Below are 144,179 nucleotides of genomic sequence, written 5' to 3'. Positions count from 1 at the left end.
AAAATCCAAGTTTATTCCTTTTCGGCAATGTTTTGATGGTGGGTATACCAGATTCGGCACAGCCGAATATAACACTCTTACTTGTTTTAATTGAATTTAGTTTCTATTTCGTTATTATAAGCTTTTTAATTAAAACCATGTGCTGTGAATGAAATTCTCCTCTAATACTAATGTAGAAATTTATTATTTAATAATCCAATTAATTGTAGCTCTTATTATTGCAATATATGTATATTTAGAATATATATCGCACATAAACAAAACGAATACAATACAATAAACAAATTTAATAGAAAATTTACATATTTATGGCTTCTAACAACAACGACATTCATTCGTTCACTCATTCATCCATCCATCCATAATTGTATTTTAATGGTATTAAATATTTGAAAATAGTAAATACTATTATTGAACAAATAACTGAAAAATAAAACACAATAACAAAATGACTAAAAACAAAAACCTTGCTTAAAATGCAAAAAAAAAAATGAAAACGACACACTATGAAATGGAATAAATGTATTAAAAACAAAAACGTAACAAATTGAAACTGGATTAAATTACATTATTCTTTATTTAATTTTATAAACTAAAATACAATAACAATAAGTACAAATGAACATTGGTGTATGTACATACCCGTGTGTCATACTATTCATGCAAATATTCATACCAAGTTGTGTAGTGAATATTAGTTAAGTTTAGCAGAGCAGTGGCAGTTGATTGGGAAAAGACCTATGACTAAAGCATTTTTTAAGTATTTGTCGTTTTATGGGGTTTTAAGTAATTTTTATTAAGTTGCAATTAAATTTTAGCAACAGCAACAACATGTAGCAAGTAACTAACAATTAAAAAATTATTAAAGTCGATTACTGAAAAAATTCTATATAAAATGTGAATCAAAAATCCTTCTACGACCCTGTTTACATGATTATGTCGGCATATATTTTTATATGTATGTATGTATGAGTATTTGTGTCTGTATGTATTAAGAAGATAATCTAGAAAATTAAAAAATCAATAAGTTTTTTTTTTCAAATTTTTTCTGCAATGTTCTTTTTGGTGAATTTTTATTTCCATTGAAGGCACATTTTTTCCATTAACATCATCAATGATTAAAAATGTTGAATGCGACTAGTATTCGTATTATATTCAGAGGGCTTTTGTTTCGTTACTTATTTGTAGGATTTTTGAAAATTAAAATAAATTAAATTGCACAAAAAAAAGAAAACATTATTTTATAAGTCGTGGAAAATAAACAACAAGAAATAGCATAATAAAGCAATAACAAAAACAAAGCAAAATAAAATAGATATAAAAAACGAACAAAAATATATAAAAAAAAAACTTAATCGCATTATGCAGAGGATTTTCATTTAAGCTTTTTGTTTCAAATATACTGCGAGTACTTTTTCTGTATTAATTCGTAATACAATGCATATGTTTTGTATTATTACAATAATAAAGAAAAATCAAATAATATTCTATTGAATTTTATTTGGATTATGGCTCTATAAATGTGTAATTTTAATACTTATTAGAACAGCTTAAAAAATCCAATAAACCGACAATAATTTTAAAGAACTTCCCGAAAGGATGTTTAAAATTTTTACCTACGACATAACTGAAACTTTTAACTTTCAAATTGAAGATCGCCCATATGTATACCAAGCGCCAGAAACTTCGATTAGTAAAACAAGTATAGTTTTTCGAAATGTAGGTTCCACTAGTAACATAATGACTTTTCTCTCTGCGCTGTAGGTTCTAATAATACGCCACATGAGGGAAATAGTGACACTTATTATGTTCATTTGATCGATTCTGGCTTCATGTACTGATCTAAAATAAAAAAAATTGTTTTGAGTTATTGGATCGGAATAAAAAACGGAAATGGATCTAATAGAAGACGAAAGTGGCAATATATCTATACCCAAACGTCCACATTACTCCATATACTGTACTCTCCCACTTCAGTTCTAATCTAGTTTTAGTTCAGTTGAAGTTCAGTTCTAGTTCAGTTCTAGTTCAGTTCTAGTTCAGTTCTAGTTCAGTTCTAGTTCAGTTTTAGTTCAGTTCTAGTTCAGTTCTAGTTCAGTTCTAGTTCAGTTCTAGTTCAGTTCTAGTTCAGTTCTAGTTCAGTTCTAGTTCAGTTCTAGTTCAGTTCTAGTTCAGTTCTAGTTCAGTTCTAGTTCAGTTCTAGTTCAGTTCTAGTTCAGTTCTAGTTCAGTTCTAGTTCAGTTCTAGTTCAGTTCTAGTTTAGTTCTAGTTCAGTTCTAGTTCAGTTCTAGTTCAGTTCTAGTTCAGTTCTAGTTCAGTTCTAGTTCAGTTCTACTTCAGTTCTAGTTCAGTTCTAGTTCAGTTCTAGTTCAGTTCTAGTTCAGTTCTAGTTCAGTTCTAGTTCAGTTTAGTTCAGTTCTAGTTCAGTTCTAGTTCAGTTCTAGTTCAGTTCTAGTTCAGTTCTAGTTCAGTTCTAGTTCAGTTCTAGTTCAGTTCTAGTTCAGTTCTAGTTCAGTTCTAGTTCAGTTCTAGTTCAGTTCTAGTTCAGTTCTAGTTCAGTTCTAGTTCAGTTCTAGTTCAGTTCTAGTTCAGTTCTAGTTCAGTTCTAGTTCAGTTCTAGTTCAGTTCTAGTTCAGTTCTAGTTCAGTTCTAGTTCAGTTCTAGTTCAGTTCTAGTTCAGTTCTAGTTCAGTTCTAGTTCAGTTCTAGTTCAGTTCTAGTTCAGTTCTAGTTCAGTTCTAGTTCAGTTCTAGTTCAGTTCTAGTTCAGTTCTAGTTCAGTTCTAGTTCAGTTCTAGTTCAGTTTTAGTTCAGTTCTAGTTTAGTTCTAGTTCAGATCTAGTTCAGTTCTAGTTCAGTTCTAGTTCTAGTTCAGTTCTAGTTCAGTTCTAGTTCAGTTCTAGTTCAGTTCTAGTTCAGTTCTAGTTCAGTTCTAGTTCAGTTCAAGTTCAGTTCTAGTTCAGTTCTAGTTCAGTTCTAGTTCAGTTCTAGTTCAGTTCTAGTTCAGTTCTAGTTCAGTTCTAGTTCAGTTCTAGTTCAGTTCTAGTTCAGTTTTAGTTCAGTTCTAGATCAATAAGGAATTATTTAGCTTTACTGATCAAAGTTACAGAACCCACTTTCATGAAATAAAGAATATTTCTGGACAAGGTAATGTAGGGCATGTCCGGTTGTTAACAAAAATTTGAAGCAGTTTTATATCCAAATGTGTTAAGTCCATTATCGGTAAAAAATATCATTAGTAATGAGCAGTTTTTACTTTAAAATCTTAGAGCTGTCTCTCTCATAAATTACACAATATTTTATAAATACCCTAAATTTCAATTTAATATAGATCACATAAATCGTACTCATATAAATATTGACATTGTATAAGAAAAAGGCCGCCGCATATGATGACAATCATTAAGCTGGCATTTAATTACACAATGTGTCACCAGTTTGAGTCCTTTTCTTCTACATCGTCAGCAATTTCTTTGTCATTATTCTTCCCAACGTTCGTACCGATATTACAACACACAACATTATGCAGACATTAATATCCCTACAAAAGGAGAGTAAATCTGAACAACAATGTCGCTTTCTTTTGATGATTATTCTTGAACGAATAAGAATGAATCAAAGAATGAGAAAATGAAATTATTAAGGATTTATTATGATTATTTTATTAAAAACCCAGCAGGCCTAAATAAAAAAATAATCACATTCTTTTAATATAAAAATATTTCCTTTTTAAATTTTTTAAGATTTTCAAAACAACAATTGTAAGTAAGTGTGTGTGTGTCCTATGTTTAGGTACTATTTGGTTCTTAAGTCCTTTTCTTGCCTTAATACCGAACAACAACAAAAGGTTGACAAATTCTGAAACAAACAAACAAAAAAAAAGAATTATAATTCTTTTGGAGACAATGGAAATTGTAGTTTCACAACAATTTGTCACCATTGCAGGAGTTTAGTGAAAAAAAATATCATTAATATTTTGTAGGAATTTATTTGTGGAATGAGAGTGTGTACGTGTATTGTTTTTGTTAAGGTGAAATATTATTTTACATATCAATTATTTTATTATTATTATTTCGTTTATAAGACGCACTTAGATTTCTTTCTTTCCTAATTTCCATTTTGTGGTTATCATTACTATTATGATTCGATATTTTTGTGTAAAAAACCCTGAGTAGAAGAATGATTCATTTCTACTAAAATTGCATTAATTTTTTTTGGTTGACGACTGACATAAATTTGTATGACGTCTACAATGATGTCTTTTGAATAAAAATTTATGACAATGGCGTTCAGGTTTTCTTTAAGACATTTAGGAGCTTCTGACTGGGCAGGATATTAAAATTTTGGTAATTTGATATTTTGGTGAAAAAATTTATTTTATACATAATTTGAATGGGCGTATTTATTGTCATATTTTTATGGTTTTTATTAATAATACCACAAATTAGAAATACATTAAGATTTTAAAAATATAATGCGTATATGTGTAAAAATAATGGTAATACATTACTTTGTTCATTACTAAAGAATATATTGCGAAGGTTTTTATTTTGAGAATTCGCTTTAAAAGATTGAAAAACTATGGTAACAGAGGCTGGTAGGGTACGTTTTAAATTCTAACGCTTTATATGAAGAGCATCTAAACTTGTTTCTTATTTCGATAACAAGCAAAAATAAGTAAGAAATTATAGTCGGGCGAGGCCGACCATACCCTACACCTGTTACAAAAAAAATGTGATTTAGTTTTCATAATAAAGCATTTAGTTGAATTGTACCTTGCCTCAGATATACTTAGGCCATTTATTGTTGAATAAAATTGTGGACATTTTAGTCGAATTTGAGGGGGGCTATGGTCAAATGAGATCCTATAATTAAAAAATTCATGAGGGTCATCAAGGCTAGTACAGAACTTGCTTTTGCAGCTTTTTGTCGAGATACGAGTATATTAAACATAATTATGACTTAAAAGCCCTATTCGTCCGGTTCAGTTGTATGGGGGCTAGGTGAAATAATGGACCGATGTTAACCATTTCCAACAGGCTTCGTCTCCGATAGCTGTTACAAAAAATGTAATTTAGATTTCATAATAAAGCATTTAAGTTGAATTGTACCTTGCCTCATTGTTGAATAAAATTGTGGACATTAAAGTCGAATTTTGAAGGGGGCTTTGAATAGGGGCTATTGTCAAATGCGACCCTATAATTAAAAAATTCATGAGAGTCATTAAGGCTAGTATAAAACTTGGTTTTGCAACTTTTTGTCGAGATACGAGTATATTAAACATAATTATGAACTTAAAAGCCCTATTCGTCAGCTTCAGTTGTATGGGGGCTAGGTGAAACAATGGACCGATGTTAACCATTTCCATCAGGCTTCGTCTCCGGTAGCTGTTAAAAAAAATGTGATTTAGTTTTCATAATAAAGCATTTAGTTGAATTGTACCTTGTCTCAGATATACTTAAGCCATTTATTGTTGAATAAAATTGTGGACATTTAAGTCGAATTTTGAAGGGGGCTTTGAATGGGGGCTATGGTCAAATGAGACCCTATAATTGAAAAATTCATGAGGGTTATCAAGGCTAGTATAGAACCTGGTTTTGAGCTTTTTGTCAAGATACGAGTATATTAAACATTATTATGAACTTAAAAGTCCTATTAGACCGGTTCAGTTGTATGGGGGCTAGGTGAAATAATGGACCGATGTTTTCAACAGACTTCGTCTCCGGTACCATGGAAGATCGGGTGCCAAATTTAATTGAATTATCTTCAAAATTGCGACCTGTAGTTTGATTCCAAGGTTTACAAGCCCTATCCGGGGGTTCAGTTGTATGGGGGCTAGGTGAGATAATGGACCGATGTTAACCAAATTCAATAGACTTCGTTTCTGGTACCATAAAATATCGTGTGCCAAATTTTATTGAATTATCTTCAAAATTGCGACCTATAATTTGATTACAAGGTTTTACAAGCCCTTTTCAGGGGTTTCAGTTGTATGGGGGCTAGGTGAAATAATAGACCGATCGTAACCATTTTCGTCCCTAGGACAATAGAAGATCATGTACGCAAATTTCATTGAATTATCTTCAAAATTGCGACCTGTAGTTGATTACAAGGTTTACATGGACATACGGACAGACGGACGGACATATCTAAATCGACTCAGACTCATTCTAAGCCGATTGGTATACTTTAAGGTGGGTATAGGAGCAATATTATTGTGCGTTACAAAACGCACGTGGGTGTAGGGTATAAATATTACTGCAAGGAGTTGAGTGTATAGCTTTGGTATTCATAAGTAAAAGCCATATGCGCTACATCAGCCAAAGCTCTAGAAAATTTTATGGATTTTCCGATTTATATGTTATATCGTCTTTAAGCACAAGCGGAAGTACGTGATATTACTGAATTTTTAAAATGAAATATTTTAAAGTAAATGTACAGTAAAGGCTTTAACTGTCAAAAAGGCTAAGTCTAAGACTGTAGTATTGACATTTACCCCAATTAAATGGCAAGGTGCAAGCGTACTATAAACCCAAGTATTTCGACCGATAAGCCTTGCGTCGTTCCTACATAAAACCTTGAAACGGCGAGTCCTTCGACATCTAACAACGTTCACGCTGATACTTTCATCCAATATTTAGACCAGTTTTTTGTTGACCAGATGCTCCGTAACTGCATCAACTACTTACTATGGAACAGATAAGCTGCGAAATGAATGATATATGTAACTATCAGGAAAGTGTATTTCGCGGTACATCACAAGGTGGCACTTTGTCCACTTTACTCTGAGTAACCACCATAGCCTTCTAACCCTAACTGAGAAGGACTTAGACGACATCATAAAACTTCCAAGGGGAATTGATGCAAATTACTAAATACGGCCTTTAGTTGGGCTGAACCGAGATGCATTAATGTTAACCCAGCGAAGACGGAAACCTGTTTTTTTCACAAGAAAGACAAAATTTCGGTGACAGACAGACATCCTTTAATACTAATATAATACAAATTCTAAACTTTAAGTTTCTCATGAATTAAACACAATATAATAAAAATATGCATACATATGTAGAACAAATAATATTTGACCTTAAATAAAAGCCGATTTCTGCATCTTAAGGAATAATTTTTAAAATTTTTAGATTTTCGTTTTTTTTAGATTTTTACTTAAGTAATAATCAAAATTTTGCGAATAACATCGAATTATCAAATATTTCCCACATCAAAAAACAACTTAAATCCCTAATAATCACACACAAAATCCTGGCAAAGGGATTTGTGCCGCTAAATATTATGCCGAAAATGAAATAAAAACAATAAAGATCATAACAAAACACATGTACAATGTGTAAATATGGTATTTGGATAAAAAACAGACGTTTTTTTTTTTCGTTCACAGTTGACAAATGTAAAATATATTAAAATTTTGAAAAGAAACGTTTTTAAATCACTACCTAAATAAACAACATGGTGGAATCCTTAAATGAAACATTCGCATAAAACACATCATGTTGTGATAAGAATGTAATGAAATAACAATAATTGAATTTTATTCCTTTTCTAGTGAATTAAAATTCATGGATGGATTACTTTTCAACCCTCCAAAAATAATACAAGATCAGTAAAGGCTACGGCTACTGGATCGACTAGTATTATTTTTTAATATAAATATGGACGATTATTTACTTTAAAAAAACATACACAATAGATATACATAAAAAACATACATACATACATACATACATTTGTATCTTGATAAAATAAATGAATTTAATTTGACTAACTGAAGACCATCATACAGCCATAGTCGTATATATTTACACACACTAAAAAAATTAAGTAAGCTAGGATAAAATCAAAATTTTGCGGCCTTGTAAATAAAATTGGAAAAAAAAATTTCTATCACAATCCATAGACTTTATAGATAATGATAGCTAAGAAATTTTATAAATAAATCTACCAATTAGTGGTTCAAATCGAAAAAGAAGTTCATACCATTAGTTTTCAAAATTATTTACTCATATTTATTTCCTTTCAAAATTATTTACACATCATTAAAAATAAGATAAAACAACAAAAAAGTAACGTTTTTTTTTAATAACCAGATAAATTTCCATCCGCGTCTATAACAGCTTGTAGTCTATCTGGAATTGAATCAACTAATTTTCGCACAAAGTCAATTTCCAGGCTATTCCATATACATTTCACTTCTTCAATTGTTTCCTCTCGTTTACGGCCATTTTTCAATGTTCTCCTCCTTTTTATGGCTGCCCAGACATTCTCAATTATATTTAGGTCAGGACTCTGTGGTGGCCACGGAAGAACATCTTGTCCAACCCTATTTAAAAAGGTAGTTGGTAACCATGCTTTGTGGCATGGAGCATTATCATGCTGAAGAATCCAATTTTCACTAGCAAACAGTCTTCGTGCGGATGGAAACACATGGTCATTTAATATATCCAGGTATCCCGATTGGTTTAGTGTCTCTTTAATTGGTATTAGATCCCCATATCCATTATAAGAGACACATCCCCAAAACATTACCGAGCCACCACCAAATCTATTAAAAGGTTGCAATGCTTTTTGCCTTGATCCCTTTGAAAGATGCAATATGTTCTTCCAAATGAACCTTCAAATTGGAAAGAAGATTCGTCTGTCCATAATACATTTTGCCAAAACTCCTTTGGCTTATGGATATACTCCTTAGCAAACTCTAGACGTTTTATTTTGTTTTTGGGAGATATATCTATTATTTTTCGGACAACATAAGTCCTTATATCATAATTCTTTAATCTTCTTCGTATTGTACTGTCACTTATATGTTTTCCAATAATGTTTTCTGACTCCTCAGCAACTTTAATTGGACTTGCATCTGGATTTTCAGCGAATACTTTCACAATTGAACAATCTTCCTCTTTGTTTGTTCTCATTTTTCGACCACTTCTACTTCTATTTTGAAGACTTCCGTATGTATTTTTCTTTTTTACTAAATTATATACTGTTTTCCGACATATTCCATACTCTTTTTCTAATTCCAACGCCGATACACCCATTCTAAATTTGGTTACAATTTCAGTTCGCATCTCGAGGGGAATTTCCCTTATTTTCACCATTTTGAATGCTTTTTATAGACTTTTTTTAAGAACATTTGAATTTAACTAATAACAAAAACTGACTAGCAAAAACCATGACGTTTTTTCCAAGACTATAGAGGTTTTAGTCGCTTTTAAGGAATGTGTAAATACTTTTGAAAAAGAATAAATTTGTGTAAATATTTTTGAAAACTGAAGGTTAGGTCTACTTTTGCGAATTTAAGCAATACTAGGACCTTTCTTCGTAATATTTTTTAACGAACGTGATCTACACCCTTTAAGGATTGTAGTAATGAACATTTTTTTCTTCAAATGTATCTTTAAAGTACCAAAATGTTGTTTTATTTTTTCGAAGAATACTTAAATTTTCAGTGTGTGTAATAGATACGACTATGGCTGTACATACACATGACTGATTTGTTAGGGAAATTTTAGATGATCATCACATTAAGTTTTACTGATTTAAACAAAGTGTGAATGCATTCAAGTGTGAGTATTTAAATCGGTATTAAATATAATTCATTCGTTATATTTTTTGAATTGTAATAAACATAGACTTTTTTGATTAATTTTTCTAGCAAACATTTTGCTATATTATTCGCATAATTCGTCTTCAAAAAATATTATCCGAAATATAAAATAAAATAATATTAAGAACAACGGAATAATTATATCGTTTTAGCTTGGATAGACCAATCTGTAATCGATTAAATTTGATATTATCTTCAAGTTCTTTATGGAAAAACTTCGGGCTATTACCGTATAGTCGACAAACATATAGTTGAACGTTTTAGGTCAATTATCGTATAATTCATACGACAATTATGGAAGTTTCGACAAATCTGTAATGATCTTATCTACAATCAGTCAATCTTATCTATTTCGGTCGATCTATTATTGACCAGTCCATGATCAACTACTTCGACTATCGACTATTTCTTGTTTGTTTTACGTTCGTGATCAGGACTCTAGTCCTGAAAATAATAACCCATCTTTTCCACGATTAACTTAGAACGATCGTTCTTTTTTGAATTGCCAAATAATAGCCCATATATTCCACGATCAACTTAGGACGATCGCTCTTATTTCAATTACCAAACCATTTACTTGCAAAACTTCACATTAAGGATATTATCCGCAAAAGTGTGCGATGAAGGCCAACTAACTAACTAACTAACTAACTAACTAACTAACTACTACTAACTAACTAACTAACTAACTACTAACTAACTAACTAACTACTAACTAACTAACTACTAACTACTACTAACTAACTAACTAACTACTAACTAACTAACTAACTAACTAACTAACTAACTAACTACTAACTAACTAACTAACTACTAACTAACTAACTACTAACTAACTAACTAACTACTAACTACTAACTAACTAACTAACTAACTAACTAACTAACTAACTAACTAACTAACTACTACTAACTAACTACTAACTAACTAACTAACCTAACTAACTAACTAACTAACTAACTAACTAACTACTAATAACTACCTAACTAACTAACTAACTAACTAACTAACTAACTAACTAACTAACTAACTAACTAACTACTAACTAACTAACTAACTAACCTAACTACTAACTAACTAACTAACTACTAACTAACTACTAACTAACTAACTAACTAACTAACCTAACTACTAACTAACTAACTAACTAACTAACTAACTAACTAACTAAAACTAAACTAACTACTAACTAACGTACACTAACTAACTAACTAACTAACTAACTAACTAACTAACTAACTACTAACTAACTAACTAACTAACTAACTAACTAACTAACTAACTAACTAACTAACTAACTAACTAACTAACTACTAACTAACTAACTAACTACTACTACTAACTAACTAACTAACTAACTAACTAACTAACTAACTACTAACTAACTAACTAACTAACTAACTAACTACTAACTAACTAACTACTAACTAACTAACTAACTAACTACTACTAACTAACTAACTAACTAACTAACTAACTACTAACTAAAACTAACTAACTAACTAACTAACTAACTAACTAACTAACTAACTAACTATACTACTAACTAACTAACTAACTAACTAACTAACTAACTAATTAACTAACTAACTAACTGACTGACTGACTGACTGACTGACTGACTGACTGACTGACTGACTGACTGACTGACTGACTGACTGACTGACTGACTGACTAACTAACTAACTAACTAACTAACTAATTAACTAACTAACTAACTAACTACAACTAACTAATAGCCCGGGCTCTACAGAATTTCCAAAATGAATTGTACTGCAAAAGGGATATTTAGGGCTAGGAACCTTAAAAGCGGGATGGGGTCATTATTTACCGAAAATTTGGTAGCTAGATTTTGATACCTATAAAACCAGTTTTGTATCAAATTTTTAAGCTAGTTATGATTCTTAAAATAATTTTTTAAAGGAGACCTTATATGCGTGGTAGGTCTGTTGTTTATGCCGAATTTCATCGCTATACTATTATTTTTAAACCAGTTGTGACTGTTTAAACTCTATCCGGGTCGGGTCTTATATGCGGTCTAGTTGAAATCATCAATACCAAACTGCATCAATTATTGCAAATTTATGCAAAATTTCAGCTCACTAGCATTTTTCGTTCGGACTCAATGATGCTTTAAAAATACAGACAAACGGACATGAATATATACCTTTTATGAGTCTACGGCCAATATTTCGATGTCTTACAAAGGGAGTGACAAAAACAATATACCCCCCAACTTTTTTTTTAAATTTTGTATAAAAATAATAACACACTGTAATTGTATATGGTGTGTGTGAATGTCGAAGAGATAAGACAATAAAGTACATTGTCCTATCTGTCAATATGTGATATATTCTAGAGCTTAGCACCGTAATTTATTTTTGAGAAATGTACATACATACATATGTATATGATATTGTGAAACGATGTATTTTTCTTTTCATACGAAGTTATATATTTTCATAGTAATTATCTACAAAAAACTTAATAAGACACAAACCTGAAAAATCTAACTATACGACACCAAAGACCTCAAATAAGCTCAACTATTACGCAAACTATAGTTATTTTTAATTTTCCATATTTTGACACATCTTCTCTTAAATTTCGTTACAAAAACCTTTAAAATCGCTTTTACAAAAAACGATTTACATTCTACAATTTGTTACTTTAACACAAAAACTACTTCATTCAAACAAAAAATACTTAAATTTCTAAATACTTTTGAAATGAAAATTTAAATTAACTTTAAAAAGAAAACTGAAATTTTCCATTTGATTAAATTTTGTTGAATGTTTTTTAGTCATTGACCTTGCTTGTTTTAGAAATAGGAAGTATTTGCAAATATATACAAGTAAATAAGTGAATGAATGAGAGAGTGAGTGACTGACTAAATGGATGAATGAATGAATGAGTGTGTGTGTATGTAAAATTGTCTTTAGAAGATTTTCACGCCATTTCGATTAAATTTAATCGATTTCTTGTAAATACGAAACCAATGTCAACAACCAGCCCATTTATTTATATACAAACAAAACACAAACGACGATGACGATGACGAGAACGAGAACGACAACTACACCAGAACAAACAAAAAACTTGACTTCAAATGTTGAAATACCAACAGATATGGTATATAGTATATTGTGAATATATATGTAAAGGATAGAAAAGCTTTGTATATACGCAAATATATAACTGTCTACTCACACACACATTGGTATTTAGTTTTCATACAATTGAAACTTTAGACTTCCGTTTGTTATGTGCGAGTGTGTGCAAGTCTGTCTGCCAGGCTATGGTTTAGTATAAAATTGTCTACCAGTTTTAACCAGACTATATGTATCCAAACAAATATTGTTACAGCAACAACTCTACGACGACAACAAGTATAAACCCATAGTCCTTTACAAAGCCGTTTTTTTGTTTTTGCTCCTTTTCCAGACTATACAACTACAACATACACTCACACTCATGATGAGTTTTAACAAATACGACAAATATTTTGAATCTAAAAACTGTTTCATCATCTTTCACCATTTACCCGAGGAGAGCACATAGGTACTTTCTGTGTTAGAGATTGGCGAAAAAGTGTTTTTAAATAAACCAAGTCCACACAACTTCATCAGATTGATAATCCTAGTGGAATGGAACCCATACACGATGTCCGTGTTTGGTATCTAAAGTCCAACTGATGACTAGTTCATACTTTAGACGATTTCCAGACTTTATACTAGAATACATATTAGACTCAAATTCTCTCTATAAAGACTAAACTATCACAAGCCATCACAATAGACTAGCATGTAGATCAACCTATAGACTATAAACTTGAGACTATAGTCCAGACTATAAAGTACACTAAAGTTCAGACTATTGTCCATAATACCTCTTCACTATAGACTATAGTGCAGGCTATATATAGATAATATTCCAGACTATAGATCAGACTATCGTCCAGATTGTAGACTAGACTGTAGTCCAGACTATAGACAAGACTATAGTCCAGACTATACTCTAGACTATAGAATAGACTATAAAGTGAACTATAGTCCCATGTAGGTATGTATGTCATTACCGCATGAGATTGGAGATCACCTCCATTCAACCTCAACTACGGGTTTTATATATCAGTTTAAGTATGTAATTAATTGAAAATTTTAGATTTAAATGACTTAAAGATAATCCTCGTATAAATATATACACAATACCATAACAACAAAAACCTTAATGTTCCTGATTTGGTTGCTGTTCTTCATGTTTCATTTGTTTTTTGCACCAACTACAACACAAAAAACCAAATCGAGCAAACTAAATTGTCTTTATTTACCAATTTTTACATAGATGTTCTTATGTACAAAAAAATATACAACCAAATAAAGAAATTCATATACCCGTGTACATAGTAAAAGTATATACACATTTTGTATACATATTTACTAGAGTTTTGGTTCTACAAGTAGTTAAAAGACATTTACTATTACTACTATTTACTTCCGTTTCCCTGTTTTATACATACATAGATATGTATATTTTATATACATGTATGTATGTTTAGTTAAATATGCGTGTGTATTCGTTAGTAAGTATTTTGTTGCAATTCATTCGTTTTGTGTCGTTTACAATTTAAGCAATTTACTTTAGTTTTTTTTGCAATTTTTGTCTCTATTATTTTGTTTTGCTAGAGTTGTTTAAATTTTTTGTGTCAATCTCTTTAAAAGTTAAATGTTTAATAGTATTTTCATTGACCAGGAGAAGATATAAAAAGGCACTCATTTAGAAGGCCGTTGTGAATGTAAAATAACCTACAAACCAAACAATTTTACCAGGTTGGTCATCAAAGTGTAACCAAAGAGAAGTGCAGACAATAGTCTATTTATAGTCCGAAATTTACTGTAATGTATTAAGTCTCCCATTTCACTATGATCTAGTCTATAGTCTGGTCTAAAATATAGTCTATAGTCTGAACTTTAATCTAGTCTATAGTCTGTACTACAATCTAGTCTATAGTCTGGACTATAATCTAGTCTATAGTCTGGACTATAATCTAGTACATAGTCCAGACCATATATAATAATCGGGACTATAGTACATAATCTGAACTATAGTCTGGTCTCGTCTGTAGGCGGGACTATAGTCTGTATTCGGGATTATAGTCTGGACTATACTATTGTTTATAGTCTAGAGTGAAGTCTTGTCAACATTCTAGACTTTAGCCGACTATATATTCTGGACTTTATTTTAGTCTATAGTCTTCACTATATTTTAGTCTATAGTCAGAACTATTGTATCGTCTATATAGTCTAAACGATAGTGTAGACATTTGTCTAGTCTACAGTCTGTAAACTGTTCATACCTAAATTAAAGCGTTGAGCGTTACGTCCCTTATAAATTTTGTAAAAACAAAAACAAATTACAAGTAACTCAACGCTCTAGTCTATAGTCTGGACTATAGTCTAGTCTATTGTCTGGACTTAGTCTGGTCTATAGTCTGGACTATAGTCTAGTCTATAGTCTGGACTATAGTCTAGTCTATAGTCTGGACTATAGTCTAGTCTGTATTCTGGACTATAGTCTAGTCAGTAGTCTGGACTATAGTCTAGTCCATAGTCTGGACTATAGTCTAGTCTATAGTCTGGACTGTAGTCTAGTCTATAGTCTGGACTATAGTCTAGTCTGTAGTCTGGACTATAGTCTAGTCTATAGTCTGGACTATAGTCTAGTCTGTATTCTGGACTATAGTCTAGTCTGTAGTCTGGACTATAGTCTAGTATATAGTCTGGACTGTAGTGTAGTTCAAAGTCTGGACTATAGTCTAGTCCAAAGTCTGGACTATTGTCTAGTCCGTTGTCTGTACTATAGTATAGTCTATAGTCTACTCCATAGTTTAGTCCATAGTCTGAACTATAGTCTAGTCTGGACTATAGCTTAGTCTATAGTCCTGGATTATAGTCTTGTCTATTATATAGCCTAATGTCTGGACTACTGTCTAGTCAATAGTAGGGCTGGACTCTAGTTTAGTCTATAATCTGGACTACAGTCTTTAGAACTATTGTCCTGTCTATGAGAGGTTCACATATGTATATTAGACAGACTCACTTTGTATGGAAAGCAAAAAACCCCTCTCAAAATTTAACTTGATTTGTTTTATGATGTTTCCCAAAATATTTTTAATCTAGCGATGACCGTTCGTGAGCTGGACCTAATTTAAAAAGGTTATTTTTGAATTATTTTTTTTTTAATTTTAGTTTTGTTTTGAAACAGTATATGCAATATGGGGATCGTTTGAAAGGGGTTTAAAAGCTGCGTCCAATGATGTATTAATCATAAATAACCGTCTGCTCATAATTTTCATATTCCAAAAAATTTAAAATTTTTAGGTTTTTCATCATTAATATAAATGAAATGAATGCAAAATTCATATTACATAACAGCGAATATTTTGAGGGGGGGTAACTCAAGCTCCATATTTAGTGAGTCGGTCTAATGTATATACATACATATATACATATGTAAGTCTTGATTTAAACAATGTTCCCCAGTCACTTTATCCGGTAAAGGGCTTGTATGCATTTGTTTTTTTATTGTTGGTAATATGGAATTACACTGGAGCCCTTTAATAGGCCTCCTTACTCCATTGTTGTAGTACTGCTTACTCAATTTAGTATGTGTTTTTGTATGTATATATGTATGTAGATATATTAGTATTTTAAATTTTAGTTTCGTGTTTGATTTCTTTTTGCTTTTGCATCGTTTTGAGAAAAAGGGGGACATTTGTAATCGATATTTTAAATTGTAGGGAAATTAAAGAGTTATTCTTTCATTCATATAAATAAAAGCTTACATATGTATGTATATGTAGGGAATTTTAGATTTGATTGAAAATAAAAGAGTTTCTATAAAGATCTATTATAATAACTTAGGACAAGTAATAATTCAGAGAAGATTATTTGAAAGTGGCTACGTTTTCATGGTATGGGACAGTCCTTCCTCAATTTTTACGGATATCATAAACGATAACAATAATACAAATAAACAAATATATTTCTTAATATGTATGTATCCTACCTGTTTTGGATCATTGCAAGATAGTACATTCTTGTAGTTCAATTAGAATATAAGGTCCAGTGATTTAAAATTTCATCTGTGTCCTTATTGTGTAGTTGTGCCGACGGCAACTGCATTCATATACATATGTTTATAAAGAACTAGCTTAAGAACCGTTCCTTATGCCCACTCCAAAATGCTTCCACAGAACCAATTCCATAGATGACAATTTCAAATAAACATCCTTAGTGTCAACGCCAAACTACAACAATTGCAGGCTATAATCATGAGTTCTAGATTTAGTTACTGGAACTAAAACAATTATTCCTTGGTTGCCGTTTTAAATAAATTTGCATTCAAATTATTACATCCAAATGAAATACATAATTATCAAACTTAACATATGTTTTCAGTATTTATTTTAATAAACGCTTTAATTTAAAATTTTCTTATTTATTTAAACATTTTAAATCTAATCTTTTTAGGGAAAGTGTAAGTCTGTATGTATGTATGTAACGGGCGTTTGTTTTAAAATGTGACATCTGCTTCACATCACATTGATGATACAAATAAATAATACATTTATGTAGATGTCTAATACATACAAACTAATATACATATGTATGTATGTATACACATTATCATAGTTATGTATAGAAGAGTATGAATTTTTAATCATATTACTTAATATACATACATATGTACATACAATGAACATAAATGATATTTATTTTCAAGGGTATGTACGTTTATGGTTTATTCGTTATAGAAAATATGGTTGCTGCCATTTTTTGTTATAGAAGAAAAAAAAAACGTAAAAGATGAATGGTGATGATGTATAAATTGTATGACAATGTATTTCAACCCTTTTTTCGATCTAACTGTCAGTTGTTAGATGGATTATGATGATGACGAACATACAGGCACTAATTCATTCACAAATGAAAATTCATAGATTTATATAAAATACATTTATTTATCTATGTATGAATGTATGTTATATGTATACTAGAACGTATGTGTTTATTAGGCAGATCTTGCTGTACATAAATTTTAAATTTCGTAAATTCTGTGTTAAAAAAACAATTCAGAATATTATATTTGATCCAGAGAATCAAAGTCTTTCATAACCGGCGCCAAATCATTAACAGCCCAGTTGAGAGAAATATTTTAACTTCATTCTGCTTTCAAATAGAAATAAAATTCTTACCGCTTGTTCCCATTGTATTGGCGGCCTTTTTTTAAAGGTCATTCGACGACACGTTTTCTGAAAGTGTCGAAAACTCTAGCACATGTGTTTGAGATATTATATAATAATTAACATAAATTCATTTTTAAATTTTTATTACATTATATTTTTATTATATTTGTTATTTTATCAGACAAAACTATAAAATACACTCATAACGGAAAATCTATTAAAACCAATCAACCATATAAGAAGCATAGATCTGGTATATATTTTTTAACAAATTAAAAATTTTATTGCAAAAAACACAAATACATAATAACAAATTAATAATGTTATCATTTGTTAACAGTTAAATAAAAACAAAAATTAAATATTAAAATTCATAAATTAATTTTTTTTTAAGTTATAAACTCTCACGCACACACGACTCCATGAATATTTATATAAAATTAGTTTTTCGTTTTTTTAAATCAAATCAATAATTTTGGAGAATTTATGTCACCTGTATTTATAAATTGATGATTATTATTTGATAAAAAAATACCTTTACTAATGAGTATTTTTTTTGGTTTTATTCTCATAAGAAAATAAAACTAAATGTCTGGTTACAAACTTAACTCATAGTCATAATGTCTAACATTGTGGGTTTTAACATTTTAAGTTTTTCTTTACTTTGTTTTTCATAACATAATATGTATATGATATTTTTTATTCAAAATTCAAAAAAATCATGTTGAATATTTAAAAAAAAAAACCCTTTTACCTCCATTACATTATAATTAATAATGTAACCTTTAAAATCATAGGAAACGTTTTGAATTTGTAAAAGAAAACTAAAAAAAGAAAATTTTTGATGACGCCGATTTGTCTCTTTAATGTGCAACAAACTCATTGAGAAACAAAAACAAAAATAATTCTACGTGAACAACCTTTTTTCGAACAAAAAATATAAATATTAACTAGTAAATAAATTTGTTAAATGAAGAAAATCGTGTTAGGCCAAAACTTATATACCCTACACAATAATATTTTAAATTTTTTCTTAATTCTGAAAATTGTTTTAAAAATTTTTAATGTTTCTTTTACATTTTTTTAATAAAAATAGTTTTTCTCATTAAAATTTTCCCAAAAAAACTTAAAAATTTAATTTAAAATTTGTTTCCATTCTTGATTTAAGCCGTTTACTGTGATTCTTATGTATAGTTAGTTAGTTAGTTAGATAGTTAGTTAGTTAGTTAGTTAGTTAGTTAGTTAGTTAGTTAGTTAGTTAGTTGTTAGTTAGTTAGTTAGTTAGTTAGTTAGTTAGTAGTTAGTTAGTTAGTTAGTTCGTTAGTTAGTTAGTTAGTTAGTTAGTTAGTTAGTTAGTTAGTTAGTTAGTTCAGTTCGTTAGTTCGTTAGTTCGTTCGTTCGTTAGTTCGTTCGTTCGTTCGTTCGTTCGTTCGTTCGTTAGTTCGTCGTTCGTTCGTTCGTTTCGTTCGTTCGTTCGTTCGTTCGTTCCTTCGTTCGTTCGTTCGTTCGTTCGTTCGTTCGTTCGTTCGTTCGTCGTTCGTTCTTCGTTCGTTCGTTCGTTCGTTCGTTCGTTCGTTCGTTCGTTCGTTTCGTTCGTTCGTTCGTTCGTTCGTTCGTTCGTTCGTTCGTTCGTTCGTTCGTTCGTTCGTCGTTCGTTCGTTCGTTCGTTCGTTCGTCGTTCGTTCGTTCGTTCGTTCGTTCGTTCGTTCGTTCGTTCGTTCGTTCGTTCGTCGTTCGTTTCGTTCAGTTCGTTCGGTCGTTCGTTCGTTCGTTCGTTAGTTCGTTCGTTCGTTCGTTCGTTCGTTCGTTCGTTCGTTCGTTCGTTCGTTCGTTCGTTCGTTCGTTCGTTCGTTCGTTCGTTCGTTCGTTCGTTCGTTCGTTCGTTCGTTCGTTCGTTCGTTCGTTCGTTCGTTCGTTCGTTCGTTCGTTCGTTCGTTCGTTCGTTCGTTCGTTCGTTCGTTCGTTTTGCCCGCGGGCTGTCCATCTCTCCCTCAAATCCGTAGAAATACACCTAGGCCTCTATCGGGCCTGTTGTGCGCTCCTTAACTACTGACTCAGGAGGGAATCGAACCCACCACCTCCGGTCTACCAGACTAGAACACTAACCACTAACCTATCGGAGGCCACTTATGTATAATAACAACAAAAACATATGCTATATGTTGTTGTTGTTTTCAGCCATAAACTTCTCAGAAAATGGACTTCAACAGACAGACGGACTCCGGAGAAAAAATGTGCTTCCAGGTCTCCTATTTAGCCTGCCAGGACTATAAAACATGGAGAGTCATTTGACTGGGGATCTTACCAGAAAACCTAACATATCTGCTACTACGTTAACTGAGAGTCCGGAGTTTGGTACCATGTCTTGTCTTGCCGGTTATTGAAGATGTCACTTCAGGGCGCACATGGTAGATAAACCCAAATCGAGTGAAGATAATGTTGGTTTAAAAAGACTGATACCATCAATATTTGAGGATTAGTTCGGTACTACTGCCGTTAAAACACCATATACCTCTCAGAGAAATGACTATGAGGTTAAATGTTGAGAATGAGTTGATGTTAAATGGGTGATGCTGGGTCATATCTACCAATCTTTGGTTGAAAAAGACCACCCTAGAATAAGGCCGAAAAGACAGGTGTTCAGATAAAGTATTCCGTGTTCATATTCTTCTCACGATGGTGAGAAATAAAAGAACAGTTGAAGGCAAAATAAGGCCCAGAGAAAGAGAAGACGAATGTCGAAGTGCTTACTTCACGGTGGTCTTTTTCGCCCATAGGGAGGGCTTATGTGGCGACTCATCAAAGCCACTTTGTGTATCTTACACACAGGTGGTAATTTTGGTACATGGTTCTATCGGTCCATGTACAAACACTTTGCTCATTTGCTGCCCCGTTACTTAACTTCCGATATGCCAAAACATTACTTCCGTTTACTACCACACAGATGGGATAGCCTCTGTTGAGTCGGCAACAGCACCTAGAAACGTATTCGGTAGACCGAAACACGAATCCATCAAATAAAAAAATGAACAGAGTAAACCTGGAACATACACGGACAAGGAAGGAAAATTCAATGGTATCACTTGTACCATTCATCCATAAACATTCAAACCATCACACTTCTCATTCATCCGATACACTCACTCTAGATATACGGACGGGTAAGATCCGTATCATCCTGTATCATATACATTTCCGATGCTTTGTAGCACAGTCACTCCTCTGCAGGGTATCTATTGATTTCGGCAACAGCACCGAACATATCCCGAATTATAGATTTTACCGTGCATCGTGCATCCTTAAATTGACATTCTCTTGCTGTCCTAGCTATACGGGCGGGTAAGATCCGTATACCCCTACATTCATCCTGTACGCTTTGTGGCACAGTTACTCCTCTCTGGAGTATCTGTTGATTTCGGCAACAGCACCGAACTTATCCCGTATTATAGATTTTACTGTGCATCGGTACTTTAAGCGGCAACAGCACTGAACTTATATCGTATTATAGATTCTCTTCCCGCGAATTTGGGTTTAAACTACTTGGATTCCGAAGTAACCTCAGCCAACTGACCAGTCAGTACAAAGTCCTGCGGCAACTGGCCAACCCTAGTAGCAAATCATTCCATTTAAAGGCAGGGGATAGCAGACTAGAGGTATTGGTAGCACCTCTTTCCCGGGGTTGCAATCACACTAAGATGGGGTCTTTCATCAAGGTAACATGCCCCCGGGAAAGAAGAGAAGACCAATTATTCTCAGGTGAAATCAAATATTTGATATTGAAATTGGACCAAATTGTTGACATGAATGGTGATAGGTCCTAAACGAAGGGATGGACCTATAAAGCTGATATTCGACAGTAATATTTCGTAGCAACGGTCACTCTAGACAACCGGGAGTAGCCAAGCTATTTGGATTACATTTTCACGAAATATTTCCTGATAAATCCTTCAAAATCAAAAATATTTAGAAAGAAAAACAAACCTATTCCCTAAATTCCTCTATATTGTTGTAGGGTACACTTTATAATCGATATACAATATATAATTTTATTACACACAACCAAATTTAAACAACATTTAACGTAGAACGTTAAATAAATTATAAAAGAAAAATATTTTGTGTTTATAAATGGCATTTAAGTAAATAACAAACATCATATAAAAATTCATTAAATTCTTTTTTTTTTCTATATATTTTACACAAATAGTTTTTTTACGTAGGAAGAGGAAAAGAACCTACGAACAAGAGAACATATTTACAAAAACTAAAGGGTTTCAAATAACACACATAAAGATAGATATTCTTATAAATATATTTATTTCTTTAAAAAAAAAAACAAAAAAGGTAGATTCTAATATAAAGATAACAAATGTTTAATAAAAACAAAAAAAAAAGAATCGTAGAAAACTAAAATCTACATACAGAACATGTGTGTCACAAAACTCTAACAAAATGGATTTTTATTTATAAACTGCTGCTCATAAATGAAGAAAAACAACAAAATTTTATTCGGTATCATCATCATTATTTTGTGGGGCACTCACTCTATATATTGGAAAAGGTCAGTAGTAAAATTAAATTAAAATTCAAATAAAATCAAAAGAAAAAAAATATCAAATAGTTTCAGTTTCCACAACAACAAACATTTAGTTAAATGTCATAAAATAGAAAATGCACGTAAATATATTTATTTAAATTTAGATTTATTTCTTTTGTACTTTTCAAACTCGTATTTTTCTTCATTTTAGTTTTTCAAAACGGCGGCTTTAAACTCTTTTTTTGTATTTAAGGAAAATTTTGTATTCTTAACATTTATAATGGAAAACTATAAACTAAATAGCACCGAATTATTTTATGTTTTTTTTAACTCATTATATAATTACAGCTTAAATAAAAATCATATAAAATTTAAACTTTGATTTTTTTCTTTCTCTAAAGAAATATTGTATGTAAGGTAAGTGTTTAAATTATTTTAATGGTTTAGTTGTTTTTCCCCCATTTAATTTATTTTAATTGCTTAATGATGAACAACTTTAAATATGTATTTTAAATAAATTTTCCATAAAAGAACTCCCACAAAAATTCTTGGAAAAGTTGAAATTTTGTTTTAAGAAAAAGATCAATAACATTGGTCAATTGTTAACGTTTTACTCATGAATAGACATGGGTTCCTAATCAATTAATAAATAGTAGGGTTCCTATATAAAATACTTTAAAAAAATATATCCAGGAAAACAGTGCAGAACTAAAATAAAAAATTTGTTTGCCGATGAAATGCACACATATCTTTCTAGGTCACTTAAACATTATATATGTATGTCATTATAAAGGTCTCAGTTTCTTCTTTCTAAATCCGTTGAGAAACTTAAAATCGGTTTTGATTTAACTAAGTTAAAGACTTACTTACAAGTTCTTAATGATACGAAAACCCGTTTTTTAGTCGTATCTCAAAATTTTGGACGCGTTAGCCAAATTTCAAAAATAGATCCTTGTTCTACTCGTATCCATCTTTCATATCCCATTCAAATAAATTGAATGGGGTTTAATTAAGCATCTTAAGGATGAGAACTAGGCACTAAACTTATATTGGCACATAGATGCATCAGACTCACATTGAACACCAACGAGTTTTAGTGGTGATTACTACTAAACCAGCATGGAACGTACTGATATTGAACGACATTGGTCTTTTCCTAACTTTAGAGGCGGAAAGATTCGAGTCATGTGTCGTCATACTTCGTTAGTATGTAAAAAGCTATATTGCAATAGTTATTATAATATCCCTTTAGGTCTAGAATAACAATGGAATAACAATAACTACCTTGGCTTTTTAATATGTAACTGGGTTTTGAAGATTTTAAGAAAAATCTTTGTTGTTCCGAGTGTTTAATTTTTTAAACAATTTATTATTTCCTAAGACAGATATGAGATAAAGTTGTTAAGGGTTAGTTCATGATTTTATATATTCCCTATAAATATGTATAAGGGGTCCATAATATTCCCAATATTGAGTTTGTGATCCAATTTTAAAAAATATGTTAGTTAGTTTGAAAGGAGGATGTACATACATATATACATCAAATCCGAAGAAATACACCTAGGCCTCTATCGGGCCTATTGTGCGCTCCTTAACCAGTGCCTCAGGTGGGAATCGAACCCACCACATCCGGTCTACCAGACTAGAACATTAACCACTAACCTACCGGAGGCCAAATAAAAATATAAATATAAAAACTGAAATATTTTAAAACGAAATCTTTCAAAGTTAAAAATTTTGTATACATATCTGTATGTATGAAAGGATAGACGGATCTGAACCATATTGTTGAAGCGTATTCAATTTAAAAAATTTACCAAAAAGTGTTGTAAAAATTTTCGGATAGGAGATAGTTCATTATAACTGCGTTATAACGCTGTTTCACAACCTATACATTTTATATAAAGTCAGATATGGTATATAGGGGCGGAAATGTAATACAAATCGTTTATTTTGTATTTGAAATTATCAATTATAATTAAATCGGAATTATATAGAACTATATCTTTTTTGTTTCCATTTTTCTCAATAAATTTTGTGTGCTATATTATAAACGATATAAGATCCCTCATCCCAACTCTGATAGGAAAATTATTAGGAATTATGTCCAGGAAACTAAGTTTCTGAATAACGGACAATCACTATATAAAACACAACAGGCCTGATAGTGGCCTAAGTGTATTGCTGCGAATTCTATCAACATTCTAAAACGATCTAGCCATGTCCGTCCGTCTATCTGTTGAAAGTACGATAGAATCCGAACAGAAAGAGCTTGGGAGCTGATATTTTGCAAACATATTATCTATTGCTGCAGTTTGTTTGGTAACGAAAAAAGGCAATATCGGCCGATGTTTTCACTGAGCCCCCATACAAGTGGCACTCCGGAATATAGTTTAAGCTGAAATAACTGTTATAAAAGAAAGAATTAGAGACTAAATTCGACATAAATATGTTTCGTATGACTAGAAATCTCTCTACCATTTTTTATAAGGATTGGTTCATAATTGACCCTAACCCCCATATAATTTCCTCTTCAGAAAATGACTTTAACGCTCATAACTGACTTAAAAATACAAATATAGCGACGAAATTCGACATAAATAAGTTTCATATGACCCAAAATTTCTCTACCAAATTTTATAAGGACCTATCCTATATAAGACTCCCTTTAGAAAATTACTTTAACGCGCATTACTGGCTTAAAAATACGAGTATAGCTATGAAATTCTATAAACATAGTTAAGTTTTTACAAGACAAAATCTTTCTACCGAATTTTGTGAGGATCGGTCCATAATTGACCCTACCCTCCATATAAGGTCCCCTTCAGAAAATAACTTTAATGCTCATTACTGGCTTAAAATAGGATTATAATGATTAAATTCGACACAAATAAGTTTAATACGTTCCAAAATCTGGTAGGCAGATTTGTATGACGATCAGTTCATAATTGACCCTATCCCTCATATAATGATCCCTTTAGAAAATGACTTTAAAGCTTATTACTGGCTTAAAAATACAAATATAGCGATGAAATTATAAAATTCGAAATAATCAAGATTTATCGGAACGTATATTTTCCTACCGAATTAGTACAGAATGTATCGGTAACTCACCCTATCTCCATATAGAGCTCCCTTCAGAAAATTACTTTAACTCTTATTACTGGCATAAAAATGTGAGTACAAAGGTGAAATTCGATATAAATACGAGCACAGCAATGAAATTCAAAAAAATAAGTGTTATCGAACCAAAATCTATCTACCATTTTACGACAATCGGTCTATAATTGACCTTATCGCGGTTTGATGGTATGATAACGGAGCCGAATATAACACTACTACTTGTATATATTGAATTTAATAATTTTTGTTCATTAAATAAAGAAATTTACTAGAAAAAATAATTCCGATATAAAGAACTTTTCGATTTAACGAATGGGCCTGACATTATAGGTATCATTCGTTATACCTATAATAGTTTTAGTTCCACAACATTTATTTAAATGAATTTCAATCTATGAATTCAATTCAAACACATTTAAAGGAATTGAAAACAAATGCCGACGGCAAATAGGTACCTATAACATGATTTGTTAAAATATTATTATATTAAATAAAATTAAAAGTTAAATTAATCAAATTGTTCGAAATAAAACAGACGTTTTAAAAATTTTTTCTATATTTTAATTAAAAGGCGTCGGCTAATGTTATCTGTTAAGAAATTACTTTGTTCCCATAATTTTACTTAACTAACACCTATATTACAACAAAGTTGTATGTAATTTTTTTGTTATTATATACAGAATTACATATTTTTCTGTAATACATAATATATTACATAGAATATATTTTCATAATAAATAAACTCCAACAGTAATAAAAAACTATACACACTCACTCATACACATAAATAAGAACAAAAAAAAACAAAATAATAAAAATATGATAAACGAGAGTATACGACAACAGTAACACCAACAAAAATATATAATTCTTTCAACAACAACATTATAGACGACTAGGAAAAAAATAAAGATGAAATTTTTTCGCTCCGCCTAACCTTGTCATAATTTGTTATGTTTTCTTGTTAGCTCATGTATGTAGTTGTTGCTATTGCTGTTCCGGCGACCAGTTTTTTCTTCTTTCATATTTCCTCCACATACAACAACTACTGCTAAAGCACTAAGAACAAAAATATACACAAGAGAAATAAAAAAGGAAATACTTTGCTGATGTTGCTTCTACATCTTCTACATCTACCACCTCTAGTAAAACTCATATCACTGAAAATGTTTGTAAAAGAGTCTTAATAAAAGACTCCCCTCTTTGGATAAATAAAAAGATACAATTTTTCACTCAATTACAACACACACAGATACTCGCTCCTTGTAAAATTCTCTCTACTCTCCTGAATACAATAACACTCAATTAATTTGAGTTAATATTAAAGAGTATGTTTGTTTAAAAGTGTGTTAATTTGATTTATGTTATTATTTTTATTGTGTTTTATTCTCTCTGTTTATTTTTGAGCATGTGTGTGCTTTTATTGTTGTTTTTAATCATAAATTTATGTGCTTGAATATGTTGTTGTTATAATTATTTAACATTCTCTATTAGTAGTTATAAGTTAGAAGAGTTAAGCTATATTTACTCGTTCTTGTGATGAATTTCTGATTGTTTACTTTTCTTTAAGGCTGTTATTGAAACTGTTATTGCAGGGGGAAACATTTATGTTAAAAGTGTTATGTTAATATTTAATTTAACATTTCGAACTTAAAAGTCTTATACGTGAACTTTATACATATGTGTTGGGGAAATGTTTTACACTGTTATGTTAAACTTGCAGTCACTGTTTAAAAAATAACATTAATTTTAACCAAAGGATATTCTGTTGATTGTTGTGAAAAGAAATGTTATATTTATAACATTAAAACTTTAAGAACAGCTGTTAAGAAATGTACATTTATGATTTGTTCCACCATAAAATACTGGCAATGTTTTTATTTTAATTATAAAAAAGGAAATTTTCTTTATTGAACAGAATTTATTGAAAATTTTAAATTAAAAATGTATAAGAAATGTTATTTTTATTGATTATTTTTTTATTATTTGAATTTGTACTTCTCTATATCTCTTTGTAAAGTCGTAACGGCTCCAGATTTTAAGTTTTCAGTATATACAGTAGCGGGCATAAAAAACGCAATGTACTTTAATTCCAAAATAATGCTAATTAATACAGCATTTTTGTTCCTTTCCTTATTAATTACATTCTACTGATTCTATATCATCTGCGGTCAATGCAATAAAGGCACAGACATCAGTAGTGAGCAAATTATGAACGATTTAATCATCTTGCAAATGGAGTTTTCCAAGGAAGAACACTACTGTTTCATTTCTTTGCTTTTTCTGTAAATTTGTTTAGATCAAAGAGCAGTCTGGTTTTAAACATGGATTGCTATTTTCTCGAGCTTTAATAATACATGGTTGATCTTATATATAAATTACATAATTTTTATTAAAACAGATTGAACACCGATATTTCGGTTGTGTGGGGGCTATATGAAATAATGAACCAATTTTCACCCTTTTCAATCAACTTCGACCTTGTTGTAAATAATTTTTGTCGAATTAGCCTTGTGGCACAAGATTAACATGGACAACCAGCCGGACAGGCATTGCATATCGTATCAACAGCAAGAAACTTTTAAGAACAAAATATCCATTCATCTGAAGTCTAAAAAGAAGCTAAAATAAAGGTCTTAATAATATTCAGACTATGTGACCAAAAAGGAACCAAAACTTACTACCAATTAATAGGTTTCAAATTTTCACTATCATTCTCATTTCCGACAACAAAATAGATTCCTATGAAATGGATTCAATGAATTCAACGAACCCTAGGCTGGTATCGTCTTGTTGTTCATTTTTTTTACATGAAGAAATTGGTAAAGGAATTATCGTCGGATGCTTAGAAACTAATTAACCTAGACGTTGTTCTCTAAAAATTGCCAATAAGTGTTCCTGATTTAATATCGCTACCATGGGGTTTGGATGTGTATAGTCCTGTGTATCCAGTCAGAATAAGTACCATTTAACTAGTCTCGGATTAAGTGTCACTGAGACGATCGTTATTATAGTGTTCCAATATTTAACGAATCTTTCCCACGTTTTCGAATTCGCTCTCCTAAGAAGAGTCTCCTTGCCTCAAACTGTTTTCTTTTTGAATTTGTTAATCTATCTTCTAGAACTAAAAGATAGATAGAACACTTGTTAGTGGCCTAGGTGTCCTAGGTGTCAAACTAACTAACTAACTAACTACTAACTAACTAACTAACTAACTAACTAACTAACTAACTAACTAACTAACTAACTAACTAACTAACTAACTAACTAACTAACTAACTAACTAACTAACTAACTAACTAACTAACTAACTAACTAACTAACTAACTAACTAACTACTACTAACTACTAACTAACTAAACTAACTAACTAACTAACTAACTACAACTAACTAACTAACTAACTAACTAACTACTACTACTAACTAACTAACTAACTACTAACTAACTAACTAACTTACTAACTAACTTTAACTAACTCACTAACTACTAACTAACTAACTAACTACTAACTAACTAACTAACTAACTAACTAACTAACTAACTAACTAACTAACTACTAACTAACTAACTAACTAACTAACTAACTAACTACTAACTAACTAACTAACTACTAACTAACTAACTAACTAACTAACTAACTAACTAACTAACTACTAACTAAACTAACTAACTAACTAACTAACTAACTAACTAACTAACTAACTAACTAACTAACTAACTAACTACTAACTAACTAACTAACTAACTAACTAACTAACTACTAACTAACTAACTAACTACTAACTAACTACCTAACTACTAACTAACTAACTACTACTAACTAACTAACTAACTCTACTACTAACTACTAACTAACTAACTAACTAACTAACTAACTAACTACTAACTAACTAACTAACTAACTAACTAACTAACTACTAACTAACTAACTAACTAACTAACTAACTAACTAACTAACTAACTAACTAACTAACTAACTAACTAACTAACTAACTAACTAACTAACTAACTAACTAACTAACTAACTAACTAACTAACTAACTAACTAACTAACTAACTAACTAACTAACTAACTAACTAACTAACTAACTAACTAACTAACTAACTAACTAACTAACTAACTAACTAACTAACTAACTAACTAACTAACTAACTAACTACTAACTAACTAACTAACTAACTAACTAACTAACTAACTACTAACTAACTAACTAACTAACTAACTAACTAACTAACTACCTAACTAACTAACTAACTAACTAACTAACTACTAACTAACTAACTAACTAACTAACTAACTAACTACTAACTAACTAACTAACTAACTAACTAACTACTAACTAACTAACTAACTAACTAACTAACTAACTAACTAACTAACTAACTAACTAACTACTAACTACTACTAACTAACTAACTAACTAACGAACTAACTAACTAATAACTACTAACTACTAACTAACTAACTAACTAAACTACCTAACTAACTAACTAACTAACTAACTACTACTAACTAACTAACTAACTAACTAAACGAACTACTAACACTAACTACAACTAACCTAACTACTAACTAACTAACTAACTAACTAAGTACTACTAGTTTGTATTTGTTACGGACAATAGAGGCTACTATCGGAACTGTTGTGCTCTCTTTTACATGAAATTTTGTGGAAAAAAGATTATATGGAGCTCTAAGAAGGTGTTATTGTCCGATGTTCACAAACTCCTGGATATACATAGTTCCACAGAATTTTCCAATCAGTGTTCCTGAAGGATGTAATATGTGGAACCACATCACTTCTAAGACGTTAAGATTAACTTTAAAGAAATCCTTGCAAAGAAACTATTACGTGTATCCACTCAGAAAACGTACCACTCTATTAATATCAGACTAGCTCTTTAAGGTCAGTTTAAAGGTTCATTGCGGTTCTACACAACGGCTTTGCATTCGTTAGGTAAACTTCCTTATTCGATCTTGCGTTGCCGTCTAATTCCCTATTGGCCTAGTCTTAAATTTCTGCATGTCTTTCATACGTATCATTGCGTTAAAATATTGAAGTATGTTTTCTAAAGTAACAATAGCTTAGATTTGCGCTAATCCGAAAATGAAGCACCCATATACATAATAAATAGTTAATAAAGTAGAATTAAACAATAATAGAGACATGTTAATAATTAGAACATGGAATGGCATGTGCTACATTTCCAATCTTGCTCATCATTTCTATACACTTGTTACATGGAAAAAAAAAATTTAAATGTAACAGAAATTTAAAAAAATTTAAAAATCACTATTAACAGTAACAAAGTTTACTAAAAAGAAAGGAGTTAGTAATAATAATTTAAGAAAATTTTTAAATATTTTTTTTAATAATTATTTGAGTACCTATTAAAGTCTAATAAGACTTTTTAGTAAAATGATTTGTATTTAAAGATTTTTCTTAAGATTTGGACCAAACTTGAGCATTTTACAATGTCAAATGATATAAAACAATTTAACATAAAGTTTGTTAGTTTTTGTTGTAAAAGAAAAGAAAATTCATGAGTTTGTAAATGCATATAACTCTCCTGCGTATGGAGCAAAAGTAAAATATGTTGACTGAGAAAGAAGAGCACTTTAACTTATTGAATAAAGACAAAGAGCAGCCAGCAAATACTTTGACTGAGTATTTCTGTATATATGGTATTTTGCGATTTTATTTGGCCGAGAGTATAAAATAAAGTTGGCCTGATGGTGGCTGCTGTCTGAGCAGTTTTGCTCAATATTTGTTAGCAACAGCAAAATGTATCTCAACAACATTTTCCATACAACATCCATACAGTTAGCAGCAATCGATGGTTGAGGGTTTGTTTTGTTTTCGTAGTTGTTGTTGTTGGTTGGTTTTCTTCTCGTACTTTTATTGAAAATATTATTGTATTTTAACATTTTTGCCATTTGTATTTAGTGTGTATAGAGTTTAAAAAGTACTGTGTGCAGAGTGCGAGTACGAGACGAGTATCGCAAAGATACTATACTCTACGATGAGTTGTTGTTAGCCATTCAGTTAGGCAGCCAGCCAGCCAGCCATATAACGAACGAACAAATTTCTGTAGATATTGTTTTTGTTGTTTTGGTTTGTATCTGTTTGTTGTTTGTTGCTTTTTTAGATGATGATGATGGTGGTGCGCAGCACCAAAACTTTTATGCTCTAGTTCGAATCTTGGCGTATAACGTTGCGCCAGGACTTTTTTTCATTTCATTTGATACAAATATAATAATTGTATTTTTACAACAACTACAACAACAAAGACAATAAGAACAACTACAACTACAACAGCAGCAGCAAAAGAACGAAAAGCATTTTATACTCTTTTGCCTTCTTATAAAATACAAAAACTACGACGTCAACTAAAAAAAGCGTTTTTTTGTTATTATTGTATTTGCTCAGGTTGTTGTTGTTGTTTTTATTTTAGTTGGTATTTTGGTTTGTTGTATTCTTGTACTTCTACTTAGTATTATACATTTTTTTGGATACACTTAACTTTACTTGAAAACTTACACACAACAGACGACCGACCGTTTTTCGAACGACGTCAAAAAATATAACAACATCGACGACTACAACCTCGACTACGAGACAAAGTATTCAAAAATTTTTATTGTAGATTTTTGAGTATATATCGCAAAAGAAAAGTAAACGAGCAAAAAAAAAAAAACGTAATAAAAAAATACAACAAAATAACACTATTTGACTCGATTTCTTGTGTCTATAATTTTTATATATATAATTCAATTTTTTTTATCTGGTTATACTGTTCTTTAATATTTTTTTATGTTGGTGTGTGTACTTTTCAATGTTTCTGTGTATCTTCTACTTCATTGTACAATTTTCATCGTTTTCATCGTCATCAGCAGGAATAAAAATTTTATGCTGGTAAAAAAATAAGAGTTTTTTTTATATAGAAACAAAAAAATAATCAAATAAAATGTAAACCTTATAAAAAAATAAAAATGATTTTAAGAAGCTCATAAAAGTAAAAAATGCAAAAGTAAAACACAAAAAGTATAAAAAAATAAAACGTAAGCAAAGAAAGCCAGGAGCAAGCAGCAGTTTTATGGCCATAAAGGATAATTTTGCAACTAACGAATCTCAGTACAGCACGAAAAAACGGTTTAAACTCTACAAACATCAGGCTAGCTTCAGTAACGAAACGAAAGCATTAGAATCTGTAAATAAAATCGTTAAAAGTTCAGCATAAATAACCAAAAAAAAAAATTGCAAAAAAGTTAAATTTACATAAAATTAAAAAAATCAATAAATTCCCTCAAAAAAAAAAATTACAAAAATCCCTTTAAATTTCAAATAAAACAAAAAATTATTGCCAAAAAAAGTGCGTGTTCCGTGTAAATAAACATTTAACGTTCGTTTGTATCCAGCAAAAACCCATTTATTTATTGTTCTATTCAAACAGGCCTGGGAGTGCGTAAAATACGCGTGTGTGTAAGTGCGTGTGTGTGTATAAGAGCTATGCATGGCCATGTCTGCATTACTATATTTGTGTATGTGTGTAATGAGCCATTAAAGTGCAATAATTTATAGTCAAAACCCTCCCCTTTACTTTAAACAACAACGTTTTTAATTTCAAAATACAAGAAAATATTAAAAAAAAAATATTTAAAAAAAAGCATTTAAAATTTTGTTTAAAAAAATATAAATGTCTCAAAAATAATGGTGCTAATTTTATGGTGCATTTAAAAGTTTTAAATAAAAGAAGAAAAAATATATTCTAACAGATAAAAAAAATCAACGAAATTTAAAAGCCGTCGGTAATTTGTAAGCTTTTTTTTGCATTGCAAATTATTGAATTTTTTATTCCACTCAATTTTTGTTTTGCATAAATGTAGTTGTTTTACAAATGGATACCTGTCTCACTTTAAAAAACAGGTGAGTTTGTTTTTTTTTTAATTTTTTAACAAGTTGTTCTACACTCTCTACAATACATACAAAAAATTGCCTTTAAAAATTGCCTTTTCAAATTATTTCAAGTGACAATTAAAACAATTGTTTATAATGTGACAAATATTTCAAGTGTATCCATATCATTTGATGTTTGCTGCTGTTGTTGTAGTTGTTAAACAATTAATTAAATTGTTTGTAGTTTAAAGTTAAATGTAATTAAATAAATTTATGCAATTTAAAGTATAAATATAAAAATATTCTGTGTTAATTTTAATTAAATCTAAAATTTTTATCAGTTTATAAGTTAATTAAAGAAAATTAAAAATATTTATTAGATAAATATAAAATTTAAATATACAGGATAATTTTAGAAATTTATTGGGAACTAATAAATACTAGAACGGGTGTAAACGTAATTACTTCAGCAACTATGGAACTATGGAATTATATTTCTTTGAACCCGTTTTATGGAACGGATATTTCTAAGAAGTTTTGAAAGTTTTAGTTATGAAACGGAACGAATATACCGAGAGTTTTGCATTTACAGTCGTTTATCCTTTATGAAAACATTTTAACAGGAAATATTAGCGACTGAATGAATAATATAAAAGAAAAAATATCAGGAATTATTCCAAAAAATGTTTATTTCTTCTAAATATAACTGAGCTAATGATAACAGCCATAGACCTTATGACAAAAGTGTCACAATGTCCAAGAGCAATGCGACAGAAAGACCATGGATTTCAAAGAGTGCATTTATCAAAAAATGGTTTATCAAAGGCGGTATTTGAAATTCCCCAGAATTCGAAACCCCTGCGCCCGGCCGAAGGCCAGCTATTCAGGACACTTGTTAAAAGGAATCCAAAATGCAACATACACCAAATTTAGGAGCAATTCTTTTTGGGATAAGTGTGTCCCTTTCTTAAATTCTAAACAAATTTTCCAATACATTTCTGTTTTAAAAGTGTTAAAATGTCCATGGACATTATGACATTTAAAAAAAGTGACATAATGTCCATGGACATTATGTCGCTTTAAGGTGTGTCATAAGGTCTATGGACATTATGACACTGAACATAATGTTGTAAATATTGTAAATATTAAAAATTATATTATAACCTAATTTACCGAGCAGGCTGACGATGACCATACGCCTTTGTAGTGTAGCACACCAGAATCTCTGGTGGGAATCGAACCGACAACCCCCAGACTGACAGGCTAGCACATTACCAACTAGCTTACCGGGTCACCCTAATAAATATTATTTTTGAATGGAAGAATGTAAAATACTATACAAAAATTAGTCAATACTTATTAGAAAAGGTGCTAAAAAGACTCTTTTAGAAGAGTCGTTTATGATTCTTGAATGAGCACAAGACCTTATGATTATTTTAATAATATTTAAGGTTCATAACTTAAAAAACTGATTGCTGATTGCGATAAAATAAGGAAATAAAAAAGTAGCATCACCCATCAATTTTTTCCACATTTTCATCTTTTAGTCCTTCTGACTGTATATATACTTGAGTCCCAAATATAAAATTCTGTAATTTTATAGAAGTTCCAAATAGTGGCCGTCTCTGTCTCTAGACTTATTCTTTAAATAGGAAAATTTCCTAATAAAACCATGTTTACATTATTACATTAAATATTTTTGTATTTACTTATGTATATGTGGGATTTTATCCTCATTTGGGGTAAAGTCTTAAAACGGAAACCTTTCAAACGACAGTTTCAAAACTACAGATTCAAACTTTTAGGAATTTTACTAAGCTAATTTTAAGTCAATATCTCCAACATATTAGCGATACCTGCGATTGGAATTTTGACGATTTCGAAGAAATTTTTTTTTGTTAAAATTTAAAAAAAGACATGCTTTATTTTTTACATTTATGCATTTTATATAAAACTTTTTTAAAACATATATTTCAAGATAATAGAAAACATATATCTGAAGTTTTAGTAAAATCGAATAATGTTAACCCATGAACTGCGAAGATCAATCTCAAGCTATGCCATATTGGGAAACTTTTTTTAAACCATACTGAAATATTATTTGGTTTTCAACCGATTTAAATAAAACTTAGGAAAAATAAATAATGGAGATCCGTATTTATGATGACATCGAAAAATTGAAATTAACCTTTAAACGTAAATATATTTTTATCTATATATATAAAACTCTTACGTTACCGACTGATTCACTGATTGATTCATCATCGCACAGCCTAAACGGTTGAAGCTAAAGAGCTGAAATTTGAACAGGAGGTTGGTCTCCCACCAAACAGATCCACTAAGACGGGATTTTTGGAAATTCGAATGTTTAGGGGGTCAAAAACGGGTAGTTTCGGTAACCTCATAACTCCTAAACTAGAAAAGATACAAAAACAGTTTAAGCTTATCGTCGTTAATTTAAAAAATAAGCGGTAGGGTGTCTGGTACTTTTTTCAAATTCGGCTCCTTTAGGGAATAAACGGGTAAAAACTTTTTTGCACCCCATGTATCTTTTAAACCAGTGAACATTCAAACAATATTTTTGACACCTTTATAACTTGACTAAAAATAAAAATATGAATTTAGAACTTTTTGGATATTCGGACGTTTAAGGGGTGAAAATTGTACCTATTTTTGGTACTTTTTTTCATAAAACATTGTTTTTAGTTTATTAACTTATACTTATATGAATACCTACATAATAACGAGCTCCCACTACGATGTTGCAACTTTTTGGAATTACCAAAGGGGTAAAAACGGGAAATTTGATTTTATTCAAACACAATGATCCAATTAAGATAAAATTTTTATATTAAGAAACACTAAATATGCTAATGTGGTGTTATTTGGAACCCCGGTACGGTGATATTTTTTGGTACTTTTTCATCCTTCAACTGGTACCTTTTGAGTTTTCTATGATATTAAAATCGAAACATGAAATTAATAATAAAGAGATTTTTCGGTACTTTTTCGTTCCACACAGGTACTTTTTTGAGTTTTCTTTAAAATTAAACCTAGAAACATGAAAAGTTTTCTATGAAATTTAACCTATAAACATGAAATTAAGTATGTAGAACCCGGAGTAAATTAGAACCTATAAAAGGGGACTTTTTGGTACTTTTTCGATCTTCAAAAGGTACTTTTTGAATTTTCTATAATATTGAACCTAGAAACATGAAATTAAGCACGTAGAGCTCGTAGTAAGTGAGAACATATAAAAGATTACTTTTTCGTTCTTCGAAAGGTACTTTTTGTGTTTTTTTATAATATTGATCCTAGAGAAATGAAATTAAGCATGTGGAGCCCGGAGTTAATGAGAATCTAAAAAAGGGCCCCCTTTCGTAATTTTTCGTTCTTCAAAAGGTACTTTTTGAGTTTTATATTGTAATGAACCTAGAAACATAAAACTAAGCTATAAGGAGTGAATTTAACTGGAGTATTTTCTGGTACGCTTTCGTACTTGAACTGGTACTTTTTGAGTTTTCTAAAATATTGAATATATAAACATAAAATTAAACAGGCAGTATCCTAATTGAACGAAAATTTAAAAAGGATACTTTCAGGTACTTTTTTTTTATTTTACTAATACTTTTGGAATTTTCTATAATATTGAATCTAAAGTTGAACACACAGCTTCCTGATTGTATAAAAATCTGTATGCGATTAATTTTTGATTTAATGAAAATCTATAAAAAGGCACTGTCTGGTACTTTATCGGTCTTCATATTGTATTTAAATTAATATTTTTAGTAAGTTGCAATGATATTAATTTTTTCATAAATTTGCCCTTAATCATATAATTCTCGAGATTTAAATATGGGGGTTGGTCGTGAACACATATTTTCCATAAATATAAGTATTTACTTTTGTATTTAAAGAATTGAAATTTGACAATTTCGTTTCTTATTTATTCACAAATACTTGCCAAGTTAAAGCAATATTTTAAAAATTTTAACAGAATTTTCTCAAAGACTACTTTGTTTAAAATAATTAAAAATAAAAATTTTATTTACTTGTACCCTGTCCAACACAAATATTATAAATTAATATAATAAACATTAATAACATGTCAAATATGACATTTCACTTGTAGCAATACATGATTTTAACAATAAATATTTTTACATATACACATACATAGATAAATAAATATTTGTGTATAAATGTGTTGATTTATATAGTTTTTTGTCAAATAATATTCAACTAGATAAACAAATGTTTTCAGCTACAATTTCCGTAACAAAATGTCAACAAACATAAAAAAACTCACAAAATAAAAAAAAAACAAAAATCATAAAAATAAATTAAGAGATTAACTAAAAAATGAAACTGTGCTGGAGGAAACAAATCGATCGAACAAGCAGCTAAATATTTAGACCAAAAAAATCCATACACAATAGTATTGTTTTATAGAAAAAAAAAATTCTAAAAAATATACATAGACATTTAAACACAAAGTGCCATGAGGCTAAAAGAAAGGTGAGTGGATGGATGGATGGATGGTTTAATGTTGTTAAAAAAAACTGATGCATAAAATATTTCACAAGCGGCATTCTTTTTTTTATAAAAAAAAATTGTTGTAATTTTATTTTTGATGCATTTTGATAAACTAGAAAGAATAATTAAAAAGATATAAAATTTTTTATTACTTATTTTGCTATTTAAGTAAAAAAATACATAAATTAACTAAATACGGCTTTAGTTGTCGTCCTGCTTTTAGTATTTTGTTGTGTTTTATTTTTACTTAAAGACTTTTAAGAGCATGAAAACCCAAATAGAATTTCTGTTAAATGTTTGTAATGTGGTGTGGCTCTGTTGATTTAATTAATTTATGATGACGCGAATCATTTAATATTGAGGTGGGAAATGTTGTATTAATAGGGTGCCCCAAGTGTGAAATTTCTGATTAAGTTATTGAGTTATATTTTTAAGCGAATTGTGGACATTTAACTCATTTTCTGAAGTGGTCAAGTAAGAGCCGATCATTACAAAATTCATCAATGCAAGCATAAGACTTTGTTGTAAAGCTTTTTGTCGGGAAATTCGGTTGTATGGGAGCTAGGTGAAATAATGGAACGTTTTTAAACATTTACAATAGGCTTCGTCCATGGGACAATTATATATAAAATTGCGACCTGTAATTTGAATACAAGGTTTACATGGATGGACGAACATAGCTAAATCGACTCAGAAAATGATTCTTAGCCGATATGTGTACTTTAAGATGGGTGTAGGACCAATATTTTTGTATGTTACAAACATTAGAACATACCCAATATACCTTCACCACTAAAGTGGTGTTGGGTATATAAATCTAGCATATGCCTTGAAAATGTTTGTAAAAGTTAAGTTTGTAATCCGTAGATCTGATAAATTCATCATAAGTGGACCTAATTATCAGGCTTGGGGGGTAGGTAATGACTACATTTTCAATTACAATTACATTTGAAGTAATTGTAATTGAAGCATTACCAATTACAATTACATGTAATTGTAATTGAAGTTTTGCCAATTACAATTATTTTTAATTGTAATTGAAGTTTTGCCAATTACAATTATTTATAATTGTAATTGAAGTTTTGCCAATTACAATTAATTGTAATTAAAGTTTTGCCAATTACAATTAATTGTAATTGAAGTTTTGCCAATTACAATTACTTGTAATTGTGAATTTTGTTCCTTATAAAATGTCATTTGTAATTACAAGTAATTGTAATTGAAAATTTCAATTACAAATACAAGTAATTGTAATTGGCAAAACTTCAATTACAATTACAAATAATTGTAATTAGTTATTTGTCAATTACACATTGCAAGTAATTGTAACTGGTTATTGTTCAATTACATATTACAAGCCATTGTAATTGACCTTGTAATTAATTACTTTGTGTAATCTTTACGCCCCATGCCTGCTAATTATATTGACTAGTGTCTATGGACTAGCCTATGGACTAATCTATAAACTAGTCGATTGACTTGTGTATTGGCCAGTCTATGGACTAGTGTATTGATTAGTCTATTAGCCAATCTTTGGACTAGTCTACTGACTAATCTATGGACTATTCTATTGACTAGTTTATGGACTGGTCTACGGTCCCTGGTTAATAAACTAGTCTATTGGACTGACTATGGACTAGTCTACTGACTAATCTATGGACTACTCTATTGACTAGTTTATGGACTGGTCTATAGTCCATTGTTAATAGACTAGTTATAGACAAATTTATTTGAAGTCTATGGACTAGTCAACTGTCTAATCTATGGACTACTCTATTGACTAGTTTATGGACTATTCTATTAACTGGTCTATTGGCTTGTGTATGAACTAGTCTATTGAACAGTCTATAGACTACGCTATAGAAGTCTATAGACTTGTGGATGAACTAGTATATGGACGAATCTATTGTCAAATCGATTGATTAGTCTATAGACTAATATATGAACTGGCCTATTAACTAACCTATAAACTAGTCTATTTTATATACGTATTTACTAGCTATACCCAGTGTTCTTCGGTAATAACAATATACATACATAAAAAACTGCTTAAGGATTTTTTCGTATTACTTTTTCGAGAAAAATCAATCTTTCTTTTCTAGTCGGATATCCAGATATAGAAATTTTTGTATTTAATACGTTTGGGTGCCCTCTATTGCTACCCCTGCTATGCTATCCCTAAATTATTAATATGTATGTCAATGTTTCCCTTGCAAAATTTCAGGATTCTATCAGTAATGGTTTCACGGATACAGTAATTTTTGTATTTAATTCATATGGGAGGTGCCACGTCCTCTATTACTTATTACCGAAATGTTTACATTGCTGTCAAAGTTGTTCGTGCAAAATTTGAGGATTCGGATATCTGATTTAATCGCAAGATCGCCTTTTTGGGGGCTTAAAACAGTTATGGAAAGATGAGTATCGCTAAATTGATTTCTGATTCGATTAGCAAAGCTAGAAATAAGATAAATGTGAAATTATTTTAGCAACTTTACTTAGTTGACTCTGGTTTGTTAAGTGATTTTATTTAGTTTGTTCATTCCTGTATTAATTTATACATTTAGTACTGACAACTATGTGGAATTCAAGCATAACTCATCTCATACTCATACTAGTATTCTTGGTTACGCAGAAAACAAAAATGATATAAATATATATACAAAGACTATCAAAATGTATTGAGATCTTAATAGTAGAGTCACACTTTTCGATTTCATTTTAATGTTTTTTTTTCGTTATACTTATTGTGCTTTTTATTTTTTGCTTTTGTTGTTTTTTATTTAGTCTATTATAAACAAACAAATGTTAAACGTAAATACACATATGTAGTAGATATACACAATTACATTTATATATTCATACTTATTATTTAGTTAGTGCCACACAAAAGTTTGCTTGTTTGGCACATGCTCTTCCAATGTTGAAGTCCAAAAAAAAACTAAACATATCTAGTCACTGCCACTGTCACAAACAATAAGTCACATGTGTATGTGGCATCAACTGGTAGGAATAACTAAGAGGAAGAAAATTACAACAACAACAATGAAAACATTAACATTACCCAGCAGTTTTATACCTCAAATCATTACTCTGCTATCCCCAAGTAATGCGGAGAATTATCACATTTAACACCTTTTTTTATTGGTCATTCGAATGCAGTCAAAATCATTTCACGATTTGCAAAATTAGGAATATGTAACAAATATCGGCATATGCTCATTCTAGGGTTGATCCTTAAGGATTCGTAAACTTATTAATTTGTGTTAGACTCATCGTACTGCAGGGTTGTACGATATTATCATTGTTTGCGTATTCGTTTGTTGTCTTTTTATTTTCTGTCCAAATTGTAAATTTTCTTTCAAGAGGTCGTCGCAGAGGAATATGTAATAAATTGATTGCGTTTCTGTAATAATTTTTGGTGCAATTTAAACGCAGAGTTTTTTCTATTAATTTATAGACCAAATAAAATATAAAGAAACTGTTTATGAAATGGATACAAAAACAATACAACAGCACAACAACAACAGTTCAACAACTTGCACCGATTTATATGAAAACATTTAGATATTTTTATAATATGTGATATATAAACGCTTCCATATACGACCCTGCAGTTCTAGATGTATTTCTTGTCTTTTCTATGTCCGCGGATTTAAAGGAACCATTTGCCAAATAAATATATACTTTTGATATAATATGAAATATAAAACAAGTTATATTCGACTATGCCGATCTTATGGTACCACCAAAACAAAACATTGCCAAATATCATTATGAATTTGGGATGAATTATGGATCGAACTTAACAGATTTCGAGAGAGTTATTTCGTTCTTATAACAATTTTGTCGAAATTAAACGATTTATTGATAATAAACTGTAAAAAGAGTTATAGGGGATTAGTAGGTATAGGTAAATTAATTAAATAAATCATACAAATAGACAGGCAAACAGACGGACATGTCAAGATTGTTTTATAAGAAAATCCTCAATAGTTATGTTCACTATTCATTCATTTTACCTAAAAATGAATGAATAGTTTGGAAACTATTGTCTAAAGGGGATACATTATGTCCTTAACAACTTCTAGGGAATTTGTTTATTCACAAGTTTAAGTATAAATGTGGCCTCGTCTATAGATTCATCTCCAAAAATGTTTGCTTTTAATTTATTTAATAATTGGTCCACTTTGCAGTCCCTTGATTGGTCATGTGGACTCTTCATGTAAATATAAAATAATCGATTCGGCAGTTTAAGTGTAATTGACTAAAATTTAACACTACGAACTTTAAAAACTAATGAATAATTTTTAAACTTATCAGGAACATGACCCCTCTTGACTCCTGGAATAAATATATGAAATTTTGTGCCATTACATACAGTATTTCTTGAGTTTATCGATTACAAACAAACAATAGTGTCTTGTTTTTATATATTTAGTTCTTTTAAACAAACATAAACTTAAATTTTTTGTAATAAATAAAATTTTCATCGAACATATTAAATTTTTTTAGTACCACCCTAATGTTTTTGCATTTGTTTGTAAATAAATGGCGGACAAAATGTCTTTTAGTAGTTTGTTTGATTGTCGTGGCGCTACGCTTCAAATGTAATGAATTTATTAAAGAATACATTTAAATCTATATTAAGCAGAGTTTTAAAAGAATAAAAGGAAATAAATGTTGATTTCATTATATCAATCGGTCAAGACCCCCAAAAGATATGATATTTACCCAGCAAAAACTTAATTTGAAAAGTAAGCGAGAATTTTCATGCACAATAGCATTTTAAATCATTATTTTAATACGGGGATGACAAGTACTTACCACGCTCTCTTACTATTAGTTAGGTAAGTACTCACTATGATCGCCTGCAAATAGGGAGTTTAGTAAGTGGTTTTGTTTCTGAATAAAAATTTTGCCTACGAAAATAGTTCACTGCGCCTGTTATTAGTTTTTAGAAAAAAATGTTATTTTTCGTTTGTAAGTAATTACTTACGTAATACATTATTTGTAAGTCTTACTAGACTCCTTCTAAGTAATGCAGACGGTAAGTGGTAGTAATTGAAAAGTAAGATGTTGAGTAAGTACAAGTCACTACCACGTTTTTGCTGGGTAGTCTGCTTTAGAGAAATTTTTTATTTGAAACAAGTAGGAAAATCCAGCATGGCCGAACATGACACCTTACATCAACTTAATTAAAACGCAAAACTGGTTTTCTGAAAGAAACTTTAGATGGGGGCTAGTATAAAATATGGGCCGATCCAAATAATGTTAACCAAGAGTAAATGCAAAGAAGCGTCAAATTTAACCACCTGATTGGCTCTAATTCATCTTTTGTTACGAATGAAATTTTTGTAAACGAGAGTGAGGACATTTGTCACTTTAGTGTATGTCAGAGCGAAGACAGTCCTCACTTTACCGTCCCCAAGTAATCTAGAAAGTAGACACTTTAAAAATCATAATCCAAAAGGTTCATTGCCATGTACTGATTCCTTTAGACAAGTTTTCTGACTGTCTCTTTAAAATAGCTAGTCACTTTGGTAGTCGGCAGGCTTCGGGTTACCTCTAGTTAATTACCCTAGCTAGTTCGAGACTCTCCCCTCCCAAAACTGAGTATGCATAAAAAGTAAAGTAAAATGGAATAATATATTTTCTACATTAGACCCATATAAGGCCCTCCTCAGACATAAAAACGTTATTTAGGTTGTGGGAGGGAAGAGGTAGTGTTTGTGGACATTTGATTTTAATCCTATTACATAGAAAGTGGCGGGGAAATCTATTCCACATACGGATGGTTTAAAAATATATGGGCATCGGGAACAAATTCCCTTATATCAGAGGAACACATTCCATTGCAATATCGATAGAACAGTGAGTCACGCTGCGACGATGCTCTAGTGAATTTATAGAGTTACATACCCTACTGTCACCAATGAGTCGATCTCTCCAGTACGCTCTAAAAGAGACTTAAAAGCTTCGGCCCTTTTATAATTGATTATACCAAATATAAGGTCCTTTTTTATACCCTTTTTTATACCCTACACCACTATAGTGGGGAGGTTATTATGCGTTTGTGCTGATGTTTGTAACACCCAAAATATTGGTCCTACACCCACCTTAAAGTATACCAATCGGCTCAGAATCACTTCCTAAGTCGATTAAGCTATGTCCGTCTGTCCGTCCGTCTGTCTGTCTGTCTGTGTGTCCATGTAAACCTTGTGCTCACTCTACAGGTCGCAATTTTTTCCAAGGACGAAAGCTATTGAAAATGGTTGAAATCGGTCCATTATTCCACCTAGCCCCCATACAACCGGACCCCCCGAATAGAGCTTTTGATCTCATAATTATGTTAAATAATCTACTATCTCCACAAAAATTGGAAAAATTTAGTTTTATATATGTGCTAATAATTCTAGTGATTTTCGTAAAGATCAGACGTTATTTGACCCTAGCCCCCATACAAAGTCCCCCTCAGAAAATGAATTGAATGTCCAAAATTCACGTATAAACACTAGTATCACGATGAAATTTGGCAAAAATGAGTTTTGTATAGACATAATTCCCAACAATAAATTTTATAGTGATTGGCCCAAGTTATGCCCTAGCCCCCATATAACCGGACCTTCCCATTTGGGCCTTTTAGCTCATAACTTTGTCAAATATACTACTATCTCTCCAAAAATCGGCACAACTAAGTTCGATATAATTATATAAATAACACTGTCGACTTTTATAATGATCGGGCATTATTTGACCCTATCCCCCATACAAAATCCCCTTCAGAAAATGACTTAAATGTCCACAATTCACTTATAAACACTAGTATCACGATGAAATTTGGCACAAATAGATTTTATATAATCATAAATAACACAGTCATTTTTCGCCATGATCGGAAATAAAAAGTAGCCTATTGCCAGATATACAGGAATACGCTGTGAAAATTTGAAGAAAACATATAAACACACAAAAATACAAAGATACAAACAAACACACATTAATTTTTATATATGTATATAGATAATTCCTAATAATACATTTTATAAGGATCGGCTCAATTTCTGCCCTAGCCCCCATACATCCGGACCCTCCGATTACGGCCTTTTATCTTTTAACTACGTCTAATGTACTACTATCTATCCAAAAGTCGGCACAATGTGGTGATGTTTATAACACTCAAAAATATTTGTCCATATTAAGCTATGTCCGTCATTGTGACCGTGTAAACCTTGTGTGCACGCAACAGATCACAATTTTGAATATAATTTGTTAAAATTTGTCACATACTATTCTCTGGATCCAATGACGAAGGCTGTTGAAAATGATTGAAATCGGTCTTTTATTTCTCCTAGTCAGCATACAACCGTACATGAACAGACATTATTTAAAACCTATATAAGATTAACATAAATGCTTCATTATTGAAATTAATCACATTTAATATTCGCAATAGGTGTGGGGTATCATATGGTCGGCCACGCCCGACTGTAATTTCTTACTTGTTTTTTTCAAAAATGATATTTTATTAAATTTTCACTTTCTTAAATACTGAAGGGTTTAGTCTATAATTGATCCAAGATCCTATTACGATGATCCTGTTATAATATCGACATATGATGATAGGATTTTAGGAATATAAACAAGATATCTATCTCGATATCTCGAATAGACCTATTGATAGTTTTATTGTGTGAATCAAAAGTTATCCGTCTTAGTATAGATACTAAGAACGTAAACTATTATAAACTTGCTCCAAAATACAATACATTCTTTTAAATTTAAATGCGGACGCATGTATCCGTGCATCTTTAAATAGGTAGGATCAACATACATACATCCACTAATAGCGAGATGGATAGATAAAATTTGTTAATTTATTAACAACGAAAATAATCATAAGCTGAAATATAAAACATTTATTACAGATAAAAAATACACACAGGCCGCTATAAACACAATATAATAAATTTATAAATATTTATGAAAGTATAAATATTTTTTTTTGCATATATGTATGTGTATGACTGTGACACTAAATAAATAAATAAACGCCACAAAATATATTTATATTTGTACAAAAATAATTCAAAAATTTTGCACCAAACAATAGAGATAAAATAAATTATTTTTTTTTTTTTATATTTTTATTAGAAACTGAAATTTATTACAAATAATTTTGTGTGTAATATCTTGATGGTGATGATGATTTTTTTTTTTGAAATTTATTCATAATATTTTTGGGGCTTTTCTCGCGACATTTACAATATTTTTAAGAATTTTTATTTTGAATTTTTATGAAAAATATTCAGGACGTGCCAATTTTTTAATGTAAAGAAATTTTGACAATTTTGCAAGTCTGCTGAAAAATTCTTTTTAAGCGAAATTTATTTGAAAAATTAATTTAAATAAATTATAAAAAAAAAAAATCAAAATGAAAAATGTTCATATTTTATTAGCAAATACATAAATGAGTCAGAGAGATTAAACTATTAAAAAAATGTTCGAGAATAAATTAGAAGCTATTGTTGTTTCATATTTTAAGTTTTGATTTCTGGAAGTTAAAAGTGTGTAGAATAATTAATATATATAAATTTATATTAAATTCCTACAAAAAATTTTTCATAAATTTTATTTGTCATAGTCATTTAAAATGCTTAAAAATTAAAATATTTAAACGAAATGTTTTAACAAGATTTTTTAAATACAAAACAGCACAATTTTATTGCTTCTTTCCAATAAAAATACAATTAAAAACATGAAAGTCACTAAATTTAAGTATAAATTTTTTTTCATAAAACAATCTTGTTCAAAATATCATCAAAGTTGTTTTTATTTTTTTTTTAATTTTAGTGTTTTACAAATTTTAGTATGATGTTTAACAAATTAATAAAAACACTTTGTATTTATTTATATTTGTTAGACAGAATTGTATTTTTTTTTTGTCAAATATAGATTTTATTTTTATGGTTTTCGAATGAACTCTGTGTGAAATACAACTAAATAAAATTGACAAACAAATATTTAGTAAAAATTATTGCGGAAGAAGGATTATAAAATGCATTATTATATCCTGCACCTTCGTGAATATTCTGGTATCCTTATAGATAGATTCTGGATCCTTATAGATAGCGGAGTCGATTACCATGTCCGTCTGTCTGTCGAAATCAATTTTTTAAAGACCCCAGATATCTTCGGGATCCAAAACTTTAATAATTCTGTTAGACATGCTATATACATCAGCAAAATACATCCATAAATAATGGAGATATGAGCAAAATTGTGAGACAACCTCTGAAAATTTCATCAAAAAAGACAATTTTTTTTCATGCTTCTACAAAAAACGCAACAACAACATTGCTTATTGGAAAAAACGGGTGTTTGGTTGTGTGTTGGTTTCATTGCTTTTCGTATATTGTTTTCACTTTCTTTTCACTTTCTGAGTCGATTATGACATGTCCGTCCATCCGTCTGGCTGGCTGTCCATATAAACCTTGTGCGCAAGCTACAGGCCACAATTTTCAAGATATTTTGATAAAATTTGGACCATACTTGTTTTTGGGCACAACCCCCATACAACCAGACTGATTTGCGGTTTTTAACTCATAACTACGTCAAATATACTACTATCTCTCCACCACTATGGGGAGGGTATTATGCGTTTGTGCTGATTAAAGTGTACCAATCGGCTCAGAATCACTTTTTGAGTCAATTAGGCTATGTCCGTCTGTCCGTAAGTCTGTCCGTCTGAGTGCCCATGTAAACCTTGTACACACGCTACAGGTCGTAATTTTCAATATAATTTGATGAAATTTAGCGCATACTCTTCTTTTGACCCAAGGACAACCGTACCCATCGAATAGGGCTTTTGAGCTTATAATAATGTTAAATATTGTACAATCTCTAAATTGGCAAATCTTAGTTTTATATAAGTTTAAATGATACTGCCGATTTTCGTTTCGATACGTATAGGACTATATTTATCCTCATACAGAAAATTACTTAGAAAATGATTAAGGTAAAAATGCTTTATTATTAGAAAAATAATCCACATTTTAAACATATGTGTACACTAGTGTAGGGTATCATATGTCAATAGTGAGCTTACCACGTTTGTTAACATTTAGACAACGGATGTGTATAAAATTTAGATTTCGCCAACGAATTGTTGCAATGTTGACAACGTTGCGTTGTCAACATTACATATTATTGTCGTACGTATGTATATACTTTGACAACGGATGTAATGGAAAAATTATGAACTCTTTGGTGTCAATTTGGTACCAGACGTGTATATTTCCTGTTCCCTCTGTGTACTTGTTTTTAATAAAATGCTTATGTAGATAATGCTTTCACAAGTGCCCTAGTTGAATCGTTAGAGGATTGCTGTCCTTTACGTGAGTTGAGATCTACTCAGAAGAAACCCTGAGTAAAAGAAGATCAGTATTATTCAACCGACAATGGCTTAAAAATACAACTATATACTGGGGCGAGTATCGTAGTAAACCATGGTGAATGAAAGAAAATTCTTGGAAAACCCAAACTAGATAGATAGTGTAGCGAATTTTGCACCATATAGTCAACAAGACTACACTACACATGTAGACGACTGGATCAAGAAGGTAATCATAGGGCCCTCAGCGTACAACTTGCTGGGATATATCTGAGAAGTCATGAAAACTATGTCAACCAATTCTCTAGAAACGTTAGATATTCGGGACATTAAAGCTAATACCCATAGGAGATCGTTATCCCAAACGGGGGTACAAAACGGTGTTATATAACATTGAAGACATATTCGCTAATCATGTCATCATAGAAGACACTTTTGAAGACTTTATCTTACATCTTGTCTTGAAGATTGTAAATATAGGACCATATTTAAGATATAGTCGGACAATTTATCTTTAATAGGGCTTAAAAGATGATAACTTTTAGATCTTTGTCGTTAATATTGTCGTTAATGAAGATTTCTTTTTCAACAAATTCAAAAATGTCTTTCATAAATAGGCAAAGATAATGTTGTATAAAATCATTTTTCCAACTGGGATAGTTTGAAATACATCCAAGTAATTTAGTATTAGTTCGTTATTAGCTAGTTTACCCCTTATACCTTAAATATTAAGAATGTTCATACATTTTCATTCATAATGCAAATAATTTGTAATTAATTGAAATTTTTGAAACTCTATAAAAAAGTCCTAAAATGCCCGAAATTTCTATAAAACCTAAATTAAATTAAATAATCAAATATTTAACTAAATTAAACAAATCACCAACATTCATACTTACACAAACATTCACACATTTAAATATGAACAAATTATGAATATATGTATGTATATATCTGTTGTTTTATACATATAAAACATCTATGTACATAAATAAGTCAAATGAAATTTTTTTATATATAAAAAACATTTTTTATACATAGAAAATTAATGAAATGAACAAACATACACATCAATCAATCATTCACACATTCAAACACTAAACTTAAACATACATACAGACATAGAAAATACAAATTTATAAAAAACGAAAGAAAATTGCATAGATTTTGTTTTTCGTACAATATCCGCACTCAAATAAAATCAAGCCAAAGTAATTTAATTCATTAGTAAAAGTATTCAATGAAAATTTAAATAAAAATGGGATGAAAAAAAAAAACTGAAACGACTGTTTAAAATCGACTAAATTTAAACAAAATGTAGCGAAAAATTGTAAATCTAAACACAAAAATATCAATAAATTACAATTTGAATAACAAATGATTGACTTGTGTTAAGTGGATATTAGACAAACTTTACAATGGCAAAAACACAAATACTCACTCACTTATACTCGAATAATGAGTGAAAGATTCAATGTGTTTATAGTTCATCAACCGGTGAGAAACAAACTTAAGGACGCCTGAAGTAAAGTTATTGAATTAAGCAAAAGTAAATATTGAAAATGTGCAAGTTCTAACACATCGAAATATTGGCATGGGCTTACAAAAATATGTACTTATATTTAGTTTTGATCTTTATTAGATTCTACCAAAATACAATACGATGTTCAATAAATATTCTATTGATACTTGGTATTGAAAATCGACAAAAGCAAAATAAAAGGAATTAGAAATACATGCGGGCTGATGAATTTAACATAAACAAGGTTTTTTATGAACCAAAATCTAACAAATTTCATAAGTACCGGTCCATAAATCGATCCATATTACCCATAATACAGAAAAAAGAAATTCAACAAAAATAATTTGTAATTAAATCTCTCTCGGTCCACAATTGATCTAAATGTTCATATTTAGTAATCGATATATGCAAGATTTTGACGATAGATATACATATACTTAATATTCGATATAGCCAAGTAAACGAATTGTTCGAATTGATATGGGTTTCAGGGCATGGGAGTATATGAGAAAGTGAATTTGCGAATAATTGCGATATTAACGAATCATTCTTGGACGAAACTGCTTCGCAAAAGTATATTTATGTTCTCCTGGTAGCTGTATCGTACATGGGCTAGCTAAATTGCGGACGTACCATCCCATATTATATAATTTATTATCCCTAATACAAATTAGTCATACCAAAATTATAGAAAATTTTACTTTCAAGTAGTTAACTAACTAAAGTTAGTTAATTAGATAGTTAGGTAGTTAGTTAGTTAGTTAGGTAGTTAGTTAGTTAGTTAGTTAGTTAGTTAGTTAGTTAGGTAGGTAGTTAGTTAGTTAGTAGTTAGTTAGTTAGTAGTTAGTTAGTTAGTTAGTTAGTTAGTTAGTTAGTTAGTTAGTTAGTTAGTTAGTTAGTTAGTTAGTTAGTTAGTTAGTTAGTTAGTTAGTTAGTTAGTTAGTTAGTTAGTTAGTTAGTTAGTTAGTTAGTTAGTTAGTTAGTTAGTTAGTTAGTTAGTTAGTTAGTAGTTAGTTAGTTAGTTAGTTAGTTAGTTAGTTAGTTAGTTAGTTAGTTAGTTAGTAGTTAGTTAGTTAGTTAGTTAGTTAGTTAGTTAGTTAGTTAGTTAGTTAGTTAGTTAGTTAGTTAGTTAGTTAGTTAGTTAGTTAGTTAGTTAGTTAGTTAGTTAGTTAGTTAGTTAGTTAGTTAGTTAGTAGTTAGTTAGTTAGTTAGTTAGTTAGTTAGTTAGTTAGTTAGTTAGTAGTTAGTTAGTTAGTTAGTTAGTAGTTAGTTAGTAGTTAGTTAGTTAGTTAGTTAGTAGTTAGTTAGTTAGTTAGTTAGTTAGTTAGTTAGTTAGTTAGTTAGTTAGTTAGTTAGTTAGTTAGTTAGTTAGTTAGTTAGTTAGTTAGTTAGTTAGTTAGTTAGTTAGTTAGTTAGTTAGTTAGTTAGTAGTAGTTAGTTAGTTAGTTAGTTAGTTAGTTAGTTAGTTAGTTAGTAGTAGTTAGTTAGTTAGTTAGTTAGTTAGTTAGTTAGTTAGTTAGTTAGTTAGTTAGTTAGTTAGTTAGTTAGTTAGTTAGTTAGTTAGTTAGTTAGTTAGTTAGTTAGTTAGTTAGTAGTTAGTTAGTTAGTAGTTAGTTAGTTAGTTAGTTAGTTAGTTAGTAGTTAGTTAGTTAGTTAGTTAGTTAGTTAGTTAGTTAGTTAGTTAGTTAGTAGTTAGTTAGTAGTTAGTTAGTTAGTAGTTAGTTAGTTAGTTAGTTAGTTAGTAGTTAGTTAGTTAGTTAGTTAGTTAGTTAGTTAGTTAGTTAGTTAGTTAGTTAGTTAGTAGTTAGTTAGTTAGTTAGTTAGTTAGTTAGTAGTGTTAGTTAGACCATATGCAGAGGGCTCATATAGGGGTACGGGTAAATGTGCGCCTGTCTTTATAAATTTTGGTAGAGAAATTTACGTCTACAAAGTTAATTATGCAGAATAAGCTCAAAAGGCCAATTCGTGGGGTACGGTTCTATGGGGGCTAGGCGAAATAATGGTCCTATTTTAACCGTTTTCAATAGGTTTCGTCCTTGTTAAGTGTTTGTCAAACTTCGTCAAATTATCTTTTAAATTGTGACCTGTAGCGTGGGCACAAGCTTTACATGGACACACAGTCTCAGGTGAGGGTAAGACCAATATTTTAGGGTGTTACAAACATGGTGTTGGGTATAATAATAACTTCAAATGCTATAGTGTAAGTACATTTTATCATTATAACGCCTTACTTAGTAATGATAGCTTGTGGCTGGAAGATAGAAAATTCATCAGATGTCTTCTGAGTCTTTTTGAGTCTTTGGCGCAAAAACTGATATCGCGTTAAAACTTAGACGGGGTTTACAGTCCAGTAACCTATTTTCTAATCTAATGGCCCCTGCGTAACTCTAAAACTTACACACCACAGTCTCAGATAACTTAAAAACGATGCTTATTGGCGAATATTAATGTCTGGCAGTGAAAATGAATTAAAGAACAATATAATTTTTTTTCCTTTTCATTTATACAAATTGTAAAAATTACTTCATAAACACCAAACGTACGAATGAATATTAAGGCATTTAATCAGTTTGGCACAAGTTGAAAGTTTGAAGAGGCCACCTGCTGACAGGAAATCTATTGAAGTTTTCTTTTAAATGAGGAATTATGTATAAATACTATAGGAATGTGCTAAATGTTTGAAGTAGACAAATTCACTTCGAGTATGTTAATGAATTTAAAGTGATTGAAAATATTTTCATTTATTATTTGTTTTTTTTTTTTTTTTTTTTTTTTGATAAGAACAATATGTATAATTTGTTTAGCCTTTAGTGGGTGAATATTTTAAACAATAATTATTTAATTTTGTAAATAATATATTAAATAAAATATTGAAAACTTACAGTATTAAATGAAGAATTCACCGATACTTTGTGTACATGTGTATATCCTTTAATCAGTTTCTAGCGCCTTAAAGTATGTTAACCATTCATCTTTGTGTACAATTTCCTAAGAAGTGATCAATCGTATTGAAGAATTGTATATTCCTTAATTGTTCCAGTGTTTTTGTTATTACATATTTGTTTTTCTTGTGTTTTTTTGTTGTTTATTATAAATAATTTATTTTAGTATATTTTATTATACTTTTATCTTATCTTTTTTATATATATTCATATAAAATATATTAAAACTGCTGTTGGTTCTTTTTTTTATTCTGCTGTCATTATTGTTGTTTTTGCTTTTTTTTGCATAGATTGTCCACTTAAGATTAAGAGTATTTACTTGACTTGACTTACATACGAGTACATGGTTGTATTGTATATAAAAATTCAAAACATATTAAAAGTATGGAGGGCATGAATAATTTATGTACATTTCATATGATTTTAATTGTTTGCAATGGCAACGTTTTATATAAAACAACAACATCTACAAAAACATATACAAACTTAACACTTTCCAGCAGTTTTACAAGGAGTCAGTGTATCCTTTTTAGGTATTACATTTGCCCCAAAGGTCTAATTACTTTGTTATTGTTTAGATTTGCATAGCTACGTTGAAGGTAATTGACACTTAAGTGTCCCAAAGTAATCTAACAGGTAGTTAGTCTTCAATTTATTGCATACAAGAAATCTAACGGGTAGTTAGTCTAATCAATTTGCATATTTACAATCAAACTGAACTTTGATTATTGAATTATTTTACGACATCCACTCCGAACTGCTGGGTTCACATGTCCACTTTTTGCAAGTTAGTTTTTTATTTGAATTTGCATCTACACTGGCTGCCTTAAATTCTCTCCATGTCAAGTCGGTTGGTTCAAGAACAAAAAAAGTGACCACTATTAAACGTTTTTCTTCCATACAAGTATGAATTTATGCAAAAGAGTTCCCTCAATGTTTGCAGTATGGTGGAAAAAATTACTTCGACAATAACTTTAAACTACAAAAGACTTCATAACACAAAATTATAAAAAAAAGTGAAAAAAACTATGCATGACCGGTAAAGACGAATTTATAGAACTCTATTATAGTTTAAAATTAAGAATATTTAAAGAATGCTCTTCCTTATAAAGGATTCAAAAAACTTTTAGATATAATACGATACAAGTTAAACAGTTTTCTAAAATTTCTTAAAATTTTACAAATAAATTCAATAAAGCTGGTCAATTGATAAAAGAGAAAATTGTTGAACAATTTTCAAAAAATCAATTTTTTTCCATGTGACCTCATTGGACATTATCATTAACAAACGAATTAAAACAAAAAGCATACCGACCAGTTTGTTAAAATCAAACCAAACTTATAAAGATTAAAGTAAAAACCCAACGTCCATTTTAATAGATTTTTAAAAACGTATCATACTTATTGTTATGATAAGAAGTTGGGAAGGAAACTAATCTACAATATTACTTCATCTTAACATATTACAATTCCGGGCAATTCTCGGCATAAACAAGATATGAGGCGCAACAGTGGATGGATGTTTAGACTTCTACAGTTAAAAAATAGTCAAACTTAAAATTATTATCTTCTGTATTGATTCTATTTTTATACGAAATATCAAAAAGAATGGGGGTATATTGATTTTGTCATTCCGTTTGTAATACATCGAAATATTGGGCATAGACCCACAAGAGTATATATATTCTGGGTCCTTATTAAATTCTAAGACGATCCAGCCATATCTGTCCGTCCGTCTGTCTGTTGAAAGCACGATAGAGTCCGAACGGAACGTGCTAGAGGATTGAAATTTTCCACAAATATTCTCTATATGCAAAGTTTGTTTGGTATTGAAAATGGGCAATATCGGTCCACGTTTTCGGATAGCCCCCATACAAGTGGACCTCGAAAAACTGTTTTAACGGACATATCTGTTTTAAAAGTATGAGTACAGCGATGAAATTCGACATAAATAATATCCATATGATCCAAAATCTACCTACCAAATTTTATGAGGATCGGTCCATAATTGACCCTACCCCCCCTTATAAGATCTCCTTCAGAAAATGACTTAAAGGACCCAAGTAAGTTCCTTGCGAACCAAAATCTCTTAACCAAATTTTATGTGGATCGGTCCATAATTGACCTTATAAGATCCCCTTCAGATAATTAATTTAATAATCATTACTGCCTTAGAGATCATTACTGCCTTAGAGAGAGATAAAATTCGACATAAGTAACCATAAGAACCTCTCTACTGACTTTTATGAAAATCTGCATATGATTAACCCCCATATAAGCTCCCCTTCAGAAAATGAAAAGCTCATTACTTTAACGATCATTGCTGACTTAAAAATACGTGAACAGTTATGAAATTTGATATAAGAAATATTTATAGGAACGTAAATCTTCCTACCGAATTTCATAAGGAAAGTGCCGGGAATTGATATTCGATGTATAGGTTTTTTTATATGAACCAAAATTGGTCTAAAAAATTAATGAAAAACGGTCAATAATTAACCCTATCTCTCATATAAGGTCCTCTTCAGTTAATTTGATGAGTAATATCACCTTGATGTTTATAGGGGAGCATTCCTTTGAGGGCATACGGTTTGATGGTGGGTATATGAGATTCGGCACACTCTCACTTGTTTGTCTTGATTTTGTACTGATGCGCGGAAAAATTTTAAGAAAATCATAAGATACGATTTTGAGTCGAAATGCGCGCCGTTACTTAAATTCCGAGAAATTTCTTCCGTTTACAAAGACACATATTGGATGGCAATCGTTTGATTCAGCAACAACACCTAGAAACATAATAGTTATAGACCGAAATACGAATCCATCTGATAAGTCGAAGACTTCTTCTAACAGAGAATACACTGTGGTAAATCTGGTACAAACAGAGTAAACCCTTAATATGCCCGGACAAGGAAAGAAAATTCAATGGTATCGCTTGTATAAGATACCTTATATCCATCACCCTTTAAGCCTGCACACTTCACATTTATCCAACACATTCATTGAGAAAAACATCTGACACATTCACTCTAGGTATACGGATAGGTAAGGCCCGCATACTTCTACATCCATCCCGTATTATATATAGTTGATACCAACTCAATACCAACGTTTAGTCCCACAGTCACTACGCTGTGGATTATCTGTTGTCTCGACAACAGTACCGAACTTTTTCATTAGTCTTTTAACCAACATTCTCTTCTCGCGATTTTGGGCTTAAACCACAGCCCTCACGTGCACCCCGAAAGGACCTCTTCAAGAGCCGGGACAAAGTCCACAACTCTGTCCTGTGGGCTACTATTCCCCTTGGCTAGTTAAGGCGCCAACATTGGAAATAGTGCTGTCCGATGTTACATGGGACTTAATACAACAAAGAAATAATCAGTATCTTAACATAGTAATGGATATGAAACAAACTGAAGAAACGCCTTCAATCAATGGCAAACGAGTTTCAAAATGCGTGAACTTATATTTTTGGACGCTTGTCGAACCTAATTTCCAGAAGGAAATGTGTAAACATTTCGAAGGTGTTAGTACTGTAAAAAATAACATTGACTCCGAGTTCAATCATACTTGCTATTGAAGAGATCAACATTGATATTGATAGACGAATTTTGTCAAATCGACTCCTTCTTGACATAAGTCTGGTAATAAGAAACTATTAGATAAAGAGGGTAGATAATAAAACTGCATTTTTCCGTCCACCAATCAGGAAAATACTCAGCCAATCATAATCGAAAAATCAGTGAATGGAGGTCACTTCGGAAATACAATTTGATTTAGTTGTCGTTATTTTCAAACACAGCAGAGTAAGGTGAATTTGATTACCCATTTTAAACATAAAGATACAAAAGATCTAAGAAGATCTAACGAAACCCCCACTAAAATGCAAATTAGTGGTAATGGGTAGGCTATATTAGAGCGGAAACTTCGGACAAGGACCTCCGAAAATACACAAAAACATGATTGGAATTATAATATGGTAAACCATCACTAAATATATGTATATCAATCGGTTCAGAGGGTTAAAAATAATCATGTTTAATAAGTTAATAATTCCTAACGCTATACTTCCCTAACTCCCTTAATATTTATAATTCCTTTACGTACATGCTAAAATAGTAGTTTGTAAGTTTGTCTATCTTTCTGCTGTTAAGTATTTTACAAAATGAATAATTTTGTATTTTGCTTTTTTATTCTTTTTGACCAACTAAGCATGTGGTCTAAAACGTTGGCTGCGGATGATGACGATGTTGTGTCCCTTTTTTTCCATAATAATAAAGTTTCCATAATAAAGTGTGGCGCTTATGGAAATAAAAATACAATTTACAAAGTTCTTGACATAGTCGCCATCATCAACTTTATCATGGAATGGGCCAATAGTCATTTTATAAACGAAACAGACGATATGTAGCAGTAGTAGTTCCTACACTGCCACAGTAGTTGTAGCCAGTTACTTATGGTGTAGTTAATATTTAAAATTATAAACAGACATCCAAGCATGCATTAAAAAAACCTAACAATATATGAAAATTATACTCGTACTATAAACTACTCATAAACATTTTGTAGTTTTTGTTAATTTTTTGTTTTTTGTTGTAGTAACTTTTTGCGACGTTAAAGTCTCAGCTTAATAAATTCATTTTGTAGACATTTTGTTTTCTTGTGTGAGTGTTAAATGTTGAATGTGGCAAGAAACATGGTTGTTGGTTGGCCAGTAAGATTATGCAAAATTGAAGGATGTAAATGTTTGTTGTATGACGGCGAGAACAATGTTTAATATAAATTTTGATGAGTTTTTATTAAAGTTTTTGCTAATAGAAAGAAAGATTTGTTTAAAGAATAACATAACGTACATAACATGACTGCCTTAATTAAATATATATTTTTTTAATATTGATGGAGTGGGAGTCATAGTTTATTTTATGTTCTGTGGGAATCTTTTCATATCGTAATATAATAAATTTTCTTCTTTTTCTTTTGGCAGCAGATAGATATAAGAATTTAAACTACTTATCAAGGAGAAGAATCTAAATATGATACATATTCTTAAGAGAATATGTCAGTCATGGACAGTTCAAATTTTAAGTAGATATTAATTTTTTTCATTTCTAGTTCTGAACTAGAACTCCTTGTGCAGTTCTAGATCAGTTCAGTTCTAGTTCAGTTCTAGTTCAGTTCTAGTTCAGTTCTAGTTCAGTTCTAGTTCAGTTCTAGTTCAGTTCTAGTTCAGTTCTAGTTCAGTTCTAGTTCAGTTCTAGTTCTAGTTCAGTTCTAGTTCAGTTCAAGTTCAGTTTTAGTTCAGTTCTAGTTCAGTTCTAGTTCAGTTCTAGTTCAGTTCTAGTTCAGTTCTAGTTCAGTTCTAGTTCAGTTCTAGTTCAGTTCTAGTTCAGTTCTAGTTCAGTTCTAGTTCAGTTCTAGTTCAGTTCTAGTTCATTTCTAGTTCAGTTCTAGTTCAGTTCTAGCTCAGTTCTAGTTCATTTCTAGTTCAGTTCTAGTTCAGTTCTAGTTCAGTTCTAGCTCAGTTCTAGTTCAGTTCTAGTTCATAGTTCAGTTCTAGTTCAGTTCTAGTTCAGTTCTAGTTCAGTTCTAGTTCAGTTCTAGTTCAGTTCTAGTTCAGTTCTAGTTCAGTTCTAGTTCAGTTCTAGTTCAGTCTAGTTCAGTTCTAGTTCAGTTCTAGTTCAGTTCTAGTTCAGTTCTAGTTCAGTTCTAGTTCAGTTCTAGTACAGTTCTAGTTCAGTTCTAGTTCAGTTCTAGTTCTAGTTCTAGTTCAGTTCTAGTTCAGTTCTAGTTCAGTTCTAGTTCAGTTCTAGTTCAGTTCTAGTTCAGTTCTAGTTCAGTTCTAGTTCAGTTCTAGTTCAGTTCTAGTTCAGTTCTAGTTCAGTTCTAGTTCAGTTCTAGTTCAGTTCTAGTTCAGTTCTAGTTCAGTTCTAGTTCAGTTCTAGTTCAGTTCTAGTTCAGTTCTAGTTTCAGTTCTAGTTCAGTTCTAGTTCAGTTCTAGTTCAGTTCTAGTTCAGTTCTAGTTCAGTTCTAGTTCTAGTTCAGTTCTAGTTCAGTTCTAGTTCAGTTCTAGTTCAGTTCTAGTTCAGTTCTAGTTCAGTTCTAGTTCTAGTTCAGTTCTAGTTCAGTTCTAGTTCAGTTCTAGTTCAGTTCTAGTTCAGTTCTAGTTCAGTTCTAGTTCAGTTCTAGTTCAGTTCTAGTTCAGTTCTAGTTCAGTTCTAGTTCAGTTCTAGTTCAGTTCTAGTTCAGTTCTAGTTCAGTTCTAGTTCAGTTTAGTTCAGTTCTAGTTCAGTTCTAGTTCAGTTCTAGTTCAGTTCTAGTTCAGTTCTAGTTCAGTTCTAGTTCAGTTCTAGTTCAGTTCTAGTTCAGTTCTAGTTCAGTTCTAGTTCAGTTCTAGTTCAGTTCTAGTTCAGTTCTAGTTCAGTTCTAGTTCAGTTCTAGTTCAGTTCTAGTTCAGTTCTAGTTCAGTTTTAGTTCAGTTCTAGTTCATTTCCAGTTTAATTCTAGTTTTGATCTAAATTTAATTAATGAAATGTCTAAAATTTTATTATTTCCATAGAAATCAACAATTTCAGCATAATTATAATATAAAGTACACCCTAATATAAACAATACATAAGTATAACTACAATTAACGATATTGTATAGTCGAAATACACATTTAAAAAGAATGAATATCTTCCTCATCCACTTCAGTAACTGACACAATGATGTTCGCACCAGTACTTTAATAAAGTAGTATTTTGTATCTCATCCCGTATTTAAAAACGAATTTTGGTCTGTATGTTTGTATGTTTATTTGTAGTCGTATGCTTTTTTAGACTTTCAATTGAAATAAAAGAAATTCTGTTCTCTTTATCATTCGATTCTTTATTATTTTTTTTTTGTTCAATTTATTCCGCTTGGTCATGTTGTTGCTGTTGTGTTGTTTACTTGTGTTGCCAATAAATTCGCTTAATTGACGGGAAATAATCATAAAACAATCCGTTTGTAACATTTATTTACGAAATATTCTAGTCATTTATACTTTTCTATATACAAATTTACATCTTTTTTTACTTAAAGTATATTCTGCATATAATTATTTGTAGCAAACACACATGTGCAATTGTATCTACAAGTATGTATTTAAAAAAAAGTTCTTAACAAGTATTTATTTGTATCTGTATCCATGCTTATGTTTTGTTACAAATAAATTAAAAAATGCTGCAGTTTTTTATTCCTTCTATTCAATTTTTTTCATTTCTATTCCTCTCACTTGTATAAATGATTTTCAAGTCTTTAATTTGAAATTTATGTTGTTAACAAAAGATATTGTTGTATTTATGTTTGTATGTGAATATTGTTGAACAAGTATCTTTTAATATCACTATTCAAACATAAATATTTATTGTTAATTTTTTTTTCGTATAATTGAAAACAATTCATCTTACTTGGGGAGAGAATTTCATTAAATATTTGATTTTCTGTTAAATTAAACGATTTTTAATTATCTATTCGGATTTTTAGCGGATGTTTTACGAAATTTGATTTTTTTGTGAAGTACTGTTAAAATTAAGATCAAGTTTTTGTATGTAAAATTGTCCACTTTGATTTTTGATAAAATCAGGTAAGATTGAAACATTTAAAAAGTTATTAGATTATATAATCTTTTATAAATATATTCATAAGATAATCACATACAAATGTACATAAGGTATTCAATCAAATACCCTTGTTGACAAATAGGGGTATGGGTCTGGCTTAAAGAATCTTTGGGGAAGCAAGAATATCATGGGCACTTTCGAATTTTAGTCCATATAAATCTCCTAGACCGGATGGCACAGCTGTCAAGATTATTCAAATCCGAAGGAAAAGGAAATATACACGGTACCAAATTGACACCAAAGAGTTTATAATTTTTCAATAACATCCGTTGTCAAAGTATATACATAAGTACGACAACAATATGTAATGTTGACAACGCAACGTTGGCAACGGATTGTTTGTCAATAGTGAGCTTACCACGTTTGTTAACATTTAGACAACGGATGTGTATAAAATTTAAATTTCGACAACGGGGAACATGAGGACATGTCTGTCCTTATTAAAAATGAAACCTGCAAATCGGCATTTCTCCTACCTGAAATTGCCAGTCTAAAAACTGATGACATGGAAGGGCATATAAGTATATTTAAACTATTCATTAACAGACCATATAATCGAGTACATGATTATGAGTAATCAACATTGGTTTTTGTGGGTTCCTTCAAGATTATGGTAGAAAACACCCGGAAATCTTCGCCATCTTCATCTGTGCTAAGGCGTTCATGAGGAGAAGGATCAGGGGTCTTAGAATGTATATAATGTCAGAATGGCAAGCAGCGTTCAAGGCCATATTGTCGTATGAAGTTATGTCAGGTGTTGTAAGGGACTGCGTGGGTAGATACAAGTTAACATTATGCCGAATATCTGTTATCCCACAAGGTTACTTCAGAGGAAGATGCGAATCGTGGGTCGAATCGGAATTTGCTCGTCACAGGGAATTTGCACAACCGGGCTTAGACAAAGTGCTTAATTACGCTATCAAAGGGTAAATCTCAAAAGCTGTTAACAACAGTGATCTTAGAATACAAACGGCTCCCTGTTGTCTCAGATATTACCAATTGATCCTAGAAAACGCCACATCGAATTTATGTAGAATTTATGTAAGAGATAAAAGTTTTGACCAAAATGAAGCGCTTACGAAGAGTACGTATTGATTTGATATGGCTGCTGTTGTTGAAAGTATCCACATCGAGACATATCACATGCAAATATTAAAGGAAAATAACAGTTCAATTTGTAATGACTTTTCAATTTGATCCATCCAGGGGTTCACCGTATATAGCATCGGTAAATCCACAAGTCATTAACAAGAAGCCAATGCTTGACAAAGATTGACAGAGACTTGTGGGGTGCCGTTAAAAACCGGTTGTTATGTATATAATACTTAAATGATCCGCAGGTTTATGATCAAATATCGCCATAGCTATTCCTGAGATAGAATTACAAAGCTACTATTGAGATTTATACGGAACTTCCAAAATCCACATAAGTTTAATTCCTACGTACTTGGCGAAATTATCCGTTGATATTAAGCAATTTTCACATTTACGAAAAATAATATTAAAAAATGTTGTTACATTGTAAATATTTAATAGGCAATCATCGCTTAGGAGATTCCTCTTAGAACTGTGCCGACTAAATAATTAAACCCAGATTAATTTGGTATTTAAAAGACGATCTATACCATAAAACTGGTCAAATTATATTTACTACCACCTTCGCATTTAACTGATAATAAATGAGTAACGTATGCACTCATTGCCTGTAAACATTAGGGGAATTCAGTTTTAAAATTAATTTAAATTTTCTTCATTGAATAGTAATCTGAATTTTCTGGTTAAACATGAATTCCTCTAAATAAAGCGGAATATAGTATTTCTGACATAAAATTATCACCAGCGATGACTTTGTGTGCATTATAAATAAAAACAATCTAGAAAATATGCTTTTGGAAAAGATGAGGTATTTGTTTTTTAGTTCACTTCATTGGTAAAAGTTTTTTCTTATAAATTGCAAATGATATTAGAGTTGCCATATCATTTTAAGTCTTAATAAAATTGTAGTTTTCATGAGCTGAACTAGAACTGTTTGTATATGCAAGTTTTAAATTGATGAGTTAGAAAAGTAGTAGCGATAAATTAATCTCAAACTATAAATTTCTATTCTTTGAATAGCCTTGACATTAAAGTAGTTTGGCATCACTATTTTCGGAAATAAAATTCTTAACTCGTATCGGTGAAATGTAAAACCGGTACCTGGTTGTTAAACAAAATGAGTTGGCGTATCAAAACAAAGTAGAGTTATGTTCCTTTTTGAAATGAACAACAGCAACAAAAACAGAAAATTGTAAAGATTTTTCTTTAAATTTCAAAGACGACAAAGACAACAAACAGCCACAAGAAAGAGCCTCCTTTACAGGAGACAACTAACCAACCAGACAACAATTTGCACATAAGAAACATACTACATACATATGTATGTAGTATGTATGCAACATGATCAATAAAAATGCAACAGTGTTTGTTTGTAATGTTATATGTATATATGTTGCATGTATGTATGTACAACATACATACGAACTTGTTGCAACTGCAAGCATGTGTGTTTATCATTTGAATAGCAAGTTGTGAGGTAAACTTGGCTAAACATAATTAATGCTAAAAATAATACACGCAAATTTAAAGCCATAATTTTATTATACATATAAATATGTAGCTGCCGGAGTGTGAGTGTCCTTGTCGTTTTTTAACCAACAACACAAGAAACAAAGCCAAAAAATCCAAAAAGAAAAACAAACCTTTTGAAAAATATGCATTTTAATTAATGTGGAAAAGATTAAACCAAAAACTGAAAAGAGCTTAAGAAATTTCGCTTTAGAGCTGCGAAAAAGAATACCCAGTTAAGATGGATATTAAAGCAGTTTAAGCCATAATGTATGTCGTATTGTCATACTAATCGTATGTTTTATTTGTTTCTTAATAACCAGTTCCATATAGTTCTTTTTTGTTCTACTGCTTTACATACTATATATTCGTTATCAACTTAAACCGAATGAACTCTGATGTCCTTTTGTACCCAATTTTATTATTGTTCTGTTAATAATTTAGCATAACATGTTGATTTTTTTTTATATATTTAATTTAATTTATTATTTTATTTTTATATTTTATTTTATTTTTTCTTGATTTATTTCTTATTGTTTTGTTGTTGTGGCAATTTTGTAATTTGTTACAAACGGATGCCAATTTTTTTTTCTTTCGTTGCAACAAAATTTTATATAAAAAATTTATTCATTATTCGTAAAATGAACTTTTTCTAAACAGAACGATATAAAATGGAAAATTTGTTTATTAGCAGCAGATTTTTTATCCTGAAAATGAATGTAAAATTATTTTTATCTTTATATATTTTTCTTTATATTAGTCTTATGATTGAGCGATTACGTTTAACAATTTGTATGAAAATAATATGCATATAAATAATATAATATCGATAAAGATCTATAATAAATTTAACATAAATAGAAGGTGGCCAATCTTAAATGATTTCGTAATTGTTTAGTTGAATGTGTTTTACAAGTTTAGTCATAACATCATCTTCTTCAACAATCCTTTAAATGTAAACCTTGTAATGTTAGTAAATGTAAGTTTCCTCCTAGAAGAAATAATGAAATTTGCGGAAGAATGATGCTCAAATTGATCAGTGTTGTGTTAGCCTGATATTGAATTTGTCTAGCACTCGTACATTTTATTAGATATTTATCTTATTAAGTAGATAAAAGTGCCCACTGTGACGTAATTTACCCTGTGATAGTAAAATGACTTTGGATATATTTAAAGAACATAAAGGGCTATATAAATATGGGGTAATTATGGGGATTGGTGCATTGTGTTTTTAGAAATTTTATATTTTAAATTTCGACTCATTCGGGTCGTACATGGATTTTTGGCGATTTAAACCAATTTACCAATTTTGAAAGGCCACTGGCCCCCATGCTGTTCATGATCACCAACAACTGTCAATCAACTCAAAAAGACCTCAGCTCTACCCATGTCAAATTTCGTCACGATATATCGAATAGTGTCAGAGATAACGCTCCGCTCGAGCGCTCTCGTTTACATAAGGAACACTAAAGTGACAACTGTCTCTAGTTTACAAAGAAAACATTCGTGACAAGAGGTGGTTAGATATTAGTACAAAAGGCTGAATTTTAAGATTCATTGACTTTTTGTTGAACTGTTGGCTAGAGTCAGATTATTAACAAGAGATAATCGATCAGCTAATCTTATCTTGTTGCAAGAAAGCTTTCTGTAAGATAATTTAGATCTCCATATTGAAATTCTATTCTTTATTTCAGACATTAGCTTTGCTTCTAGAGAGACCCTTCCTGTACATCCATAAAACAATCCCGATCATATATGAGACTTGTACCTTGATATATTGGTTTGGTTTCTAGTAGAGCGTAGTAGAGTTTTCTAGTAGAGAGTATGTCATTAACATTTTTCTACCGATTCATACGACATGAGACCAATCAAAAAGTGCCCGATGAGTATGCTTATAAGAAGCCTTAACATCAAACTCTAAAAGAGGCGGAGCATTATGGATATTCTGCAAGTGGTTATAGTTAGTTGATCACTTGAGTTTCGCTTTTTAAATCGCCCCTTTCGGCGATTGTGATCGATACCGCGAGCCGATTCAGCAGAAATAAATAAAACATACATAGGTGTCAAAGACACCTGTATCTTGTACAAAATGGACAGACGTGATTTGGTTTAGGCCTTTCACCAGACTAGTGATACATAGGTCAGAAGAAGTGATATGACTGGTATGAACAAATATTTTCCAATGTAAGGTTTATTGCTTTTCTCTTCTTGCTAAAATAGAAGACAGATAGCGTCATTCGTTCTCAGCATTAAGTTTCCACGAAATCCTGCAGTCCAAAACTGTACCATCCAGTCGAGGTGGTCAAAATTCTGTCATTGTATATCTTCTGGCACAAAGGATCAATTGAGGTATTACCGTATTGATCATAATCCTGACTCATATGTAATAATACTTCGATGTTTTTATCACTTATTCCTATAAGAAGTACTTAAGTATCTGCATATGTGACTACCTTAATGTCCATATTATGTATGCATATATATTGATGGTTTAAAAGATATTTAATTTAAAGTGTTCCTTAGTAGATGAGACACACGACAACTCCCTCTTGTCGTATATCACAACATTTCTTGTTATCCTGTATCCAAACTGGAATTAATGGCCTTTTAGCATATTTAACTCCTAGTTTGTTAACCATCAAGTCCCTCAGGATCTATATGCGGCTTCACTTGGGTACACAGTTGATCCCTTTGTAAAAATAACTGTAAGAAGAAGAAAAAGTAGGAATAGAGGAGAGAAAGATAAGTGGGGGCAAGAAGAAAAAAGAGCGAGGAAACCGACTAGTGTAGAAACAGACAATCTTGTCATTTAAAAACTCGATAAGAACATTCGACACCTAGGATAAATCGCAAAAAGGCCGACACAAACGTACGGATACTAGCCGATGCCAATACAGGAGAGGTACAGAAAAGATAAGATACCGTCTCATATTCATTCTCATTTTGACAGCTCCTACAGAAGTCATTAAAGGAGGAACAATGCGTCTAGCATGGTTACAAAATTTGCCGTAAACAGTTACGATCGACACCAGCTTAACTAGTTGTATTCTACGAAGACCAAGACTTGCGTGGATTCATATGGTGCCACAGCGCTCTAGCTATCGAGCAAGAGCAATAGAGTAACAGTGTCTTTTAATACCCTTCACCTTCGAGAGAAGGGTATATAAAGTTTGTCATTCCGTTTGTAATTTCTATAATATAATTTTCCGACCCTATAATGTATATACATACATATATTCCGAATGCTTATATATAGCGGAGTCGATTAAGCTATGTCCGCCTGTCTGTATGTTTGTTGAAATCAATTTTCTGAAGACCCCAGATATCTTCGGGATGCAAATCTTCAACAATTCTGTCAAACATGCTTTTGGGAAGATCGTTATTTAAAATCAGTAAAATCGGTTCATAAATAACGGAGATATGAGCAAAAATCCGAGACAACCTCTGAAAATTTCATCTCCGCGCATGCGGAGACAGAATAATATACTACTAGAAACATGAAATTTATCATGTAGAGCCTGGATTAGGTGAAAACACATAAGAAGGGACTTTTTGGTACTTTTTCGTTCTAAAAAAGGTACTTTTTTAATTTTCTATAATACTGAAGCTATAAACATGGAATTAAGTATGTAGTGAGAACCCATAAAGGGGAACTTTTTGGTACTTTTTCGTTCTTCAACAGGTACTTTTTGAATTTTCTATAATATTGAACCTAGAAACATGAGATTAAGCATGTAGATCTCGGATTAAGTGAGAACCTATAAAGTGGACTTTTTCGTTCTTCAAAAGGTACTTTTTGAATTTTCTACCATATTGAACATAGAAACATGATTTTAAGTGAGCGAGAACATATAAAAGAGGACTTTTTAGTACTTTTCCCTTCTTCATGAACATAGAAACATAAAATTAATCATTAAGAGTCCTAAGTTAGCGAAAATCTGCAGAAAAAGATTTATGGTACTATTTCTTTCAATGACTGGTATTTTTTTTGGCTTTTATGGACACACGTAGCACCCTGATTGATTGAAAATCTTTAAAATGAGACTTTGTGGTACTTTTTTGTTTAAAGACTGGTACTTTTATATTTTTGTAATAAAATTCATACTGATAAGCTCCTACAGATGTCATTAAACAGAGGAACAATGCGTCTAGCATGGTTACAAAATTTGCCGTAGACAGTTACGATCGACACCAACTTAACTAGTTGTATTCTACGAAGACCAAGACTTGCGTGGATCCATATGGTGACACAGCGTTCTAGCTATCGAGCAAGAGCAATAGAGTAACAGTGTCTTTTAATACCCTATACACCTTCGATTAAGCTATGTCCGCCTGTCTGTATGTTTGTTGAAATCAATTTTCTGAAGACCTCAGATATCTTCGGGATGCAAATCTTCAACAATTCTGTCAAACATGCTTTTGGGAAGATCGTTATTTAAAATCAGTAAAATCGGTTCATAAATAACGGAGATATGAGCAAAAATCCGAGACAACCTCTGAAAATTTCATCTCCGCGCATGCGGAGACAGAATAATATACTACTAGAAACATGAAATTTATCATGTAGAGCCTGGATTAGGTGAAAACACATAAGAAGGGACTTTTTGGTACTTTTTCGTTCTAAAAAAGGTACTTTTTTAATTTTCTATAATACTGAAGCTATAAACATGGAATTAAGTATGTAGTGAGAACCCATAAAGGGGAACTTTTTGGTACTTTTTCGTTCTTCAACAGGTACTTTTTGAATTTTCTATAATATTGAACCTAGAAACATGAGATTAAGCATGTAGATCTCGGATTAAGTGAGAACCTATACTTTTTCGTTCTTCAAAAGGTACTTTTCGAATTTTCTACCATATTGAACATAGAAACATGATTTTAAGTGAGCGAGAACATATAAAAGGGGACTTTTTAGTACTTTTCCCTTCTTCATGAACATAGAAACATAAAATTAATCATTAAGAGTCCTAAGTTAGCGAAAATCTGCAGAAAAAGATTTATGGTACTATTTCTTTCAATGACTGGTATTTTTTTGGCTTTTATGGACACACGTAGCACCCTGATCGATTGAAAATCTTTATAATGAGACTTTCTGGTACTTTTTTGTTTAAAGACTGGTACTTTTATATTTTTGTAATAAAATTCATACTGATAAGATTCGGCACAGCCGAATATACGACTCTTACTTGTTATTACTAGTAGTGGAACACCATGGAACTAATCTATTTCCAGTTTATTTAACAAGGTTCCAGCTCTTGCCAAAGTGTCAGCAATATTATTGCCATACGAACTCCCGTGTGCTCTGACCCATGTAATGTTCGAAAGTTTTTCCATTTCATTGAGAGACGTCCGGCAGTCATGAACAAGTTTAGATCTGGAAATCACATCAATAAGGAATTTAGCTTAGATTGACTGTCGGTATAAATTATCATATCTCAGTATGATATCCAATAGTACCTTAGCCAATTCAGCGTGAAGGATACTGCATTCATCGTTGAGTCTGAAAGAAATTTGAATCCCAAATTCCTAAATGAAGATGCCACAACCAACCACTTTCTTCATCTTGTATCCGTCTGTATACACACTTAAGCAATTATTTAACGCAAGGAGAGGTTCTTGAAATTCAGGATATGATGTAATTGTCTCACTAGAAACGGTTCCAGGATACGATAATCACCCTCTAAAAAGATGTCAAATGTATTTATTGAAATTCTTTTAAGATTTCAAAGTGTACATATATGTTTATTACAGACTAGCTATACCCAGTGTGCTTCGCTACCCTCATCGTAATGGAATAAAATAAATATTATTGTAAATGTATATATATCTGCAATATCAAAAAGTCCCCTATTTAAATTTATGTTTATATATTCAATATTTTAGAAAACTCAAAAAGTACCAATGAAGTACGAAAAAGTAACAAAAGACCTCTTTTATTTAATTTCATGTTCCTAAGTTCAATATTATAGAAAATTAAAAAAGTACCAGTTGAAGAACGAAAAATTACCAAAAAGTCCCCTTTTATTGATTCTCATTTACTCCAGGCTCTACATGCTTAATTTCATGCTTCTAGGATCAATATTATAGAAAATTCAAAAAGTACCAGTCGAAAGACGAAAAAGTACCAAAAAGTCCCCTTTTATAGATTCTCATTTACTAAGACTTTTATAGATTCTCATTAACTCCGGGCTCCACATGGTTAATTTCATGTTATAAAAAACACAAAAAGTACCTTTTGAAGAACGAAAAAGTACCAAAAAGTCCCCTTTTATAGATTCTCATTTACTACGGGCTCTAAATGCTTATTTTCATGTTTCTAGGTTCAATTTAATAGAAAACTCAAAAAGTACCAGTCGAAGGACGAAAAAGTACTAAAAAGTCCCCTTTTATAGATTCTCATTTACTCCAGGCTCTACATGCTTAATTTCATGCTTCTAGGATCAATATTATAGAAAATTCAAAAAGTACCAGTCGAAAGACGAAAAAGTACCAAAAAGTCCCCTTTTATAGATTCTCATTTACTAAGGGCTCTACATGCTTAATTTCATGTTTCTAGGTTAAATTTTATAGAAAACTCAAAAAGTACCAGTCGAAGGACGAAAAAGTACCAAAAAGTCCCCTGTTATAGATTCTCATTAACTAAGGCCTCCGCATGCTTAGTTTCATGTTTCTAGGTAAAATTTTATAGAAAACTCAAAAAGTACCAGTCGAAGGACGAAAAAGTCCCCTATTATAGATTCCCATTTACTCTGGGCTCTACATGCTTAAATTCATGTTTCTAGGTTAAATTTTACAGAAAACTCAAAAAATACCAGTCGAAAGACCAAAAAGTCCCCTTTTATAGATTCTCATTTACTCCGGGCTCTACATGCTTAATTTCATGTTTCTAGGTTAAATTTTATAGAAAACTCAAAAAGTATCAGTCGAAAGATGAAAAAGTACCAAAAAGTCCCCTTTTATAGATTCTCATTTACTAAGGGCTCTACATGCTTAATTTCATGTTTCTAGGTTAAATTTTATATAAAACTCAAAAAGTACCAGTCGAAAGACGAAAAAGTACCAAATAGTCCCCTTTTATAGATTCTCATTTACTAAGGGCTCTACATGCTTAATTTTATGTTTCTAGGTTAAATTTTATAGAAAACTCAAAAAGTACCAGTCGAAGGACGAAAAAGTACCAAAAAGTCCCCTTTTATAGATTCTCATTTACTCCGGGCTCTACATGCTTAATTTAATGTTTCTAGGTTAAATTTTATAGAAAACTCAAAAAGAACCAGTCGAAGGACGAAAAAGTACCAAAAAGTCCCCTTTTATAGATTCTCATTTACTCCGGTCTCTACATGTTTAATTTCATGTTTCTAGGTTCAATATTATAGAAAATTCAAAAAGTACCTTTTGAAGAACGAAAAAGTACCAAAAAGTCCCATTTTATAGATTGTCATTTACTCCGAGCTCTACATGCTTAATTTCATGTTTCTAGGTTTAATTTTAAAGAAAACTCAAAAAAGTACCTGTGTAGAACGAAAAAGTTGCGAAAAGTCCCTTTATTATTAATTTCATGTTTCTATTTCAATATCATAGAAAACTCAAAAGGGACCAGTTGGAGAATGAAAAGTACCAAAAAATATCACTTGATACCGGGGTTCCAAATAACACCCCATTAGGATATTTAGTGTTTCTAAATTTAAAAATTTTATCTAAATTGGATCATTGTGGTTGAATAAAATCAAATTTCCCGTTTTTACCCCTTTTGGTACTTTTTTCCTCCCCATTAACGAAATAAAAATTCTATTCCAAAAAGTTGCAACATCGTAGTGGGAGCCCGTTATTATGTATTCATATGTATAAGTTAATAAACCAAAAACAATGTTTTATGAAAAAAGTACCAAAAATAGGTACATTTTTAACCCCTTAAACGTCCGAATATCCAAAAAGTACTAAATTCATATTTTTATTTTTTCGTTAAGTTATGAAGGAGTCAAAAATATTTTTTGAATATGCACTGGTTTAAAAGATACATGGGGTGCGAAAAAAGTACCAAAATACAGTTTTTACCCGTTTATTCCCTAAAGGGGCCGAATTTTAAAAAAGTACCAGACACCTGTCCGTTTATTTTTTAAATGAACGGCGATAAGCTTTAAACTGTTTTTGTATCTTTTCTAGTTTAGGAGATATAAGGTTACCGAATTTACCCGTTTTTACCCTTTTTTACCCCCTAAACATTCGAATTTCCAAAAATCCCGTCTTAGTGGATCTATTTGGCGGGAGACCAACCTCCTGTCCAAATTTCAGCTCTTTAGCTTCAACCGTTTAGGCTGTGCGATGATGAATCAGTCAGTCAGTCAGTCAGTCAGTCAGTCAGTAACGTTAGAATTTTATATATATAGATTTTATCACACAGACAAATAAATTATTTTTAACACTATCTTACCAAAGGTAATTTTAAAAGAAAATTTATCTCATTTTAAAATCATTTGCTAGTTTGAATTAATTAAAACTATTACAACGCCAAAGAATTTATTATAATTACTTGAACTCTGGTCACTCTTGCATAAAGAAGTTTTAACTAAATCATGATGATATTTATTTATGCATATATACATAAGTATTAAAACCAAAAAAATATATTCATAAGCAAAAATATGCAGAAAAATTTTACTACACAATTTAAAAAAAAAATGAAACTTGACCAGTAGCCTGTTAAATAAGAAATATATTCTATAAATAAGAAAATAAATTAATAAATTAGTTTAAACTATAAAAGACAAATCAACTATGTGCCACAACATACATATTAGAATAATAGCAATTATTCCAAGTTATACCGAGAAATATATCAATAAATTACTTATAAAACAGATTGGCATCAATACAATATTCAATTTCTTGAGTAGGAAACTATAAAATAATATTATATTCTCGTACCAAACACAAATCAAACTAAAAAAAAAAAAAAAAAACAAAAATATAAAGAAATTCAAGCAACACAAAGTAACTAGTCGGCCGGCCGGCCGGTAGGCCAGTCAAACAAGAACCTATTACGGCCATTACAATTTCGTAAATTTATATATATTATATAAATATACAAACACTCAGTTATTCACATTAGTTTAATAATATGCCAAATAATCATTTATTCATAATCAATCCATCCATCCATCTATCATCCATCTATGCATAGATTCACACTTACTTATTGCACATTACATACTATCACTATCACCGCAGCCGGTCTACAATCCCAAGTATTCATATATTCATTTTCAAAAATTTATCATAAATTAAATATTGAAACCAAGGATGATGATGCACTTAGCGAATACACGCAGAAAAAGTGTTGATTTCTGAATTCGTTTAAGATTATTTTAAAATGTAGATTAATATGCTGATTAATTATTCTGAAAACAAATATTACAACAAGTAAGAGTGTTATATTCGGCCATGCCGAATCTTATATACCCACCATCAAATCATCCTTATAAATAAACTTTGATATTAACTATCTATGTTGAATCATGTGTCGATATTAATATGAACATCAGGGAAATATTTGGAAGAGGGCCTTTAATAAGGGCTTAAGCATGGACCGTGCTCTTTCGAATTAAAAATATTAATTTTGTTGTATCCAATATTTATAACCATATACTGTTTTTTTGTAAGAGTGGTTATATGGAGGGTAGAGTCAATCATGGACCTATCCTTGTAGGTTTATACAATAATTATTTGTATCTAATGTCATTGTACTTGTATATTTAATTCAGTTATGAGGGTGTTTGATTAGTTATGGACCGAACCTCATCAAATTCAGTTGAAAAATTCCAGTTTGTTTATGTAGAATTTTATTGCCGTAATCGCATTTTTTGGTCAGAAATGAGCGTTAAAGGCATTTTCTGAAGGGGACCTTATAGGGCGGTAGGGTTAATTACAGACTGATTCTCATAAAATTTAGTGGGAGATTTTAGCTAATACGAAAATTGTTTATGACGAATTTCATCGCTGTACTCGAATTTTTAAGCTAGTAATGAGCTTTAAAGTCATTTTCCGAAGGGGACCTTACAAGGGGGATAACCCTATCCCCCTTATAAAATTTGATAAAGAACTTTTGGCTCGCATAAAACTTGTTTATGTAGAATTTTACTGCTGTACTCACATTTTTGAGTCAGTAATAAGCCTTGAAGTCATTTTCTGAAGGGGACCTTATATGGGGGGTAGGGTCAATTATGGACCCATCGTCATAAAATTTAAGAAAATGATTTTAGTTCTTATAAAACTTTTTTATATCGAATTTTATTGTTATATATATATGCTTCTTAAGGTCAGATATGAGCATTAAAGTCATTTTCTTAAGGGGAGCTTATATGGGGGGTAGGGTCAATTATGGACCGATCTTATAAAATTCTATGAAGAGATTTATGTTCCCATAAAACATGTTTTGTGCCAAATGTTACCGCTATTGATGCTTCTCTTAGCCAATTATGAGCGATAAAGACATTTTCTGAAGGGGACTTTATATGGGGGTAGGGTCAATTATGGGCCTATCCTTATAAAATTTTACAAAGAGATTAAGGTTCCAATAGAACATGTTTGTGCCGAATTTCACCGCTATTGATGCTTCTCTTAGCCAGTTATGGGCGATAAAGTCATTTTCTGAAGGGGACTTTATATGGGGGGTAGGGTCAATTATGGGCGTATCCTTATAAAATTTTACAAAGAGATTTAGGTTCACATAAAACATGTTTGTGCCGAATTTCATTGTTATTGATGCATTTCTTAGCCAGTTATGGCCGATAAAGTCATTTTCTGAAGGGGATTTTATATGGAGGGTAGGGTCAATTATGGACCGATCCTTATAAAATTCAACAAAGAGATTTATGTTCCCATAAAACATGTTTGTGCCGAATTTCATCGCTATTGATGCATATCTTAGCAAGTTATGAGCGATAAAGTCATTTTCTGAAGGGGGCCTAATATGGGGGCTAGGCGAAATCGTGGACCGATATTGCCCATTTTCAATACCAAACAAACTGCATCAACTAGAAGTATCAGTGCAAAATTTCAGCTCTCTAGCTATTTCTATTTAGACTCTATCGTGTTTTCAACAGACAGACAGACAGACGGACAGACGGACGGACATGGCTAGATCGTCTTAGAATCTGATAAGGGTCCAGAATATATATACTTCTATGGGTCTTAGATGAATATTTCAATGTGTTACAAACGGAATGACAAAAACAATATACCCCCCATCTTTTTTGATGGTGGGTATAAAAATTTACAAATTACTAGATAAGTAGATCCAACAACTTGTCAAATTGCTTGTCTTTGGTAATTAATTTTGATATTATATTCTTTCAGGTAATATTCTAACCATCAATATTAACTTACAATCTGTTTTTTGTTCTTTCAGATTTTGCAGAAGTGTTTAAAAAGCTTCAGTTCAAAGTCCTAAATGCCTGTTGCTTTCCATTGTTTAAAAAATGTGTTCAATTTTTCGCAATCGCATTAATTACCGTGGAACACCTAGTAGCAACTCTCCGGGTAGTCCACCAATATTAACCAAAGATTTAGAAGCCGACAGTAATAATAACGATAATGATAACAATAACATAATGTCTAGAAAAACTGAAAGTCCCCAAGAAACCAGGGAAAGCAATAGCAAATCACCAGCAGTAGATCATTCAAATAATGATGGTGTTGAAGATCATACAGATGATATCGAGGAGAGTGAAAGAATCGATCCTAAAGAGGATGATGAAACGGATAGGGATGTAACGATAGAAAAACAACATAAAGATGAAGCTCTGGATTTGTCTGTGTTACCTAATGGTTTACCCATCAAGGGTCATGTTTCCCTGGAAGCTTTGCAGCACACCAAAGTAGCGGTAGCTCAATTTGCCGCTTCAGCTTTAGCCCAGACGCCCTATTTTGGTGAGGGATCCAATGATTTGACAACCATATTAAATGTACAACGTCAGCATTTAATGCAGTTGCAATTTATACAGCATTTACAAAGTCAATTGAAAAGAAGAGATCAGGTGAGAGAATGTACAGAAGATGATGAGGGTCACGAAGATGATGAAGAACAGGAGAGGGAAGATATTGTGGAAGACATGGAGGAAGAGGCGGATGAAGAAGGCTTGAATGAGGAATATCTACAGCAGGAAGAACTAGATTTAAGTCAAAGTAAAACAGGACTAAGAGAAAATATCGAGGATGAAAAGAAAAATGGTTTAGAGTCTAATAAATTTTTAAGAACAGAGAAACTAAAGACTGATGATAATGTTTTAAGTAAAAGTCCCAAAGAATCAGTGGATAAAGTGCAATCGCCAAATTATCAGCCCTTATTAAGTGGCATCAGTTCTTCGTTAGCTTCTACCATAATAACCAATCATGATCCCATACCCCCGCCTCACGAGCCCAATTGTTTAGAAATGTTGCAGAGACGTACCGAAGAAGTATTGGATTCGGCTTCTCAAAGTCTACATGCCTCCCAAATGCAGGAGGAATATGAGTACATACAGAAAGATGGCCAGGGACGGGGAGAGATATTTAAGCATCGTTGTAAATATTGTGGGAAAATATTTGGTTCATTTTCAGCCCTGCAAATACATTTGAGATCACATACAGGTGAAAGACCTTTTGTGTGCAATGTATGTGGTAGTAAATTTACTACCAAAGGTAACCTAAAGGTTCATTATCAAAGACATACCCAAATATACCCGCCCATTTTAATGCCTCCAGGTGTAGGGCCACCTTTAGAGATGCCACCACATATGAGAGAGCCTTTGGGGCCACAAGCTCAGCATCAGCATGCTCATCATCAACCAACACCTCTGCCACCTCCTCCTTCCTCAGCTTCAGCTATGAGTAGTTTGAATAACATGCCCTTGCGTTTGCCCTTTAATGAAAAGCCTTTAACGAAAGAAACAGAAGATGAGAATGAAATTCCTATCAATACCAAAGAATGTGAAATTAGTATAGAGGACCCTGAAAAAGAGATAATTGCAGAGGTCCCAAAACCTATAGAAGAACACCCCGAAGATTTGAGTAAGCCACAAACAAAAGACGAAGAACCAAAACCCAAACCGTTGGTTAGAGTAAAAACTCCACAAGCTTTAATGGAACCAGCAGTAGAATTGCCAAATGATAAGCCCGAAAGACCGGCCACATCAGTGACCCCCAAACGTTCTACTTCCCAAAGAAAACGTAGCTCTACAGCCGGCACCCCACCGCAGGAGCTGAGAAAGATTTGCATGGATAATGATATACCAGAACATCATTTATCTAAACTTTATAGAAGATCATCGCTAAGTCGTAATAGCAGCATGGAACATTTGTCGGGAGACTTTTGTCAAGTAGAGCAGTTCGTTGACAAATCATGGGAAGATCTGATAGAAATTGATACCACATCAGAGACTTCGAAACTGCAGCAATTGGTTGATAATATCGAAAATAAGTTAACAGATCCTAATCAATGTATATTTTGTCAAAAAGTCATGTCTTGTCGTAGCTCACTACAAATGCATATAAGAACACATACTGGTGAGAGACCGTTTAGATGTAAAATCTGTGGTCGGGCTTTTGCTACAAAGGGAAATTTGAAGGCTCATATGAGTATACATAAGATAAAGCCGCCCATGCGTTCTCAATTTAAATGCCCAGTATGTCATCAAAAGTTCTCCAATGGCATTATACTACAACAACACATACGCATACATACCATAGATGATGGCTCGGGTGGTTGTGGTTCCCAGTTGCCTGGACAATCTAGTGAAATGGCTGCTGCTATAGCTGAACACAACAATAGAATGCGTGCTCACATGGAGGCAGCCATATTGGAAGATCAAAATTCCAATAAATCGTTAGGAGCTTCAGAAAATTTTGACTTTTCAACCACTTCTGAATATTCGGGTCAAAGGTCAGAATCATCACAAGGAGATTTTGATGAATATATGACCATGGAGAGTACGGATGATTCGAGAGAGAACTCAACTTCTGTAACACCTTTGGAAAAAAGAATCTCCGAAGATGGTGAAGATAAAGTAGAACAAGATATGGAACGCTCAGAATCGGTGCGTTCAGAGGCAATAGATCTGACAGCACGCAATGGTTCGCAACAGACGCATAAAGCTTTAGATCACTTACCCCATTTAATGGGTATGCCTCATAATCTTTGGTTAATGGCGGCTGCCAGAGAGGAAATACAAAATTTAGGAAATCATGGTAAATTTCCATTGTTACCATTTGGACCTCTAGGATTTATGGGTGAGTAAAACAAAAATTTGTTGTCAAGAAAATTTATTAATTTTAAATTTACTTATGACTTTGGTTCATTACTGTATTTTATCATTCTTAAAAATGAAAACAAAAATTTAAGCAAAATATACAAAAGCATGTGTGAATAAACGAAATTTATTCCGGCATAAATTTCCATCACTGTCACAACATGTTATTTAAAGCGTAATTTCTTCACTTTAATCATGACATTGCCTGCCTCAATATACGAACATCCAAACAAATAAGTATATGTATGCTCCCATTCGAATAAGCACCGAAAGCATTTATAGTAACAGCAGAAGTCTGCTCTGGTTGTTTTTGTTGTTCGAAAATGACAAAGTTTTTCCGTCTGTCACCTTTGACCCAAAGTAGCAGTAGCAGCAACAAAATAAAGACGACAAACTTAAATAACAATGTACGACATAATTCAATTGGACCCAAACAACAAAGAATTTCTTCTATAGATATTTACGATTTCGAATCTTCAATTCAAATAAAATTTATTTATACCAACAAGAAAATCTTAAAATAAACGTCAATAACCAACAGTGAAGGGTATGTGTTTGGGGGCAGAAATATACACAGCGAAAATTGTACTGTTTTTGTTAGTGTTAAAAAAATAAATTGAAAATAAATTAAATAAAATATAGCTGTAAACCCATTACTGTTTGGTCGAGAGGAGAGTACCCATAATATTCCAAAATTATAGACCAAACAGAACAATTCTAGAACAAATCGTCATGAATCGATTACTAATTTCTAAAAATATTTAAATTTTTATGTATTACCAATTCCTTAATTGATTAAAAGTTGTAAATACTACTTCATCGTCTTTTCTAATTAACACCTCCCCTAAACAAATATCTCACACTATACACATGTATGTACATTTTCATTTTTAAAATGTTCTTATACACTCTATATGAGTTACGCGATTTTTATTGTTATAAATATAAAACAAACTGAAAGATATCGTATCTTTTTAGCGCATACATAGATCATTGCTTTGACTTGATTTCTTTATACAATTTTTTATGTGTGAGTATTTATTCTCACTCTAGGCGTCATTATGTCACAGCATTTTATTCGACACAAAATTTATGTTCAATAACCCAACAGTATGAATTTTCCGAAAGACATTAAGTAATTAAAGCAATTGTTTTAACTTTTGCAATTTCTTTGATTAAATATTTTCCAAAGGTTTACCACCTCAAGCCCATATCTGCCAATTGTGCTTTAAATTATTTCCGAGTCCCTCGGCATTGGAGACACATTTTCAAAATGATCATACCAAAGATGCTGCTACTGCTGATGTTGCAGCTGCAGTACCAACATCATCGTCATCCTCAATACCATTGGCAAGCAACACATCGACAACGACTACATCCGCTACGATTGCTAATGATGGCAGTGCTACAGATTCCTCGACAATTGAGAATTTCGATAAAAATTGTGATACAATAGCAGAGACATCGGGTTCAATAGCCTTCAATAATAAGGTAAGTGTAAAAAATTAAATTTGTATTATTTCAGATTGTCATGAAGATTCGGATTAGAATGTAAGGTATTAAAAATATATATCTTATTTAGGAGCTGAAAGAGCTGAAAGTCAGGGTCTTCGGAGTATGGTGTTACATTTTGTCTCTATTGCAGCTTCCTTAGTCCTCTTGAATTCCTAATTGCTTAAGCTGACTAAGCTGGTATTTATTTGATCCTACCTTTAGAAAGAAGTTATAGGAATTCTGAACCAATATTGGTACAGAGATCTTGCAAAAACATCATTATTTAAAAGTATTTAATTTCGAGGGACAATTTCTAGTCCTACATTGGATATAGTTTTCCAACTTCTATATATGAAAGGGTAATGTTTCCTATTTGCGAAATCCAATGCTCTTTAAACCCTTCATCTTCCAGAATTGGAAGGGATTTAAATTCAGGTCAGAGAAATGCTATTGCTTCCTCTTTAACACATCGAGTGGAGGAAATCACAGACTGTATTTTTGACACTTTGCTTATTAAGCATAATATTTATTTTAACGCATTGATCAGCACTCTCTGGTGTTCGTGAGACCTATTTAAATTAGAGTTCATAATCAGTCTATGAATTTGTAATCGATCCAGTGTTGTCATGTGCTATGGTTTCAGTCGTATTCCTACTCCTGTTCTGTTTCTAATAAGTCGCTGGTTGACATGACCTCTACACAATCAGTAATCAGTATTTCCTGAAGTATGAGTATCAGTTTTTCTAGCGCTTTTAGCTGGTTGACAAAAACTGTGGATCCCGCGAATTCAATGATCTAATATACCGAAGAATGTGATTATATTATAGCCGACTAAATTTTTATACCCTACACCACTTTAGTGGGGAGGGTATATTGGATTTGTGCTGATGTTTGTAACATACAAAAATATTCGTCCTAGACCCACCTTAAAGTATACCAATCGGCTTAGAATCGTTTTCTGAGTCGATTAAGCTATGTCCGTCCGTCTGGCAGGCTGGCTGGCTGGCTGTCCATGTAAACCTTGTGCGCAAGGTACAAGTCGCAATTTTCAAGATAATTGGATGAAATTTGGCACGCACGTTTTATTTGACCCAAGGACGAAGCCTATTGAAAATGGTTGAAATCGGTCCATTATTTCACCTAGCCCCCATAGAACAGAACCCCCCGAAAAGGGCTTTTGAGCTCATAATTTTGTTAAATTTACAGATATATCGATAAAATGCGGCACAACTAAGTTTGTCTGGATGACCCTGCCAAATTTCATAAAGATCGGGCCCCATTTGACCCTAGCTCCCATACAAAGTCCCCTTCAGAAAATTACTTGAATGTCCCAAATTAACTTATAAACACAAATATCGCGATGAAATTTAGCACAATAAAATATTATGTAAATATAAATATATTCACAAAATTTTATCGGGCTTGGTCCATATTTGCCCCTAGCCCCCATATAAAGCCTCTTTCAGAAAATTAGATTTTCATCCATAAATTGCTTAAATGTATCGGAACAAGGGAATATTGAAGATAAATGCTTTATTATGAAAAATAAATCACATTTAATATTCATAACTGGTGTAGGGTATCATATGGTCGGCCACGCCCGACTATACTTTCTTACTTGTTTTTATTCTTTCCATCCGAAACCCGCCCGGCTATGTAGTTACCCGAAGCCGATCTTCCTTTTTGGGCCTGTAAATACTTTCGTACCTAGTGTTCTATATTAAAGACGCAGAAACAGTTTAAGCAGAAGTTTGAGCAATAACGAAATGCATAATTTTGATTAGAATAGATATCAGGTGATAAAGTTAACTCTAAGACCGTATTAGTCGGGAGTAGTCGACAATAATGGCTCGTCAGGTAGATAACCTGACTTTTTGGAATAATGAAACGGGCAGAACCCCAAAGATCCTATGGGGCGACCCTAACGATAGCAGGACAAGAAGCCTCATCAGAATGAGCAAGTCTTAGGTAAATATGATTATGCGTATGTATTCTAACAGGACACACAAAATTACGGCCACAGCTATACAAAATTGGACTGATGGATGCAGACGAATGTAGAGTATGCAGAGCGGACAGTGAAACTCTGTATCGCTTTCTTTTTTAAAAATTAGATCCAAATATCTTGGAAGTGACATTATTCCGAATACTGATTGGAAAATTTTTAGGAATTACTCACAGGAAACTGAGTTTCTAAACATCGGTTGATAATATATATAATGTAATAGTAATAAGGTTGGCCGAGGTGTATTTCTTCGAATTTGACGTAGTATATATCCTCATATGAATCTAACCTAAGTAGTACATTCAAGTGTCTCGTAAATTCTTTCATACTAAAGAAATCAACGGAGTCTCCTTTCGAGTGTAAAATTTCTGCTTTTCGGCAGAATATATTTAAAAGAATGACCAAACAAGTCTAATCGATTCCCTACAAATAACTATCTAAATGTGCTTTTTTCGTTTATACCGCAAATAGCCGTTTAAATTCAACAATTGCAAATATTTAAACATAACCCAAAAACAAAATTCTTATACTTCCTCATATTCCGATTAAACCATTATTAAATTGTGTAATTTTTACCTCCCACTCATGCTACCACATCAAGTTGAAATGACTGAACGAATTCCTTTTAGAAATTCAAGATAAATTCCAGTTAAAAACCACAACACAGCTTTGCCATCTCAACTATGGTTAACTGAAATTCACAGTAATTAATAGATGTAGCGAGAAAATGAACACACACAGATAACAAAAAAGGCGAAAACAAAACAAAGCTAAAAAGACTTGTGCTTAATGATGCCACTTAATACAAATAATAATCCTACCAAATTTGGCAACTACTTACTACTTGTAAAAACTTATTTATGTATTTGTATGAATATGTGTTTAAAATGTACCCTGTTGATCTGGGTAACAGTTATCAAACTTTGAATCTACTCTCTACAGATTCGTAATTAGACATTAACATTTAAGTCGGCCAAAAGCTACTTTTCGTGACTGAAAAGCTAACGTTTAAACTTACTACATTCTAGATTACTTAGAGACTTGAAAGGTGACAATTGGTTATATGCTTGATTACTAGGGAAGTAAATTAATTGCAAAATCAGAGCCAGAAAAGTTAATAAAAAATCCGGATCCATTAGCACTTTTAAAGCTTCCGGGAATTTCCCCATATGTCATAAGCAGTATATGAATGTATGTATGTGATGTAACAACAAATGTAATTAATAATCTCATCATAATTTGTTATTGTAAGAGCCATATTTGTACGTTCGACGTAAATAAAAATATTCGTATGTACGATTACGCTTAACTCAATGCCACATATTTCGTGGTTACGTCTTTATATTACAAGAAGATTTTTCTTTTTTAACTTTAACTTGTGGAGTAAGAAATCTATATATGGTCTTAAAGACAGTATGGCATTAACTTAACTCTCACATTTACTAAGTATTTTTGAAATGATGACGATGATGGCTAATGAGTAACAATATTTTTTAACTTAAAATAGTATAAATTTGTTATGTGTATGTATTTGAGTCGTTATGGGTATGTGAGAAATAGTAATAAATAAAAGAAGTAATATAATAATAGCAATAACTAATAACATATTAATTAATCCATGACATTTATCATTAAAATGCTATAAGAATATGCCATTTTAAGCATACATAATAGGAATATGTTTTCAGTGTGCTATTGCAATTATTTGAACATGATGCCGAGAATATAAAATATGTTGTGAAAAAATAGCAGCAGATTATAGAGATAGAATTATACTTTGGCGATCGTTCATCGTTATAAGAAAATTATATATCACTATTATAAATATGGCCTACAAAATCTAGAAATTTTTACTTTATTGGATAAAATAGCATTCATGAATCCGGATTATCTACTGAGTGCTGATTAAAAAAACGAAAAGCCAATTCCTTCTCAGAGTGGTAGGTTATGTTAGGTTGAAAGGAAGACGATACTACATCAAATTCGAAGAAATACACCTAGTCCACTATTGGGTATTTTGTGAGCTACTTTTCACGGAAAATGTTTGTTGGTAAAACCAACAAAATCCTTATATAGGGATCAATAAAGGTATTATAGTCCGATGTTCAGAAACTCGGTTACTTGGACATAGTAATTAAGAATTATATTTGGTGTTCGCTAGTAATGGTATATACGGAATGTGAATGATATACTCCCAAGATATTTGGATCTAATTTCGACAAAGAAATTGCTTCAGAGTTTCGCTTTCCTCTCCACATGCTTTACACTAGTATCCACTCAAAATACGTACCAAAGTACAAAACCTCCGACTTGCTCATATTGACGAGGGTCTCGTTAGGGAAATATCCCCATATCCTGCTATGATGTAAACTTTCCTCTGGAGGATTAGACAGTAGTACATGTCTGTTTCAAGGTCTTTAATATAGAACCCAAGGTCCGTTTAGTGCCAAGGGTAGAGTTAACCATGTAGCAACGGATTCCTACTGGTATTTGCTCTAATGTTACACTTGACCATTCTTCTCCTATAAAGCGGCCAGTTCCGATGTACCTAGTTGTTCCTATACTTTATGTGGTATCTCCATTTAAGGTTTACACCTAAATGCATAACTTTGTCGGGAAACACAAATAAAAGAACCGAATGCTAACTCTTCGTTGGATTAATATTCAGACCTCTCGGTTGAATCCAGCTTAAGGCCGTATTCTGAGCCTCTTCAGCCCTTCTACACAAGTTATTTGCATTCTTCCTCTTAGAAGTATTACGACGTCGTCTGTATAGCAGACAGGTCTAAGTCCTTTCTCGGTCATGGTCCTTAGAAGGCTATTAATCGTCATTACCCAAAGTAAAGGGGACAAAACTCTACTTTACGGTGTGCCACGGAATACTGATAGTTGCAGATAGAATCCGGTCAACATAAACCCATATAAGAGTACCAGAAAACTTTTTAAATTTCTGGATAACTGAGAGCTTTTGGGAAAAAATATTTACATATAGACTACTCAAGTCTATGATTTCTAAAACAGACCTGATATATAGTTTAGACCTGGAGTACATAGGGAACATTGGAAACATTATTAGTGACTTTATAAAATATTGCATATAAGCGATCAAACTCACCTGTTTTTCATTATATTTTCTTAGCACTACATAATTTCAAACAAAATCAAGCCCTTCCCATATAAAAACACTTTTCTGGGTGTTTTAATTAATTAATGCAAATTTGTTTGCTGACTATTATGAATATTTGTCATATTATCGTCTACAATGTTTCTCTTCCAATATTCGACAACAATCCATGCAACATCGTCATCATTATGATCCCCATCAACGTCATCATCTTGATTCTACAGTATGAATTGTGTCTGCATGTCTTCAAGATGTGTCTACACATATTGTCATCTTTGACTAATGACAATGTTTATTTTATGATCTCTACTACAACACACTTGGAGTTATTCCAAAGATTTTTTACAATTTTATTTGGCGTCTAGCATTTAAGAAAAAAGACCTGTTAATAATCTATCTGTATTATCTCTTGCATATTCGTACAACTAGAAATATTCAAATCATACAATTAGTATGAAATACTAAAGTAGCGAGAAAAAAAATGTTTGTTGTTGTTTTATATTTCCACTAGTTACTGGTCATTAAATTGGAATTATGTTGGCTGTAAATTTACACAAAATTTAGCATATTATTAAAAATGTAAGTGTATATGCCACATGCACATAAATTATGTTATGCTTTATGAAGAAAAAAAAAGAAGCGAACTGAATTATAACAATTTTAATAGGAATATGTATGAAATAGTGTTTTTTTTCTATGGAAATAATACAGGGTGAAAATTTGTAAATGGATGTGATAAGAAATTCAATACAAATAAAAACCGTCACAATGTCCACGAGCATAGCGACATAAAGTATTCTAATTCATTTCTGTTTTAAAATTGTCACAGACTAGACTATAGACTAGAATATAGACTAGACTATAGACTAGACTATAGACTAGACTATAGACTAGACTATAGACTAGACTAGACTATAGACTATAGACTATAGACTAGACTAGACTATAGACTAGACTAGACTATAGACTAGACTAGACTAGACTATAGACTAGACTATAGACTAGACTATAGACTAGACTATAGACTAGACTATAGACTAGACTATAGACTAGACTATAGACTAGACTATAGACTAGACTATAGACTAGACTATAGACTAGACTATAGACTAGACTATAGACTAGACTATAGACTAGACTATAGACTAGACTATAGACTAGACTATAGACTAGACTATAGACTAGACTATAGACTAGACTATAGACTAGACTATAGACTAGACTATAGACTAGACTATAGACTAGACTATAGACTAGACTATAGACTAGACTATAGACTAGACTATAGACTAGACTATAGACTAGACTATAGACTAGACTATAGACTAGACTATAGACTAGACTATAGACTAGACTATAGACTAGACTATAGACTAGACTATAGACTAGACTATAGACTAGACTATAGACTAGACTATAGACTAGACTATAGACTAGACTATAGACTAGACTATAGACTAGACTATAGACTATAGACTAGACTATAGACTAGACTATAGACTAGACTATAGACTAGACTATAGACTAGACTAGACTATAGACTAGACTATAGACTAGACTATAGACTAGACTATAGACTAGACTATAGACTAGACTAAAGTATTCTAATTCATTTCTGTTTTAAAATTGTCACAGACTAGACTATAGACTAGAATATAGACTAGACTATAGACTAGACTAGACTATAGACTAGACTAGACTAGACTATAGACTAGACTAGACTATAGACTAGACTAGACTATAGACTAGACTAGACTAGACTATAGACTAGACTATAGACTAGACTATAGACTAGACTATAGACTAGACTATAGACTAGACTATAGACTAGACTATAGACTAGACTATAGACTAGACTATAGACTAGACTATAGACTAGACTAGACTAGACTATAGACTAGACTATAGACTAGACTATAGACTAGACTATAGACTAGACTATAGACTAGACTATAGACTAGACTATAGACTAGACTATAGACTAGACTATAGACTAGACTATAGACTAGACTATAGACTAGACTATAGACTAGACTATAGACTAGACTATAGACTAGATTATAGACTAGACTATAGACTAGACTATAGACTAGACTATAGACTAGACTATAGACTAGACTATAGACTAGACTATAGACTAGACTATAGACTAGATTATAGGCTAGACTATAGACTAGAATATAGACTAGACTATAGACTAGACTATAGACTAGACTATAGACTAGACTATAGACTAGACTATAGACTGGACTATAGACTAGACTATAGACTAGACTATAGACTAGACTATAGACTGGACTATAGACTAGACTATAGACTAGACTATAGACTAGACTATAGACTAGACTATAGACTAGACTATAGACTAGACTAGACTATAGACTAGACTAGACTATAGACTAGACGATAGACTAGACTAGACTATGGACTAGACTATAGAGTAGACTATAGACTAGACTATAGACTAGACTATAGACTGGACTAGACTAGACTATAGACTAGACTCTAGACTAGACTCTAGACTAGACTAGGCTATAGACTAGACAATAGACTAGACAATATACTAGACAATAAACTAGACCATAGACTAGACTATAGACTAGACTATAGACTAGACTATAGACTATACTATAGACTAGACAATAGACTAGACTATAGACTAGACTATAGACTAGACAATAGACTAGACTATAGATTAGACTATAGACTAGACCATAGACTAGACTATAGACTAGACCATAGACTAGACTATAGACTAGACAATAGACTAGACAATAGACTAGACAATAGACTAGACCATAGACTAGACTATAGACTAGACTATAGTCTAGACTATGGACTAGGCTATAGACTAGACTATAGACTAGACTATAGACTAGACTATAGATCTCGTTTAAATACCCTGTATGTATTATTATGCCGTACATTAAAACTAATTGTTACCACAATTTATAATACACAAAAATTATTTTAGCCCTAACAATAACACTGACTACAATAATAATTATTATAATGATGATGAAAAGCAAAAAAAAATGAAAAACGAGATTAAATATTAATATAGAAAATACGAAACAAAAAGTTGACAACTCAAAAAATGCATTTAGATGATACTACAAAATGCAAATATTTGTCACGCTAATGAGTCCTTACATTACACTAAATTACGAGACTACAATAGCAGCAATGGGTTGGTTGGTTGGCCCATCATTAAGGGGTAAAGTATATATAAGAAAATAAAGACAGAGATGGTGTAATAAACGGACAGACTACAGAGCGACAGATGAATTATAAACTTGTCATTCATAGTTGTTGTTTTGTTCTATTCAAAATTTCCACTGACATCAAAATTAAATTATGTTTTTATATTCCGCAGTTAGATATTGTGTTTGTGGTGTTGCTAGCAAATGAAAATAAAATTATTAAAAGTTCGTCTAGCAAATCTAAATATTAACGCCACATTTAATTGGAAATGTTAGACCAAAAAAATTTTATAATGAAAAAATTGTCTTGTAAACTTGAACAGATGTAAATGAGAATAGTTTTATATAAATTCTAGAGAATTGAGTATTATTTGCGGTTTGTCTCTATTTTACAGCTTTCTTTGAATCCAAATTTATTCCATAAATTTCAAACACCCTCCGAGGAAGATCAGAATTCCCGCAAAACTCCGTTTGAGCGCAGAAGCAGCAATAGCAATGAAGATTGTCGTGAACAGCAAAGTAAATTGCAAGATTTGGAACCGCTTAAGAATCACATCAAATCTGAACCTTTTATGGATGGCGAAGAACCAGCTGCTAAATCTCCCCAAATGATAGACGACATGGACGATGAGGATGATGTATTTCGAAATTCCTCAACACCCCCATCGGTTTATGCATCCCATTCGTCTCTGCTAAGTCATCCTCAAGCGGATAATTCGGAACATTCTCTGATGAAAATGCAAATGCGTAAGTTTCTTTTTAGACTTTAGGATGTTTGTTTTTTCTATATTTTTCTTCCAAAATACGATTTTTGAAAACATTATAGTAACAACAATTCCTCATCAATTTTCGACCTCCCATCCCGCGATGCCTCCCCACATAGAAGCTCATCGTTTTCCAGCCACCCCACTCGATTTTCAACAGGCCCTGATGTCTGTGGGACCTCCAACATCTAGCCTAGATCCTCCTGTCAATAATAAACATTTCTGTCATATATGTCGGCGTAACTTTAGTTCTAGTTCGGCGCTGCAGATACATATGCGCACTCATACGGGTGATAAACCGTTTCAGTGTAATGTGTGTCAGAAAGCTTTTACTACCAAAGGAAATTTAAAGGTAACTAGGAAAGCTTTTTACTTAACTAAGTTAAAGAAAAATGTTTTGTTGGGGGAAATTAAACATCTCAACTAAATGTATGTTCCAGCAACAAAATAATTATATAAATTTGCAACAATTTTCTTTATTGTATATTTGAGGAAATCGTGTTTGTGTAATTTACTTTTTAGGTTCATATGGGCACTCATATGTGGTCGAATCCCACCTCCCGTAGGGGCCGACGAATGTCTTTGGAATTGCCCATCCATAGACCGGGCGGAAGTTTGGCTTCTGAATCCGATTTTTTACCCAGACGGCCGGATATATTTTTTCCATATCTACCGCCATTCTTCAATGGCTTGCCACCAAAGGTAAGATTCTAGAAAAACTTTCTGTTTGCAATTAAAAAATTATTAAAATTAATAAAATTATTAATAGATTTCAATAGGCAGTATAATTAGCCGTAGAATAATAAATAGAATAGATATAATAAAATGATTCCATTAGACAGAAGGGATTTAGCACCTTGATTAGTACTTTAAAAAACTATATTTTATTGATTTATAGGGAGAGTGTATTCTAAGCTAGAGAGGGTTTAAAATAACTTGATATTTGTTACGCTTTAATAGTTTAAAATTATGATTCAATAACGCTATTTAATACCCCTTTCACAGCCTGGAGATTTAAATTCGACGCCACCCTTTCCACCCCACATTACGCCTCAACATTTAGCCAATGGCTCTGCCGGACCTCCCAAATACCCACCAGGTTTACCCATGGGATTTCCACCATTTCTCCAACCTCCCTACAGCTTTAATCCAATGCTAAATCAATCATCAACATCCTCTTCATCATTAGAACGACAAACGAATGCAAAAACTCCTCTCAGTACAGAACGAGAGGAAGAAGAACCAAAGAATACAACACATTCATCGCCTAAACAACACCATCAACACAGCACACACATGACAGCTGACAAAGAAGATTCCCCACCGATTTCATCGGCCTGGAATCCCATGATAAAAATTAAAACTGAAAACAATCAAAATGATATTAATCATCTTGTAGATCATAATGCAGAGTGTAGTAATCAAGATTAGTTTAGAAACGACTAAATAAAAACAACAATTAATTTAATAATAATTATATATAAGTACTTATATAAGTACTTAGATAAGTAGTAACGAATCAAATTGCAAAACGATATTTGTGTAAGAAGACAGGCAGATTATATAGTAACAGTAAAGGTAAATGAAATATTATATAAATAATATAAAAAAATATGATTGAAAATCATGGTTTTTAAGGAGTACATATCTTAAAGCATAAATTAAAAAAAAAAATCTTATTATACGTTAGGCTTAAAATATTGTCTAAATAAAAAAATATTTATTTCGAAACAAAAAATAAAATTGAAAAAAAGTGTCTGCATTCTTAAGGCATTTAAAAATGCATTATTTTATTTATTTTCTGAAAAGAATTTAATTTTTAATTCTTTATTTAAAATTTTGTAGCTTTTAAGCTGTAAAAAGTTCAAGTAGTTTGTAAAAGATCCTTTAATAGTATCCCTATGATTTCTAAAATTAAAAGATATGATAAACAGTTGTAGTTATACTTATTATATAATTAATATAAATATTATATGGCTCTAAATTATTATAATTTAAATGAAGAAATATGAATATTATGAATGGATACGATGATATAAATAGTGAACTGTGGTAGTTGCATATAAAATTAAAATTAAAAAGAAAAATACTAAAAATAAAGAAATATAATTATTTGAAATAAAATGTGTACATAGGTTTTGTTAATCTAAAGAAAGTTTCTTAAGAAGGTAAGTAAATCTTTTAAAACCTTGTGATCTGTACATATACCACTCGCATTCCACTAAGCGACTTAAAAGCTCTTAAAGAAAAGGTTCTAAGCTTTCGTTCAAGCAAAAAGTAAAAAAAATAAAAATAGCCCAATTTGAAAAAAAAAAAATTAACAAGTTAGAGTGCTATATTCGGCTATGCCGAATCTTAAATACCCTCCACCAGCAAGCTACTTTTTATTGAAACCCATTTAACTATATAATTTTTAGATAACTTGGCAAAATTTTTGTTTCCTTATTGAGAGTACTAACATTTATGCGTATGTCAAATTAATTTTAATTAGGTCGAGAAAAATGTATATTAATAGGACAGTTTGATAACATTTTAATATAATGATTTATCTGTACACAGAACATACTCATTTTGAATTTTATCCGGATGTAAACATTTAATTACGAATTAAGTGGTATTAAGTGGTTTTCAGAAGTATACCTTATATGTGAGCTAAGACAACCTATGGACCGATCCGGAAGAAAAAATCCGTAGAATGATTTATATATACAAAATACACATTTATGTCGAATTTTATCCCGATAATTTTGATTGTTAATGTGCATTTGAGTCACAACTCCCATATAAGGAAATGGTCCTTATATGGGAGTTGTGACCAATTATCAACCGATAATGAAAAAATTTCGTATAATGATTTATATGCCAAAAAAAAAAAAAAAAAATTCAAGTCGAATTTTACTACAATAGTTTTATTAATTAATGAAATATGTGCGTTTAGGTGATTTTCGGAAGTGGACTTTATATGTATAGGAGCTATGACCTTACACAAAACATATTTGTGTAGAATTTTATCAAGATATCTTTATTTGATAATGAAATATGTGCGTTTAAGTTATTTTTTTGAAGGAAATATTACCATATATGGAACAATCCGGAAAAAATTTGGTAGATTGATTTATATGCTCACAAAGCATATTCAAGTCGTACTTTATCCAGATAGCTTTATTATAATATGTGCGTTTAAGTGATTTTCGTAAGTGGGAGCCTATCCGGAAAAAATTTCGTAGAGTGATTCATATAAAGACAAAACATATTTGTGTCGAATTTTATCAAGATAACTTTATTTGACAATTAAATATGTGCGTTTAAGTAATTTTCGGAAGTGGGACTTATATGGGAGCTATGACCAATAATGAACCGATCCGGGGAAAAAGTGGTAGAATGATTTATATGTACACAAAACATATTCAAGTCGAATTTTATCCTTATAGCTTTAGAATTTAATGAAATATATTTGTTTAAGTGATTTTTGGAAGTGGACCTCATATGGGAGCTATGACCAATTATGAGCCTATCCGGAAAAAATTTCGTAGAGTGACTCATATAAAGACAAAACATATTTGTGTCGAATTTTATCCCGATAGCTTTATAATTCAATGAAATATATGCGTTTAAGTGATTTTCGGAAGAGGACTTTATATGGGAGCTATGACCAATTATGGGCCTATCTGGAAAAAATTTAGTAGAATAATTTACATTTATACGAAATATATTTATGTCGAATTTTATCACGATAGCTTTATTTGACAATGAAATATGTATTTTTAAGTGATTTTCGGAAGTGGGGTTATATGGGAGCTATGACCAATAATGGACCGATCCGTAAAAAAAATTGCAAAATGATTTGTATGTATACAAAACATATTTGTGTTGAATTTTATCCCGATAGCTTTATATTTCAAAGAAATATATGCGTTTAAGTGATTTTCGGAAGGGGACTTTATATGGGAGCTATGACCAAATATGGACCTATCCGGAAAAAATTTCGTAGATTGATTTATATTTAGACTATACATATTTGTGTCGAATTTCATCAAGATAGCTTTATATGACAATGAAATATGAGCTTTTAAATGATTTTCGGAAGTGGGCCTTATATGGGAGCTATGACCAATAATGGACCGATCCGTAAAAAATTTGGAAGAATGATTTGTATGTATACAAAACATATTTAACTCGAATTTTATCACAATAGCTTTATTCATCATTGAAATATGTCCGTTTAGGTGATTTTCGGAAGTGGACCTTGTATGGGAGCTATGACCAATTGTGGACCGACTGAGGACCTACGTTAACAGTATGATTTCTGTTCATATTATATTTGCATGTACAAAATTTTGTGTTGATACCGATATATTTGAGGGAGTTATTAACGATAAACTAATTTCCGGGAATATATACCTTTGTATGGGGGCTATGGGAAATATTGGATCGATTCTAAAGATTTTCAACATAATTGATCACTGCCATGAAAAAATAATGTGTGATAAAATTCATCGAAATATCTTTAGTAGTTTCTGAGAAAACTTCAAAAGAATTATGAAAAAAACGTAATTTTTTTCGAGGTAGTCTGAAATTTTTACTCATAACTTTTTACGTCGTGAACCGATTTTGCTGATTTTCAATACCAAACTGCTTAGGATAATAATAAATATTTTGGGTGAATTTGGTTGATTTCCTTTGCTTAGTTTTAACGTGAGCGTGTTTTACACAGACAGACAGACAGACAGACAGACAGACAGACGGACAGACGGACAGACGGACAGACGGACATAGCTAAATCGACTCAGAATTTCATAAGGACCCAGAATATATATACTTTGTTGGGTCTTAGATGAATATTTCTTGGTGTTACACACGGAACGACAAACTTATATATACCCTCTATCACCACTGATGGTGGTGGAGGGTATAAAAACATGTAAGAAATTATAGTCGGGCGAGGCCGACACCTGTTACAAAAATAAAATGTGATTTAGTTTTCATAAGAAATCATTTAAGTTGAATTGTATCTTGCCTCAGATATACTTAAGCCATTTATTGTTAAATAAAATTGTGGACATTTAAGTAAAATTTGAAGGAGCTTTTATAGGGGCTAGGGTCAAATGAGGCCCTATAATTATAAAATTCATTAGGGTCATTAAGGCTAGTATAGAACTTGGTTTTACAGCTATTTGTCGAGAAACGAGTATATAACATAATTATGAACTTAAAAGGCCTATTCGGCGGGTTCAGTTGTATGGGGGCTAGGTGAAATAATGGACCGATGTAATCCATTTTCAATAAGATTCATCTCCGGTATCATAGAAGATCATGTGCCAAATTTCATTGAGTTATCTCCAAAATTGCGACCTGTAGTTTGATTACAATGTTTACAAGCCCTATTCGGGGGTTCAGTTGTATGGGGGGTAGGTGAAATAATGGACCGATCTTAACCATTTTCAATAGACTTTGTCCCTGGGACAATAGAAGATCATGTACCAATTTCATTGAAGTATCTTCAAATTTGCGACCTGTAGTTTGAATACAAGGTTTGCATGGACGGACAGACGGATTCTAAGTCGATTGGTATACTTTAAGGTGGGTATAGGACCAATATTATTGTGCGTTACAAACATCACCACAAACCCAATATACCCTCCCCACTAAAGTGGTATAACAAGTAAGAAGTTATAGGGTCAAATGAGGCCCTATCATCAAAAAATTCATCAGGGTCATAAAGGCTAGTATATAACTTGGTTTTGCAGCTTTTTGTCGAGATACGAGTACATTAAACAAAATTATGAACCTCAAAGCCCTTTTCGGGGGCTTCAGTTGTATGGGGGCTAGGTCAAATATTGGACCGATATTACCCATTTATTTTCAAAATTGTGCCCTGTACTTTGATAACAAAGTTTACAAGCCCTTTTCGGGGGTTCAGTTGTACGGGGGCTAGGTGAAATAATGAACCAAATGTCAGTAAATCGACTGAGAAAATGATTTTGAGCCGATTGGTATACTTTAAGGTGGGTATAGGACCAATATTACTGTGCATTACAAACATAGGCACAAACCCGATATAGCTATCTAAACAATTTGGAACGGTTTTCGCTAAGAACAATAAGTAATAAAGTAACATAAATTAGAAAAAACACATGTTTGGAAAAAATGATAAATTTTGTCCCACTGTGACTCAGAAAGTTCCTAATCGATCTTGTTGAAAAGCTACTATCTAATAGGACTAACATTGGTGCATCCCGCTCGCAAGACATGTGTTTCAAAAGTTGAGTCAATTGACAAAAAATCCACCCTATACTATTTATGTTAATCGCTATATCCCTTAAAGTTTTTCTCCCTAATCTTATGGCGAATCAACTCAAACTAATTTCATCATATATGTTGTTCAAATCATGTAAAGCAGGATCATTGAAGGACGATTTTTTAATTTCGCCTCCGACGTATTTGACTTGGAACTAAAATATAATTAGATTAAGAGCAGGGACATTTCGTAGACGGTCCATCCAATATCCCCTAATCAAATTCTCGGATTTTCTTCGCAGTCACTACAGCCGGAAAGGTCGATTATAGTGTCCGACCGGTCGACTGAACGAGATCGAGTCACTTCTATAGAGAGTGTTTGCGCCCAGACCCTTCAATTATTTAACAAAAATAACAACATATTTTGAAGGTTTAGGTTAAGAAGTGTTATGCATCGTAAAAAGGTTCAACTCCAAACGGGGAACCTTTAGTCCTTTGTGATTACCTTCGTAGAGTGTGAAGGAAGATCCAAAGCAACAAATTTGTTAAATAAAAAGGAGAGAGGAATGAAAACAGGTTTATTCGCTAGGGTTTCAACCTAGAAGTTTTAACGAATCGATACCCTAAAGAAAAAGTCGTGAGAGTATCTGAGTCTCCCTATCAAATCTATTCGAGGAAATGACTAATTCCCCTGATAATTTTCAAGTGGCAAATTATATGCTCGATATTCCCTAATGCCATCTTCGCATATCGTACAATTGTCCGGTATATTACTGTCCCACTTACTGCCAAGGCCCTACTTGAGCAATGCCCCTTTAAGATTCCTGTCAGGATTGTTAGACTGCCTACACTATAAGTACCTTGGAATCCCTCCCTAAGATTATTTCTATAAACAAGAACTTGGCCCATATAAATTGCCACAACCGACAGTATGTTATCTATATGATTCAACATCAGTTCCGCCGCTTTCCGGATCGGCAGGATCTCTTCTTGAAAAACACTACACGAGGAGAAAAACATGTTTCGACATGGTTACTACAACTACGCTATGTTCACTATAACAACATATTGTAACCAAAAACGAAATTGTGAATACATTGGATCATATTATGATCGTGTATAACAATATTATGATAAATACGAACATATTATGATGAAATATTGCAATTCTATTTAATCATAATATGTTTAGACTACAGTCATAAATTTAACCAGAATATGCTGCTTTTAGAACTATGGTTACCACAACCATGTTTTTTCTGTGTGAACATTTAACAGGAAGTCTGTAGGACCTTTTTTTTAACAGCATCAGCAATATAAAGATCGGCACCCGTGCCGGTGACGTAATTCTATGATCTGAAATTCCATGGTCAAGTAGATCTACTAGGGTTTGACGAACGAAAGCAATATGTTGTAAAAACTTTAAAATAAATGAAAATAAAACCTTTAAGTAAAATATCGATCTTAAATGACTCATTTAATATTTAAAAGCCCTGTCAAAATTTCCCCCAAAAAGTACAAAAAAAAGCAACAATCAAACATGTTTATCCCCCCAAGAAAATGATTAAAATTTATTATATTAACCAAAAAAAGAAAAAAATTGGCACGTTCCAAAGAAATAAAAATCGAGGCCGCAGACCAACAATAAATTTTTGAATTGAAAGAAGGGTAAGTTGTAAATCAATGAAATAAACATGTGTTTTAATTAAACCACTTATCACATTCAATCACACCCACTTTAGACTTCCTCCCCAAAACTAATACAAAACAATACAAAAATTCAATTTTAAAATAACTTAAATATGTGTAAATTAAAACTACAAAAAAAAGATGAAATGGAATTAAACTTCCTATTAAAGTGTTTTATTTTGGGGTTTTCTTTTACGGAGGGAGTATTTAAGAAGAAAAAGGAAACAATTTAAAATATTTTAACTGCACTTTAAAAAAACCAAAAATATATAAAATTTTATAATTTTATAAATGCTGCAAACACATGCACACACAATTATATAAATTTATGAACATACCACAAGCCAAACATTTATCATCTTAAATATGTGGCAGCATCATAATAAAGCACTATCACAAGTTTCAACAATAGCAAATAAAGTAGCAGCAGCAGCATTAGTTGTTGTGATAAAAATTCAAACGTAATGTGAAATTTTATATGGATACATGTATGTATGTATGTGTGTGCGTATTAATGATCATGTTAATATTTTGTGTGGCAGACACACATAAAGCACTTGCTACTTGTTTCTGTCGGTCTATCTGTTTCGTCTGTCCGTCCTTACGCCAGTTCTTTCTCTTGTCTGGTTGCTGCGGTGGCATACAATGTTGATGAGGTCTCTGAGAATGTTGTAAAATACTTCTTCAGTCTCTGCTAGACTTGTTGCCTATGCGACTTTCCGTTAGCCAGTCCATTCCATCTGTTGTCTCTCACTATTAAAATAATTCATATTTAAGTTGTTTGTTATGCACATAATATTCATATGCACATTAAAATAGTGTTGCAGACACAATCACATATCCATCTATTATGAATATGTAGTATATTTTTACATTTTAACATATTTGTTAAAATATTTTACGCATTTGCCACCCAAAAATCACGCTGACAATATTTTGTTTCTACACTCCCTCAACCCTTTGTCATAAAACATATTCTACTTTCGAAAGTTTGATATTTCTGAACTTTTTGGTAGACCACATCGACCATTTTAAAACCCTACAAGTGATTTGATTCAAGATGGGATGTTACCTATTTCTCTTTCAAACTCAGTATACGATATTATGCTGCTATGGCGGCATGTCATAATGTCCATGGACGTTATGTCACACCAAAAAGAGTCTTAGTTATAACACTTTGAAAAGTGTCACAAATTAGAACATAAATGTATTGGAAATTTTGTTTAGGATCGTAATTTTGGTGTATATTGTTTTCTGGATTCATTAAAAAAATGTTCAGGATAGCCGGTCTTCGATATACTTCGAATACCGCCTTCGCTACATTAATTATTTGTAATCCATGGACTTTATTTATGTCACACATGAACACTATGATACTGTTTGGTGTGTCATGCATATTATATTAAAGTAATCCTTTAAATCCCTATTCCGAATAAGTAATTTTTTCTAAAAGCTATAAAAAAATAGGGGTCTAAAGGAAAAGGCAAATTCTTTCATGAAATAAAGAAAATATTGGTCGATTTTGTAAACTATAGAAACAGCTTTATGAGATCAACATCTTGGACTTGTCTGAACACAATGGAAAAGTTCAAAACTTGCTTTTAACACCTATATCAAGTACATTTCTGCTAAATTAGACGAATTGAAACATGATAACATTGGTTATGACTCCATTCTACAAAATATAGGAAACCGATTTTGCCTTACAGTCCGAACTTTGGCGTACATTCCGAATGGGAATAAGGAAATTCGGAAAAATTATTACAGGGAATGAGGAATTTGAAAAAATAATAATGCGAAATTAACGAAACCTTTTCGTAAAAGGATATTCATATATTGGCAAATGTAGACTTCAGTAGGACTTCTAACATGCGCCAGTATTAGTGTTTGGGAATTCCCAGACTTTTCAGTTTCCCGGGAAACGGGAATGAAGAAATCTCAAACATTATTGACGAATGTAGACTTCAGTAAGACTTCTAACATGCACCAGTGTTAGAGTTTCGGAATTCCCAGACTTTTCAGTTTACCGGGAACCGGGAATGAAGAAATTTTGCGGTCGGGAATTCCAGAATCCCAAACTCTAACCAATAAGTACTTACCTAGCAAATAATAGATCGTAGATAAAATTCATCTCCGGTTAGGATCATAGGGTTTACGAGATAAATACGAGGTAAATTCAGAGCGACGTAACTACCTAGTTGAAAGTTCCTTTCGTAATCACACTTAGATCAAAACAGGTGTTGTTCCATTTGTAATGCTTATTAGATTCTGAAATGTTCTAGTCACGTCTGTTTGTATGAACGTTCTTCTGTTGAAAACAGGACCTAAAAGGAAGACATTTTTTGAAATATTCTCCAACGATGCAGTTTCTTTGGTATTGAAAATGGACGAAATCTGTTCAGAAAATCAGTTTAATGGTAAAATTAAATAAATATATTGTTTGGCATAAGTCTGACCTCTGCTTGAGAAAGCTACCAACTGCTTGTTTAAGAAAAGTTGGATTCATTGATTAATTTAACTGATATGAATTTCTTTATGGAGTTATTTAAGACCAAAAATCTATTCCAACATCCATTAGGACATAGAAAGAATCCGACACAAAAAATTTTCCCGTCAGTTTAAATTTCTCTCAGGATTTCAGCTCTATTTATACCCTTGTGCTGATGTTTGTAACACACAAAAATATTGGTCCTACACACACCTAAAAGTATACCGTCCGTCTGTCCGGCTGGCTGTCCATATAAACCTTGTGCGCAAGGTACAGGCCGCAATTTTCAAGATAATTTGATGAAATTTTGAACCATCATGTTTTTTGGCACAGGGAAGAAGCCTATTGAAAATGGTTGAAATCGGTCCATTATTTCACCTAGCCCCCATACAACCGTACCTCCCGATTTGGGCTTTTCATGATATAATTACGTCAAATATACTATTATCTCTCTAAAAATTGGCACAAATAAGTTTTATATAAGTATAAATGACACTGCAGATTTTCGTAATGATCGGCTCTTATTTGACCCTAGCCCCCATACAAACCCCCCAAATGTCTTAAACGTCTAAAATTGACCATTTGTATCGCAATGAAACTCAACAAAACTAACTGTTATTTAAAAATATATCCTTTTCCCAAATTTAATGGGGATCGGCCCATGTTTGACCTATACTCCTATATAAAGCCTCATTTCGAAAATTAGTTTTTTATCAATAAACTGCTTAAATACTTTGGAATTAAGGTAAAATACAACATAAAAGTTTCTTTATGAAAAATACAAATTTTAAAAATATACTCATGGTGTAGGGTATTATATGGTCGGCCATGCCCGACTACTACTTGGGCCAGGTGTTGAAAATAGAGTGAACTCGAAAACTAATTGAGTTTTGATTGGTATGTATCAAAATATAATTTCTTGTTCTTGGAATGAATACATATGACCTACATATTCAAAGAAGGCCCAAATATCATTGAATAAATACAAGATAGATATATGAAACTCTCAAAGGCAAAGGAAAAGGGAAGGACCATTTTACATTAGGAATGCGGAATCTTTTAAAAACCATTATTTTCAATACCTAATATAGGGTATAATTATTGTCTGGCTTGTTGCTTGTCCTAGAATACTGCTGCAGACTTGGTACATATTTTTGCGTTGGCGCGTCTCTTTTGTGGTACCAGATGTTTTAATACAATATGTACAACAAGCGAACGACACTGAATTGTACAATTTTTATTTCATTTTAATTTTTCCAATGTTCATGTCACAGTCTCGAGTTGTACAAAGTCAGAAAAAAAAACGCAAACGAAAGAAGTAAAATAAGTGTGTGTAATATATATATAAACAATAAATAAAAACGCCACCAGAACACACTTGTCATTTTCATAAATAAAACTCTACTTGTAATTGTCTCTTACGAGTTGTATTTATGATTTAAAACACAATTTTCATTTTTATGTATAACGAGCGGAGGAGGGGTGTGCGGCAGATAAAATTAATTACATTTATTTCTAGACCGCAGCAAAATGCTAAATGCGTAAATTAAAATAATTAAAATTACATGTTTTTTTATATTTTGTTGTTTTTGTTTTAAAATTTGATTATATTAAACTGCCGGTTGGCATGTGTTTGTGTGTTATTTTATAAATATTCCTGATGATATTGAAAACTTCAATAGAAATTAATTTAAATGCATATTTGAATTCTGCGAAATTTCGTTTTTATTAAAATTATAGAATTTTATAATAAGTTTCTAGTGGTAAAAGGTTTTGGAATTTACGGGATGGTAATTGAACATAAATAATATTGGAATAATTAGTCTAGACAATAGCGATCTGTAGTTTGATTACAATATTTACATGGTTAGAAGGACATGTCTTAATCAACTGAGCAACTAAACTGATTCTGAAGCATTCTGCTGATACAATCGATGTTAATATGCATTAAGAGCTTTAATGACTTTCAACGTTTTATTCAACTAAAAATATTTTATCTTCTTTTAATCTTAAGAGCCTCATTAGCTCTCCCTTAAAATGTGCAAATATTTTAAACATAATTTACTGTCATTTGACATATTTATGGAAGAAAAAAAATCAAGCTAAAAAAACTTGCAAATATGCATATGATTTGATTTATGTTAAAACTTCTTAGCGCCTGCCTGTTAACCAATTAGCTAAACTTCAAAAGATACCGCCAAAATACACCAAAGAGATGCATTCAAAAAAAGGCGTCACATGAATACTATTTCAAGTGCACTCATGTATAATAAACAGCATTAATTTTAAAAATTCAAAAATTCATATTAGCAAAAAAAAAAAATCATAAAATATAACTACAACAACACAAAATATAATTACAAATGATTCTTCATAATTCTATGTGGCACAAACGAAAAATATGCATTAGAATTTTTTTTAAACAACAGACGACATTGTTAATTATTCATATACATCAAACAAATTGCATGCAACATAAATATGAAACTCAGAATTGCCAGAAAGCCAGACAAGCCGAAGAAGCGTAAGACAAAACTTTTTAATTTCATAAAAAATTTCAAATTTTTGTAGTTTTTAATCAAACTCCACTACATAACACGAATATGGCAAAAAGTTTATGTAAAGAAAATGTGAAAAAAAGAGTCAAGAAGAAACAAGTCCCAGACACTTTGCCAGACATTTAAATGCACAGTTTATTAAATCTGTCATATCTTTCCAGGAGGTTATTTCTAAATACGTTCTGTATTTGTATGTAGTTTTAAAGTTGTATACGAAATTTGTATTGTATTTAGAGCGAATGAGTTTTACTCTACACTTTTTTAGGGATTCGTGTTAGGAGTAATTGTTTTTTCGGTTTGCTACATCAAAACCAAAGAAATACATCTAAGCGAACTGCAGTAATCGGGCCAAGACAAAGTCCGAAACTTCCCATGGTAACAGATTATGTTTCGACCCCATGTCGAATCATTCCTAGGAAACTAGAGGTATTTGTAGCACATCTTTTCCCCTGGATTGCAAAAACACCAAAATGAGGTAACATCATCAAGTAACATGCCTCGGGGGATTGAAGTCGAAATGCTTTACGTGAGTATCTGCCGTGTTGGCCTATCTCACGGTGGTATTTTAAACCACTGGGTGAGCTTCGTGACGACTAACCACCGTTCAATGAAGAAATCAGGTGGCTAAAGCCGGTCCATGTACAAGCACTTTGCTCTAGTGTTCGAGCTATCTAATCTCTTGCCATAGTAGTCCCGTTGAGGAAGAACAGGTGTAATGAGAAAGCTCAATCTAACCCCGACAAGGTAAAACCTTATATGTCGCTCAACCACACTACTTAGATGGCTCTGTTGATTCGGCAACAGCACCTAGGGGACGTATTTGGTAGTCCGAAACACGGATCATTTTAATAGACAAGACTTATTTCAGTGGCCACAAAGACCCACTGTGATAAGTTGAACATGTTTTAGAGTAAACTTCAACATACTCAACCATGAAAGGAAAATTGCCGATAAATTAAAGAAAGATCAGTGACGGTTTACACCACAACTCCTCCTCCATCCAGCCAAAACATCGTTCAGCACATTATAAACGATCAAATCACTTCATCCGTCAAATTCATCAAAACATCAGTACATCAGAAACTTCACATCCCGTATATGCAACCTTTGCATTATCAGCTCAAATCCAAAATTTTATTAATCCACAGTCATGCTCTGTTGTTTGTACCGCTCCTAGCATCTGGGAGCAATAACAGAAATGTATCTTGAAAATTATATTTCACCGTGTATCAGTCTTTTAACCAAGTACCCCTTCCTGCGATTTACGTTTCAACCACAGCCACTACGTGGATCCCGAAGGAACCTCAACCAACTGACCAGCCAGGACAAGTCCTGTGGGCAACTGGCCTCCCGTAGTACCAGATTATGTGGTGCTCTGGTTAGACCTCTTTTCAATTCATGCAAAGACTAGGCCAGGCAGTGAATTGTAAACACCAAATTATAGTCCCGGCAGACTAGAGGTATTGGTAGCACCTATCTACCCCCGGATTGCAATACACCAAGATGCGGTCTATCATCAAGGAAACATGCCCGGGGGCGCCTCGGGGGATGTTCAAAGCAGAAATTACAGTTCATGCAACATAGAATACATGTTAGCGGGAGAGAGTTGAAAAGTTAGATATTAACATGATTTAAGCCACAAATCTTGTTTCGTATCCTCCAAGATTCTTGGATTAAAGCTATATAAATATGTATCTTACTTTTGTTTATTTTCGGCATCTGAACATTGGTAGTCGCTCGCTCCTATGGAGATTTATTTGGATGACATCAATCATCGTTATCCATTAAACTGCCATGATGCTAATTGATGATCACCTCTCGCTCTTTAGGCTTGACTCCTCCGGATATTATGAAGTAGTTACTGATGTTTCAGTTCTTGCTACGTAGGTGTTCTTATTAGGAGCCGCATTATACTCTACCCATGTTCTTGTCAAGACTAGCATTGGAGTTATTTTCGATACCTACTACAAGTACAGTGCCATCAGGTTCCTCTGAAAGATAATCCGATTTAACTACGATCAGTTAAGAATTTCCAATATGCGCCCATAGCACAGTTTACTGCACCATTCTTTTATGTAGACGATAGACTTTAAGAGCACCGGAAGATCTCTCTTCTTGACCAGTCCCAGCTTAGTGCCGTCCCAGGAGAAGGGAATTTTTGCTGTTGGATTACTGGCATCGTATACTGCACAGCAGAGATAACGGTGCTAAATTCCTTTTTCACTGTCTAGCTTATAGGAAATCTGATCGCCTTTGCTTCAAATATTGTTAGAGAATTAGATATATCCTTCGGAGTGACATATTATGATTTCATCTTCTTCAACTACCTCCTCTGTGCTCCAGAAAACGGAAAACGTCTATCGCGCATCACTTTCAACATTAGCTCTACTTTATCGTTTTTGGGACTTGGTATAATGGAGTTGTAATTATCATCCGAGGATTCAGAGTCAAAAACCTTACCATCATTTAAAGGCTGTCATTGCTTTTCATTCTCACCTCAGTAGAAGACTTTTGCTCACGATAGCAGCATGTCAATGACAAATGATGTACGAATACCCTCCGCCTCCGTTACTGGGTTATTTAGGACCTGAACTCTCCTTTTTATAAGTTCTGTTTCTTCTTTCAATGTTTGTCGTTGGGTGATCCGCTTACACCCTCATATAAACGTTGTTCCGCAATATCTCACTTGAAGTTAAACCGCAGTAGAAATAGATCAGATTGTCCATAACCAATACCTATCAGCCGATCCGATCACGGAAGTTTAATCAAAATTTTAAATTAATTCCTGTTTCCAGGGAAGGGGAGTGTTACCTTGTAGGAATTCTGATTTAGATAATTATAGACAATCCATCAGCTGATTCAATGAGTTCAACTTGAGACAATGTAATTGACATAGGTCTTCGTATTTTTCAAGTGTATTGAGCTTATAGATATCTAGAAGCCAGTATTTCTCCAGACAAATGGAGATTTTATATATTTTCTTGCATTAATAGAAGGTACACTACACTTCACTGATTATGTTTCCACGTAAGTTTAAATTGAATATTGTACTAACTAGACAATCTATCCATATATCTATTGACCTATATCAAATCCGAAGAAATACACCTAGGCCACTATCTGTTGGGCTCTCCTTTTCATGGAAGAAAAATGTTTGTTGGTATAAAAAAAAAACATTGTTTTAACTGAATTTATTTATTTTCTTTATTTATTATTTATTATCTTTAAATGTTCAGAAACTCAGTTTCCTGGACTGATTCCTAAGAATTTTCCAACACAGAGAAAACAGATTCGTTGTGATAACCGAATTTGTTTCCAATCGAATTCAGTCGGTTCTCACAACTATCCCATAATTCGATTGTAACTAATGTAAAATTCGGTTCCTGTTACTGAATATATGGTGTACACAACTATTTTAAATTATTTTTCGATAATCTGGATCGAAATTATCGGTATTTGGAACTGAAATATTATTTATTAAAACCAATTTGTGGATTATGTTTATTTGAAAATGTACATTTACAAACCTACAAAACTTATTAATATAAAATAGTCACTTTTCTTCTCTAGTTTTGAGATATTGATGGTGAATGCTATGTTTATGTACCAGGGATTTTACTCTTAATTCTGTCCAACATTTCCACAGGAATACTACCATACCACGCTTTTCCGCTGCTGTAAAATTATTAAAGATTATAGGAAAATAACACAAAATAGATGTTAAGATATAAAATAGACTAAACTTACCTTTTCTATCCCATTTTTCCGTATTAATTTACATTTAATTGTTATTAGTTTTATTATTCAATTATAAAATCGTTTTATTTTATTTATTTTTATATACGACAAATATAATTACCAATTGATCGGTTGTGAACATCGAATTTGGTTCCTTTATCCGTAATTAAATTTTAAATAATTTTATCAGTTGATAATTGGTTGCAGTAGTCAATATTTTTTACTTTCTACTGTTTTTCGGTTACAGAGACTAATATTTGATGTTCTTACATTTTAATCCTAAATAAAATTCGGCTGCATTTACTGAATTCACAAATGAATTTAATAACCAATAGAATTCAGTTCAAATTATTGATTTGGAAATTGTTACAACTACAATTCGATTAATATTATGGTTTTTTAATTCTGAATATAGAAAATCAGTTAATTATACAGTTTTTCAATAACATCTATACAATTTTAATTAATTTAACTAAATATTTATTATGGTAACCGATTTCCAATCGATCTGTTTTCTGTGTGAATCAGTGTTCGTGAGGAATGTTATATCCGGAGTAATATTACTCCCAAGATATTTGGATCAAACTTCGACGAATGCCTGACCGTGCAAAGAAAGTGCTCCAGAGTTTCACTATCCTCCATTACTAAGCTCATCGTCCTCATTTTGAGGAGATTTCTACTCTTGCTCTCATTATGGTCACCCCATAGAATCATATTTTTAATTCAGCTTTCGTTGCGTCGAGTGGTTTTCGTTAGGTTAACTACCTCGAGCTCCCTTCCCTTTAAAGCTAATACATTCGCCCTTTCGATGCCGATGATATAAACTTTACCTCTGGGAGAGTATTCAGTTACAGATTTCTTACAATCAAATACGGTCTTAGATTTAACTTTACCACCTGATATCGCCCAATTGCCCTCTGGCTGTTGGTAAATGTGTTAAGTCCTGTGGGCGAATCCAATTAACTCACTCCGTTATTGCTTGGGCTTCTGCCTGGAAGCTTGTGTTGTGATGATTTAAACGGTGGTATATTTCTGTTTCTGGGTCTTCAATATAGAACCCCAGGACTACTTTGACTCCCAATTTAGAGTCACATTCTATCTGTGATCACTGTTTCAAAGTTTTCGGTCTGGTACACGTCCGATTTTTTATAGCCTTCCAATGTTCCCAGTATACATTGATGGCGTGTCCTTTAACCGCTTTAGCCAGTTCGCCTAAAGTTGATCCTATTCTCTATGGGGTGTCTAAATTTTAATTTCCGGTCAAGGATTACACCTAAGTACATAACTCTATATGTCATCGGTATGTCCTTGCCCAGGAAAAAGTGTTCAGTATACTTAGAAATGTTTCTATTTCTTGTGAAAAGACAGATTTCCGTCTTCGCCGGGTTAACATTGAAGACTTTCGGTTGAGCCCAGCTCAAGGCCGTATTCAGAGTCTCCTCAGCTCTCCTACACAAGTAATTTGGATCCTTGCCCCTTAGAAGTAAGTTAATACATATTCATACAGATAATACCTATTCAAAGAATCATATCCACTAAACCTAATGTAGTGTACTATGTCTGCAATCGTCTTGGACTTTGAGGTGTAAAATTTCCTTATTTTACCATAATTCAAAACATCATCATCATCACCGACAGAAGCAGCAGCATCATTTCAATCATCATAATCATCGTCACGATTGTAATTAGTATTATTATTAGTGCAAGAATTTGCATTATTAGACGACAATATTTTTGCTGTTGTGCGGTAATTAAATTATTTTGTTTTTTTTTTTGCATTTCTACGATTTCTGTCTGTCTTTAACGTCGTGTGTCTTACAAAATATTAAGTTTATATGCCGTTGCAGTGTGATTGCATCGCATTTTTATTAAATGGTCTATGCTTTTTATATGCATTATGAAATATGATGATTATATTAATTGCATTTCTCGGGAAATATGCATACTAGTGGAAAATCGAAAATGAAATTCATGTCACAAATTTCAGTTTGTACATCGTTCGTTCTACACATGTAAATTATGGGAATGCAGACAGATGTTAAATGGTTAGTAGTATTTTACTAAGGAAAAAGATATTTATTTTTATTTTATAGTTTTATGAGACTTTGTGGTAGACAGAAAAATTCTATGAAAACAATTTATCAATTTTATTAAATATTAAGTGTTGAAAGTGGCAGCATTGCATTTTAACCAGTACTGCCAATATTTTGGGACTCCCAGATTAAGTTATCACAATTTTGAATATAGAAAAACTGCTCAAAGCGATGTTAGTATTTCGAAATAGACATATTTTACTTTATAATACTTATTTTTCAATTATCTTAATATTCTAACTTTGCAAACTTTTCAAAATTCTAATCACGAAATCTTTCATAAACACACATAAAGTTCTACTAGAGACATAATTGTTCAATTCACAATCGATGTTGTAGCGTTGTATGCGTTGTATGTCAGCAGCTGCTACAATAGTCATAACAATGTTGTTGGTATTTTCTATGCAAAAGCTCTATACAACTCCTACGACAATTTTTCATATGTTTTTCGAATGTTGTAAGAAAGTTTAGTGTTGCCAATTGTTTATTTCAACACATAAACAAAAAATTCAAACGATTTTAGCACAAAAAACGATAAAGTGGTAACACTGAAATCAAAAACAAACAGCTGTTTACCAAAACAAAAAAACTAAAATTTTATTAAAAACAGTTTATTTATTAGTTTAAAATGTGGAATAAAGAAAATAAAAGAATTGAAAATTCAAAGAAATTAATTTGGTTTATTTCGCATGTTTAATTAATTTAATATTTTTTGATTTTTTTATCTTTTGACATTGTTATCTATATTTGTTTTGATTGTTTTTTTTTTTTTTCATTGAGAACACAGACTTATGACTTGCTGCAAATATCTGTTCACAATCACTGTTACTACACTTTAGTAGGTACAATATACAACTTGATTGTGAATTGAACAAATAATTTTTCAATTATTTAAAGCTTCAAAAATGAAATGAAATCATATCAATTTATATATAATTTGCTAACACCCAAACAATTACTTACAAATTATGGCCGTTCTTAAGACTAGACAAACTTGGACTACAAACAACAACAAACATACAATGTCCACTGAGGCTCATAATTTTCAAACTTTTAGCAAAGAGAAAAAATATAAAGCAAAAAAAAAAAATTATATAAAAAGTAAGTAAATCCCCAATATAATAAAACTATAAACCATAAATATTGATACAATGATAAATATTGTTCAAATACAAAGCACAGGGTAGACGGACAATAAACTTGTATATGTTGTATGTTCGGTTGTTTGTTTGTGTAATAAAACCTACATCAATTTCCAAACCATTCAATTCAATTCATATCATATTCCAATCAGCAAAAGTCATAAAACCAACTGGTCAAGAAAAAGAAAAAAATAATAATTTTCCATGCTGTTGCAAGGAATACTTTTTGTTTTTATACACGAACACAGATACTGAGACACTCACACCCAGGCAATCAAAAGAAAACGGCAAGTAGTATGAGTATTTATGGTTTTGCCTGGTAAAGTGCCAAAATAAATATGAATTTATCAACACACTGAGGACTTATTGTACGGCTTTGATTATGAAGTATATACATACACATACATATAAAGAACAAGTAAGAAAGTATAGTCGGGCGTGACCGACCATATGATACCCTACACCAGTTAAGAATATTAAATGCGATTTATTTTTCATAATAAAGCATTTATCTTCTATTACCTTGTTCCGATACATTTAAGCAATTTATGGATGAAAAACTAATTTATATGGGGGCTATATTTGTGTTTATAAGTTAATTTTGGACATTCAACTAATTTTCTGAAGGGTACTTTATATGGGAGCTAAGGTCAAATAAGACCCGATCTCTATGAAATTTGGCAAGGTCATCAGGCTTGTATAAAACTTAGTTGTGCCGCTTTTTATCAATATACAGGTATATTTAACATAATTATTAGCTTAGAAGGCCTTTTCGGGGGGTTCTGTTGTATGGGGGCTAGGTGAAATAATGGACTGATTTTAACCATTTTCAATAGGCTTCGTCCTTGGGCCGAAAAAGGAGTGTGTGCCAAATTATCTTGAAAATTGCGACCTGTACCTTGCGCACAAGGTTTACATGGACAGCCAGACGGACGAACGGACAGACGGACATAGCTTAATCGACTCAGAAAACGATTCTAAGCCGATTGGTATACTTTAAAGTGGGTATAGGACGAATATTTTTGTATGTTACAAACATCAGCATAAACCCAATATAGTGGTGTAGGGTATAAAAATTCAGCGCTTAGACTCTCGGACACACAATGGGGCCATTACGGTATAAAGATATTGAATTTTGAAATGCCACTAATTCTATATTGAGAATGTCTAGTACAGAAGTATTCTGAATTACATCCATATTTCACAGAAAAATTACCAAGGAGAAATATTGTTAGTTCCACAATTAGTTCTATAAGTTAGGATTTTAGCATGCATTCGTTCTACTTTGGCGACCAATGATTTTTAATCGAAATTCTCACCTTCGGAACTGATTCTGTGAAAGCGTTGTAGTCAACACTCATTTTATGGAACGGTTCCGAAACCAGTTCTTTCATCAATGATTATTATTCCAATTTGTCACCCTTGGAACTAGTTCTAGGAAAGGAGCATATAGCAGTTGTGGAACTAGTTCTTTTCTCAGCGATTTCTGTTCAAGACTAGATTACTTCTGTTTAACTTGGGAGATTCCACTATGTGCTCATATTCACGACAACGACTATGTTAGTCATCTTCACTTTATATTGGCACTTTATATTCACATCTTAATTGAATAAATTTCCTCTAAATTGCCTCTTAGTCTCTTTGAACCCGATGCATTGGAATTGGCGTTGTGATTTCGATGTGGAACGATATTGTGATTACCAAGATTGTCGTAGATGATGATAAAGTTGTGCTCCTTTTAAAGTTAAATATAAATATGAATCTGCTCTTTAACTAACTTTAATAATTGATCAGAAAAAATGATCTAGGGGTTAATCTGGCAAAATGTATTTCATTATTGAAATTAATATTGAAAACATTGGATGAAAGGTAAACTTTTTGACCCAAACGCCTTAGCACTTGTAGAAACATAACGCTGTGAAATCGCATTGAGACCTGATACGAAAGGTAAGTTAACCGGTTTTGAACCTGCAGACGTACTATGTGTTACTTACAAACTCTGATAGAACCTAAGGAAAGACTAAGATACAGTGTCTGCCATGACACTGTCATAGTCTGCACTGACGGTTCAACAGATATTACGGATATCAGATCTGAACTTTTCACCAATAAGTTTTGTCTTCATCAACGTGTTTAATGCCTGCACAATTTTTTATAATGAAAATATATCTGTCGAACATTGATATCTATATCTAAATTTTACATCTATTAAAGCTCTTAGTTTCAACATTATATGGTTCTCACTCAAATTATTTTAGAGATATAATCATGCGGGCACGAAGAATATAAAATTGCTTACAAATATCTTTTAATTGGGGTGCTAGCCAGTCAGTCTAGGGGTTGTGGGTTCGATTCTCACCAGAGACTCTGGTCTGCTACACTACAACGGACGTATTTGTAATTATATTGTAATGTACAAATATATAAATAAATCTCCTAATGTGACATTTTGAACGGCAAGTGGAATACTATTAGAACATGTTAAATTTCCAAGATTTATACATCTGTATACAGTCTCCTCCAGAAAGCAATAATGACACTTGATTCGTTTATTTGAAGAACAAAAGGTTCGTTTTCGTTAAAAATTTCACACATATTTTTTCGAAATTAAAATGTACTACCTGGTAGTGGTGTATTTCTGGTTCATTTTTTTTTTATAGAAGAAAAAGTATGAAATAGAAATAACTATCGTAAGTCTTTTGTTAAGACAGTTCAATAACTTTTATAACTATATTTCTTATAAAATAATAAAGAAAATATCCTTTAAAGGTAACTTTTTCTTCAGATAAAATAATATTTTTCGATATATTTTGTAATAAATTTACCCCAGAAAAAAAGTAGCAACAGAACAAAACAAACATATTGCAAATATTACACAAGGGTTTAACTAGCGGGTACAGTTGAAGAAGGGTCAATATATTGTTTATGCTTCCTTAGAGATAGAGTAAAGTGTAACGAAATAGCAAAGGATACTTGGGCCACAAAGGGTGGGTTTATTATTATAATTTGTATTATAGTTTCAGCATTTTATTTTTGGTTATGAACGAAAACAGCACAGATTTCCTTATTTATTTTTATGCTGACCTTTGTCGTAAAGAAAATTATGGTTTTGATTTTGTTTCATTTTAATAAGTATGTATGTATGTTTTTATGTTCTCTCAGGTATGAATGGGAATTCATAGTTTGTGGAGCTTGTATGGAGATTGAAGTTACAACATATGCATAATTTTTATTTTATGACCAACGCTGACAACTTCATTTACACTCTCTATACAACATTGTTTGAGTTTTATGTCCAGATCCCAAGACAATAATAAAATCAATATAACGATAAAAGCTAAAATCAAATCATTTGGTTGTAATGCAAAAAACAGGCAAATTTTCGTTAAATTTTATGAATTTTTGTTATGTCGCAATGTATGTATACTAGAGTCATACGATTTCGGGATGAGCGTGATTATATCGTGGGGAGATAGTATCGAAAGCGAGAACAAATCGCTAAACTAATCACATCCATTCATATTATAAGGTCGATCTTGGGAGTCCTGTAGATCCAGAGATGAACAACTGGAACTGTAACAAATTTTGTTAGATTCGTTATGGAGACATACATAAGTCGAACTGCTTTACTTATTTCATGGTGGTACTTTTACAAACACAGAGACGACTCATCACCGCCCCTTTGTGCTTCTTACACCCAGGTGGTAATTTTTGTACATGGTTCTGCCGGTCCATGCACAAGCATTTTTCTCAACTACTCGAACTTCCGAGATGCAAAAATATCACTTCCGATTACAACCACGCAGATGGAATGGAATATGTTGATTCGACAACAGCAGTAATCAGTAGATCGAAATACAAATCCATCAAATAAGCTGACTACTTGCTCTTATTAACAGAGAACACACTGTGGTAAATCTAGTATGGACAGAGTAAACTTACATCCATCGCCTTTTAGCCGGGTACTTCCCGTGCGTCTGGGTTTAAAAAAACAGCCATCCAATAACCGGATCAAGACAAATTCCGAAACACTGCCCTGTGGGATACCGGTTCCCGTTATACCAGATTATAAGGCTTCTTGCTTCGACCCCACGTCAAATTATTTCAAGGAAAGGCCGAGGATATATTTGTGTTTAGGCCGTCTGCAACATGTGCTAACAATAGGCAATTTATTGGAGACCAAAAAAAAAAAAAAAACTTAGAAGCGATTTGGCAACAACCGAAATCTAATACATTATATTAGTGAGATTAACATTAATTTCCATAAACTCACTTTCCAAAATTAATATTACATAATTAAAAATAAAAAAAAAATAAACAAATTGTCTACTTTCCACAAATTTTTTACCACAAACTGTCTAGCCCTATTAATCATTTTCATTGTTTATGAAATGGATTTACTTCACACAATTCCAACAAGATTCTTACTCCAGACACATTTTTTTATGAAATCATTTAACAGTTATGGTTTGGATAATAAGAAAAATTACACTAAAGTCTGTCATAATTCTCGAGTATAAACCAAACATCAACATCCACATTTATTTAGAGGGCCACACAGACACCCTTAACATTTCGTGCATCAACTAAAGAGTTGAGGTTGCTGCTGCACAAGATCTTAGGCATAGACACGGTGCTGACAGGGCACCACCGCACACACTTTCTAGATGAACACATTAGAATTATGAAGATGATGACTGCATATTTTTATTTGTTGCCTTAATAGACGACAAGTGTATTTATTTTATGATCTTAATGTTGTTAATGATATTTTGTTAAAGTTAAGTTGCTGATATTTTATGTTAATATTGTTATTTATGCTGCCACTTATGTTGCTACTTTCCATGTTAAGTTAGTGGTTGCAGTTTGTATTTTTGAGAAAAATATTTTCAGCACTTAAATTAATTTGTAACTTAGAAAAATTTTCACACTTATGGAATTTATTTCAGTTTTGGTTTCAGTGTACCCTACTGACAGTTAAACTTAGAGTTGTAGCATTTTGGATATAGAAAACTCTTGTCATCCAGAGTTCAAGAAGCATCTTAATCCAGGTATGGATAACTCAGTATTTTAGTACCTTATACTTTTAACAGTCTGGTCTATAGTCTAGTCTATAGTCTAGTCTATAGTCTAGTCTATAGTCTAGTCTATAGTCTAGTCTATAGTCTAGTCTATAGTCTAGTCTATAGTCTAATCTATAGTCTAGTCTATAGTCTGGTCTATAGTCTGGTCTATAGTCTAGTCTATAGTCTAATCTATAGTCTAGTCTATAGTCTAATCTATAGTCTAGTCTATAGTCTAGTCTATAGTCTAGTCTATAGTCTAGTCTATAGTCTAGTCTATAGTCTAGTCTATAGTCTAGTCTATAGTCTAGTCTATAGTCTAGTCTATAGCCTAGTCAATAGTCTAGTCTATAGTCTAGTCTATAGTCTAGTCTATAGTCTAGTCTATAGTCTAGTCTATAGTATAGTCTATAGTCTAGTCTATAGTCTAGTCTATAGTCTAGTCTATAGTCTAGTCTATAGTCTAGTCTATAGTCTAGTCTATAGTCTAGTCTATAGTCTAGTCTATAGTCTAGTCTATAGTCTAGTCTATAGTCTAGTCTATAGTCTAGTCTATAGTCTAGTCTATAGTCTAGTCTATAGTCTAGTCTATAGTCTAGTCTATAGTCTAGTCTATAGTCTAGTCTATAGTCTAGTCTATAGTCTAGTCTATAGTCTAGTCTATAGTCTAGTCTATAGTCTAGTCTATAGTCTAGTCTATAGTCTAGTCTATAGTCTAGTCTATAGTCTAGTCTATAGTCTAGTCTAGTCTAGTCTAGTCTAGTCTATAGTCTAGTCTATAGTCTAGTCTATAGTCTAGTCTATAGTCTAGTCTATAGTCTAGTCTATAGTCTAGTCTATAGTCTAGTCTATAGTCTAGTCTATAGTCTAGTCTATAGTCTAGTCTATAGTCTAGTCTATAGTCTAGTCTATAGTCTAGTCTATAGTCTAGTCTATAGTCTAGTCTATAGTCTAGTCTATAGTCTAGTCTATAGTCTAGTCTAGTCTATAGTCTAGTCTATAGTCTAGTCTATAGTCTAGTCTATAGTCTAGTCTATAGTCTAGTCTATAGTCTAGTCTATAGTCTAGTCTATAGTCTAGTCTATAGTCTAGTCTATAGTCTAGTCTATAGTCTAGTCTATAGTCTAGTCTATAGTCTAGTCTATAGTCTAGTCTATAGTCTAGTCTATAGTCTAGTCTATAGTCTAGTCTATAGTCTAGTCTATAGTCTAGTCTATAGTCTAGTCTATAGTCTAGTCTATAGTCTAGTCTATAGTCTAGTCTATAGTCTAGTCTATAGTCTAGTCTATAGTCTAGTCTATAGTCTAGTCTATAGTCTAGTCTGTAGTCTAGTCTATAGTCTAGTCTGTAGTCTAGTCTATAGTCTAGTCTATAGCCTAGTCTATAGTCTAGTCTATAGTCTAGTCTATAGTCTAGTCTATAGTCAAGTGTATACTCTAGTCAATAATCTAGTCTATAGTTTAGTCTATGATCTATCTTTATATCCCCTAACATTCAGTTTTCTACAAAGTACGTACATCCGAAAGCCGCCTAGTAGTCGACCATTACCCAACACCCTCAAATATTTTACACATGTTTTACGAAAATGATCTTGTTTTTTAACAAGATACATATTTAATAAAGTGTTTTTTAAATGCTTCAATATTTATATTCCATGTCTGGGACGGATCTACACAATTCATCGAACACATTCAAAATAGCTAGAGAAGAAGAGGTAATTTAAAATAAATTAGTTGAGGTTAGAAATTCTTTTCGCTCTGTCTTTCTTGCCACTACTGACACTAATTGATTTTGTTTAGATTTGAAAATGAAAAACATAAAAAATGTAAAAAATTTCTTGTACTATATTCAGGTGAAATATTGGAAAAGTGGCGACTAAACTAACACAAAAATGTGGTATAGAGAGACTAATCAATAGAAATTGATGAATAGATTGGTGCCACAAGACGTTAAGTAGTTGGTGGTTGGTTGTGGATTTATTAAATTTATTTCATTTCAATCAATACTCTGTTAAATTTGCTATTATATTTATTCGATTTAAAATAGAATATTGTAGAACTAGTACAACAATTATAGAAAGAATAAAATAAATAAAATACTACAGGTTTTTCTGATCATTATTGCGTATGTATTGCATTCCACATCACGTTGCTCTATAATATTTTTTTGTTTGATTTGCTTAACATTACCAATTAACAAATGTTGCAACATCGGCTGTATATTGTTTTTGTTTTGTGTTCATTGTCTCTTGTCATTTTTCTCTTGCTGCTTTTGTTCGTGGACAACTGACTTTCTATGGTTCTTTTAGTCATATTGGTTATTGTTGTTGTTGTTGCTGTAGTTGTTTTTGCTTTAATATAAATTTAAATAATTTCAATTCTTACAAGATTCTTCCATTTCCAATGCACTTGTTTAACAAGTACGTGTGTAGGAGTTTTATGATCTAAAAAATTGTAACCAATCAAAATCTATTATATTACAACAGAAACTGGAATTGCGAAAAGAAAAAAATGAATACAAATAAACTTGAAAAGAAAATATTCCGCAAATAATTTTTATTTTGTACTAAAATTTTGTGTACAAAGGCCACAATCACGTTTTTGTACAATGTCACCAAATGACTTGAGAATTACAAGCGAAAAACTAATTTAACATCATGGAAATATGTAGCAATGTACTAAAAGTCAAAGACCTTTTAGTTGCAAAGAAAATTTTAAAATCCACTGAAAGGTTTATATGTATGTGTGATATATTCGCCAAGACTTACCTTTGGATGTTCAAATCTTTTTTTATTGTTCTTTCTATATTAATACAAACATAGCAATACTTTATCCTATAATTGCATACCGTCCAAATAGGTTTTATAAACGATGACATCATTGCTTATGTAATTTTGATTGGTAGTTTATTCGTCAAAGCAGATCAGAAGCTTTCTACTTCATACTAAGTTTCTTGGTTACAATATGTCTAAGCCTTAGATAGAAATTAAATCCAAACATAAATTAGCCTTCTCTATTCCAAAGCAACTTCGGCTGCGCTGCTCTTCCGAATGGCGTAAAAACGAGAGGAGCTTATACTAGTGCAAGAACCCCGTCTCTGTAGGGAAGGGGTTAGTAGGATCTGTACTAAAAGCTTTAAGCTACTGTGCAAGAAAGGGTCGGAAATATTGGATCTTGTATACTAGCCAAGATCGCATTGAACATCTTCATCTTCTATTCTGCCTGGTCTGCCTGTTATTATGGGCCAGCTAGGATACTAACACGAGGGGTGAGTCTCTTTTTGATTCATAGTCTGCAACAATATAGATGTATGAATATAAGTGAGGTATTGGATTTAGTTAGCTCTAGGCATTCTGGAATGATTAGGGAATGGAGGATATCAAAAGATTGTTTATTTTATACCTAAAGGATGTTATGTAGTGGCTTCTATATGTTTCAAGATGAATAATCAATGCAGCGTCCTCAATACTAACATAACATATCAGCCATCAAACGTGCGGCAAACTGGATCAAGTACTATAGGATATACAGAAGAAATATCCGAATATGTACTGTCATTAAACCTGCAATAAAATCTCTCTCTGGTATCTACGCGATATCTAGATTGGTTCATCAATGTTGTATATCTCTTAACGAGTTAGCGCAACATTCAAACCGTTGCCTAGGTCTTTGCCACTTTGTTCACATGTGCGATTAAGGCTACTGACAGTCTGGTTGTCATATAGTTGATTTATAGGAGCGCATGCTACGAGATTTTCCATATAATTACTTCTGTAATATGGGTATGAGGAGGATACGGTCGTATGTCCATGTCCTGCTTTGTCTGACTTTAGAATGGCCATCATAGGCCGCGCTTTTTTGCATGAATTAGGCGATCTCTCTAACGTTGATGTTTAGAAGATAGATTCCTTTATTAGTGCCACAAGTTAATTTGCCACTTTACCTACCATGGACACATATCTATTTGGTAAGCCGTGGTTTTCTTCCGTTTGTGTACCACAACGGGAACTATTTTTGAACTTTTACTTTGTTTCCTAATCTAAGGTAATTTTCCTGATGAATAGGAGATATGTGATATATCACATATCTATAGATATCTATTCGGTATCCCTTGGTTTTGATTCGTTTGGGTATCACAACAGGACCTATTTTTGAACTTATACTTTGCCGTAATTCTGTTGAATAGGAGACATGTGATAGATATCTATTCGGTAAGCCGTGGTTTTGATCCGTATGGGTATCACAACAGGACCTATTTTTGAACTTTTTCTTTGTTTCTAAATCTAAGATATTAATCCTGTTAAATAGGAGATATGTGTAAGATTTCGTCGTGTTGTTAATCTTTTGTAAGTATTCTAGTCGGAGGTAAATAAAGATTTGGTCCGAGAACACTATTTTATGGAACATCAGCGTCAACTTATTGATGTTATTATTATTATTATTATTTTGCCATATAATAGTTGTACATATATAACTTTGAACAGACGGTCCATTAGCGAAACCTCGGATAGTTTATGAGTAAATTATGACAGCAGACTTTGTGCAAGGAGAGAGACATTGAAGAGTATAACAATGGACCCACTAATCTCATTAAATTACGAACATTTCACAGCAACTGCGGGTGCATATGGAGAATATAAAACTCAATATCTTTCCATAATTTATCACATGATATTGGCATTTACTTATGTATGTATTTTATAGAAATCATACAATTCTCTAGAATATTTATATATAGGAAATGCGAAAGAACTCATAATAACAAGTGCTTTAATGTTGACTTTGTCAATAAGAACTTAAACATTGGATTGTTTACAATGTATCTGTGTGTGTGTATTTATAAATAAACGTAAGATTGTATATGTGTTTTGTTTCTGTAAGTACATGATTGTTAAAAAATTCCTTTACTCGTTTACATTTTATGATGGTCTGTGTGCAAAGTTGTTATTTTTGGTTCGTATTTTTTTCTTATTTTGTATCTTCTCTTTTTTTTTGAAAAATTTTTTGATGAGCTCCTCCTTTATGGTTAAATGTTTATGATTATTGAATTTTGTATTCTGCTTGAAAACTCATGTTTAAGAAAATTGCCAACAATCATCATGGATGACTAGACATTGCATCGCGTTTATCCAATCAGCTTTTGACATGCCACGAAACGAAAGATACTCTGGTTGCTGATGATGTCGTTGTTGATGCTGCTTTCGCTGCTAATGTCGAAGATGCTGATGATGAGGACGTTGCAGATGATGGTAGAGTTGAAGATGACGATAATAATAATATTGAAAATGATGATTGGATATGGAAGCCATTTTTGGAGGGCATAACATTAAAAAAGAAAAATAAAAGAGTTTTTTTCTGCAGTTTATTTTAATTTATATACATGTTGCAGAATTTAAAAACTATGAGAATGAATTTAAAAAATGATGGAGGAAATTACATGATGTTGTTGGCTGCTACAAAGTATGTATAATCAAAATACACATGGACAATTTGTTTAACTAATATAAATTGTTTGATTTAGTTGGGATATTGTAGAACACATTTGTGAAAATATAGAACAGTTTAAACATAATCAACTTTTCCACATCTTAATACTGAGTTTAAACTTTAAAGGGAAGGGAGCTCGACGTAGTTAACCTGACGAACCATTCGACGCAAGCTGAATTAAAAATATGGGTGAGAGAAGCCCATAAGGCCTCTCAGAAATGCTGTTACTCCTCTTTAACACATCGAGTGAAGTGGAGGAATGCATAATTTCGATTAGAATATATATGGCGTCAACGCGGGGAGACAGTCAGCAGTCAATTAATATGATACAGGAGCTAAAACTAAATCTAAGACCATATTGGATTGTAAGAAAACTTTAACGGTATACTCTCGCAGAGGTAAGGTTTACACATATAATTACCAGGCCACTCAGGAGTAGCTGGCAACGGATAAAACCACAAAGATCCTATGGTGAGAGCAAGACGAGAAATCTAATCAAAATTAGGAAGTCTGAGGTTAGTATTATGGTGCGTACTCTGTGTGGACTCACATGACAACGTGTACATCTATTCACAATTGGACGTGCGGATTCAGACGAATGTAGAGCATGTGGAGAGGACAGTGAAACTCTGGAGCATTTTCTTTGCCACTGTTCGGCATTCGTCGAAAGTAGATCCAAGTACCTTGGAAGTGATGTTATTCTGGAAACAAAATTCCTCATTAACACTGATTGGAAAATTCTTAGGAATTACGTCCAGGAAACTGAGTTTCTGAACATTGCGCTACTTTTTTCATGAAAAGGAGCTCAAAACAGACCCGATAGTATATCTTCAGATTTGATGTAGTATACATCCTCCTATCAACCTAACCTAATACTGAGTTTCACATTACTAATGAAAAATACACTTCATTAATTTTTGAACCTCGATTATCTAATAGACCCACAGTATTCCTCCTAACTCTTCTGTTACTTCAGACTGATTTTCAAAGTTTTATTAGGCTTTGAACTCGTATTTTTTCTTCTGTCGCTGCTGTTCAAAATCTTTTGGAATTCGTCAGTCATAGATTGATACTTCACGTCCATAGAGAGGATCATTAGAGGCATTCTTTGCTATCGTCGTTTTGACCTCTAATCCTTTTAAATCAATTGTAAGGATTTTGTGATCTGGGTTTGAAAGGACTTTGAAACTCAAACAAATCGACAAGCTTCCCAAAATCTTTTTGGCCTGTGAAGGCAAATATGAGGAGTAGAGAAATGTAAAAAATTCTAGGATCCACAGTTTGCGTGTTCTAAAAACATTAGCCTCTGCAATGACAATATACAAGGAGTCCGCAGCAATGTGTGGCATCCACTCAATACAGAGTAATTTATTTACCTATTAATTACACTAACAACTGCAATGTTGTAACTGTCAAAACTTGCTAGTGCAGTTGTGATATTTGTATTCATTCCATAAAATCGGTATTGGCTGAATGTATTTGTAATCATTAAGATGATCAGTGCAATCTTTGTGTGGTATTTTCATTATATTTGGCAACAAAATGTTTTTTTATTTGTTTGTTCGTCTAACTCATCATCGTCAGCAACCACCATCATTATCGTTAATGTCCATAAATTGATGACATTTGTTGTTGTTTTGTAGATGTAGTTGTTGTTGTTGCTGTTGTTATTGGTATTTTCTATGTAGATGTTATTGAATTGATTGACTAACATGCATAAATATTTTCTCTTGTAAACCTAGTTTCCATACGGAGATTTTTTTATTCCATTAATGAAAATCAAAGATTGATTGAAGAAATTTCTGTGTGTGTGTTTGGTTGTTTTGTATATGCCACAGCACCCTCACCTGTTGTTGCAACTTGTGTGCACTACTGCTGCTGTCGTTTATTTGAAAGCCTACTGAAATATATGGACTTAGGAGCAGTAAAAGAAAAACCGGATGAGTATGTCGCCAATGTCATCATCATCCATCGTCAACCAAAAGTAAAATGACTGTATGTATGACTCTGTGGCTTTGTACTATGCATGTGATCGCATCAACAATCATTGAATTTTATGCACAGTTTTTTTTTTTTCATTTTGCAACACACATCGATCCAATTTTTGTTACGTTTCGTATCGTTTTGTTTTTGTTGCTGTTGTTATTGTTGTTGTTTGTGTTATTTAGAGACGCAATCAAGTTGCAATCAATTTTAAAATATTTTGTTTTTGTCTCTTGTTGCTTTTCATATTACATTGATTGTTTGTGTGTGCATATGCAACATGTTGCAAACGCAATCAACAATAATTTTTTTTATGTTGTTAGTCGATTATATTATGTTTGCTACTGCTATGAAATATTATTGGTTTTTTGGTTCATTATGTGATTTGGTAATAGGATTTTTTGTCACTTAAACATATTTTAGATGTGCCACCAGATGGACAATAGCTTCTCAACATCGTTAATTAAGTCGAAGTACTTCACATGAACATGGTTTGCTCAAGTACTCTAATCTATGACCATTCCAGTCTCGTTGATTAGCTTCCGAGATGCCGAAACATCACTTCCGTTTACAACCACTCAGATGGTATGGCCACTGTCAATTCGGCAACCGCACCAAGGGACGAAATCTCTCAACCAAAATACGAATCTATTAAATAGGCCGATGACTTGTTTTTCTCACAGAGAACGCTTTGTGGTAAACCTAGTATGAACAGAGTAAACTCTGAACATACCCGGACAAGGAAGAAAAATTCAATGGTATCACATTCAACCCAGCACACTTCTCATTTATCCGACAAACTCCTTGAGAAAAAAATCCAACACACTCACTACCATCCCTTATAACTCTTGACACCAACTCATATCCAACGCTTAGTTCCACAGTCACTCATCTGATGAGTATCTGTTGTCTTGGCAAAAGCACGAAACTTATCCCGTATTATGGACTTTACCGTATATCAGATTTTTAACCCACAGCCCCCACGTGCATTTCGAATGAACATATCCAAAATCGAAACTCTGCCCTGCGGGCTACTGGTTTGCATGGTAACCGATTATAAGGTTCCCTGATTCGATCCCAAGTCAAATCATTAAAAGGAACACTCAAGGATATATTTGATAACACTAGTTTATAGATCCAGAAGCACTTCTCTTTCCCCGGATTTTAATAACACCAAGATGGGGCTGATCATCTAGGTAACATGACCAGGAGGGACAAGTTCGGTATGATAACGCCGAATCGATTGCGGCATTATAGTTTTGAAAGTCCACATCAAGACTTAACGTTGTCAGGTATGACAAAGATCTCCCATGCTAGTCAAAAAATAATTAAATCCGAGAGACATTGAGGGATTTAAGATGTCCGAAATACTGCCTGAATGCACTTGAGGTAAAAAATAGATCCTTTGTGATAACCTGAAGCCAAATATTCATAACGATAAAGCTGTGTGTGGTGGGACAAAAAGGTTATTACGAGTTGTTAATATCTGGAAACCTCTCCCGAACTGATTCATTTGAAGTCACACGAATGTCGAAGTGCCTTACTTGAGTCCCTGCCGTGTTGGCCTATCTCACAGTGGTCTTTTTCATCCACTGGATGAGCAAAAATATAACAACTCACCACCGCAGATTGCAATTAATGGAGAATTTTCCAATCTTTCATAAATTTTTGCATCAGTTCCATTCCCATGATCATAAAGATCTATCTACGGAATGACAGGTAACTACTGAACGCTAACCTGACAATTTCCCAGCATATACCGGCTCCCTACTACACGGCCGGTAAGAAATACCAATCGGGTTCAGGAATCCAGCATATGCTACTTTGTACACAGACCTGTGACATTTGAATAGAGAATTAGCCAACGCATTATATATAGGGTATATCAGCCCTTAAACCAATAATCTCTTCCCGATCCACTACGTGGATCCCGAAGGAACCTCAACCAACTGACCAGAACATAGTCCTGCGGCCAACTGGCCACCCGTAGTACCAGATTATGTGGTTCACCCGTAGTATCAGATTATGTGGTTCTCTGGTTAGACCCCATGTCAAATCATACCAAGGACTAGCCGAGGAGTGAAGGGACATCACCAGTTTATAGTCCCGGCAGACTTGAGGTATTGGTAACACCTCTTTTCTCCCGGATTGCAATACACCAATATGCGGATTTATCATCAAGGAAACATGTCCGGGGGGTGGGGATTTGAAGTCACAGTCAGACATTAAAGCGTAATATTTCATCGTAAAAATTTCGGTCACATGTTGTCTTTTTGAAAAGATAAATAAGTAGTCATTTTGGCGAAGAATCCATATGTTGGCAGAAAGAACTTACTTAATTTTAAATATCGTAGGGTATTTTACAATCACTAATACCAATGATGTTTTGTTTAAACGTTCATTTTTATTGAAGAAAAAAAAAACTTGGTATGCAAAGTTAAATTTTATTTTGTTATTGTTATCTTGATTTAAAAATCTGCTCTGTTTTATTTTATTTTTTTGTTTTATTAAATCCTTATTGCTCTGATGATGACGATGATGAGAATGTTTGAGGATGTTGTTTGTTATGGTGATATTGTCTTCGTTTAATTTTTTTTCTTAAATGACATTGTCAATAACGACAATGATGATGAGAGCTAAAATTGCAATGATATGCAAAATTGAAAATTGTCTATATTTAAATAACCACTTGGTTTGTATCCATTTTAAAATGTTCGTTTTGAACATTTCCCGATTAGTTGTTAACATTTGTGAGATATGGACTTCAAAATCATTAATCGCTTGCATTTCTTTCATTGTTTTGGGGAGAGCAAATTCAGCATGATTATGAAATTTGACAAGTGTTTCTTGACCAAGGAACAACTTTGGGTTCATTTTGCGGAGCAGAAATGAAAAATGTGAAAAAAATTTTGAGCGATTGAAAAAATAGATTCTCCCTTGATATTTACATTTATTTTGATAAAGACCTATTTTAGTTCCAAAAATAATAAGTTTTTTAAAATAAAAATTTAAATTTTCAATATACGATAAATGATTAACCTTCAAGTTCTTTGCGAGAAATTCCAACATTTTCATATTCAAAATCTGCTGATACTGCATGTTACTCAAATGATTCTAAATGCCGACCAAGAACGAGTTTCATTAAAATGTTTATTATCAGTGAATAAAAAACCAGCGACAGCAAAAGGAGCAGCATCAGTAGTATCAGCAAAACAACAACTACAACAACAGATATTTTCATATGGCAAAAACCTCCTTCACCATTTTAATTTTCAAAAAGAAATTTATGAATATTTACATTAAAACGTTATTATCTTCAACCAGAATGCCAAACAACTTGCTGCCTGCCTGCCTACCTACTTACCTACCGACAAACGAGCGATGGAGACGCGGTAAACTAAGGTGAAGTAACCTTTAAATTTAAAACTTCAAACTTAACAAGATAAAGAACGAACATACGTACCTCTACCAATACAACGAGCAGTGGAAGATTATGCAGCCACATGTGCACTATTGCTCCATCGCAGATCGCCGACGAATGAGGGAGCATTTTTTCCATCTATCCATGCAAAATGTAAAGTATGAAAAAGTATAAAATGAACATGAAAAAAAAAACAATATTGAAAAATTATACATATTGAACAGAGAGTTAAACTACGCCATCATTGTTAAAGTCATCAAGCAACATCATCATCTTCTTAAGCAGCGTCATCATTTTTATCGCTGAGAGGTAACAAAAAATGTAAAAAAACAAATATGTTAAAATACTATAATTTAGAATGTGCCACAACGAATTTGTAATGCACTTCAAGTTGGCTGTTGCTAGTCACTAGGATATAAAAAATCTCTCAAATTGTTAAACCCAAATTAAAGGGTGTAACTGTTACACTTTCCGTTAATGTCAAATATCTTGGAATTATATTGGACAGCCTTAACTGAAACCATATGCCAGGACTTGCAAAGCGGAAACAGCACTATACAACTGCAAAAAGGCAATTGGCTTCAACTGTTGACCTGCGTTTGAGAAGACAATCCACCGATTAAAGTTCGAAAGTATTATGTTAATGATAGCTACCATGATAACATGGAAATTAGATACACTCTTACGAATTCATTGTTCATAATCCTTAAATTGTTACTGTCAGATATTATGGCAAATAATTTAGCATCGAACACCGCAATGCGTTTAAATGCCACAAATGCTAAAACTGTTTTATTTCCGGGATCCTGTTATTACAGTACCCTTCATTTAACGGAAGGTATTACAATTATTAAAACCAAAGAACTAGTACTGCAGTATAATCCAGACCAAAGTAATGGCCGTTAAAGTAGCCCTTGAACCGGTCCTTGAACAGGTACACGAATGTCGAGAGCTTAACGTGAACACCTGCCATGGCGGCATTATTTCACTGTGGTCTTTTTCATCCACTGTGTAGACTAGATACGGTCTACCACGCGCCCTATGAATCCTTCTATGAAGAACTCAGGTGGCAATTTTTTTACATGGCTGAGCCGGTCCATGTACAAGCTCTTTGCTGAAGAACTTGAAAAAAAATTCCCCAACATATACTGGCGCCCTAATACGCGAAGAGTAAGAGATACTCAACGGGTTCGGGAATCCATAAGTTGCTTTGTCCCATCACCCAGTGACATCTGTTGAGATGGCAACAGCACCGGAGAGAGAATTCAGACTTCAGAATTCAGGTATAAACCACTGCCACTACGTAGATCCCGAAGGAACCTCAACCAATTGACACTTCTAGAATTGTCCATGATTCTGTATATAAATGACATGTTTTGCGCTAATTTTAAATAGACTCCATATCAGAAACCATAGCGTTTATAATCAGCCATTGGCAAGTTGGTGAATACGCCAAAAGGTAAAAACAACTAAACAATGATTTCTGTGGCTGTAACGATGAAAGTGGAAGAGAAAAATACGAACATCTTCTCTGTCAGCGAGTAACTAAGACAGAAAAAGTTTGACCATAAAATACTCGCGGAAAATTCATGTCCTTCATTAAGCAATTTGATCAACATCCACGCATTTACTAGAGCAACGAATTAGCCTTAAAATAAAGTTGATCAGTTGGATTAGGGAAAATTAGTGCGGTAAAAATTGAGCTATGTTGAAGATGGCTACCACATTAATCTCATATAATTTATTTTGGTATTATCATTATAAATAACATATGTTTCCATTTTCATGTGGCAACCGCCTATGTTAAAAGTTTCTAGATCAGTCTTATGAATGTTTCGGATGATATCAGCATTAAGAGTGCAAATCGTTATTGAATTATGTTCATATCGTAGCTCTTAAATATCACCCCCAAGAAAAAATCAATACGCTGGTGCAATGATTATGATTAGAAGACAGAAGAATAAAAGAGACAAAGATGAGAAGAGTGAAAATTTCCCCAGATAGGTCACAGAAAGAAGGTGGACATGAATAGCCAAACTATTCCCCTGACGAATGTCGACTAAGTCACTTCCAGCAACATCTCTCAGTTCATCGTGGAATATTTTACCAAAGCCTCAGACTCTGTACTCTAGGACAGCTGCATAAAATAGGCTACACTGTTTTCAGTTCCGCATCGTCTTCACACAACCTTCAAAAATCCTATTAACCGTAATGGTTTCAATTGCGCAGTGACCGGTTATCACCCTTACTAAAGTCTTTATACTCTTACAGAAAAATTTCATAGTGCATCTAACAGCCAACAGTATTGATAGAATCTTTGAATTTTTCGGAGATTATTCTACAGTAATAACAGATAAGAAGTTTAACACAACTAACCCTAATATTAAGGACCAGACCGAACCCTGTGGCCTATTCATCTACAATCTCGTTACACATTCTTAATGTGTACAACCTGACTAACACTTCAAAGGCCTTTCTGCAGCTAGTTACCCAGCTAGAATATATCGGCTTTCCAGATTGCTAAGATCTCTCCCTAAAAAACGCTACTCTTTTTTGTTGCTAACACTCAGATAAACTCCTGTCTCTGTGCCAGATTGCATCTTGGATCCATTAGTAAAGATAGATAGAGTATGTATTGTGCATAAAGAACGTACCTCGATCTGTCATTTATTTACATAGATATATAACAAGTGTGTTATAATTCCTATTTATTTATTGAAGAAATTTTTAGTCTAATGAATATAATAAAAAGTAAACTCCAGCCCGCCCGATAATATTGTTGTTTCAGATTGAATCTTATTCCTAAAATACCTACCATACGATAGGGGATAATATACAAATTATAAAAAATCATAAGAAGAAAAACACAAAACAAAAAAAATCATACATATTATTAAATAAGCCGCCATTGTACAAAATAACATGATGAAAAAAAGGAAAAATAATAATATTGGAGATGCAGGAGGAATAAGATGCAATATAAAATAAAAATGGAGGTATCAGTTCTGCAACAAGGTAATTTCAATTTTATGTTTAACCAACTTTGAACAGAATTAAAATCGCTAAACAACAACAACAACAACAGAAACTGCCACAACTGAAACAATATTCATTTTAATATCGTTTCAATCCAATAATCATTGTAAGCTTCTGAGTCTGAAGTTAATATCTGGTCAAAAAGGAATATTTTATTTATAAACATACAAAGCTATAAGCAACCAACACTAGCACACATGACAACAACAACAACAACGATGTTGATGATGACGACGAGGAAGACTATGATGCGTATAAAACAAAGATATTGATTGTGCTGCTGATGCTGACGATGTTGCGACATCGGTTAGACTTCTGCTTTATGAAAATTTCAAGCATTACAGTTGGGAGTTTTGATATGTTCTGTTTAATTTTTGCCTCTTTCCCTCTGTCGCACAGTGGTATAGGAAAAAAAAAAGAGGGAAATAATTCGGTAACTTCTAAACGGTTAATCCGATTTTAATGAAATTTGGTGTGCACAAAGAGGAGGTGTTGTCGAGTTTAGGTTTTGAATTTGGACCTTATAGGCCAACCAGGGGCCCGGCGGGGGGTCATCAAATTAGGACACCTCGGCTATGTTAAATTTTTAAAACGATCCTATTTCTTCATTTGAGTTCCGATTTAAAAAAAATTTCGTATATAGAATCTCCTCATCGAGCACTATAAAAAATGTCGTCGTAGCAGTAAATTATCTCTTATAGTTTAGGAGATATTCGCATTTGAATATTAAAATTTTAAAATTTTTACCGTCCTTACTTTAGTTTTTTTGATAATAGCAGGTCCAAATATTTCCGATTTTCGCCATTTTTTTTTATTTGCTTAACAACAAGTTTATATACCAAGCAGTGAAAGAATTATGTAAAAATCATGACTGAGTCCAAAGTTATAGGCATTTAAATTTAAAAAATTAAAAAAAGGCGATTTTTTGTCATTTTTTTGGGAAAAAAGTATCTTTTTCTTTTAAGTTATCTAAAAAGTTTCTAAGAAGATGTATATAGAATTTATACTTTTTGGAAAGCTGACTTTACATAAAATACGATAAATGAAACAAAACCTAAAAATTTTTGATACCGAGGGGACCAGGTCCATCCAAAAAAACCCTATTTTTTATGGAAAATTAAATTTTGAGCAAAAATTCTCAAATCGCATAGTCGATATCAAATTATAGTGACCTGTTTTATATGACCCAATAAGTTCTTAATCATTTTGTAACGGGTTTCGATAACCCCGCCCCTGGTATGGATATAATAGGCAAAAAACCAAAAAATCCCATTTTTGGGATTTTTTAAAACTTTTTTGGGAATTCCGGGATTTCTAATAAGAAAATTCGAAATTTTTATTTAATTTTGGATTTTGAGTAAAAAAATCTACCTAACTGTAAAATTTCATCAAAAAATATTCATAAATAAAATTTTTATTGCAATTTGAAAAATTTGTATCTTCGCAAAAACTGAATAAAAAACATTTTTTAATTTTTTTTAAAAAAAGTATTCCGCGAATTTTTTAATTTTCAAAAATTATATACAGTTTTGAAAAATAGACAAAATTACCTTTCCATTGATATATAACATGCCTACCTAATATTTTTTAAGTGACAAATTAATTAGGGAAAACTCAACATCTTTTAGAAAATTTACCTAGCACTATTATTTTCATCCATATATGTAACAAATTTAAGAGTTAACCTTATGGATGAAAATAATAGTGCTAGGCAAATTTTCTAAAAGATGTTGAGTTTTCCCTAATTAATTTGTCACTTAAAAAACATTAGGTAGGCATGTTATATATCAATGGAAAGGTAATTTTGTCTATTTTTCAAAACTGTATATAATTTTTGAAAATTAAAAAATTCGCGGAATACTTTTTTTAAAAAAATTAAAAAATGTTTTTTATTCAGTTTTTGCGAAGATACAAATTTTTCAAATTGCAATAAAAATTTTATTTATGAATATTTTTTGATGAAATTTTACAGTTAGGTAGATTTTTTTACTCAAAATCCAAAATTAAATAAAAATTTCGAATTTTCTTATTAGAAATCCCGGAATTCCCAAAAAAGTTTTAAAAAATCCCAAAAATGGGATTTTTTTGGTTTTTTGCCTATTATATCCATACCAGGGGCGGGGTTATCGAAACCCGTTACAAAATGATTAAGAACTTATTGGGTCATATAAAACAGGTCACTATAATTTGATATCGACTATGCGATTTGAGAATTTTTGCTCAAAATTTAATTTTCCATAAAAAATAGGGTTTTTTTGGATGGACCTGGTCCCCTCGGTATCAAAATTTTTAGGTTTTGTTTCATTTATCGTATTTTATGTAAAGTCAGCTTTCCAAAAGTATAAATTCTATATACATCTTCTTAGAAACTTTTTAGATAACTTAAAAAGAAAAAGATACTTTTTTCCCAAAAAAATGACAAAAAATCGCCTTTTTTTAATTTTTTAAATTTAAATGCCTATAACTTTGGACTCAGTCATGATTTTTACATAATTCTTTCACTGCTTGGTATATAAACTTGTTGTTAAGCAAATAAAAAAAAATGGCGAAAATCGGAAATATTTGGACCTGCTATTATCAAAAAAACTAAAGTAAGGACGGTAAAAATTTTAAAATTTTAATATTCAAATGCGAATATCTCCTAAACTATAAGAGATAATTTACTGCTACGACGACATTTTTTATAGTGCTCGATGAGGAGATTCTATATACGATATTTTTTTTAAATCGGAACTCAAATGAAGAAATAGGATCGTTTTAAAAATTTAACATAGCCGAGGTGTCCTAATTTGAGGACCCCCCGCCGGGCCCCTGGTTGGCCTATAAGGTCCAAATTCAAAACCTAAACTCGACAACACCTCCTCTTTGTGCATACCAAATTTCATTAAAATCGGATTAACCGTTTAGAAGTTACCGAATTATTTCCCTCTTTTTTTTTTCCTATACCACTGTGTGTCGTTTTATGAAAACATGTTCGTTTGTTCGTTCTCCTTTTAAAAGCCCAACAATATTTGCAACCATGGCTGATGATGATAATAACAATGATATGGCATGGTCATTGGTGAAGGCGATGTTAGTGATGGTATGCAGTAAACTTGCTGCTGATGCTACATCTGACCACTTATGAAGGTGTACAAAACATACAAGAACAGAAAAAGCAACAACATCAACAAATATACTACATAGTTGACCATTTATACATTTACACTCGCATTCATATGCACATTTTTTACCTTTTTGCGATACGCAAAAACAATCAAACAACCAACAGCAAAAATCCAGTCAACATAGTCCAACATTACTTGGTATTCGAATTTAACAACTCTTCTCCGGCCTGATTTTACTTTATGCCTCCATGCTGCCATCATCCTTGTATGGAAGGAACAACATAACATTGTACTCACATTTACATGTACAAATATGAAATCCATAAATCTCGCTAATAACCAATCCAAAAGAGAGAGAAGTAATGTTGAAAATGCAAATTGCTCATGTCATATGTTATGGTCATAAAATATATCGGCAACAACAGCAAGGAATTGCAACAACAATAACAACTGTCGGTAGGGTAGAATAGTGTTGTGTGTTTTGAATCGAATAATTATACATAGTGAAGTAATTAATTGGTTTAAGGGATATGTTTGGTGAGATTCAATGATCAGCTAGCCATTTGGATTATATGCCGATCCCATGGCCTATAAGGGAAGCAAGAAGTAAACACACTTTTAAGTGCGCTAGGTGGAAATATTTATGATTTCCTTGATATCGCATCTTTTCTCAATTCATATTTGCACTCAGTTGTAGGAGGAGTGTTTTGAAACTTCGCGAGCATACTACCATGGAACTTCCAATTCTCTTTTAGGACTGAAGGAGTAGGTTCAAATAAATCTTGAATGTTGACTAGTTTATTGATATATCCAATACCATGTATGTCTGGATTCTCTCTCCGGTGCTGTTGCTATCTCAACAGATGTCACAGGGTGATGTGACAGAGCAACTTATGCAGGATTCCTGAACCCGTTAAGTATCTCTTACTCTTTGCGTAGTAGGGCGCCAGTATAGGTTGGGAAATTTTCAGGTTAACACTTAGTAATTGCCTGTTATTCCGTAGATCGTTCTATATGGTCTGAGAATTGAACTGATGTAAGTTGGTGAACGATTGGAAAAGATTCCTCTGCCCGACAGGAGACTATTACTGATTTAATAGACCTTTTACTTCAGGGAAGTTGTCGGTGCTTTTGCCATCTCAACAGAATGCATATTGTTTCATGCTACACGACTTATGATTGAGGCCCACCACTCAACTTGTTGGGGTACTTATTGGGTTCGAATTGACTTTGGAAATTCCAACATCCTTTGTCACATTAACTGACATAAAGAGGGATGCTGATTTTTTGGCTGGGTATTTCACGTGATGCTGGGGGGTCCCCTTCTATTGACTTTAGACCAGTGATTGGTTTTTCCTTCTCGGGGTTAGCATTGGGATTGATCCTAGGCTGCTTGTAATTCCGCAACGGGGATACGATGACAAGAGATTAAATAGCTCGAGTACATGGACCGGCACAGCCATGTACAAAAATTGCCACCTGAGTTCTTCATAGAAGGATTCAGAGGCGCGTCGAAGACCATTCTCAAGTCTACGCAGTGGGTGAAAAAGACCACCGTGATATAAGGCCGTCAAGGCAGGTATTCAAGTTAAGCACTTAGGCATTCTATCTTTGTACTCATGCACTGGATACCCACTGATATTATGGTCAAACAATCGCTTTAAACTCAGTGTTAAAACTCAATACCACGTACGTCTGGAGGATTAACGGGTTTGGTCACGCTTTTATTTTGGGTTATACAATCTACTCATCCAGTAACATTGACCACTGCCCCCCAAATCTCCTTCCTGACAAGAGCTTCACAGTGCCGAGGACCGACTCATTTCATTTAGTAATTGGATCGACCGATATCTATACTGACGGATCCAAGTAAATATATGGTGGATAATCATTGTCCACCTTTTTCGATTCCCCCCGCAACTTTTACAATTTTTCAATCATGTACTGGAAATTTTGAGCTGAAGCTGAAAAATATATCTTAATATTTATCAAATATCATAATATTTATGATTCATAGGTCCGCAGAACCAGAATCTTCTATTTGGAAAAAAATTTGCAAAATTTATTTATTACGAAATTTCAGAATATCACACATTAATGGTACAATTAGAGCCATTGCAAAGAACTCTTCCAAATTCACAACACAAAACAAGTAATCGATTAAATACTCGTAATCTGAAAAACCCATACGTATCACACTAAGTAAGAAGATGGCAATTGCCATCAACTTCATTCAGTATGGTTGGTTGAATTGTCTCCATGTTGCATCATGACATGTTACATGCCAATAAGGAACGAGGAAAAGGGTAAAGAAGGTTAAACTAAGCACAATTCCTGGCCGAAAAGGATGTTGTACGAGACTATGGAGTAAAATCACGTAACATGCATATGACAGCATTCATGGCTGCCGTTTTATTATTATTATTATGCCGGAATATGAGAGGAGTCATTGTGTTGCTATTCTTTTTCTCTTCTCCATACCGTGTAATTTGGGGGAGAGGGACATGTTTAATCCTGTTTTATGTTCAATATATTCTTGCATTGGTATTTGTATGCATTTGTATTGTGTTGCGTTGTTTCTGCTTTTGCTTTACATTTTGGTTTTGTACATAATCATAATGCATGCGTTATGTATTTGTTGTCGAGGTGTGTAGCAACTATAATGTATACGTTTCGTATACTGTATGGCAGAGTCGTAGGTTTGTTATAATTAATTTCAGATAGTTCCTTATAAGGATCTGACTAGAGGTGTGTGTTCAGATATAACTTCTCTTCATAAGACTCTGTAAACTTGTTATTATATTTGAACTACATACACTACATATATGTGTGTATGTTTGAGTTCGGATGCATATGTGTAATAACCACGCATGATGTTTACTGAATATATGTATATTATCTAAACAAACTTACAAACCAATAACTCCCTCTCCTAACACATAATAGCAGGATTGGGCAATATTAATACGTTTTAAGTAGGATATTGATTTAGTGGCTTCTTCTTAAACCATAAACTGCGCAGATCAAAGTACCATACGAAATCGTATATATGTAGTCAAATATATAAAATAACAATGAAAAAGTCCAAATTAACTTTTTAAAACACATGGAACAAAATCGGAAAAACACTATCAATTTGAATAATTCTCTATACAATTTGAGGATTAAAAAATTCCCCCCTTGTATATAAACCTTTAGACGTGCCATATATTTGTCATTGCCGTTTTATGCGGAGTCTTACTTACCATTACAACTTTTCATTATGCATGATTATTTGTATTGTCTATAATTTTATTTCTACTTGTACAGGAGCTCCTCTGCTATAACACATGATACGATTTTGTCATTAGTATATTTTTTTATAATTTTTTTTTTATATGTAGATCAGTTCTGAGCCAAACTGTGCTGTAAGGAAGAGGGCAATTTAAAGGATTATGTGCGGTATAGGAATATTGATTCTTTGCTCATCGGTATGTGCTGTTGTATTTGTGTTGTTTATTGGCCCCTTTTAGTTGTAGTAGATGTTTTTGTGCTGATGCTACTCCTGCTGATGTGTTTTGTTTTTAGTTTATGACCAAGTTGATATTTTATGCAAAGTTGTTTTAGTTGGTTTTTGATTTTTATTAACATTGTGAACATTATATCAACCGTATGTACAACACAGTGGAACGAGTGACAGTTGGATGTAAATTAAGTCGATAACTATGGCTGATGAAATGGTCAATACTGTTTTTCTTTGTGTGTTTCGTTATCTGAAGTGATTTTGCATAAGTGATGTTTTGAAATTGGATTATTACTTTAAGAAAATATAAACTAATGGGGGTAAGAGAAAAAGAGTATACTGCTCAATATGTTCGTGCATATGATTGTTTGAATAAGTGAATTATTTAGGCAGTAATAATGAGAATTGGGAAGGGAAGTAGGTCTGGTTCAGATTAAGCTAGTGTTAATTGAATAACATTTTAAGCAACTTTAGCAGATATTTTTGCATATGTTAAACATCATCCAAAGTATACGGATACCACCGCTCTCTGAAATCTTCAAACGATTTTCTTTTCGACATTTCTGTTTTTTAGAAAATAGAGTGAATAATTAAGACTTTCAAACTGATACGCTACCGTAATAGGCGAGGTCGTTGTTAAAAGTGTAAAGGATAGTGCGTGTTCTTCAATTTCAATACCTCTAAGCTAAGCTACTCTTTTCAGAATTCTATACCAGAATTTTCAAAATTCTATTCAGCACTTTAAAATGTTATTTCTATCTTGGCTTCTTATCAGAAACATGGTGTCACTACATTCAACACAAAGATCCCATGGGGTGACCCAAACGAGAGAGAGACGAGAAGCCTCCTCAAAATCAGCAAGTCAGAGGTTAGTATGATTGTACGTATTCTGATTGAATTACGAACTCAGCTACACAAAATTGGACGTGCAGATTCAGACTAATGTAGAGCATATAGAGGGGACAGTGAAACTCTGGAGCACTTTCTTTGCCATTGTCAGGCTTTCGCCGAAATTAGATCCAAATATCTTGGGAGTGAAATTATTCCGGTTATAACATCCCTCATGAACATTGATTGAAAATTCTTATTAATTACGTCCACGAAATACAGTTTCTGAACATCGGACGATGTCAGTGAATACTATATAAGGTTTTTGTTTTTATTAACAGACATTTTCCAAAAGGAGCGCACAACATGTACGATAGTGGCCTAGGTGTATTTCTTCGATTTGATGAACTTAACATTCAACATTTTGTCGAAAGTTAAGTGGTGGATATTTACAAGGCGTTCGATTTGGTGTTAATTTTTCGACTCATTTCGTGCCATCATGGAGATCACACTATATGAATTGTTATAGAAGAGTTCAGGATTAATTTAGGACATGAGTGAATTCATCAATCGCAATAACTCATAAACACAGATTTTGTTGTTCCATCGGCATTTTTGAGTATTTTAAGCATTAAGAGAAATAGATATTCGGGGCATTGGAATACAATGCGATAGATATGTATGTATATGAGTCAGAGGAGCTACGATGTGTATTTTGGAGCATCTTTTATGAAAAAACAGACACATTACTGGTATCTTTACCAGTGGACCGCACTACAGATTGCAGGTAAAATTTATACTTTATCCGTACCGTCCGTATGTGCCACAACATCCTGCGCACGTATTTCCTATCGATTTAGCTGTAACAATATTTAAGCCAAATATTCAGAAACACTACTCTCTCTATCATCCACTATGCACTATATGAGTAGTTCCGGGAATTTTCTCTGATGAGCTAGATTTCCATCAGGATAGGTTGCTACGTGGATGTATCTGCATCTGATCCAAAAATGTTTGTTCGTAAAACAAAAATCTTATATAGTACTCTGTAAACGTATTATCGTCCGATGTTCAGGAGCTCAGTTTCCTGAACGTAATTCCTCTGAATTTCACAATCAGTCTTCGTGAGGGATGTTAAATCCGGAATAATCTCATTCGCAAGATATTTAGATATAATTCCGTCGAAAGCCTGACAAAGGCAAAGGAAGTTCTCCAGAGTTTTACCCTCCTCTCTACATTCATCTGAATCTGCGTGTCCAAACCTGTATAGCTGTTCCCGTATTCCTGTCTGTGCACTCAGAATACGTACCATCATACAAACCTCAGATTTGCTCATTTTGGAGAGGCTTCTCGTTCTGCGTTCGTCAGGTTAACTAACTAACTTCCCTTTAAAGCTTTTTAGTTACCGACTACTCCCGATTATCCTGGTACCCATATGAGGCCCCGTGGTGCCCCTGGAAGAATATTTGGTTAGGTACAGCTTTCTTACAATACAATAGATCCTGATTCTCTTATTTCTTAAACTGTCCCAAAGATATTTCACCAACGGATCTGCCATATTTGTAAACAGAACCGATTTGTTCTTAAAGTTTAGGTGCAGAACTTTTTAAGGTCATAACAATGAATCAATTAAGTTCGCTAAAGAGCAAACAATCCATTCAAGGCTTTGACTACATTTACTTATCGTTTTAATCGGTAATGTTAGTATTTATTAAATCATAGGAAAACTACAAAAACATTCACAGAAAAATAGTATCTTTTCCGATAAACGAATTTAAATACAAATTGGTATACAATTTTCGAATGTTTCATTTTCAACAAAAATAAGATATTAACTTTTGTTTAGCAAAACTTCTTTAACTAAGTGCTATGCGAAAAAAAGAATGGTGCATTTATATGCATTTTTGCTTTGCTCACCTTTTCAATTCCCATAAACTTCTTAACCAAATAAAGACATTTAAAAGCAAAAACAATGAATTATGAATTATAACCAAATATAGACAACAAATGTCGACAAAAACACAATATCTATTAACTAATACACTACACTATACTATATTAACTCTGGTCTATAGGCAAAGACTAAAATGCATGGCTAGAACAATGCTTTTAAACTTTAAGAAAACTATATTTAGGAGTTTTTTCTTGGGGAGGTTTTTGTGTGTTTTTCGTGGATTTGTTGTTATCAGTTGGTGAGATATTTTTGTTAGAAGAATTGAAAATGTCCCCGAAACCAAACGAAACAAATAGTAGAACAGAACTCAGTTATATTCCAGCATACATATGGAGTTAGTTTAGTTGTAAACTATCGATAGGTAGCCACGTTTAGATGGAAGTAAAAACAATAGACTTGTTGCTTTTTGTTTTGAATCTTGTTGCTGTTAAAATGGAACTTAAGAACAAACAAACCAAAAAATTCTATACAAAATCGAGCAACTTGTAGTCGTATGTTTGTTCACTTGTATGACTTTTAACCATAGACGACTTTCCAATATGCCAAAATTGAACAGCGGCATTGTGTCGTCATTTTCGATATCTTTATATACCCCCAGCAGCAGGCAGGCAGCCAGTTAGTAAGCAAAGGTTCTCCAGCAAAAACACCGAAACTCGATGAAAATTTCCAATAACGAAACAACTAAAACGAATAATAAAGAATAAAAGAAAGAAACAAAACTTAAGTGTGTTTAGTTTAGCATTTATTTGTTACTATTAACTCGCTTTTACTGACGCTTATCGATGCAACTAAATCCTTTTTGCCACAAGAAACAAAACAATTGTTGGTTGTGCAATGAAAATCTACAAAATACGAGTATAAAGCTTCTTCAAACATTATTTTGCTGCAACGAGCTGATACTATGGGCAACAGCAAACAAACCTTTTGCATCGACTTGTATGGATTTAAGAACATAAGCTAGCATCTCCTTTACTACCTTCTTAATGCTTTTTCTTTAAGCGATGATTTGTTTTTATTTTTTTTATTTAGTTATTTTCTCAAGATCATTGAAGTTGGATTTTTGCTTAAATGTACCGCTGCAAATTGTTTAACAAACGCCATGTACACAATATGACTAGAATTATTGTACAACAAACATGTGGAGACTTTTGGCACCACCGCCACCATTTAACCAAAAAGAAAGGCAAAAAATTAAATCCTAAAAAAAACAAAAAAAATTGCAGAAGAACTGAAAACAATTCATATACCCAGACGCCGAGTAGGAGTCACAGATGTTGGGATAATGTGTTGCGCTTTGCCAAAAATACAAAATCCACTAAAAAGAAAAGAAGGAGGACTCCCTATTTGTAACTTGTGGAGGAAAAATAAAAAAAAGGAAAACCAAGAAAAATGATATGCTTACTCAATGTTGAATTAAACATATACATATGAATAAATACATTCAGCTAATATGTCCAATCTTTATTCTGAAATGGTAAATCTGTGGCACTATTGGATATATAAGAAGATAAAGATAGTCATATATTGAACTATAATAGATCTAAACCCAAATCAGACGAATGTGGAGCATGCTTAGAGGACAGATAAATGGTGTAAAACTTTCTCTGTCTATAAATTAGATTCTTGGGGTATATTGTTATATATTAGTTATTTTTACTCGTTCAGAATTATATGTTTCTGAAGCGCTCTCCTTAATAGAGAGAATATTTTCTTGCTCTATAAGTTTTTCTCGTTCAACGATCGTCTAGTTACAATAAATAACTTTTCTAGTATTTCCGTTTTCTTGATTTCGACTTTGATTAAGTTATGTTGATATGAGGATGTATACTACATCAAATCCGAAGAAAAACGCCTAGGCCAGCATTGGACCTGTTATGCCCTCCAAGAATCTTATATAGTATTCACTGAATGTATTATCGCCCGACGTTTGAGCAGACTTCTCGTACTGCTCTCGGTAATGTCAACCCATAGGATCATTGTAATAATAACGTTAAAATTAGGATTGTAATTCGCATAAAAATGATTTAAATTATCGATAAAAAAATTCGACTACCACAAACTTTTGCACAAAACACTCGCGGTGTTTCCAATTTTGGAAAAATGACTTACACGTCAATAGTAATTTTGGAAGGTCGTTTATGGGGGCTTGGGTCAATTATGTATCATACCCTATAGAATCAAAAAGAGTGAATATTTCCTCGGATCAATCAATTATGCAGAGTTTTATCCTAATATACTCTAGCTTATAAGAGATTTATTGAAAATAAGAGGCGTCGTAATATGGGGAATGTGGTCAATTGCGGTCTACATCCTCTTGAAATTCTGCCAAGAGAGTTTTGTTCTTTATTACTTTAGGCTGAACTTCGTAGCCATAATCGTATTTTTAAAACAGTTATGACCATTAAAGTCAATTTTAGAAGGGGGTGTTATATTGGGATCAAGGTCAAATGTAGACCGATTTTATCCATAGTTACAGTATAAGCTCTGGGTGAATAAAACTATACCTTGCAAATTTTCTTCATGATTGCTATATAATCAACACATTTATATATAAAAAATCGTAGACCGATATTCCTCATTTGCAATACTAAAAATTCTGATCAATAGTAAAGATTTAGCTTTTTAAATGGACATGCAATTGGATCTTCCACTTTTGCCATCTACTACAGCTAAAAAGTCCGAACATGAGATACATTGTTATTAAAATTTTCGTGTAAATAAGTCTGGTATAATTCGAGAACTCTTGTTAACACATTTTGGAATGTGTTCTTGATAAATTACAGGAGTTACATATATCCCAATGTAGAACATCAACTGGGAATGTTTTGAGACCTAAAAATACGATTAATTAAGAACATTGGTTTTCTGGAGATTATAAAAGCCGGCAAACTTTTGACCCAGAGAACATACTGTAAAGAAAGAATTGAGCTACGTTGAATCCGAATCTGGCCTCAAATCACATCTGAAACTAAACTTTTACCATTTTCAGGATGTCATAAAAGCGCCAAGACAACTTTATTTATAGAATGTTGTATATCATCAGAGTGTTCGTTCTGTCAGCTTTAAAATCAAGACTTAACATCTGACTTATATTCTTAGTTCTTCGAGATATCTTCCCCTAAATCTTGATACAACAATAAATTGACAAAAATTGAATTTTTCTTATCATCCGTTGAAATGGACTGACGGACAGATATTGTTAAATCAAATATGGAAGCAATTTTGAGTCGATGGGAACATCTCCAGGTAGGTGTGGATCCAATATTTTTGTGCGTTGTAAACAATATTTACAAAGCATAATATCGTTCGCCTTATAGTAGTATACGATATAAATACCATGACTATAACGAAAACCATTAGTTTTCCAGGGTGGCGTGTCATAATGTCCATGGACGTTATTACAATTTCAAAAGTGTCACAATGTCCATGAACAATGTGACATAAAGTCTATGGATTTTAATGAGTCCATTTTTAAAAAGGCATAATTTAGCGAAGACGTATTCGAAATACCCAGAGCTTAAAACCTATGAGCCCGGCCGAAGGCCTTCTATCCAGGACACTTTTTAAAGAATTCCAAAATGCAACATATACCAAATTTAGGAGATAAGAGTGTCGTGATAAGAGTGTCCCTTTCTTAAATTAAAAAAAAAATTAATACATTTCTGTTTCAAAAGTGTCACAATGTCCATGGACATTGTTAGTTAGTCAGTTAGTTAGTTAGTTAGTTAGTTAGTTAGTTAGTTAGTTAGTTAGTTATTAGTTAGTTAGTTAGTTAGTTAGTTAGTTAGTTAGTTAGTGTAGTTAGTAGTTAGTTAGTTAGTTAGTTAGTAGTTAGTTAGTTAGTTAGTTAGTTAGTTAGTTAGTTAGTTAGTTAGTTAGTATTAGTTAGTTAGTTAGTTAGTTTAGTTAGTTAGTAGTTAGTTAGTTAGTTAGTTAGTTAGTTAGTTAGTTAGTTAGTTAGTTAGTTAGTAGTTAGTTAGTTAGTTAGTTAGTTAGTTAGTTAGTTAGTTAGTTAGTTAGTTAGTTAGTAGTTAGTTAGTTAGTTAGTTAGTTAGTTAGTATTAGTTAGTTAGTTAGTAGTAGTTAGTTAGTTAGTTAGTTAGTTAGTTAGTAGTTAGTTAGTTAGTTAGTTAGTCGTAGTTAGTTAGTAGTTAGTTAGTTAGTAGTTAGTTAGTTAGTTAGTTAGTTAGGTTAGTTAGTTAGTTAGTTAGTTAGTTAGTTAGTTAGTTAGTTAGTTAGTTAGTTAGTTAGTTAGTTAGTAGTTAGTTAGTAGTTAGTTAGTTAGTTAGTTAGTTAGTTAGTTAGTTAGTTAGTTAGTTAGTAGTTAGTTAGTTAGTTAGTTAGTAGTTAGTTAGTTAGTTAGTTAGTTAGTTAGTAGTTAGTTAGTTAGTTAGTTAGTTAGTAGTTAGTTAGTTAGTTAGTTAGTTAGTTAGTTAGTTAGTTAGTTAGTTAGTTAGTTAGTAGTTAGTTAGTTAGTTAGTTAGTTAGTTAGTAGTTAGTTAGTTAGTTAGTTAGTAGTTAGTTAGTTAGTTAGTTAGTTAGTTAGTTAGTTAGTTAGTTAGTTAGTAGTTAGTTAGTTAGTTAGTTAGTAGTTAGTTAGTTAGTTAGTTAGTTAGTTAGTTAGTTAGTTAGTTAGTTAGTTAGTTAGTTAGTTAGTTAGTTAGTTAGTTAGTTAGTTAGTTAGTTAGTTAGTTAGTTAGTTAGTTAGTTAGTTAGTTAGTTAGTTAGTTAGTTAGTTAGTTAGTTAGTTAGTAGTTAGTTAGTTAGTTAGTTAGTTAGTTAGTTAGTTAGTTAGTTAGTTAGTAGTTAGTTAGTTAGTTAGTTAGTTAGTTAGTTAGTTAGTTAGTTAGTTAGTTAGTTAGTAGTTAGTTAGTTAGTTAGTTAGTTAGTTAGTTAGTAGTTAGTTAGTTAGTTAGTTAGTTAGTTAGTTAGTTAGTTAGTTAGTTAGTTAGTAGTTAGTTAGTTAGTTAGTTAGTTAGTTAGTTAGTAGTTAGTTAGTTAGTTAGTTAGTTAGTTAGTTAGTTAGTTAGTTAGTTAGTTAGTTAGTTAGTTAGTTAGTTAGTAGTTAGTTAGTTAGTTAGTTAGTTAGTTAGTTAGTTAGTTAGTTAGTTAGTTAGTTAGTTAGTTAGTTAGTTAGTTAGTTAGTTAGTTAGTTAGTTAGTTAGTTAGTTAGTTAGTTAGTTAGTTAGTTAGTTAGTTAGTTTGAAAGGGTGTACATAAATACATCAAATCCGCAGAAATACACATAGGCCTCTATCGGTCCTGTTGTGCGCTCCTTAACAAGTGCCTCAGGTCGTAATCGAACCCACCACCTCCCGTCTACCAGACTAGAACACTAACCACTACACTAGCAGACATGTGGAATTTTGCGGTTTTCTGTGATCAAACTAAGATCATCATTTGATTATTTTGAAGACGGAAAGCTTTCGGATTTAGACGATTGCGAATACTATATGAAACACCCTATGTAGCCACAGGTAAAATAAGAACCTAATGGGAAATGATTGAAATATCATGTAAACGTTTAATAACTATTTGTTCTTCTCAGCATTTTCCATTTTCCATTGTTACCATACATTTAAATAAAGCATAAGTATAAAAACATAAGAATATTCCATTTACCTTTAGTGGATAGTCATTTCCCTTAAACAGCTTATAGATCTGTTAAATGTTGCATACACTTTTCGATGATTTTCATTTATGCATTCTATAAAATCATACTCCTCGTATGCCAGCCAACAACAATACATACTTACATATCTGTGTATGTTTGCGGATTGGAGTACAAGTACTTACTTTGGTTGGTGGTGATTGTAAAGCTGGCCCCTCTTCATTTGCTAACTTTGTCGTTTTTTGTTTATAAAAAGTCTTTTAATGTTCTTTAATGCTCATCGTAATTTTTCCATGGCAAACATATAGTAACTACTCCCATAATATATTTGGGCTGATATTTTTTTATGTTTGTATTTTGTGTATGAGTTTTGTTATTTCGGTGCCTGTTTATAAGTTTGAAACTATAACTTCCTTTCAAATTGTGCAATATTGTTTGTGTTTTTGTTGTAGTTGTTGTCTTATATATTTGTTACGATCTCCCAACATATCTTCATTTGCAGTTCTGTTCTTTTAAGTTAAAATAAGAGAATATAAGCAAACAGCATATAAATATCTGACTTATATTTTGTATTTAAGCTTTTGTACCTCTGATTCTGATTCCTTTTTTTTCCTATTTTATTTTAAATAATGAGAATCATGATTTCTTTATGGTTTTACAAAATAAAGCCAGTAAGGATAAGTTATGATTGTGTTGTGGTAAACTAAGGAATACGCTATATATGTATATAGTTTAGACTGATCATATTTGACCCTAGTCATAAAATTTGACCTTTAACATAAATTCTACGAATATGTAAAACGTGAACCGCTTTCTGAAAATCACTGCTGCAATGTTCGGAAGATTTTAAGAGTTTTGGATAAAATGAAAATGTTTGAAGTAAGTTTTATATTATTGTCTGAATTGCTTTTGAATTATTCACATGGTACTTGTAATCTTCGAGTATTGTAGGGTATTACAAGTACCAATTTTTCATTGGGAACTTTTGAATGTTTTTTCCCAATCTTTGTTTTTTTTTTAGTTTACGCCATTTTGTTTGAGTACAAATTGATATGCAAATTCTTTTGTCGTTTAATACCTTCTTCATTGGCATTCATTGGTTGGTTGGATATTTGGTTTCGTTGGACGGATGGTCGATCAGTTGTTTGCCTGGATTGGGTTTTTCAGTTTAAGATTTTCTTGCATTGGTTCTTCTTCTTCTTGAGCTGTTGGGTCTGTTTACTTGTTCTTGCATCAGTTATCATCATCATACGCGAGTACATTTAGTTCAGTAGAGAAAAATAAAAAAAAAACTTAAAGAAAAAATTAGTGGGTACGTTAATTAGTAAACACTGTGTAATGTTAAATTCAAAAAGAAGAGATGGTAACAATTGATTGTCATATGAACGTTTAAACGTTTATGCTGCAATATTGACTGCTTGCAACAACTGCAGTGTAGACTTCTTACTGCAGCCATAATCATTGCTTGTCCGTCTGACCATCTTGTCTGTCTGTCCGTCTTTTTGAAATGAGGACATATTTTGTAAATGTTGTTTAATTATAAGATTTGTAAATATTCATTTAAAAGATATCACTTGGCAATGCCAAAAATATGTTGCTTATTAGCAGTAAATTTTGTATTTATTTAAATAAATAAATATTTTAATCCCAAGGTCAATCTGACAATGTTAAATCTACATTTTAAGGCCTCTTTAGTTAGTTTACATTAGTATTGAGATGATTTTAACTGTTTAATTATATACTATGGGTTTGAAGTTCTGCTTTTTTTAAAACCCGTATAGATAGAAGGGCTCTATCGGCTATATCAGATCGCTGAGAGATGAAAGTTATCAGACAAATTCTGGCATAATATAATAGCTAGTCTGAAGAGAAGCGGTGAAAACTAAAACAATGAAAAACCTTTATAATTTTTTATTGATCCTCGTATATTATCCAGTATTGGAAAATTGTCAAAAACAAAATGCTTTGCTCTTAATGAAAAATCCGATTTTAATTGGACCAAACTTTTATAGGTCTTGTAGCAGAACACCGATAAGAGATGCATGTGTCTGGGGCGGTTACTTTGCCTTACACTTATCTGGAATACGTTAAAACTTTTGGAATTCCCCCTATCTTGGAGTTATTGCAATCCCGAGGAAAAGATGTGCTAGCAATACATCTAATGTGACGGTACTATAAACTGGTGATGATAAAATGTAGCCTCGGTCTTTCCTTGGAATGATTTGACATGGAATGCAACCAGAGAACCTCATAATCTAGTACCACGGGACCAGTAGTCCGCAGGCAGAGTTTCGGACTTT

General features: G+C 32.1%; 1 protein-coding gene across 4 annotated transcripts; it reads left to right on the top strand.

Annotated features, from left to right (window-relative positions):
* Positions 1 to 31,480: 31,480 nt before the first annotated feature.
* On the top strand, positions 31,481 to 89,917 carry LOC119601204 (homeotic protein spalt-major). Of its 4 annotated transcripts, none has more exons than XM_037951989.1 (7): positions 31,481 to 31,643; positions 74,476 to 77,333; positions 78,546 to 78,844; positions 87,575 to 87,926; positions 88,006 to 88,295; positions 88,466 to 88,645; positions 88,949 to 89,374. In XM_037951989.1, the coding sequence occupies exons 2-7, from the start codon at positions 74,546 to 74,548 to the stop codon at positions 89,372 to 89,374; spliced, it is 4,335 nt and encodes a 1,444-aa protein (XP_037807917.1). In that variant the 5' UTR covers positions 31,481 to 31,643; positions 74,476 to 74,545. The 4 variants fall into 4 exon arrangements, with proteins under 4 accessions (XP_037807917.1, XP_037807919.1, XP_037807916.1 ...); XM_037951991.1 differs by lacking the exon at positions 31,481 to 31,643 and adding an exon at positions 32,049 to 33,455 and having other exon boundaries at positions 88,063 to 88,295; positions 88,949 to 89,917; XM_037951988.1 differs by lacking the exon at positions 31,481 to 31,643 and adding an exon at positions 32,049 to 33,455.
* Positions 89,918 to 144,179: the final 54,262 nt, after the last annotated feature.

This window comes from Lucilia sericata, unplaced genomic scaffold, assembly GCF_015586225.1.
Source record: "Lucilia sericata isolate MDLA Ls3-8-SP2 unplaced genomic scaffold, ASM1558622v1 Contig000149F_arrow, whole genome shotgun sequence".
Taxonomy (NCBI): Eukaryota; Metazoa; Arthropoda; class Insecta; order Diptera; family Calliphoridae; genus Lucilia; species Lucilia sericata.
This window is presented reverse-complemented; position numbering and strand designations above follow the sequence as displayed.

Bases quoted from the DNA above. Each gene is read 5' to 3' on its own strand.
- LOC119601204 (XM_037951990.1), top strand. From the start codon at position 74,546: ATGTGTTCAATTTTTCGCAATCGCATTAATTACCGTGGAACACCTAGT. The intron at 77,334-78,545 runs GTGAGTAAAACA...TATTTTCCAAAG, and splicing joins TGGACCTCTAGGATTTATGG to GTTTACCACCTCAAGCCCAT. The intron at 78,845-87,574 runs GTAAGTGTAAAA...TCTATTTTACAG, and splicing joins CAATAGCCTTCAATAATAAG to CTTTCTTTGAATCCAAATTT.